Raw genomic sequence first — 121,402 nt, 5'->3', positions numbered from 1 at the left:
TAATTACAATCAATATACTAGTAAATTCGAAATTGCATAAAATACGTGATTATTTAATCACATTTCCACGTGACTTAATGCTTGTTATGGTCTTTGATTAGACTTGATATTAGCGCGCTTGAACCCTAAAATTTGTTACTAATTGTCAAAACTATCAGAGTCACGAGGGACCATGACGTCCTTCTTGTCCGTGTTGGTCAAGTTCCATCACGTAGGATCCACAAAATTGAAAACCAACGTAGATTGGAGCGTGCGATCCGGTTTATCACCAAAATCGTTAGATGGGGGAGAAATCGATAAATGATTTTTTAGAGCCACTACCACGTAGAGTGCATCTTTCCCTTTTATTTAAAAGAAAGATAAAATATCGATACTCTTACAAATTCTATCAAAGTTAAGTGATCATTAATTTGCACAAAAATAAGTTAGAATTGTCGTAGCAAGAAGAAGACTTCTAAGAAGTGATGGATTTGTCGCAGCCACCCATTACTCCAAATTTTAAGATTATTTGTTTTATCTAAGTTCAGTTATTACCGACCAAATAATTACTTAAGGAAATTGATCGACACTTGGGAAATTTGGCTTGTCAATTATTTTTTTTGTTGAAAAGTTCGATAATTCTTTTGTGAAGATAAAATAAAAATTGCAGTCCATCTCCATGAGGCCCGAGCTATGGCATGTTGGGCCATTCAACAAGAATCATAACTTTTGGTGGCCCAGAAAAGTGCCATGGCTTTTCCAGACAAGCCCAAAAACCTTCGTGAGTTCTAGCGAATACTTCTCAGATCGTGTTAATTACAATGGAGTATCCAAAGCTATTTGAGCACTCGACTAATCTCGATTCGTGTGGCACGCACATACCAGCAGTAACTAATCAGCGCAAATTTACCACAAATTAATTTTTGTGCCACAAAAAATCTTAAATTAGTACGTCCGTGACATATCTACCTCAAATTGATGTACACGTGCCGTATTTACCATAAATCACGGTAAGTCTAAGGATTTCCTTGGGAGTGTATCCGTATTTACCATAAATGTGACATGAGTGTATCCGTTTCAAATTTTTTGCGACATAAAAAATAGTTTGGAATAAATGCGACACGAGTGCGCCAGTTTGGAGTAAATGTAATATGGGTGCACCAGTTCGAGATAAATGTGACACTAATGTGCTAATTAAATTTTTTTTTTATGGTACTAACCCTCTTCCTAACCGGCCCATTACAAGACAATAAAATTACTACAACACAATGCAACTATGCTGCAGCCCGTTGGACATACTAATTGTCTTTCTCTTCTTTAACAGTCAACTCCTCAACACACAAACAGCATCCTCATTTAATTAACTTCATAATAATTACGATCGCCCTTGGCTTATTAGGAAAAAGATTAGTCAAGATCAGTTTCTGCAGTCAATTTGCAAAGCATGAAAGGCCGTGCAAGGTCCATGAGAAGCAGACAAAGACACGAATGTTTCTTCATGGGACTCACGTAGCTGCATGACGCATTTATTTAAAAGGCTTACTTCGCTCCATATTTCTCTTACAAAAATAATTATCTAAAAAGCCATAGATCTATTTTATGGCAGTCAATTGAATCATAAACTTTTTAATTATGCCAATTTAGTCCTAAACCTTTTGACGATTCGCCAATTTAGTCATAAACCTTTGAATCATATCAATTTAATCCTAAATATTTTGTAGTTTTACTTATTTAGTACTCAGCTTATTATCGAGTTAATCAGACAAAAGGACTACATTGAAAAATTGTCAAACGATTTATGACTAAATTGAAAAATCGTCAAAAGGTTTAGGACTAAATTGACATAATTAAAAAGTTTAGGACTTAATTGTCCATCGTAAAAATAAATTTACGACATTTTGGACAATTTTCTCCTCTCCCGAATATATATTGTCTCCACCATTAAAACTCCACATGGACATCCCAACTCCCCAATGAGCAGAATCTACCTTAAATTTCAAGCATGTGGGTGAGTTCGAGCAGATAAATGCAGTGACGAAATATGAAGTGTCGTTAAGGTTTCCGATAACATGGACAGCCGATTGCCCGTTCGAATCTTAGACTTGCCCAACTTTTAAGATCGCGATAGAGTCAAAGTCGGGTTTGCAACACTTAAGTGCAAGATCACCAACATAATAACGATGGAATTTAAGTTTGGCGATTCAGAGTATGAATAGCCTAATAGGTGCAAAGAGAGAAATAAACTGTATCAACACAATCATATGAACCAAAGTATCCCGAGATCGAGGATGGGCTGGTAAACCAATCTCGTAACCTTCAGCTCAACGACCGCGGCTGTGCTCCTCGACCGAGCCGCGAAGTTCTCGTCGGCAAGGGGGAAAGAAATACCGGAGGCGGGTTATGATTTCGAATTCCAGAAAATGCATATGAAATGATTCCAAACTAATTCGTAGTATTTAGGTTGAGTTTGATTTGTAACTTTAAATTCCACTTTTAGCTTTTGATATCTGAGTTTTATTCAATGCTAAAACCCCGGAGCTTTAAGCACAAAGCCATATACATGCATAATAATGTTAAACTCATTCGAAAGTACGTGCTCCTATTATCTATATATTTTGCAAAGTTATAACAAAAAGAGTGCTTGTGTTCGATACTAACATCCCTTAGCGGTTTTTGCCTTCTACTTATAGTTTCGAAAATAGGTTGAGAAATAATGCGAGAAAATTATCAAAAAAATCCTAAACTTCTTGTCAATTTTGTTTTAAACGTTGTTTTTCCAATTAAGTTTTAAACTTTTTGCATTTATGGCAATTCAATCCATCTAACCAATTTTGGCTGGAAATAGTTGACGTGGACACCGGCCGTTCTACGTGGCATAGTCGGCAATGATGTGAATAATTTTTCATAATATTATAATATTTTATTTCAAATTTTTGTTTACTTTCTTTCCTTTTTTTTAAAAAAAATTTGGCCGGCAAGGGTCGCATGGCCCTCACCCGGTTTTGGGCGAGGTATCCTTGCCTAGATCCGGGTGAGAGCTTGGGTTAGTCACATTAAAGAAATAAAAAAGAAAAGAAAAGAAAAATAAGTAAAAGAAAAGAATCGAAGAATATCAAAATATTATGTCCACGTCGGTGCTATTCATGTCACGTATGACGGTTGGCAGCCCTCGACGACCACTTTAAAGTAAAAGAAAGAAAAAGAATCAAAAATATATCAAAACGTTATTAAAATTATCCAGGCCGGCGTTGGTCGTGTTAAATAGGACTGTTGCCAACCAAGTCAACGATTTCCGGTTAAAATAGATCGAATGGACTCAATTGGCAAAGTGTTAAAAATTTTAGGACTCAATTAGTCAAATTCAAAAGTTTAAGACTGAATCGACCAAAAGTGCAATTTTTTGGATAAATTTTTCTCAGAATGATGCTTCCATGCATGTACGAGAAACGCGATTTTGGTCATCGTTTAAACAAGAGATGCGTCAACTACATGGAGGACTTGGAGCCGATGGAACACGTAAACTCTCTCGGAATCGATCGCAATCTTCTCAGGCACGATCTGCATACAAGCTGCATGCATCTGAATCAGACGACGACGTGACGGTGCTTTGATGAATTTAATATCGATCGATCCGACGTCGATGGAGCTCGAGCGTCCATGCTCAGACTCCCACGTACCCTTCAAATGTGATCGATCAAGAGTAGCGTCGTCTGTGCACCTCCCCATGCCTATAATGCTTCCCACGTCTTACCAAAGTTATAAATATAATTAAGATTGTATGGATGTACATTTTTCCTTTTATAAAAAGAAAGAGAGTCAATAAAACACGTGGCAAAATTGCTAATGCGATGTGATAACATCTTCGATATGCATGTATATGTATATATTTGACGTGGCCAAACAAAGACCGTACAAAGCAGAAAATAATAATAATTAGACTTCGAAGTGAGAAAGCAAGAAATCAGACTAAGATGACGAAGTGATATTCGACTTCGCTAAGGAACGAAGTAATACATGACCGAGTATCGGGAGTCAATATCGGAGTGACACAAGTTATAAGGACATGGAGTGAATAAAGACAATACAAGCACCGTTTGTTTCATAGAATCATCGCGACCCCACGGCCCGCGAGGTCTTTACCGCAACTACCGGACCAGCCCGACCAGTCCAATCCAGTCTACTCACCCCTAATGCAGCCTTAGAGAAGACAATATGATCATATATTTCCATAGATTGTATGAATATATGTATCAGCCAAGAATTCTTATTCTTGATATATCGCTAACAAAAACAATTAGACTTTAAATGCAGTAAATGGTGTTAATATGTATGTATGTATGTATGGAGTTGTTCCGTCAGGTTGGCTCTCTCTTCACGCAAGATTTAAAGTATATCACACGTGCGCAAGCTTACACTTGAGGCCACACGCTACAGCTGGAAAATCCAAATACAAAACTTTCCAAATCATTAATATTAAGATCATCAAAAAAATTTAACAGAAGTTCCACTCTGCCATTCCCACACTGTCACATGATAACCCTCAAAATTATCCCAATTTGTCATCATGTGGGATGTGGTCTCTCCTACTCGCTCATCATGTGCGCTTTAAGTGCTGAACAGCTTGTCTTATGGCTCTAAATTAATGTTATAATTGGAACCCTCTTCATAATAATTTGCATATATTCCCTTTTGGACCCGATTTATTCGGAATACATTAAGGAGGTTCGATTATTGACCTTTTAAGATAATCCTTGTGGTGATGCGACAGTCTTTTTATTGTCCCCTCTTTAACTAATGTCAGTCCACATTATCCATTGCAAGCCTTAATTAATGACTTGTTGATTGATCATGCTGCTTGTCGAGAGTTAACTTTCTTTTACATAGCCATTTTTGGTATCGAATTCAAATGGAGTTCTCGGTGCGTGCTCGCTATCGAAGACGGATTCAATGATCAATCGTCGATTATGGTGTGAAGAAATCATAAATGTGCTCTTTGCGTGTGTAACTCATAACCTTGCTCCGATAATTTCTCTTATTATATGGAGTTTGTTTTGCTTTGACGTTGTCCAGGTTGTATTTTGTTTTACAGTTGAATTGCGATATTTCTCTCTTGTATCCCAAGGAAGTGAATGAAATAACATGTTACTTTTGACCCAAAAAAAAAAAAAAAAAAAGGCGCGGTTAAGTATGTAAATGTTGTTTGTGTTATGATTCGAAGCACAATCACAACGAAGTAAAACGTAAAAAAAAAAAAAAGAAATTGAGATGCTAGGTTGTTATCTTGGTTCGCCATTAAATTAGGATTATTTACAGTAAATGATTCCACTGTAATTAGTACTTCATACCCTTCGTTACATCACTCAATTACAAGTAAAAAAGCGTATATACAGTAGTAGATGTTCGTAGGCCCACTAATTCTACCATATTAGGTCTATTCGGTTACATGGGTCAATTTAACCTCTTTAACCTTGGATCAATTGGAAGATTTTTTTCTTTCCTGTTGCGAACATTGGATGGCCAAGTATTTGTTTGAGTTGCGTTTTTGACAAGTAAGGCTTGTTTGGCGTGTGATTAATGTCAGATCTTATCTTGTCCTGGCAAGGCGGTACAAGCATCTAATCATTGGCCAATTAACAAATCCAAAGTAAACCCAATTTGTTATTTTTGGGGGTTGGGGGACCAAGAAAATTCTCAACTGGTTTGGGCTGTTTAAGACAGACATTGCCCCTCTCATTAGTTGTCAAATGACCTTGCATTGCATGGACATGGAGTTCCCAACAGGAGACAGCTGAAATCAAGGGTCAAATTTAAACAAATCAGGTCAAAGAACTACAATACTACAGCGTTGACCAAAACTAATCTTGTAATGAATTTTTCCTCTGTGTATTCATAGTAGCATACCCATCATTCCATAGGAGGCAAAAATACGTATAGAAAAACATAAATGCGGGTGAGCTAAGCTAGCTATGGCGGGATAGGAAACCTTTATCTCAATCATCTTTGACATGCGTTGTGTGGGTCTAGTCACACAACTTGATCTTGATTAGGGTTTCATTGATCCGTATAAATCAGCTCAGTATAGCTCCTCGCAAGACCCATGTGTCTGACTCGAGAATGCGCCTTCACATATCCTTACAAAGGGTTCTCGAACTAATATAAAGGGCTTGAAGCCTTAATTACGTCTCGAGAAGTATAAGTCGTCAAAACTCTTGCCTCGACTTAAAGCTTCTTGGAGCCACCTCATCGCGCATCAACAAATTTGTCATCAAAACTTTCATACCTTCGAGCAGCGTCGGGAATCACACCCACTTGGCGAGGTATAGGAAAGCGATTCCAAATATCACCCGACCCGAAATGCCATCGACACGAGAACAAAAACCCATCTCATAAGCAAATTGATAAACAGACGATCTCGTATCATATCCTACAAATATGGCCGTGTCGGCAAATATACACCTGCTTATGTACACAATATGGGTAGGGTATGGTGTGAACATCACCTTCACCTATTGCGGTTAGTTAAATAATGTGCATCTTCAGTTGGTTCATTTAATTTGCATACTTTGGGAATGTATTCCGGATAATAGGGAATTGGACATGTGATTGAGCATGTGATTCATTAAATGAACCCCCCCACACACCTGCCCAGTTGTCCCTCTCCAGGCAAAACCGAGTTAAAAATGCTGTCTTGGGTCAATATTTCCTCCTTCCGATCTAATCTTTCAGTGCCAACTACGATCATAAATCTCATCAAGTACGAATTGCTTGTTCGTCTGGATGGACGTCCATCAAATATTTCGCACTATTGTATTGACAATCAATCGTCAAAGATTGGAACCTGGAACGTCATCGGTGATTGTCCTGACCTGTTTTGTCCTTAGAAAACTCTTCTGGCTGTGGAAATTATCAATTGACGGTGCTCTTTAGTATCGCCAAAAAATATGGAAAAGAGAAACTCTTTTAAGGGCACATTAATAAACTTAGGAAATCATCAATTGATGCCCCAATTAGATGAATTTATTAACTTAGCGTGCAAAAATTGATTCAAGATATCTTATGATTTTAATTGAACGAATTGACAAAAGTTATAGGTGAAGAAATTTCTTTTTTAATAGCAGAGAGAATCGGCTCTACCCTTACTTACGCCGATTGCATCCGGGTAAATGTCCGGTGGGGGTGCAGTATGATTCCCACAGCTACATCCGGGGAAGTGGTTCGCGTGGATGGATCCAAATCCAACACTGAAGGTGGGATTGAAACAACACCATCGGTCGGATGAACTCTTTCGACCATGCCAAAATCGAGATCAATGGGTACTTTCACATTTTAGATTGAAATTGAATGCATGTAGCTGATAGTTGATACTAATGTGGAACTTAGAAAGCATTCACATTATTTTTCCCTTTCATAATTGTCGAGTCTAGTGGGATCTATACAGTTAGTTAAATCTTCAACAATCGTAAATTTGTGCGCGCATCTTGAATACATCGCACGAGCTTAAGCATTGAAAGGGTTTTACGAGTTTCGAAATCATGTTTTCATGCTTCTTATGGGGATTATCCAAAGTCACATATATATATATATATATATATATATATATATATATATATATATATATATATATATATATATATAGTGCATTGCACGATAAGAATGTCTTTGGCCTTTTTATATAACAAATCGCGAGCTCGGAATGTCTTTTGGACACCCGTTTGAAGGAAGCATTTCCTTCTAATCGAGAATTTGCTTTGCGTGCGAGTTTGCGAACCTCATTTGTTAATCGATTAGGGAATAATAGTAATAAAATTTAGGTGGTGCAACACTTCCGAGGAAGAAGTTTTGTGGTTCGTGCACAGCTCGAAACACTATAATTTGTTTAACTCATGTCCCTGTTTTGAAGTTTGCGATCATTCCTAGGATATAAGTTTTCTAAGACATCGATTGCTTTGTTTTTACGAAATTTGTTCAAGAAAACGGAAGCCTGAACAACATTCTAGCTTGGCTTACTAAATAGATCAACCCCTCGCTGCTAAACATGTTCATTAATTAGGGTTTAGGACTGCAAACTCAACTCAATGTTACTTTTTCGACCAAAAAAAAAAAACTCAATGGTACTTCTGTCTTTTTCACTTTTTTTTTTCTTTTTTCAATGCTGAAGAAGGCAAGAAAGCTATTCTCGTAACTGAGTAGGCCTAAATTTTGTTTGTTACTATAATATTCGGTGTCCACGTGCACCCAAGTCTCTCTCTCTCCATTTTCACCTGTTGCATAGCCATTTTCGCACTAGAATAGAAAGGTTTTTAGTTTGAAAAATGCTTCCCTGAAGTTACAATCTCAACCGTATATTCATACATCATCATTGTGTGTTTTGCATAAAATACTCGTTAATTGGGAAATCGTGTGGTCAAATTTAACTGACAATACTGTTAGCTTCATTTCAGGTTTCATTTATCGAAGCGAACCCTCTACACGTTCCTAATTCACTATATGGAAAAGCAGAGACACAGAGCTAATCAAGGCTCTCATGCAACTAAGTAAAATGAGGAACTAATCATCTTGTATTAGCTTGATGAAGTGCTTTGAAGATACAACAAAAGTAGTCGGAAACGCTCATAAGTAGACGGGTTACAAACGTCGGATCATTCGACAGAACATTGTGTCAAAGATCAAACAAAGCACAAATGTTCAGTCCTAACTTCACACTGCTGCTATTGAAGCTGCACTATTTCTCAGAAACACCTGCAAATTATAACTTTATCCTTCTTTTTCCTTTTCCTTGAAGAGAACTGTAGAGGAGAGCTGTTGCTATGATGATCATTATCATTATCATTATCATTATTACTTTTTTCTACACTTGACTACATTTGTTACTTTGCCTCGAAGTCCATCATCATCACTTGGAGCTTGAGCTTCTGTCTCTCTGAGAGGATAGGATGGCATCAATGGCTTCCTTCACTTGGGAGATATCAGGAGCCTTCCCACCTTGCGCTGGCCAAAATTCATCCGTTGCCAACACCTGCACATAGAGAGAACATACTTTCAAAACTTGGGTTTTTTGTGGTAGTTTCTTTCTGAAGGTTGTTGATTATACGAATTGTGGTGCGGAAAATTCACCTTCACTTGCAACTGGAGAAACTTGACATAACTGATAGCTTTCTCTAACATGGTTACCAGGTCAACCTGCACATGTTCAGATTCTACAAAAATGAATAAGAAATGCCAATTTTTCATTCCACTAGAAACAGATGAGGAAGAAGGAAAAAAAAAAAAAACAGAGAAGAAGAAGAAGACCAACCTTATTACCATTTGGAACCAAATCCTGCAGTACCTTGAGTCGCTCGCTGATCCTTTCTCGCCGGTTCTGCGTGCAAAACACAACTCTTAAGATCATTCGACCCTTCTTGCAGAATTTCCAAATCATAGAAAAACAAATGAATACAAATGAAATTTTTATATGGTGTGATGGAAGCACATCAATCAACCTTTGCGGCAACACTCTGCGGATCTTTTGTTGATGAAGGCGACTTGGACTTTGATGAGCTCTTGGAGGCGCTCGTGCATTGCTTCTTTGAAGCTTGCGCGCTCTCTCCCTATAAGAAGTCATTCAGTCACGTCATGACCTCAATCGCACAAAACGACATATATATGTACCAGAGAACTATGGTCAGCGATATTCATCTCATCATATAACGATGATGGATGCAATTCATGGATTAACGATGACTAGACAAGAATGTCAGTCATGTAACTTAACCAAGGATAAGCAACAAATGCGTTAACTCAAAGAAGAGAGCTGATTCAAGGACACCCATCAAATTAAGATAACGGCGTTCATGGATACCATGTAAGCACGCTTGGGAAACCCTGCTTCTTGCACTCCGGACTCCTGGGAGCTGTCTGCGACAGCCGTGGCTTCTGAGTACAGCCAATTACTTGAACTGTTTCCGTATTTCACGACAGCGTTATGAACCATGGGGACATAAGTGCTAGTGGACTGATAGCAGTTCATATCTTCTACGGTCCGCGGGTGATCTGAGCTGCTCTTTGGACCGATCTGCTTTAAGTTGTGATAGTTGTAATTGCTCATGATACCATCATCTTTCCACACAAAGCAGTCACTGTTATTCAGGTCAACCGTTTGGCTCTGTTGGAAGCTGAGTAAAGACCCACTGGCTTGCCTGAAATTTTCACACCTACTATTGCTCTTGAAATTAATGAGAGGTTGATGATAAACACCTTCACGTCTATTGTCCATTGCTCGAAACTTGAGGGCATCCGTTGACGGACCACAAGTACCAGGAGGGAAGTTCTTGGACATTAGAGTAGTGGTCCTCTCCAAGTTGTCTTCTTCCTCAAACCCTAACTTCTGGTACTCATCATATCCATAAGAGCCCTGTGAAGAGAGATCTGAGAGTTGCGGAGGAGTCTCTTTGTTGTTGCTGTTGTTGTTGCCGTCATCGCTGTACAAATTCGGAGGTTGAAGCAATCCGAGGCGTGAGTCGATGAGATCCATCAGAGAGGAATCTCAAGTACGTTCTCGGATTGGTGGCTAGGGCTAGGGTTTGAAAGTTCAAGAGGAAGAGAGAGTATGCATGGAGACGGCTAATGGAAGGTGGAGGGCATATATGTAGGGGCCAGAGTAATTATGTCCAAGTGTCATTAAGCTCTAACAGCGAAACACTTCTAAGACAGAGCCCCAGGATACATTAGCTGCTATAGTTTAACCTAAGCATTCTGTTTTGGTCTGGTCTGTTAAATTTGAAGTATTTAACAAGTAGAATGACTTATGTATATATGACCTCACCGGACTAAAAGAGATATTTCCCCTAATACTTATATCATATGGCGAGCCGATTTAATCAAATGACGGTAATTTTTATGTTCGGGACAATAACCTCTTTTAGAATTGAACTTTTCTAACATGTGCACATGCGGTAACCAATAATTTGTCATCTAGGGCTAGGACAATGACACATAATTGCCACTCGAGAACTACTTTTTTCTATCTAGAGTTTGTGAAGCTCGGCTTAAACTTTCATAATCGACGGTGCTTCTAACACGAGTCCTTGGACAACAAGCAACCAATGTAGTACTGTCCACTTCAAACTAATGAGATAATTGTTCTTAATGTTTCCTAAAACTTGTTACTTAGGTCCACGTCTTTTTGTTTCAGACAACACATACATATTGGAGACATCACATCGGATGCTCCAAATAGCTCCGAAACCGATGCGAGACAAGAGGGTTAAAAAAAAAAAAAAAAAGAACGAGAGGAGGAATTGAATGGAGAATTGCTTGAGAATTATTAATCTTTTGTATCGGGATTGTTAGCTGGCAGGGGGATTAATAGAAAGAAGAAGACGAGGATAGAAAAATAGGAGCAAAAGAGCAAGAGCATCGCCGGATCCGTCGCGAACCCACGTCTCAGATTCCCACGCATTTTTAGGGTTTTGACTTTAAGACTTAGTACAAAATATTCACCATTAATTCTAAATTTGAAGAGGCTCCTTCCTGCTTGTTCCCCCTCCTTCCACAGCACGTGGGACTCTTTTTGCCTTTCTATTGCATGTGTGTCATTCATTCTGTCATCGATCACATTCCACGAATTTAATCTATACTATTGCATATCTCGCTTAAGAGACCTAATAAGGCGTGATATGCTCCATCCACCAGTCAGCTTTTTGCTATTATTCTTTGGCCAGGCCTCTCTCGTTCGTTCGAATAGCCCCCATGTGGGACTGCAGCTAGAGAGGGAGAGGAGATGGGGAAGCCACATGAATTTAAAGTCTTCACGTACCGATTATAGCGGGCGACATACTGCCGTGATATAACATGCAATCTATGGGAAAGTTGTGGAAAAAGTCTTAAACTCATTACACTTTGACCAATTGAGTCATAAATCTTGTAACTGTGCCAATTGAATACTAAATGCCTTGATAATTTGTCAATTTAGTCATTCCGTCCAAATTTAGCTGAAATTATTGGCGTGGAAGCCGGTCATCGTACATGACATGATTGATGCCGATGTGAATTATTTATTTCTTTTTCTATTTTTTTCTTTGTTAAGAGCCGACAAGGGGTTGCCAACCACAAAGTGAGGGCTGCGAGCCTCACTAGCTGCCGGGAGGGGCTTCGCGAGTTTCACCTGTGGCCGATGAGGGCTCATAGGCACTCTCCTAATGGCCGATGGGGGGTCGCCGGGCATCGCCATTGGCCAGCATCCCCTAGTTGGCGCTTAACAATAATATAAGTAAAAGAAGAAGAAAATCAATAACAAATTCAATAACAAATTAAAAAAATTCACATCGGCCTCAACCGTACCATGTAGAATGGCTAGCATCCATGCTAGCAATATTTGAAGAAAAATAGGTCAGAAAGACTAAATTGAAAAAAAAATATCAAAATGTTAGGACTCAAATTGGCACAATTACAAGGTTTAGGACTCAATTGGCCAATTTAGGATTTTTTGGACAATTTTTCCTGCTACTGGATAGTTGATTCATTTGTTTTCTATATATATATATATATATATGAATTGATGGACAATTGTAGAAGCCCTTTTTGTCGATCGATATGTGGTTTTGAGCCACCAATGTATGATGCTATATGAACTTGTGCAGTAGTTCCCCATGTGGATCTAGTTTTGTGGACGTGAGAGAAGGAAAGCAAGTTTTTTCTCACAAGAAACGAAGAGCAGAGGCAAAAATTCCGCCGCCCACAAAGCACGAGACACTATGCGAGGGTCGGGACATCGACCTCAATTTGATCAAGCTCGTGCCCGTTGCCATCCTCTCCGGCAACTATACAATAATTTCTGCCTTATCAAATTTTCGTGCTTCCATTCTTAAATCTTGTTCCCATCTTCTCTCATATGCTTATTTGCCACAATGCGGCAATTGGTTACACCGCGTCAAGTACCGTTACATATCACATGCGATTTCAGACATACAGGCTCAAGTCCTAAAACATGTCGTTTTAAATCAGCCGGGAGATACTTAATTCATACTTGTTGAACCGGTCCATTCTTCCTAAAGAAACGAACATTCCCTTAAACATTTCTCATTTACCGCGACACATTTTCATCTTCATAACGAAGTAACAGGGAGCATGGTCAAAACCATGTTCCTCTTTCTTTAAAGTCGAGGATGCGAAGTGAATTAGATGCATTTCTGTAGGATAGGGAAGTCTAAAATGACGGCTTTAAGGAAATAGCAATGAATTGGTTTGGTTCTGGTCGTCGATTGGCAGTCCCAAGAAACTTATAATGCTACGTGGTGGCAATTCCCGATTCTATTGACTTGGGATCTGTCTTTCCTAACAACCATTTTCTGAAGAACCAAGGTACCGATTTCTTTGATTGATTGTCACCTATGTTCATCTAGTTTGCCGTATCATCTCTTATTTAGGGGATAGGTACACAATTCATTCTGTTCCTATTGCACGGATGTCAATTCGGTCCTAAACCTTTCAATTTTGTCATAAATGTTTGCGCGAAATTTCAATGTAGCACATTTGACCAATTTTCCCTTAGTCGCCTATGTGGCTATCTTACTACCGTTGGCCGTCCTACATGGCACATTGCCACGGTGGCGATTTCCGGCAAAAATTGTCGTGAGGGACTACATTGGCCTCAAAACATTTAGGATCCGAATTGATAGAATTAGAACGTTTAGGGCTGAATTTCCATATGTATAATTAGTTTAAGGCTGATTGAACATTTTCTCCTCATCAAAGATTGGCGGGTCATTTACAAGGAGAATGAATGATGCGGGTTTTACGGTATTCTCATAGTATGCATGAATCATTAGATGGCCATGCAATTTGTGTCTGAGAAATGCTAGACATATTTACCAAAATCTAACTAGAACTCTCTTAATAAATGTCCAGCATTGCTCAAATTAAGCATATTGACTGTCCAAAGAACGATGCTTTACTTCCCCCTTAATACCTCTTAAGGGAACAGTAGTGCTCAGGTCCATCTCAGATCTCACTATGATGAAATAGCCCATGAGCCAAATTGGCAATGGAAACTCATGGTAAGGTATGGGCCGCGAGGCCCACTGAATTCACCTCCAAAGCATCTGTTGCTGAGATTGTGGTTTTTGTTCCCATATAGCTCTTTCGAGTCAAGAACACTAACACAGCGCTGTTCATTGAAATTATGTCTTGAGTTTAAACCATTCTAATTTGAATAGATTTCCTCGTTAGAGCTAGTTCTCTATTTTGAATAGGTCGGTGGATTTCCTTACCTAGATTTAACTCTTGCCTATTCACAAGAAGTTATTTCGTTGTGAAGAGTATCCAAGAGGCAATTCGAGAGTGTCGAAATCGAAATTTTTTTTTATGAGATTAGTGAATTCCTTTGTGAGATTGAGTGATCATTTCGTGAGGAATTGCGAGGGCTAAACAATGTATGAGTTATTGGGTATAATTGGGCTTGGGAAACATTGAGAGTGAGTGAAGTGTGATTGTAATCTTCGTTGTATCAATAATAGAATCTTGTGCTGCTCACCTCAAGGACGTAGCTTACACCGACCGAACCATGTTCGATTTTGTATTCTACAATATCGTCTGTTCATCCGGAATATGCCCGTAATCGCACGGAAACCTGTACTATCTAACGGATAAGTATTTACACATTTCGAAAGAAAAGAGCAAACGAGTAAATTATGCCGCGATGACCGGAGACTTGCTAGTTATTTCTGCTTAACTAATCTGATCAGTTTCTGTTGGAAGCAAGAGCAATGTGGTTCATGCAAACGTAGCGTCCGAATCTCATAGGCCGAGGGGTCTCTAGCTAGTAATGCCTTGGCCTATAAGATTTTCTCAAAATTCTAGATTCAACTTTCAAGTAATTGACGGGGATGAAGAAAAAATCGTGAATCTAGATACCAAATTAGAGTCGCCACCCATCGATTTAGAAAGGACCGTGATCGCGATAATGTTAAGTAAATAAAATAAATTGCAACGGTAGAACGTCAAGCTGGAATAGCTCAGTTGGCTAGAGCGTGTGGCTGTTAACCACAAGGTCGGAGGTTCAAGCCCTCCTTCTAGCGTCATTTTAATTCTCTCTTTTTTCCTTTTCGTTTTTTAATTTTATTTTATCTGATAATAAAATAGTTTACGAAAATAAAAAAGGGAAAAAGACTAGTGATTACGTGAGCGGCAGGATTCGAACCTGCGCGGGCAGAGCCCACATGATTTCTAGTCATGCCCGATAACCACTCCGGCACGCCCACCCGTTTGTATGTAATCTTCCAAATCTTTGATATTATTACTTTAAATAGGTCATAAGCAAACAATTATTTTCTCGGAAAAAAAAGGAAAATAAAAGAAGTGTCTTTAAGATGTTTAGCTTACAGCTTAACATTTTTTTTTGACAATTAATTTTGGCTAATCCTATTTGAAGATCATGACATTGCGCGAATGAATTGTCTTTTTGTACATCGTATTAATGATGTAAAGATCGGCTAAAAGAATTGATATATACAATAGCATCCGATGGTAACACCAAAGTAAATTTATCATACAGGATAGCCGACTCGTATGCTTTTTTATTAGGTCATCAAATAGGCCGGAGATGAGATTTTTCTATACTCTTACCATGTCCAACGTGGAAATCCATTCGTACAACCATACGCCAACCTCGTAATACATGTTAACTTTATATCATGAATCACACCATCAGCCTCACTCTTCGTGTAAGGAGCTAAAATTCGAGCTAGGCGTAGTTATGGAAGATCTATTTGCACTTTATGTATTGAAAAAGAACTCGAATGCTCCGTAACTTAATTCATTTGATTTAACATCCGTAATGCCTTGTTTCGCTTGAAACTTGAAATTCTCGCGAACCCACTTGAATTCAGATTAGGGTTTAATCTAGCTGGCTGATCCAATCCCATCACAGAATTGCATCGAAGACCAAGTGCCTAATTTTGGCCAAATTTGCTTTTTTAACAAGGCTTTTGTCCCAGTTTGACATGGCGGATCCTGCTAAAAACAGTCGCCCCACTCAAAGGCGATCCGTTCCTCATGCTTTTGACCGATTCCGATCGTAAAGGCCAGCCCCTAGCTTACTTTAGAAACCAAACCCCTTTAAGAACCAGCACCCAATTTCACATTTTTCACTCCACAACCGTTTCGATTTACTCGCATCCTCCTCGCTTCTAAGAGAAGTTCGGAAGAAAGGGTTTCGAGGGAACGCGGGCCGAGACAATGGCGGACGATGCAACTGCCAAGGCCGAGAGGGACCGGATCTTCAAGCGGTTCGACGCCAACGGGGATGGCAAAATCTCCGCCGCCGAGCTCGGCGACGCGCTCAAGACCCTCGGCTCCGTCACTGGGGACGAGGTCAAGCGCATGATGGCCGAGATCGACACCGATGGCGACGGCTTCATCTCTTACCAGGAGTTCACCGACTTCGCCCTCGCCAACCCGGGCTTGATGAAGGATGTTGCCAAGATCTTCTAAATTAGAAGCTCTAAAGGGTCTTTGTGACATTATGATTGACCAAAATTTTCCTATCATAACCACATGGTTGAGGAACTTCAGCAATTATCATATCCACAACACATCACGTTCACGTTAGCTGAAAGTTCCTTGCTGTTGTTGTTAGGTAAACAAATCAAGTAAATTGCATTAATCTCTTGTGTCTTTTCCCCTGTTGGGGTCTGCATTCTTATCGATTAATCAGTTAGTGTATGCTAATCGATGAACTCATCTTTATGCTTTCTCTAGAGCAACTTGATGTCTTATTCATTTATTAATTTCGACATACAGGTGAGATGCCCCTGTTTCATTGGGACAGGTAGTTAAACAGTCGGATCCTGTTCTAATTTTTTTTTTTTTGGGCTTCTGGGTCTGCTCAAGAGCAACTCAAAAGTGTCTCTTTCTCGTCCCTACTTCAACGGGAGATTTGGTGGACGAAGGAGACATTAGAGTGACTTGGCTTCTTGCACATTGAAAAGCTTGTGATCATTAGCTTCTACCCAAGGACTTCCCACCTACCCTTATCTTTGCGTCCTCCTCGTTCTAATTTCCTAAAGGCTTGTCTGGTTCACCTAAATCTCAAAGCAATTGCAGCAATCTTGGCTTGCCTAATTTTCCATTTCTACAGTATACCTGGAGGGATTCTGTATGTATCCTCCATGACCATATCAATCTTTTTCCGGGACTGTTAACTGAAAAAATCTGTACCAGATTCACAGTTTCTCAATACAAGCTTTGAAGTTATGTACACACGCAATCGGACCAGAAGAGTTCCGAAAATTTACATATTTCCAGCAATCTTTGCGACTCCGATCTCCACAGAAACCTCTAGTTCAAGCAAAGCAAAAGAAATGGTTAAAAAAGGTAGCGACTTGGCACTGTATGTCATTGATAGCAGAAGTAATCGTCGTCCTCAAACTCCGAAACTCCAAGCATAGCTAGGGCCAAGTGTTTGTTCATCTCGCTCTTGGTCTGATGCAGTTGTGTGAGATAATCCACTACAAATCCGTTTCCTGGGAAGCCAGACTTCTTTTTACTGGCCAAAATAGGTTCGTCGTCCCCTCTTAGAATAGCAGCGACCTCTTCAATGCCCGGTCTCCGGGATTCTTCGCTAATTATGCATGCCGCAGCTGCTTGAATCATTCGAGCGATTTGCTTGTGGCTTTTCAAAGTGCGTCTCAGCCTCGGATCGCCCAGCTCTTCTATCGCTCCTATGCCTTTATTTAGGAGAGGCTTTGCCTGCCAAAAATGTGTTAACTAACTAGCAGCTAGGCAAAGATCACAGTATAATGCAAATGTTAGGTTTCAGCTTTTGCTGATCACTTGTCAATGATCATTCTGCTCATAAGCATTTGTACTTTTCTCTTTTCATCTTCTTCTTTATATAAAAAAAAATAGAAGTATGCACATCCTTGAAAGTAACCTATCACTCACAATTTCTTCTCGGTGTTGTATCAATTCAGTACATCTAGCAAAATGTACATTAACACATGCAATCCAGCTTGAGAGTAGAGTGGCTCTTAGCAAAAAGCACATTAGACATCAGGATCACAGTATTCTAGCTGGATAATTTGCCAAGTTAAGAACTTCTATGCTACTTTCCAGTGATTTCCTATTTTAAGGCAAATATGGTGATAGCACTAAGGCGAACAACCGCGAAGATTTCTAAGCAAGCTCTGATAAGAAGAGACTTCACGGAGCTGACGGTCTCGATAAATTCCTACACTCAAAAACCTTCTCAAACAGTAGCCAGTCTATACTTTGGAAAACCATCCGAACCAGAATATTGCTCCTATCAACATGTATCTTGTTAGCTTGAAATGTGGCAATAATGGCATCTGTTTGCATTTACTCATCGACCCCATAGATATCATTAGACTGGTAAGAGATATTCTAAAAAATCGTAGGTATGTGGCGTCCATATGGACTAGACACAAAGCCCAGGCTCCAGAGTGGTCCCAGTTAAAGGTGGTTCACCCCCATTAACATAGATTTATAGGAGGACCTAACCTTGCTTCCCATGTTTCTTAACTAGCCACTGAATGAGGACCAATACATTCAGCCCTCATGAAGTTAAAAGGAATTAAAAAGGCAACAGATTGAGCATGTTAACCTACCCACAGCACCAAGTTCTCCTCTCCGGACGGCCTTCTTGCTTCAATTGGTTTTCGACCGGTTATTAACTCCAACAAGACAACTCCGTAAGCGTAGACATCCATCTTGTCCGATACCTTTCCGTGCTGGAAATATTCAGGTGCCAAATAGCTGCTCATTCATGTAAACAGTAAATGGGTGAAGCAGAAAGAGACTCAAACTCAAATGCAGAAAGACCATTGCTTTGTTCTGCTCATAGGAGAAGCTTTCTTTAGATGATTACCCAAAGGTTCCTTTCACAGTCTTGCACAGGAAAGGGATTGAAGGTGCTGGTGTCCATGTAGCAAGTCCGAAATCACACAGCTGCAAATTCATTCCCGATTCAGAAATCGATTACAATCGCATGCATATGACTTCCTTTTTTCTCAATAAATTATCGAACAGGGTAACATTTTGGGGACGCCTATATCTCACCTTGGGTTTTTTGTTGGCTGAAAGGAGTATATTCGAAGGTTTAATATCTCTATGGACAACACATCTTTCTGTACCGCTATGCAAATATGCTATAGCTTCTGCAATCCCAACTGCAACTTTATACCTCATCGACCATGGAAGCGTTGAACGACCCTTCAGTCCTTTCTTCTTGTCTGCAACACAAAATTTCAGAAACCACTTCAATTCATACACTTGAACACAGAAAATAAGCCCTGAAAAGGTAAGAAAATATACCGTACCGTGCAAATGGCGCCCTAAACTTCCGCCGGAGACATACTTGTACACCAAGAAGAAGCCCTCCTCGGAGTCCATGCAGAACCCAACTAAAGGAACGACATTAGGGTGGCGAAGGGAGCTTGCAATCATCAGTTCTCTGCAAAATGCCTTCGCACACTCCTTGTCTTCTTTGTCCAAACGTTTCACAGCCACAGAAGTCCTCAAAACCCCAGTTCTGCCTCTGAACACGTAGCTCAAAGCCCCTCTTCCCAGAACCCTGCCTACCCCGTTATAAACAAAATCAGCCACAGCTCCAGACAACACGTCAATCTCAGTAAAATAAAATAACAAATCAAACCAACGCATCAAGTTGGGCCTAAAAAAGACCCAATTCTAATCCTGAAGAGTATTTACAGACCTCACGAGTCTTCTGCATTATTACGCACCATGACTGACCATGCTTCAAAATACACACATAGAATGAATTCAGCTAATCTTTCTCCACCCAATTAAGTACCTTTGGAGAAATTTCGGGTGGCAGAGACAATTTGGCTGTAGCTGAACCTGATCAGTGTATTGGTAAGAGGAGTGATGCTCTTCTCCAATGTCTCAATCCGCCTCCATTTCTGCTCCTGCTCATGACTCTCCAAGCCATTGTCCAAATTCACCATCAAAATGGTCGCAGCATCGGAGGAATTCAAGTTCATGGACTCCAGCTCGACCTGAGAGCAGATGCTGAACCTGAAGGACGAGTGAACGGACTGGGGGTCAACGCTGGTCAACCGGGCGCCACACCCTCCTGATTCTGCGAGAAGCCACGCCTTGTTGTGCTCCAAGTTTTGATCTTTATCGTCATTCTCATCGCTGTGGCCACTCTTGGGAAGAAAACAGGACAATCCAAGATCCCAAATCATGTTCCTCAAACTGGGTCTCACTTTCTTGAACTCATTAGGCTCGAAACAGTAATGCCCAAAGGATGAGGGAGTGTTTGGAGCTTGTGAGACATTGCAGGTCTCTTGGGAAATCCCCATTCTCCCTCCTTTTCTTTCACCTTGCTTTTCCTTGAAGCGAAATCTCACTGAGATTAGACTCCAAAAAAAAAAAAATTTCTCACCGAGAGAGCACAGAAACCCAGGAGGAGCCTCTAAAGCAGAGGTGAGACACAGACAAAGACAGGTGGAGAGAGAAAAACACCGTGCGAAAAGAAAACAAAAGCACTTCTACTTGGACGTTGATGGCGAATTTCTCAGTGAAAGAGAGAGAGACAGGGACGGGCAATGTATGCGAAATCTGCATACACAGAAGGTGTACGCATCGAAATCTGACAATGCTAAGCAATGCGAGTAGTCGAGAGAGAGACAGGGAGGGGAGAGAATGCGAATAACAAATAAAACGTGATCTGGGGCTTATAATAGCTTTAGTTTAGTGACATTTATAAAGTGAATTAGGTGATGAACCCCGCTTAAATTAGAGGGAGATCCATTATAGAATTCCAGAAGAGAGGAGGGAGATGAGTGTTGGTTGCGAGGAAGAAAGAGATTCGGTCTGTCAAAGGTGAAGTGGGCAAGAAGAAGCCCACAAAAAAAGGCTTGTTCGAAGTTTCGGATGATGACAAAATAAGACGACCAAAGAGAAAGGACCAAAAGGCAAAATCCAATGCTTAATGGACTTGACAAGTTCGGCTTTTGTTTTAAGTGAGACTTTTCACTGTTGAAACGTGATTCATACTTTCTACGTGATAGGAAACACATGGGTTTCGCTCTATGCTGAGCGGGCGAGGATTCGAGGAGACACCCTGGCGAGGATGCCCACTCGCATCTCGATTTCTCTTTGTTGCTTTACGTCTTACTTCGATTTGATTATGTGTCGAATTCTAACATTTACAGGATTAGCTTAGGCCACTAATTTTCGACGCAAATGCTCATATTTAAAAATGTTTCCATCTTTAGAGGTTTAATAAAAATAACGCAGGTGCCAAAAGGAATAATTGCAAATATAAAAATTTATTGCAGTGACATGTTTGATAATCGTATTAATTGTGCCGTGTTGAGTAATTAGCTTTATTAGGTATGTCGTGTTCGTGTCGAGGCAGTTCGACATGTTTATCGAACGGTGTTGTGTTCGGATTAACCGTATGAAAAGTATATCTCCATTTCGATGCAACATAATTAACACGACACGACACGGATTGCTATCACGAAAAGAAAAGAAAATTCTAATTTAGTAAGCATTGAAGTAATATGGCAATTAAATAAAAGATATTCGAGGATAATATAATTATATTGATCGAAATTCATGTCACTCTGTGGATTGCATTTTGAGGGAGGTTTCTTTTCTCTTTCACAATGGATTTAATAAGACCATTAATCTCCTTAATTGATTGTTTACATTGGCGATTTATCACCTTATTGATTACAATGATAACTGAAAAATCTTCCTTGTATGTGACAAGAAAAACATCGGAACAAGAGTAATTAGTAATAACCCAAATCTTGTTAGGGTTTCAGGTTTATGACTTTTCGGGAATCAGTAGTGTTAATGTCCAAAATCAGACCATGGTGGAATGTGTGATTAGTGGTTCGGTCACCCTCCAACTCTCCTTAATTCCCAACAACCTCTCCTCATTGGCCAAAGCTAAACTTGGCAAAAGCGAAGCCAATTATATCTTAATTTGAAAAAAATAATGACAACAAATGCTGTCCTCTAGTTCAATAATTGCTGTAAAATCAAATCTGATGCCACAAAGGTTGCCTTTTTCTTGCCCTAAATTTTGCTGTAAATTTGCCCTAATGAGACGGGATCAGGATCCTCTCGAATTGAGGAAACCCGTTCTAAGTCTGTGTTTCATCACCCTGATTCGACGAATCGTATGCATTTGCCATACTAAATTAAGATCTTATCTCGTGATGACTGCCCGTGTCTTTCAAGATGGAACTGCCATATTTGCCAAAAAAGGTCGACAGCAAAAGATTTGTATGGAAGGGTGGTGGAATTCGAAATCTCACGCCAAGTAATGATGCATCCCACCTGGTCCCCCACGAGATAGATTGGAAGATTAAAGAAGTTCCTAAATTTATGAATTAACGTCAATTCACTTCTAAATCTTTTAATTTTGCTAATTTAGTCTTAAATCTTTTGATACTTTGCAATTGTAGTCATTTCGGCCAATTTTGGCTGAAACTCGCTAACGTCGACCCCGGTTATCCTATGTGACATGATCGGCGTTGATGTGAATAATTTTTTTGAAATTTGTATGTTTTTCGAATCATTTATTTATTTATTCTTGCCTTGTCTTTTCCTTTTGTTTTTTTTTTTTTTTTGGTTCATTGTGGCCGGCGAGGGTCGTCGGAGCTCGCTGGCCACCGGGCAATGGTTGTAAAGCCCTCGTCGGACGCTGGAGAGGGTTGTGGCCATCGAGACCATTGTGAGGCCGGGCTCGCCCAAATCATAACGGCCGCGCACGAGGTCGCCTTTGCCGATCGAACGCAAGGCCATGGCAAGGCGGCCTCGCCCACAATCGATGAGGCCATGGCGAGGTTGGCCTTGCTCGGACCATCATAGCAATGGGCGAACCCCACCCGGTGGCTTGCGAGCTCTAGCGACCCTCGCCCGAAAAAAGAAAATGAAAAGAAGGAAGAAAGAAGAAAAGAATAAAACAAAATGATAACCAAATGAATGATTTTGGAAATATTATAAAGTTAAAATAATTGTCTACATTGGTACCGGCCATGTCATACGGGACGTATGGTGTCCTCGTCAACGATTTTTGGTCAAAATCGATTGGATGGATTACTTGGCAAATTGTTAAAAGATTTAGGACTCAATTAACCAAATTAAAAGGTTTAGAATTAAATTATCACAAACATAATATATTTGAAAAGATTGTAATATTTCCCGAATTTAGGTACATGAATTGATGACTCGAGTTAGTAACTAGTCACACCCATCGTGCACCACGATTGGTTAGGCCCAAGCACATACCCACGAGGGCCTAAAGCAGCATGGCATCTTACACGTGGCATCTCTTCGAGCGGTACATGTGTCGGTGCCCAACCCGAACCCGCCAGCCAAGCGACACGTGTTTGGATACGAAGTCGAAGGTGCAATTGATTTGGTGGTCCTTGCCTCGCCATCGTCATTGCATGGCGCACGATCGACCGACGGTTCAACGGCGATTCGCCATTAACGTCTTCCTCCTAATTCCTTAATCGACGGCACAAGAGCGCCACAAGTTCAATGACGGGGATCTTTTTCTTATTGAGGAGAGCCGCTTCTTCTGGCTGTTCAACCATCATCTCTGCTCACATTCCCACTTTGGGTATTGGCGGCTTCGGTTGGAGAGGACGTGGATGATCACGGATTAAGGCGGAGATTAGCTTCGCTAACCAACCTTAAAGGTCCGACTTTTTTTTTTGTTGGAAAATGGCACAAATAATCTATGAACTTTGGCTCAACGTGTAATGTAATATCCGAACTCATAATTTATTCAATATAGTCATTGAACTGTCGTCAAATGTGCAATGCGATCTTTAAATTTTATTTTGCTCGAAGGACAATATTGAACATTTTTATATAATTTATGGATTAAATTAAACATGTTCTAAAAATTTATGAATTATATTGAACAAATTGAAAGTTGAGGAATCACAATGCACATTTGGTTAAAGCTGGGGATTACGTTGCTCGTAAAGCCAAAATTCAAGGACTATATGCGTCATTATCCAAAACAAAAATGAAGAATTTTAATTCCGTCTATCTCCTGTTTTGGTAACATCAATTTGTTTGGGAGTTCGAGCTGGTGGATGGCTTACTAAATTTCTAGGGAACATCATACGGTCATTGTCAACATCGAATCCGTTTAGGCAACATGATGTGACAAACATCAATGGATGGTACAATTTCCTTAAAAAAGGTCGGTACCGATGTGTTCCATCTGATCCTCGAGTGTATTGAATGCGTTTAGCTCTTCGATTGGAGCTCGGTAGCTAATTAGCTATCCACCTGATCCAACGTCGTTGATCACCACGAGTCCAGACAAGTTGTCGGAGCCTCCAACGGATGACTTTGGCACTCGAGTTTTCACAGGGCAGTTCTTTTGTGTGGCGTGTGGTCATAGGATGTCTTAAGGGAAATTATCAAAACAGTCATAAATCTAAACAATCGTAATTGAGTTAATTCAATCATAAATCTTTTTTTTTTTTGCCAATTCAGTCCTAAGCTTCGTCGGCCCTAGGGTTGGAAGAAAAAAAAATCTAAAAAAAAAAATCACAAAATTTTAAAAATATTATAATATTTCTAAAAATGTTCATGTAAGCGCCGACAGTGCCATGTCAATATCGGCTGACCAAGTGAACTGAATTGACATAGATGCAAAAGGTTTAGGATTGAATTTATTAAAAAAAAAGTTTAGTAATGAATGGGCACAATTGCAATAAGTTTAGGATTTTTTGGGTAATTCTCCCACATGTCCCGAACAAGCTTTCGCAAGTCAAAGTAGATTAATCCCAGGACGTTGTGTTGCATGGACAAAATCGGAATTTGAAACCTTGCACTTCTTTAGATGGCATTTGCCTAACCGTGATTCTTAAAGAGAGACTTTTTTTAGAACTTACATTATGCGGGAAAAATATAAAAAAGTCATCTACTTATCGTATTGGTACCAATTCAAAACCTTTAATTGGACTCATGTCCTAATCTTTTTGCATTAGTACTAATTGAATTCATCCGGTCAATTTTGATTGAAAATCGCCAATGTCTCGATGGCATGACCGGCGCCGACGTAGATATTTCTAATAATACTTTGACTTTTTAAATAATTTTTTTATTCTTTTTTCTTATTTTTACTCTTTTTTATTTTACTATGGGCCTACGAGGGCCGTGACACCTCGCCAAATCTAGGACAGCCGAGGGCGCTGCGACCCTCACCTAATATGGGCGATGCTGCGAAGCCCGGATCGAGCGAGGGCTTGTGGCCCTTAATCCAATCTAGTGAGGATCGGTTAGTGGCCCTTGCCAGCCATCAACCAAAGAAAATAACATAAAAGAAAGAAAAAGAAAGAAAAAACTATTAACATATTATTAACAATGTTCACATTAGCTTTGATCATGCCACGTCAAACAACCGACGTCCACATTTGGCTGGATGAACTTGATTAGTACCAATACAAAAAATTTAGAACTAAATTGATCTAATTAAAAAATTTAGGACCCAATTATTATGCTTGATTGACTCCCCTAGACTTATTGACTCTGGAAGGGTATCGCAATATTTACACACAGCTCTCGAAAAAGAAAATAATAACTCACTCGAAAGATGTTAAATTTGATTTCAAATGATCACTCAAAGCACAATGAATGATGAATTTGATTCTTGAGCTGAATTACTCATGTTTAACTTTCATTTCCTATGATCTTTGTGATGTTGCGCACAGGATCCGAATCAACCGACTGGCCGCCACAGTTATCCGGAGATTCATGCATAAGTTCTTCAGTTGTGGACAAGCAACTTTTGATAGGCAAGAAATCCTATCGCCGACTCTTCAACCATTACTTTCAAACAAACATTGTCTACTATCTCCTCAATTCTCACTTATTCATTTATCAATACATACCCGGCAGATAAAAACTTCGATTTCGACATGAACATTCCAACAATCGGTCTTTACTCAAGAATGCCATAGTTTCCTACTCGACAGGAAAGACCTTTATTTTCCTCGACAGCCGGCACTACCACCTCCGTTTCTGACTTGTGGTTTCATTGACAAAAATAACGGAGACCGAGAGACGAACCTATTTATGCAACAGATTTGAGCAATGCATCCAGAACGACTTCTCTTGTTGGCAAAGCTGGAATGGCACCTCTCTCCATCACAGTCAGTGCGCCACAAGCATTTGCAAACTTAAGGGCATCTCTTAGCCGGTCCTCCTCCTACAAGATCAAATGGACAAGAAATTTATTGAGGGGGTTACAACAGTGACAGTTAAAGAGGACACCGGATGTGCGACAGAGACCACTGAGCAGAATTATGTAGGTCATTCGTGGAGGACTACTTTCCCAATGTGCTTTATTGGTCCTCATGCCTACTGTAGCGAAAGATCAGTCTCCTAATGTGTTGATTATTTGCTTGGTTTTATAAAAATACTGCAGTCTTCCGTTTGTATGATCATAGCATTATCCATCCACCGTGAGATTCTCTGAGGGCATGTGGTTTTTGGAAGTGCAATGTCTGCTTGTTTTTCAGACAACTTAAACCGAGTGCATATTTTGTCATACTTTTCTGTACATTATTGCCCTGCTAGCCCCTATCTCACATCGATTTTTGCGCAAGTGACAATGAGAACCCATGTTAGACGGGCCCTATGTCCAATAAGAGAATGGTCTGGCATGATAAATGGGTCACTACAATCATGGTGGTAAGATATACTCCTTTTTGGGGTCAACTCTCGCAAGGTCTTGAGGTGGATCACTGAGAAACACCCCACTCTGGATCATTAAACTGTCAAACTGTCTATCCACAAGCCATGTCCAGTGTGGCTGTTGCTATTTTTTGTGCACTATGACTATGTCATACCTCTAAAATCCGCTAAAAGCGACGGTGCTTACCAAGCTTCCAACAGCTTCAGAGTGGACATGGAAGTGCGAGTCTTCATAAACAAACTAACCTGACAAACCTCAGTGCCTCAAATGTATAAAGAGTGCCATTTCTCAAGTGGGATAATCGCTGATGAGCAGATTATGTTCTTGGAAATGAAAAGATGTGGTTAAAAATAAAGCATTACCCGAAGCAAGGAGAGATCAACAGCTAGTTGTGATAATATTCCAGCTACAAATGCATCACCAGCACCGGTGGTGTCAACAGCGTCCACTTTCAAACCCTTGACTCTCCCACTAAAATCCTACAATATGATAATTCATGAACCAAAATAACAGCTTTTCAAAAAAATAAGCATCTGTAAGCCAGCTATTTATATGTATTAAAAAGTTCGCAGTTTTCTAGGACTTATGATGCCACTGCCTACCTTGGTGTAGTACCTACAACCATCAGGTCCCTCTGTTACAAGAAGCAATTTGAGATTGGGATGGTAAAGCTTACGAACGACAGCATCATCGTAAGGATCTTCTCCTTTGGTCAGAAAAGAAATCTCTTCTTCACTTATCTGAATTTATGCGGGAAGACAAACATGTTAAAAAGGCTGTCTGCGCTTCATGCTGTACATCACAACCCTTGGAAGGACCAAAAAGAACTATGGGTGCACAACCGTGATAGACTCGTGGCCGAAGCATTGTCCATACCTTAATAATATCTGCTATTTCCCATATACTCATGATTCCTTCCCTGGCACTGTCCGCTGAAGGCCACAAAGGAAGCCTTAAATTGGGATCATAAGACAGGACGACACCAGCATCCTTTGCAGCTTTTGCTGCAGCAATGTGCGCGGACTTGCAAGGTTCTGTTATAAGACTTATGGAACCGTAGTGAAAGATCTTTGCCTGACATGAAATTCAAAATGTTTTGAGACATGTATTAATCACACCTGTGCTCAGTAGCCTCACAGAAATAGAACATATTAGTCATATCTAAGTTGAAACCTTTTTTCTGGCAAAGCAAAAGAAAATGAATTCTTGGTGTCTGTGTTTAATTCTCAGAGTGGAGCCAAAGATAGTTCAAATTTATTAGAAACTTTGGCGTGTCTAGACTAGGACATGTATGGCTCGTGTCTTAATTTTGTAGAAACTCCAATATATTTTTCCCCCTCGTTCCTCCTGAACAAATCATTTCCACCCAATAGACCTATAAAAACTTGTTGTAACGAGACCAATTAGTTTTGAGTTGGTGTCCTGTTGTGTATCTACAAAGGAAAAGAAGGTACAACATTCCAGAGAATTATCAGAATGTAATGATAGCTTGGCAGTCATGCATAAAATCAGCAAATAGCAAACATCTCGGTGGCTATGCTAACTACTTTACTCATTGAAACTAACCAGTTTGGCAGGTGCTTTGTAGTTAAGGGTAACTCAAACCATATGGAAGTATCATGAAAATTATCAATCTCCTTAGTTTGTGTATTCTAGCATGGAACTGTGTTATTTTATACTCTTTGATTAAAAAACTTCATTTTTTGACGTGATTGGTTCCCGAAAATAAAATGGTAACCAACCTTTCTAATTAAGTCATAATCCAGTTCAGATTCTTCGAGCAACATATCAGCACTTGGATTGCGGTAGAACATGAATTCGCGTTCCCCATCATTCCTTAGTGTAACGAATGCTAAAGCTGTACGAGCGCCAGGATCAAATCGCATCCCTTTGCTGTACACATTATTTTCCTTTAAAATGTCAGCAAGCATGTACCCAAATTCGTCTTCACCCACCTGTGGAGGTACATAGAGAACGTTATCTCAGAAAGCACGTGACACTTGATTAGTTCCCTCAAAAATAAGTAGCAGCGTGATTGCTATGCAGATAAGTCGACTTGAATTACCTTAATAGATGCACAAACTAATAACAAGCAATCATACCTTCCCAATGAAGGCGGATGATCCACCAAGACGGGATATGCCCACTGCAACATTAGCAGGTGCTCCTCCTGGAGCTTTCTTAAAAGCAGGTGATTCAGCCAATGAAAGGCCACTAATAGTCGGGACGAAATCAATTAGCATCTCCCCAAAACAGACCACGAGAGAATTATCTTTTGTTTCCGGCGCATCATTACCACTAACCGCTTTTCCTAAAAGAACATATACAGATCACGTTAGAATTGGGATAAGTTGATCAATGCAGTGACATTTGAGAAACTTAGTCAATGCAATGCAATTTTTGTACAACTTAATTGCAGCCACGTCGTAGAACAAAAAGTTGATTTTCATTTCTTTCCAATACTTCCAGCCAAAATTACGTTAATAATCCACATCATAACAACTTATTAATGGCCTATTCGCCTGTGAAAATCTATGCCAATTTTGGAGTTAATAATGTCACCAGTGAAATTCGTCACTACCAAGCTTGAGGATGACAGCATTACGAGATTTGTTCGATGAAAAACCAAAGAGCACTTTATAGTGTCCGATTGGGCTCCCCTCGGAACAGGCCAAGTTTCGAGCACACGTTTATGATCAATCTCTTAGCAGTTTGAGTTTCTAGGACAAAAGTACAGATGAAAGACTCGAATGCCATTACTTGGGGCCTAACGTAATCTAATCCTCTTGATATTCACAGATTCTCGGAACAAAACTTCATGAGTGCACCCTCTTCCAAATGCTGTGCCATTTCTAAGAAGGATCCGCGGAAAATATGGAACCGAAAATGCAATTCGCCCAAAGCAGTAGGTTCACAACTTGGTAAGGACTAAAACCACAAAGCAAGCAGAAAATCTTAACACAACCGATTCAATCTTGTGCACAACTCGTCGATATATGGACAACAGACACGAAACTCGTTTCCCAAACTAAAAAGAGCAACAAGAAACACAGTTACTAAATTACCTTTCACGTTCAATCGAGCAACCGAAGACAGAGGCGGGCAAGTAAAGGTAGAGACTTTCACCGTTTGGCGCCTACAGCTCATAAAATTTCGTCGAGAAATGGCTACGCCATTGAAGCACACAGCACTGGAGTGAAGGGCCATCACATAAAAGAACAAAGTTGAGGTCTTTCTCAAGTGAGATTGACGTGACCCAGAAGCGAAAATTCTATTTTGAAGATCTGATCACCGAGAAAAATGGCAGAAACAAGACGCAGAGAACTCGAAAACAGGACGCCGTGCTGTTCTTGCAAGCAAATGCGATCAAAGTTTAGGATGATGAGGAGGCGTTGAAGTCGAGGGTGTTGTGGGAAGTGGAATTGGAAGCATTGGTTTGACCGAAAAACAAAAATCAGAAAAATGGGAAAGACTCCGATTATGATTCTCAGAACAAATTAAGCATCAGTTGACAGCAGAGGAGACAGACGCTTGTGGTTTGGGAATAGCGGAGGAAGCAAAGACGAGAGGACACAGAGACACACACAGAGGAAAGTTCTTTGTCGTGAATTTGGCTTTCAAGTGATTTTTGGACACACAACGAGGTTTCAGCTCGAGTGATGCTCCGTTTGTCTGTTTCCACGTGGACTCCTTCCTCTCTTTAATCCATTTCTTCCCTCTCCTCGGAAAAACAAGGAAAAATGAATATTGCGATAGAGTTGAATGTACGGACGCTTGCATCGCCTATTACAAGACAATTTTAGAAGATGCTTTACAATTACCATTTCGTGAAATTTCAAAGAAAACCTATTGTCATATTCCAAAAAATTTAAAAGGGAAAGTTAGAAAACAAAACAAGTAAATCATTGGTGAATTGAATTGCTAACTTGGATGTCTAAAGAGTTAATTTTTTTGGAAAGGTTTAAAAATAAAAAGACGAAGAGAAATTGGACTTAAGAGCGACAAGTTTTCACATCCCCTTATTAAATGCGTAACCTAATTCTTGAATTATATTAAAAAATTTAATGTCGTCTTTTTGAAACTTCAAGTTAGTTATTCTATCGGGTAAATATTTTTTCTCATTATTTTCACGTGTTGATAATTATCTCCTTTGTCTTCATTGAAGGATGCCTGTGATTGGTCGATAATAAGTTATGTGACATTGCTCGCATACAAAATTTTAATTGAAATTGAAAGTGGATAATTTTCCATGTCCGTACCGTAACCCCGTCATTGACGTGATTTGAGAAAATATCGTTTCGGTTTGGGATGAAGGAAAACAAGACCCTTTTATGTGTCATCATCTTTTGATAGTAGAATTTCTTTTTGATAGATCTCAATGTAAACTTCGCTACTATAAATCGAACGATTTTGGATTATTCCTAGGCTCCATTTGTTTCGCAAAAAATGAGTTATTTAAAAAATATTTTTCAACATATGATCGATTATATCGGTCACAAATTGTTGTCGGTAGTGTGTTCGTTGACTAATTATTTTTAAGGGATATGCCATCATTTTTTAGAAAACTATTTTTCAAATAACTCATTTTTTATGAAATAAACATAGCCTTAGGGTGCGTTTGGTTGGTGAAGAACTCTATAAGAAAGGAAAGTGATTTTCCGAAAATCATTTTTCAGGAAAACAACTTTTTTTTTGTTTGTTTGGAGATGTGTTACCCAAAACATTTTCCGGCGTTTGTTTCTCATTTGTTAAATAATTTCAAAACTCATGACCTATTTGAGGCCAAAAATTAAAAATTTGAATTTTTAAATAATTTTTATTTTTAATAATTTGTTTATTTTAATTATATTATTATATATATTAGTTAATATTATTTTTTATTTTCTTTTTGTCTTTTTCTTCTTTAGCCGAGGCCCGATGGTCACGAACCACACGAGGTTGAGCCTTGCCGGATCCCAACGAGGTTGAGCTTCGTTGGCCTCGAGTGGGCGAGCTTGCCATGTGACTAGTGAGGTTCAACCTCACGTGGTCGGCAATCGTCGATTGAAGAAGAAAAATAAAAACATGAAAAGAAAATTAAAAATTAAAATATTTAAAAAAGTAGAAAAAATAAAATAAAATTTTGATAGGAGCAATTTCGAAAAGTGTTTTCACATCTTCAAATTGGGGAGTTCACTTTCCTAATTTTATGCATGAAATTTCCATTGACAAGAAAGTGTTTTCCATTCACTAAATCATTTTCAGTGAACCAAATGGGAGAAAGTCTAAAAAATCAATTTCCTAAGAACACTTTCTCTCAAACAAACACACCATTGCCCTTAGTTGTACAAGTTAGTTGGCATGCATTTCAATTATTGCACGTGTAGTAACTTTTCATATTTTGTGTTTTAGACTTCATTTATTTCCATCAAAACAACTTACAAAAAAAAAAGAAAAACAATTCTCCGAATTTTTTGGCTTTTGGTTCGAGGAAAACAAGCTATTTAAGATTTTTTTTTTCAACCAATGAAAAATACTCTTTTTAAAAGTGGAGAAAATGTTTTCCTCTTTTTGAGAAGAGTAAAATATTTTTCTCATCTTTCGTTCCTTCTCCCTTTCACATTTCCTTTCTTTTTAATATTTTAATATTTAATTATTTTTAAAAAAATTGAAATTTTTTCATTTTTTAGTTTCTAATTTTACTCTTTTTTTTTTTTTTATTTCCCCTTCTTTTTTGGCTAGTCGCCGGCCACAAGGGAGCAAGGCCAAGCCTTGCGACGTCGCCCGAGGTTGGTGAGGCTCGACTGCCGAAATCTAGCGAGCTTGAGCCTCGTCGGTAGGTGGTGAGGCTTGGCGGCCTGTCGGCAGCGGAAGAAGAAAGGAAAAAGAAAAAATAAGAGAGAAAAAGGATAAAATAAAATAGGATTTTATTAGAATAATAAAAATAAAAAATTTACTAAAAGACGTATACGATGAAAATTTATTTTTCTTATCAAATGAAGGCAAATATTTTCTTGTTCATTTTCAAGTTTCAGCCAAACACCGAAAAATTATAATCATTTTCCTTAAAAACGAGTTCTTGAAAAGAATTTTTCAAAAACACCACTTTTTTTTTTAAACAAACGGAGCTTTAATAAGCCTACTTGCCTACTCGGGTAGGCGTGAGCCTTTGACCTTAATCTTTTCCGCAAAAGGTTCGTGCAAACTTTTGGGCCAGAATCCACAACTCGGCCGTCTTGGGCAAGGCCTTGAACCCAACCCAAGCCCACCGACCATACTATTTTCACCTTAAAGATTTGAATTGCTATATGTTTCCCATGACTATCCATTTATTTATTTATCGTTTCTTTTCTTCAAATTTGTAAATACATGCTAATCCCTATTTACATCCTATTTTTGAACAGGTAGTTCTCCATCTCCATTTCTTCTAAAATGGAGAAAATTCCAAATAAGGTTTTGAAGTGCCATCATTTTTTCAAGTAAGAGCCTAAAACAGGCTTTATTTCAAATAAGTTCCCGAAGTAGACATATCGTCCGCAAAGAAGGGGCTGACCCAATGGCCGAGGGGTATTTTCATCATTTATTATTTTGAATTTTCCTTTTTTATATTTTTTTTCCTTGTCTTTTTAGTTGTTTCCTTCTTTTCTTTTTCTCTCTTTCCTCCGCTGGCCATCACCGGACCTCATTGATGGCCGACAGAGGTCGCGGGACTCGGGTGAGGGCAGCCCTCACCTGACGTCGGCGAGGACAACCCTATCCCCCACTTGGGCTAGCGAGGGCGACCCTCGCCTAAGGCTCGGCAATGGTCGAGGAAGGAAGAGGGAAAAACAAAAAAAAAAGAAAAGAAAAGACAAGACAAGTAAAGTGAAAAAAATCAACAAATTAAAAAAAAATACAATTAGACTTTTTTACTAAAATATCCCTTCTTCGGTGGCCGGATTGTGTCTCATTTTCTACGTACAAGAATTAAAAAAAAAAAAAGTAAATATTCACGAGATCTTCTGCAAACGTCAAGGAAGTCAAGAACGTAACACTCCTTTTCTCTTTGCTTGCCAATATGGACTCCTCAAAAAATTAATATGTTTTTTTTTTTTTTTAGGTCGATGTCTTTGACAGTGACCTTTAATTGCTAGGAGGAAGAATCGATAGCCCTCACTCATGACGAGACCGGCCTTTTTGGCTCAAGTCTTTGTCAATCTTCTGGCCAAAGAAAGCAAAAGGTCTCTCTCTCTCTCTCTCTCTCTCTCTCTCTCTCTCTCTCTGCTTTGATCTTTAGTAATGGATAAGAGAAGTCTTTGTCAATTCGCCTGAAATCCGCGAGCTTGCGGGCCTCTAGGGTTCACGCGGTTTCGAGCTTTCCAACTTCCACTTATTCCACCATGGACAGCCTCCAGAAGCCCCAGCTGCAAGAAAATTCTACACATGCTTTCCTCTTCTGATACCCCGGAGAGCAAGCAGCTCGCCCGAAAGACGTAAATTCCGAATCCATGATATACTTATAGCTCGAAAGAGATCGATTCCGGCACGGGAATTCTCTTTTTCCCTTTATGATATGGTGAATAAAGCTTATGCCACGCGCTTAATCCCTCGTACGTACCAAGCAGCTGAACGAACACTGGCCATGCATTTATGAGAATTTATTCACCGATTTCCTGGTCAAAATTCAAAGAATCGTCGAAAAAACTATATCGCCGTTTACATGTGCAATAACACGAGTTTTGGTCACAACTGCCCTCATTACCCAAAGAAAAGAATATTCTCATTTTCAATTCACTGTTTTCTAACCTAGCATATGTGCACGTGTTGTGCGTTTGCACCAAATTGAAATTTGAAAGACTGAGCAAAACAACATTATTGTTACATATTTTGAACTATCGGATAAAATAAATCGATTGATAAGATACACAACTTTAAAAAGGAGATACATACGGCGAAAGGTACGAGTTATTTAAGATATGAAATCGTTTTAGGAAGGTTATTATTGGAAAGAAAATATCCAAATTGCAATATTGAAGTAAGTGGGAGATTATACTAGCTTTTGTTGGGCAAGCTGCCATAACTTTTCGATGAGATATTTGGTACGGCTCTAGAGATGATTTGTAAAAAAAAAAAAGAATTAACTTGCGCATTTGCTGATGGATACAATTTTTTTTTTTAAGTGATAAAGTATATTTAGGGAAGAACATAACAATTGAGATCACGAGGTCCCGTTTCTTTTGCGCAATAATATAGATGATTTAAGAGTGCTCGGGACATGACCCAAATAACATTTTGATAGGCCTCTGATAATTTCATGTTGAACAAAAGTTAAAAGTCCTTGAGCCATAAGAAGACGATCTTGTTAACAAATGTCCTCGGGCATTTTCTTACCATGCCCCACAAAGCAATGTCCTCGTTTTTTTACCGATCGTGCATAACACGAGTAACAAATCATACTTCGGACAAGTTCTCTTTGCTTTGATATGCATTAGAAGGCACTTGTTTTTTACGCCTAATTAAGGAAAAGTCTGTCGCGTTCGGCTCGTGTGTTCGTCTCTCGTGCCACGTATGATCAGTCCATCCACAGTTACAAATCTTTATATTGAACGGGTATGATTAAGAACGGCCCCATCTGTATCCGTCCCTAGCATATTCCGATCCCCTGTCTTCATAAGTTCCGGTGGGGTCCACACGCTTCCAACGACCGACGAACGAACACCTATTTGACACGTGTCATTAAAGGGGCCCACTTTTCAGATTATTCACACCTCCTCTTTTAACTCACTTTTTTTTTTTTTTTTTTGAAACGAAGTCTACTTCAAACCATTTTTTGAAAAAAAAAAGAGCACTTGAGGCCATTTTTCGAAATTTTTCCTAGAAAATCAAGGACATTTTCCACCTCCGAATATACATGAAAGCTCGTATATTCCATCAACATAATTGCCAATCGCGTAGATGTGCCATGAAAGAAGAAATGGTCAATTTCCCCCCGTCTTACAATTATCTAAGGGTGTATTTGTTTTGGAAAAAATACAAGATTTGAAAAATATTTTTCAAAAAATGACTGATTAGATCGCTTAGAAAAAAAATTAGCCAAGAGAAAAAGTTTGCGTTATCGATAACATTTTATGTTTAAATATATTTGTGGGTAATGAAAATATTTTTTATTTATTCATTTTTTGAAATGATAAAACCACTCATTTTTACGAACTTTTTTTTTTTCCAGATTTTGAGTTTTCTCTGATACATACGCACCTTAAATTTAATTCCTAAGAGCATGCTTCGATTTTTTGCTCTCTTCACTTTATTTAATGTGTATTGGCGTGTGCTCAGTAAGCAACAAAAATAAAGTGTAAGGGCGTAATGTGTATGCCAAAACTTGACATTTGGCAGATTTTGGAAAATCATCTCGTTACGAATTATGTGAATTTTTAATTAATGAAATCAAGTTATAAATACAATGTGAAGAATTTACACGCATATATGTGGAAGGAAAAATATTTCGAGACTTGAATTTCATTGTCGTAGGGTTTTCATAAAACAGAAATTATCAATATTTTGAACCTAGTGGAATCTAAAACATCTCGTAGCTTGAATCTATTTGCCATGCGTATTTTCAACGTATGCGATAATGTCACCTTATAGTGGCATGATGATTTAATGCAAGGGAAGAATCGAGTTCTCTCACTCTAGAAGTCTCGAGATAATCTTTTCGATTATTGTTGTATCGGCTCAAATAGAGGCTGAAATAAATCCAGGTTTTTTTTTTCTTTTTGCGAAGACATAGATCGGATTTATTAGTGAGGACTTCGTTTTCCCACAATAGAAAATAGCTCATTGTTCAAATTTAGTACTTTTCCTTAAAACTGGAGAAAGAAGATCCGATCGGGCTTTCTAGCAATGGAAGATTAGTCGCGGAAAGATTTGTTTGCTAGCTCGTGCCATCGACAAGAAATTTGGCTGCCTTAGTAAGCTACCTTTGGTTGCTAAGCAAGCTTGATTCTTCGGGTTCATAAGGTATCCAAGATACACGTTCCAATAAGCAATCGAGTTGAAAGCCATAGCGAGAAGAGGCGACCGAGTGAGAATATACCTACCTACCTCGGGGTAGTTGTTGAACTTTGAGCGGAATTCTGCCTCGATGTATTGCACTTGAAGGTCATAGCAGATTTAGACTTAAAGATCAGCCAAATTCGGGATGATAGTGCTGACCTATTGATATGACAAGTTGTGGCAACATGATATATCATAAAATAGGTGGAGTTGAAAGATTAGCTCTTCCTTCTTGGGCGCAAAATTAATAATTAAGATAATAAAAAATCATATGAATTTCTTTTATATATATATATATACATAGATAACTCTACATATCAATGCGTGCATAGTTGAAAAATATCAATGATGTATAAATTACGGGAGTTGGGACATTTTGAAAGGAAAAGTTAAAAGTATGGGTGATCGGTTCCCACTATAAAACCTATAATCGGATCGAGGTAAGGTCGATACTAGTTTGTGGACACGAGAACAGGCTCACCTGATCCTAGAATCGGATCGATCTGATTTTAAGGTTGCTTCCGGAATCGGTGAAATTTTTTTTTTTTTTTTGGGTGTCCAAAATCTACATCTCAAGTTGAATCGGGACTGATGGCGATGGAGACACCAATGGGAGCGGCGCGAAATTCAGAACAGGTAGAGGTCCTCATCGGCATTTAGACATTAGACGTAACCAAGGCCAAGGGTAAACAAAGAGGCGGAGAGGAGGGCCCCATTGCGTGATCACATGCAAACCAAACCACACAAGGTCGCCACGTGGAAGGCCGCCTTTGGTCATCAACCAAACTCCCCACCCTACACCCGACGACACGTGATCACCGCCTCACTCCCGGATTTGGTTGGCGTTTAGGGCTGACAGCATGTCCCACGCGTTTTCGACGCGTAAATTCGCTCCTCCTTTCGCCGGATCCCCACCCCCTCCCCCCCAAAAAAAAAAAAAAAACAAATATCGCTCCTCTATATATCCCACTTCGGACACTTCCGATCACGGAGCCCCCCATCAAGATTGTAGTTTTATAATCTCGCTCTCCTCTCGGAGTGTGGTCGACAATGTGGAAGAGATCGAGCTCGAGCTCGAGCTCGCAGCCGAAGGCTACGGGCTGTCTGGGCAGCATGGACCAGGTCAGGCAGGTCTTCGGCCAGTACGACAAGAACGGCGACGGCAAGATCTCCTGCGACGAGCTCCGGGATGTCCTCTCCGCGCTCGGCCCCTCTCCCACCACCCGCGAGGAGGCCAGGGCCGCCATGTCCGAGATCGACAAGGACGGCGACGGGTTCATCGACCTCGACGAGTTCGCCGAGCTGATCCTCGGCGGCGGGGGCAGCCGCGGCGGAGGCGGGGGGCCCGAGTGCGGGGCCAAGGAGCTCAAGGACGCGTTCGACCTGTACGATCTCGACGGGAACGGGGTGATCTCGGCGGGCGAGCTGCACGCGGTGATGAAGAAGCTGGGGCAGAAGTGCAGCCTCGGGGACTGCAGGAAGATGATAAGCTCGGTCGATCGGGACGGGGACGGCAACGTCAACTTCGAGGAGTTCAAGAAGATGATGACGACGAGCAACGGGGCTCGGAGTTGACCGGCGCTGTTGGCTCTCTACCTTTGTACATGCCAAAAGCCTAAGCAGTAACGTGCTCACTATCTCTTCGCATCTTTTTTTCTTCTTCTTCTTTTTAGGTATTGATTCGACCATCGTGCGTGATCTTCGCTGTCTGCTCTTTTCTGCAAGTGGCGGTGGCGGTGGGGGGTACTAGTTTTACAGATAGAGTTAGGGTTTATCTGATTCAGCGCTCTTCTTTCTTCATCTTTTAGATAGGTTTCCAGGATCTTTTGGTTTTGCACTCTGCTAGTAGGAACTAATTATCATTCTACGTTCCGTGTCCAAGCACGGGACAGTACAGTAAGTTGATGCAAACCTCGTTTTCTTGTTTCTTTTTCTAAACGCTAGTACAATTCAGTTGTTGATGCCTTACGGTTTCTCATTGAATAACATCCCTAATTTGCCTTTTTGGGTACCTAAATGTGTGAAGATCGCTCTATAAGATTAACCGAAACCGCGTTAACAATGGAGGATTTCTAGACATCATGGCAAAACTCGGGGACCAGTTCTAGAGTATGAGGAAAGGACGTGCCTTTTGTTCTCTGTACGACACCTCTTATTATATCTCTTTTTTTTTTTTGTGGACTTCCATCAATTGTGTTGCATTTCAAGGAAAATTTTTCTTTCGAGAATCAATCATAAATTAGTGAACTGCATATTCATTCGGATTGCGAAGTATGAATATTTTGAAATACCAATTATTTCGAGCGAGACAAGTTATTTTAAAAAAAAAAAATATTTCTTAAATTGTTTAATTTTTGTGTGCGATAAATGAAGTCTTTACTTGGTAGGAATTTTGTTATCGGGGTGAGGGGGATAGGGTCATTACGATATGAGTGGTCCTAAGTGTAAGGCTAGCGTTCACATAGAGATGCAGTAGATGGCCGGAGCTGTTGGATCTACCGCTATTTCTTTTCTTGCGGAGGACTTCGCTCGGCAGTCACCTAACTCAACAGGAAAATATGGGGTACATGAGATATTTCAAGTTAGCAAAATAACACTCCATTAATTGATCGACACGTGTCCATTTTTTGGGGGGCGGGGGCAATTTCATATTTTCCACCGATCCCTTTCTCACTCATATTCTATCTTCCACAAACGCCCCCATTGGTGTCGACGCTGACGCGATTTCACATATATGTCAACAGCATCATCATCACCATAGCCTCTTTTTCCGAGCACTTACCCAGTTTCTAAATTTCTAATCCTCTGGATGTGAGGCGTCCAAGCACTTACCCAGTCTCTAAATTTCCAATCCTCTGGATGGGAGGGGTGTTGAAGGGAGACGGAGAAGAGTAACAGAGGAGAGAGAAGGTGGGGGTGTTTCTGGAAGAAACAAGGTGAGAGAGAAAGGGATATGTGGAAAATCTGAAATGCGACCGAACACATGTCGCTCAATGAATGGAGTGTATATTTTCCTCACAACATAACGTGAAGTAACATGAGCGCGTGCGAGCTTTATGCAGTGGGTGATGTCAACGCGATATTTGCTCTTATTATTGCCTTGTCGAGTGGTTTTTGTTTTTCAGTTTCGTGGGTAGCGATTTAGTCAAGGCGGCTGGTCTTTTCCCAAGTTGCCCACCTTCAGGTGCACTTGGAGCCTATTTCCACAAGGCATCGAACCCGAATTCAGGGCTCCGGCTTTGGGAGCAGATCACGTGTCGGCGGATACAAAACAACCGTTCAATAGTTAATATTCCCGATCGATACAAGGGTCGGGTCGGGATATTGAGCCTCGAAGTCCTTGTTCTTGGAGAGATTTGTGCGTAGAATCAAGTTCACCGAGTTTAGCGTTTGTATATGATAAGATAAAAGTATAGGGATTTTGTTATATCACATCCACCGTTTGGTAAATCACATCAATAAAATCAAATAGGTTTATATTATGTCCATTGTTTTGTATGAATGACATATCCCATGTAAAATAACAAACAAAGATGGTGAGAATATTTTAGGATCCGGTGCTAAAGAAACTACAAATGCACAAACATAGATGACCTCCATCAATCAATTAATATTTCTTGTACAATCTAGATGTTAAATAGGAAAAGAGCTCATTGCAGCATTCCACCGCCATAGGTTCAACAATAACAAGAAATGTAAACGACACCGTTGAGTATAGTGATTTGACTCTCTCGCCATTTTTGTGAAAAAAATCAACATGAAATACAGAGCTACTGAAAAGGTGAGTTTTGACTCTTTTGCTGCTTTGGTGGACTCTTGATGTGAATCGGAGAGTTGCAAGGAGAATGAACTTCAACTTTCTCATTATTTTCTTGGAGCTTTGTTGTGAACAAAGAACTATGGAGGAGTCGTGAAATGGAGAAGAAAGAGGAGTGAATTGGAAAGATCCATTTCAAGTGAATTCACTTTAAATCAGGATTCTTTTCACTTCATTTTCATTTTCTTATTTTAAACTATTTCCTCTCTTTTTTTTTCTTTCAGTTCCCTTCTTCATTCCTTAGTAAAATTTTATTAATTAATAAGCTATACTAATATACCTAAAATATGTAATAATTATAGATGCTGAGAATATATAATATATTAGAATGAAAAAAATTCAAATGAAAATTGTCCATTTTTTTATTTTGAATTTTCTTGTATATATTTGAATCCAAATATTATTTTACGTTTTTATTATCATTTTAATTTTTTTTAACTTAAGAAGTTTGTTATTCAATAAAAACAGCTTTTATGTCACGAATATAATAAATCCTATCCACCTTTATTCCACATTCTCAATGAGATATTTTTATTTGGGCTATATCCCCATATATCCGACTTTATCCGGGAAGGAACCAAGTATGAAATAAGATAAATTATCATATCCCAACTTTTATTTAGGCTACCAAATGTGGCCTGTGAGTATTGGATATAAACTAGGGCTAGGAAGCATTTGAGCGTGAGTGATTATAACTCTGTAATTCTTCGATTTATTAGTGAACTATTTGTTAAGTCTTCCCATGGACGTAAATTTCGATGTTTGGACAAAACCATGTAAATTTCTAGTGTCCTTTTATCGTTCCTGTTTTTATTTATCTGTCGATTTCTATAGCTCCGGATTTAAATGCAAAGTTACAATTTGCTTCTACTGTGTCACCAATTACACCAATATGGCTATTGTCTCTCTGCCCTCTCCACTTATTCTTTGTTTTCACCCTGTGAAACTAGGTCGGATTGACAAAATAAATCACTCATTATCACAGGCTTCTGCAATACTTTTAGAGGATCTCTGTCTCCGGTTGACAAATGCATTGTTAGCATTCAATGTCGTTGTAATGGTTGATGTCGCGCACCCGTCCTCTCCTCTTGCAGTGCTTTCTTTGCATCCGGCAGTCATAGCGAGCAAGGTCTTTTCTAAAGGTTGTTGCGTTGTGCCAACACATGTCGCACACAACGTCGAGATACTTCTTGCGACATTCTACCACTTGCCTACTCGCATGGACTTGTCTCAACAATAGAACTCCTCCCTTCAAGAACTCGCCACTCTTGGCGATGAGAAGGAGCTTGGCAACATAATAAGCTCCAAGGTGCCCGATTCGCGCAGCCCTCTTCGATAGCCCCATTCGTAGGCCCGCCTTCACTAGACTTACATACTTATACTGCAACATACGCAATTTTTTTATGGTCAATTTCTAGCTTTGAACGAAATTATAGGGAATAAATTAGAAAGAAAAATCATGTAATTAAATACGTACTAGTCTTTGTGTCTATAGCCTCCAAATTATCGCATTTGATGCACTTTTCAACGAAGGCATTGCCTTCTTCGGGATGCCACCACAATATCTTTGAAATTTTGTCAATTGATAGTTATCAATATAAGTAGTCTTCTTTAGCTAATTTATTAAAGATCTTGCAACCGCAGGGACCAAATATTGATGAGAACAAGATTTCATGATATACCTACTAATATTTATCTAGCTTCCCAATGGTGAAAAAGAATTATTTTTAGAAAATGTTTCATCTATTAAAAACCATATCTACTTTTTGGAACTGGAGAAAACTAATTAGTGCCCAATTATCAAAAGAAACTTAATTAGTCCCAGTTTTTTTAATTCTCTACAATCGTCAATCCTTTAATCAATCAATCACCTGCTAAAGATTACTTTTTTTGAAGGGAAATATTAAATTGAAATCTTATTCTCGCATTGAAGAAATCGTCCATGGAGTTGGTGGCGACCCGAGCAAGAATCTGCACCATCATAAAATTAGGAAGAACATTGAAGGCTTCAATCTCCATAGCTTTCGATAACAGTGATGCGGGCGTGATTTTGGGGGGGTTTCTTCAATCTTTTGGTCTTCGATTGTACAATGAAGAAGCCAAGGAAATAAGCTGAAATTTCTTAGAGTGATCAAAGTAAATGAAACAACTTGAAACTTGAGTGATGATTGAAGAGTGAATTGTATTATGTCTATTTATAGAAATTTTATATGCTTATGTCTAACTGAATCCTAGTAGGATTCTATTTAGGGTTAAAGACCACATTGGAAATAATTCCGTCTTTTCTGTCTTCGTGTCATCCTCCTTTTTATTCGGTTATTGAGAGGGACAACTAATTCCGCACGTATTACGTCTTCTACGATAGAAATAATTCTGTATTTTTTGTCTTTATGTTGTCTTCCTTATTAATCGGCCATTGGGAGGGACAACTAATTCCAGACTATTTCCTGTCTTCTGGTCGTCCTCCTTATACATCAACTATTGGGAGGAATAACTAATTTCGTATGCATTTCCTGTCTTACTCTATGAATAAGTGGTGATAATCGGTTGATGCAATACAATCGATCTCCCCTAATTCAACTTGAGAAAGCAGCTTTCTAAAAAACAAGTCTCAGAATTTGGAATGAAACAACTGAGTGGCTCATCAAACATCATGGAGCAGATGGAGGATGAGGTCGTCGTTTTGCTATCGGACATGAGGGACATGAGGAAAATCTTGAGTATCTAGAAGCGCCTACTAACCAATCGTAGTAAATGAAAGTAATGCGAATGACGAGATTCAAGAAGCCCCCGAAGAATTGTGGATATAAGTTTGCTTTTCCCTTTTTCTTTTTTATAATTAGATTTTTAAATTTAACACGAATTTCTCTTGCGTCTATACGTCACTGATTGAGTGACAATCAACTTATTGCAAGTATTAGAAGACGCATGCAATGATCCTGAGGTCGATGATAACGTCCAATCGAACCTCGATCTATGACAGCCTGAATTTTTTCCGATTAATTTAATGAGTGGAATAGTCAATTTCGGGTGCGGATAAGTGAAGTGTGAATTCGAGACTTAATGTTCTGTGATGAGTTTTGGACAATAACACGAGCATGAGTTTTGATTCGGTTGAGTTTGTCTTGGAAATTTAGCGCGAATGGAACGCCACTCAGGCCCCCTTCGACCGACCCTCCCTTAAGCCCCATATATAACCCTCTTCTTTCTCTCTCTTTCATTTTTTCCCCACCCCCTTCGTGGATACACCCCCATCCCGAAACTCTCTCTCTTGTCCCTCTAGCGCGCGCCCAAGAAGAAAGTGTCGGTTTGAGCTCATTCGAAAGGCGAAACGAGCTTCATTTTTTTCCTATGAGTCACATGATAGTTGTGTATTCACAGATCGGTCAATTATTATTATTTTGTGTGATCATAATTGTGAATACAACGTATCATACTTCAAAGAGATTGAGATAGATATAAATGTGACTGATCGATATAGGGTACAACATATGAAAATCTACTATTAATTATGTCCATTTTTGAGATGCTATATGCTCTCAATGGATGTATGGCAATAAGCTCTCAATTTATGCTGGTCGCATGGATTATTTGCCGATATGAAACTTGAAGAGAAGAGGGTATTGTGTATGTGCGAGTGGGAGATGTTGGAATCAATTGATTAGAATTAATTGATTCGCCCATAATGGGCTAAAATCGAATGGCGGTTACCGGAGAGTGGTTACCGAAAGGCGGTTTACCAAAGGGAGGTTACTAAAGGTGATTATCGAAAGTTTCTAAATAATCAGTTATCCTTTTTGAATTATAGATAACATAAAAGAATAAAAAAGTATGTTAATTTTCTTTGAACGTCAGTTTGGCCTCCCTCCAAAATGCTCTCAAGAACAATCTCCTTCGTACTTCCCTCGCACTTGTTTAGACGACTTATTCTCGCAAGGCCATTTGACGAAGGCTCTTAATCTGTGGATAGCGGGTACATTCCCCACGTGTGATCGTACTCGGATCGTTGATACAAATTAGTGATTCATTGGGCATGTTATAGTAAGATTTTCCGCATGTGTTTCGTTTAGAAACAAGGATTAAGTATCCTTCAAGTGGTCCACGTGTAAGACTAGGGTTAACATAGAGATGTACTAGACGGCTGGATCTGTTGGATCTATCGTTATTTTTTGTGGAGGACTTCACACGGCGGTCACCTAACTCTACATAACGTGACGCAACGTGCGCGCGTGCGAGCTTTAGTCTTCATGCAGTGGGTGATGTCAACGTAGTATTCGCTTATTATTGCCTTGTCGAGTGTGTTTGGTTTTTCAAGTTTCGTGGGCAGTGAAGAAGAAGACAAGGTAGTTGGCCTTTTCCCAACTTGATCAGATCACCTTCAGGCGGACTTGGGTACCATGCGGCCCGTGTTTCTATTTGATTTTGCTTCATTTCGGAGGCTATTTCCACAAGGCCTCCACCCCCCGGTTTAGGGCTTGGGCTTTGGGAGCATGTCACGTGTTGGCGGGTGCAAAACAACCGTTCAATAGTTAATATCCCCGATTAATAGAAGGGTCGGGTCGGTTTGGGGGTGAGATGTTGAGCCTCGAAGTACTTGTTATCGGAGAGATTTGTGCGTAGAATCGAGTTCATTAAGTTGAGTGAGTTATTTAAATATTGTGGTTGCGTTTTGCCGTCTGAATTTTGAGGTAGGATATGACCGAATATGCTTGAGTTTTGCTATATCATATTCACTGTTTGGTGAACCACAACAATAAATTCAGATACTTTCATATTTTCATTATTTCGTATGAACGATATATCCATGTAAGATAACAAACATAGATGGTAAAAATCTATCATGTTTCATTATTGCTAAAGAAACTACAAATGCACAAACATAGATAACCTCCATCAATCAATTCATAATTATTGTATGATCTACATCTTAAATAGAAAAAGAGCTCATTATAGCGTTGCAATAGGTTCAACAATGACAAGAAATGTAGACGAAATCGTTAATCAGCCAGTAAACGCCAAATCTAGCAAAGAGAGAAAATATGATTATCTATCTTCGCAATTTTGAAAAGTATAGTGATTTGACTCGCTCGCCATTTTTATGAAAAACTTCAACATGAAATACAATGTTACGAAAAACGTGAGTTTCGACTCATTTGCTGCTTTCATAGACTTTTGATGGGAAATGAAGAGTTATAAAGGAGAATGAACTCGGACTCTCTTGTTATTTTTGTGGAAGCTTGCTGTGAACAGAAAACTATGGAGGAGTCGTGCAACTTCAATATAAACCAAAGATACAGATAAAAAGGAGATGGAGTGAATTATAAAGATCTATTTCAAGATTGAATTTTTAATTTAAAATTTGGATTCTATTCACTTCATTTTTGTTTACTTATTTTTAATTATTTTTCCCCTCTTTTTTTTTATTGGTTCCCTTTAGGATTCCCTAATAAAAATTCAATTAAATAATAAGCTATACTAATATAGCTAATATATGTAAAAAAATAAATATATACATAAAAATATAAATAAATAAAAAATAAAAATTGGCCTTTATTTTTTTTTGTTATTTTGAATATTCTTGTAAAATCCAAATATTTTTTTTAACTTGAGAAGTTTGTTATTCGATGAAAGCAACTTTTATGTCATGGATATAAGAAATCATATGCACATTTATCTCATCTTCTCAATGAGATATTTTTATCCGGGCTATATCCCCTTATATCCGAATACTTTATACTATCTTGGGCTGGAATCAAATACGGGATTAAAAATCAATATCCAACTTTTATTTAGCATACCAAATGTAGCCTGTGGGTATTGGATATAAACTAGGATTGATAAGCATTTGAGCGTGAATGATTATAACTCTATCTCCGATTTATTAGTGGACTATTTGGTGGCTCTTTCCATGGACGTAAATTGTGATGTTAGGACTGAACCACGTAAATTTCTTGTGTTTTTTATTTTTCCTCTTTTTATTTCTCTGTCGATTTCTATAGTTCCCGATTTAATTGGAAAGTTATAATCTGCTTTTGCTGCATCACCAATTACAACAATATGGCTATTGTCTCTTTGCCCTCTTCGCTTATTCATTGTTTTCACCTTGTGAAACTAGGTTGGGTTGATAAAATAAATAGCTCATGATCATGGGCTTCTGCAATACTTGTAGATGATCTCTGTCTCCGCTCGACAAATGCATTTTTCGCATTCACTATCGTTGTAATGGTCAATGTTACGCACCCATCCTCTCCTCTTGCAATGCTGGTTTTGCATCCGGCATTCATAGCGAGCAGAGTCTTATCTAAAGCTTGCTGCGTTGTTCCACCACATGTCCCGCATGACGCCGGGATATTCTTGTAGCATTCCACCGCTCACCAGCACGCATAGACTTGTCTCAACATAGAACTCCTTCCTTCAATAACTCACCACTCTCGCCGACGAGAAGGAGCCCGACGACATAGGAAAGTTGCAAGGTGCCCAATTTGCACAGCCCTCTATGGTAACTCCATTCATAGGTTCACCTTCACTGGTCTTACATACTTATACTATAACACATGCAAATTTTTTATGGTCAATTTCTAGCTTTGAATGAAATTACAGAGAATAAATTAAAGAGACAAATCATGTAATTAAATAAGTACCAGTCCTTGCGTATATAGCATCCAATTTATCGCATTTGATGCACTTTTGAATGAAGTCATTGCCTTCTTCGGGATGCCACCACACTATACTTGAAATTTTGTCGAGTGATAGTTATGGATATAAGTAGTCTTCTTCAACTAATATATTAAAGATCTTGCAACGGACTAAATATTGACAAGAATAAGATTTCTGATCTACCTACTAATATTTATCTAGCTTCCTATTGGTGAAAGAGAATTATCTTTAGAAAATGTTTCATCTCTTAAAAAGCATATACACTTTTTGGTTATCGGATTGTTAATAGTGAAGAAGGTTGATTATACATTAAAATAAAAATTTAAACATATATCTAGCGAGAAAGTAAGCTTTCATGGAGCTGGAGAAAATCAATTAGTGGCCGATCGTCAAAGGAAACTTAATTAGCCTAAGGTTTTTTTAGATTATCAACAATCATCAAACCTTTAATCAATCAATCACCTACTAGAGAGTACTTTTTGAAGAGGAAGATTAAATTGGTACTTTATTCTTACATTGAAGAAATCATCCTTAGATTTGGTGGCAAACCCGGCAAGAATCTCCACCATCATATGATTAGGGAGAACATTGAAGGCTTCAATCTCCACCGTTGTGAGAAAATTGGGTTTTTTTTAATCTTTTGAACTTCGATTGTACAAGGAAGAAGCCAAGGAAATACGCTGAAATTTATTGGAGTGACCGTGGCAGATGAAACTACTTGAAACTCGAATGATGATTCCAGAGTGAATTGTATTATGTCTATTCATAGAGATTTTATATGCTTATATCTAATTGAATCCTAGCAGGATTCTATTTAGGGTTAAAGACCACGCTGGTAATAATTCCGCATATGGCTAGTGGGAGGAATTTGGAATGGAATAAATGAGTGGCTCATCAAACATCATGGAGCAGATTGGGGATAAGGACCTCGTTTTGCTGTTGGATATGAGGGATAGGAGGAAAATCTTGAGTTTCTAGAAGCGCCATACCAACCAATCGTCGTAAGTGAAAGTAACGCCAATGACGAGATTGAAGAAGTTACCAAAGAATTGATGGATGCAAGTTTGCTTTTCTCTTTTATAACTAGATTTTTAAATTTGACACTAGTTTCTCTTGTGTCTACACGCCACTGATTGAGTGTCGATCGAATTAGACTCCATTTGTTTCACTAAAAATAACTTTTAGGGAATTTTTTTTCGAAATTTTCGGCATTTGGTTCGCATAAAAAAAACTAGTAAAAAAAAAATAGATTCCACGAAAGAAAAAAAATGCATTCAAAAGTAGAAAAAATGATTTCCTCTTTTCAAAAGAGAAATTGCTTTCCCTCGTCTGTCTTCTCTGCACTACTTCATATTCTTTTTCTTTTTAGTTATCTTTATCCTTCTTTTTTCTATTTTTTTCCTTCTTCCTCCGTCGGTCGCTTGCTACTTGTATGGCCAACGACTGGCCACAAATGTGGGTTGGTGAGCTTGAGATCGCTTTTGACCTCCACCGGCCGATTGCGGGTGGAGGAAGATGGAAACGAAAAAGAAAGAAAATAAAAACAAAAGGTTATTGGAAAACTCAATTTTATTTTCAAATTTATAGGAATTGATCATGTTAGCGCTAGTCGTACCACGTAAGACGGTTGACGTCCACATTAACAATTCCCAGCCCGTTGACGACGCGACAAATCAAATTAGATTTTCCTTACCAAGAGATAGAAAATATTTTTTAGTTCATTTTCAGGTCTCAATCAAACACTGAAAATTATATTTCATTTTATTTCTCGAAAATATTTTAAAAAAAATTACATTTTTCGCAAAATAAACTGTGTCTTACTTTGCAAGTATTAGTAGATACACAATCGAATCTCGATCCTCTGGCAAAGTCTTGCTGGAAGAAGTACGCGTTCAAATGTACTAGACATCGCAACCTCTTGCAACTTAATTCCGTTGCAAAAATAATGATAATAAGATTATGCTTTAGACGTTGCACTTTTCTTGTCAGGCTTTTTTCTTGTAGTATCTATTCTTGTTAGGTTAATTACTAATGAAAATGATAGATCTATAGCCAAAAGTCATTTCTTCGATGCATAGGAAATGAAAAAAAAGCAAAAGTATTTCTTCATCTGAGTTTAAATATAAATTGTTGATAATAATAAAAATTATTGAATAATTATTTCGAACAATATAAATAATTATCTTTAAGATATTTTTCAAATCATTCAATTTTACTCTACTGAAGTAATGACGCAGAGAGTTTGATATGCATTTTTTGGAATTAGCGTGAGGGATAGGGTCACTTTTTGATTGGGTTGTAAGAGCGGGAGTCTACACTATGAGTGGCCCACATGTAAGATTAGTGTTAATAAATTATTTTTTTGGTCAGATTAGTGTTAATATAGATGGCTGGATCTATCGCTGTTTCTTGTCGAGAACTTTGTGCAGCACGTAACCCTACGTCACGTGAAGTAATGTGCGCGCGTGCGAGCTTTACGCAGTGGCCTGGATGGGTCCCAAGTGGGCCTATAGGGACGGGCTTGGGCCTATAAAGATATTGCTCGTCCAAGTCGGTCTGATTGGGGCTTTGAATTCATGGATATTTGTGTGTTTGGGCCTCATCGGTCCATGATTAAGTCAATTAATTAAGGAAGAAGGTCCTTTGATCCTAAAATTATCAGAGGGGAAAAGAGACGGATCCTCTAATATTTAACTTCTAAACATCCATCATGATAATGAAAATGTTCATAACGTTTCGTTGACCTTAATAAACCTCCTATGACCTCACAGAATCTGCAAAACTATAGCACTATTTGTTTCGCGGCCCACTTGTTTCTTGAGAAGAGATGAGAAATATGCTCAATATCTAGGTTGCATGTGATGAGTAACTGAGAACAAAGGAGAGGGTCAAATCTCGTCTCCGCAATATTTTTGTGATAAAAAAAAAAGGTTTGGCTTTGTTAACTATTAACTAGTAATTAAAAGCGTCCCCCTTCTTATACCATTGAATCTACAAGTACCAAATGAGCGAGAGGAAATTACCCGACTCCTAAGGATGAACAAATGTATCTTTTGAAATAATTAGTCAATGAAAATATTACCGACAAGGATTTGTGTCTAAACATTGCATAGACGGTAAAAATATTTTTTGTTCATACATTTTTGTCGGCGTGATTATTTTTTGAAAAATATTTTCCAAATCAATTATTTTTCGATTGGAACAAACGGAGCCTATAAATGGTTCAGATCGACTGTCATGGCATTACGGACATAAGCGAAGAGAGACAATCGCCGAGATGCAAACTAGATGTAGTCCTAATGTAATTATTTTTTTTTTGGGTCTTTTCTTTTATGAAACAAATTAAAGTCCTATCTACATGGCCGTAACAACCCACCTATGAAGTTGGATCAGACAAGATTTAATCCAAATTGCAATGCTACATGCTCGATTAAAACAATTAATGATGCAATCTTTTTGCTTTTACTCACTAATCTATATGAATTATGCAAACTATGTCCTATGTACATGCATGAAAAACAATAAAGATCCGATCTTGCATCAAAAAGTTACATCTTTTTGGCATGATCACAAGCAATGGTCCGCTTTCCTCAATTATCTGCAAGATAGATTATCAAAATCTAATCTGAAATCTGATCTTGTGATTTTTGATGTATCTTGATTTTTGCTCGTAGTGTATTTTCTGGGCTGAATGTGCTAAGAACTACTGAAAAAATTTCCTATATCTTTATGCATCCTAATCTTCTTTTTCAAGATTAACCGCCTCTTGAATTGCTCTCTACTCTAGGGATTTGTGACTGCCCCCTATTCTTTAACTACAGTTCTCCTTTGGTCGATGGACCCTTCTTGACTAAGCTTTTATCATCATTTCTTATTTCGAGTCAATTGATCATAACCATGTGTCTTGTACTCCGCTTACATTTTGCCTATTGGAAACCTCGTGATCGATGAGCTCGTTAGACATTCCATGACGGGCTTGGTGAATTGCATTATCATGGCCCTTCCGATCGATGAACTCATCGGGCAATTCTACGATGGACTTTGTGGATTGTAATATATTTGTCGGGGGCTGATTTGGGCCATTATTTTCTCTTATATTTTTGGGCCCATATTTTGGGTTTTCTATGTGGAGATTTTACTACAACTCGATATGAATTTCTATTCATATTGCCTCACTCATTAATAGATGAATGTGCCTACTCCTTTACAGACGTTATTTCTAACGAGGAGTTGCTCCAATAACTTGCTTCTCCTATAGTCAGATGCATCAAGCACTAGTTTAATAAATGGCCTAGCTTCAGCACACTATTAGACATACGCGACTTGTCTTTGGCCTAATACAAATAGCTAGCTAGATCATTGAGCAAATTCACGGCTTGATCACGGCTTCAGGGTTCACCCCAAGAAGTTCCCAAATGTCCGCGTCGAAAGAGTGCTTGTTCCAACCATTTAGCCCCTCTTCCATGGAAAGTTCCCGAGGCCACGAGCGTGCGTCCGGCTGTCCTTCGTCGGAGCTGCTATCGGTGAACAGGTTTTCCCACCATGCACTCTCCTTGTCCTGACGCGACAACACTGGAGATGGTTGTCCATGGTTTCCACCTGGTGGAGTCCTTGGAGCCACTAACGTGGCTTTTCCATTGAACCATGCCGAGCTCTTCGAGAAGGTCCAAGGTCGAGGCCGTATGATGTTCGCTTTGGCGGCGAACTTCCCGAGTGGGTCGTCTTCATCCAGCTTGTGATGGACGACCTTTTTGGCCAAGTGCGTGTTCCAGTAGTTCTTGACGTCGTTCGAGGTTCTTCCCGGAAGTCTCCCCGCAATCAGTGACCATCTGCATGAACTTGGACAGGTCAGTATCTAGAATACGAGGATTAGGGAAGAATGGCTCATTAGGTCAACATTAGTTACCATCAAAAGCGAAATGGAACACTTATTTTCCATCATCATACACATGAATTGGAATTTGATAATTCTGCCCAATCGAAAAGATAAGCATGTACAACCAAATTGTTCTACAGTTGTAAGAATGTTTGAACACGTGACCTCTCATCTGGAAATGTCAACGAGTATTACTAGACCATCCCTCACCACTAAAGCAAGTTACTAAACTATTCTTAAGAGTTCTATTATTAGTGTTTCGAGGCACTTATTAAGTGTAAATTTCCGATATAATATTTACTATTGAAAAAAAAAATTGATTGTACGTGTTACGACAACAGTCAATGCACTGGAAATTGCAATATTTTCTTATTTAGTTGTTAATGAGCACCATTGGCTTATTATTAGATAAGAATAGTCATTTTTTGTTAAAATTGTTCGTAACGTTTCATCAACTCATCGTAAAGGACTCTACATATGGAAAATTACCAAAATGTCATAAACCTACGTAATGTGCCAATTCAGTTCTAATTTTTTTTTTAATCAATTGAGTCCTAAACCTTTTGCATTTATACCGATTCAGTCCATCAAGCCAACTTTAGCTGGTCGGCGCCGACATGGAATTTTTTTAAATAATATTTGAATATCTTTTCGAAGTTTTTTTTTTCTTCTTCTTATTCTTCCTCCAGCCGGTGGTTGGATCAACGACTAACCAAAGGTGAGGGGGGGACTGCTAGGCGAGGATGAGCCTCGCCATGTCGGCGCAGGCATACACGTTAACGTCGGTTGACCAAAGTTGGTCGAATGGACTGAATTATCACAAATATAAAAGATTTATGACTCAATTGGCAAAATCAAGATTGAATTGACATAATTATAATAAGCTTAGGATTTTTTTGGTAATTTCCCCGCCCTACATAATTTGGACACGATGCTTAATAAGTTTGTTGCATTGCTTCTACATCGATCTCTCTGCCTCTCTCATCAATTGAATCTGTTGGCCGAACTTCCCCATAAAAGACAAGAAAGTTCTACAATGAAAATTCAAAAGACGCTAAAAGTCTGGACTGGTTTGGCAAAATTGATGGCACGTATTCATTCTTGACAATTACCCTCAATTTTTTTTTTTGGTCAAAAAAAAAATTTGAGGGTAATTGTCAAGAATGAATACGTCTATACTTTTGTCAAAAGCGACGGAAGATTCACTGATGGCAACACACAAGACCTTGAAACTAAAATGACCCAGATGCACTGAATCTTCCTTGACAAGAACAACAAATCTAGAGACTCTGCATATGCAATGCTCGGTAAAGCAATAGGCAACATTGATCAACCTCATTCTCAGTTTGAGTTTCCTCTCCACGCTGTCTTATTGATAAATGACAGTTAACCCTAAACTACTTATAACCTCTACTCAGACGGAAAATATGATTTTCGTCAATGATTACCAAAATTATTTAGTTCATGCCAAAACAACGGCCAATCAGCCGCCCTATATTTAGCACATGACCATCAACGTGGCGTCCACTTAAATTTCACGTCGGCTTCGCGTGTTTATCACGCCCACACTTTGTGAAGGAATTATAATCCAATTTCGATGACATTGTAAACATTAGATGGATATGGAAAGACTAAGTTGCTCATAAAAGTCATCTGAACTCTATAAAAGTTTTTCGAGGGGGAAAAAACTCTACAAATTGTAGCTTTCACAAAAAAATCTCCCTACAAAAGCTAAGTTTTTTTTTGGTATATTTACGCGACCCGACATAACGACGAGAAGCATTTTTCGGGGGCCTACCTTTGTTGTGTGGTGGACAAGGGTATGGACCAATAAATATTTGAACATTCATTTTCACATTCTTTCTTTTTTCCCAAATCTAGATGGGGCTCTCTGCCCTTTACCGACGAATCCAGTCGCCCTAGCTACCAAGACTTATTCAGCTTCTTTGCCAACTCATTTGAGCTAGGTATTGGTCGCTAGTTCATTCCTTGCAAATAGAGAAAATTAAGTTCTTAAACAAGTTTAAAATAACGAATATGCTAATCTTGCTTTACCATTTTGGGAGCTGAATCATCTTCATCCAAGATAAATGACATTTATGTGGTTTAAGATTACTTCTGTATTGCCTCGACCACTCGTCTTTGGTGTCGCGGCGAATTCTAATACAATGAAAGTTGTTTTGGACGAACTTCTGGACTTCGCCGGTTTTAAGCGACTAGTGACTAGGTGCTTCCAAGACCATTAATGTTCAGGTGACTAATGATAGCCAAACGACAAGCTAAGTCGACTTCATGTAAAAGAGAGCTGCTTCCACACTCAAGCTCGTTGAATTGATCCTTGAACACTTGTTGAGTATTGAGGGCGCTATGTTTTCTTGACGTTGAAGTTTACTGAAGGGCATTTATTTCAAATTTTAGGAATCAAAAACTCAGTTATTGTATTTTAGCAAGTGGCCCAACCTAAGGATATTCAGACCTATTTCCACACTCATATGGCTAAAATGCTCCCTAATTTATTGAGTCGTTGAAATAAATTCGAGAGGATTGATGAATCAAAATAAAAAAAACTATTAAAAAAGTCATAAATTTATTGTAATTATATCAATTCATTCCTAAATTTTTTTGGCCAATCTAGTCCTAAATTTCTTGCATTTATGCTAATTTAATTCATTTGGCAGTCGACCCCGATGTGGCGCCCCGGCGATCGACGTAGATAATTTTTAATTATCTTATAATAATTTTTTTTATTATTTCCACACTCCCGTGGCCGACGAGGGTCGCCGGAGCACGCAGGCCACCGGGTAAGTGCCGCGAAGCCCTAGCTAGCTGCAGGCGAAGTCGAGTGATGGCCGTGAAGCCTTCATCGGCGGCCGGCTAGCTCCAACAACCCGCTAGCCACAGGGGGAAAGAAAAGAAGAGAATAAAAAATAAAAAAGTAATAAAATATTATTGACAATTATCCATGTCAACGTAGACCGGTCAAATAAACTGAATTGATACAAATGCAAAAGGATGAGGACTGAATTGACAAAAAAATAGATTTATGATTGAATTAGTATAATTGCAATAGGGTTAGGAATTTTTTTTGGTAATTTTCCTAATAAAAATCTCAAATGAAAAGGGTGAAGGTTACTATTCATTGAAAATGCAAAAAAGTCGCACAAGGCTGTCCGCATTAATCCAAACAATCATATTCTGTTCCAACCGCCTCATGTCATTTTCCGTTCGTGTTTATACAACTTTTTGTTTACCCTTTTGCACTTACCAATGTGTCTAGATGCTAATCTTTGTTAACTGGCACATGTTAAATTTAAATTTTAATTATAAAGAGTTCACAACTCTAGCAGGAGAAGTGTCAAAAAATTCCTAAACCTATTGTATTAATGTCAATTCAGGCCTAAATCTTTTTTTGGTGCCAATTCAGTCCTAAACCTTTGGCATTGGTACCAATTAAGTCTTAAACCTTTTATTGGTGCTAATTTAGTCATAAACCTTATGTATTGTTGCCAATTTAGTCCTAAATCTTTTATATTTATACCAATTGAGTTAATCCGGTCAATTTTGATCGAAAATCACCGACGTGGATATCGATTGTCCTACATGGCACGGCTAGTGCTAACTTGGACATTTTTTAATATTATTTTAATATTTTAAATAAAAATTTAAGCATTTTTTGGTTTTTTTCAAAATTATTTTTAAAAATATTAAAAAAATATCAACGTTAGCGCCAACCGTGTCACGTAGGATAATTGACGTATATACCAGTGATTTACAATTAAAATTGGTTGAATTGACTTAAGTGGCATAAATGCAAAATTTTTAGGACTAAATTGGCACTATTATAAAAGGTTTAGAACTGAATTGACACTAATAAAATGTTTAGGACTTAATTGGCACCAATACAAAAGGTTTAGGACTGAATTGACATAAAAAAAAAGTTTGGACTGAATTGGTACTAATGCAATAAGTTTATGACTTTTTTGACACTTTTCCCCAACTCTAGCCAAAGAATTCCCTTTAAAACACTTGAACTAAATAATTGTATATCACAGGGAATTATTATATACTTAACTTTAGAGAGACATTGGAAAATAATTGTAATTTATTAATATTCTTTTAGAATAGAATTTTGATCACTAAATTTCTTGAAATACAATGAACATGTCTGATTTGAAGCAAAAGAAGAAGAAATAAAAATATGAAACGTTCATTGAAATCATTAAATTGATTATATATATATATTAAAAGTATACTTTTCCTCTTTCATCAATGCCTTGCGAGAGCTGTTTTGAACTGTTTAAATTTTAGGGCGCATCTAAATCTTGGACATATGTACGTATGGTTGTATGTATATGCCAGATTTTAAATGGATGTTTAAGCATACGGGCTTCATATTCATGCCCTCAACAAGTCCTTCACGTCTCTTTTATTTACGATACTTTCTAAACCCAGTTTTTTTTCTTCTAATCTTTTGTGATGATCCGCCGGCGGAACTGATGTTAGAAGACCCGAGAGAGATGGTCGAAGAGACAGATATGTTTTATTAGCGTCGACAGGTTGACATGATGATGCATATGATACGAGACGAGTAACACGAACTTGGGAGAGATTTTGACTCACCGATTACCAAGAAGCTTGTGAAGCCTGATGATCATGTCGACCTCGTCCTCCTGGAACGCCCCTCTCTTGATGGTGGGCTTCAGATAGTTCAACCACCTCAACCTGCAACTTTTCCTGCACCTGTTCAACCCTGCAAACACAAACCCATTGAGGCACGCTCGATAAAATCTCTGTGTCTCCGTCTGTCTGTGGGGTGATCAGTAGGACACCTGCTCTGCGAGGGACTTGGTGCCAGTTTCCTTCACCATATCTTTCCACGCACTTCTTCAGCAACACGTCCTCTTCCTCAGTCCACGCACCTTTTCTCACTCCTATTGCTCCCTTCATTGCCTCCTTTCTCTCTCTCTCTCTCTCTCTCTCTCACGTGTGCGCCAACACTCTTTTTTGGGTGCAGAAACAATTCAGGACCAGAGAACGAGCACGTGTTGGATGAAGTTCACCCGAAAAAGCCATGTATAATATAAGCAGGGGATCAGAGTTCAGTGAGGCCCATCTCCCCCATAATACCTGGAGAAAGGGAAGTGAGAGCGAGTGCCGTGCATGTCTGGCGTCCACACACGACAATCTCTTTCTTCTTGGGGCTCCAACGATGCCGACAGCCCTCTTCGCCTCCATTTCCAGTCAACGAACAGTCTAGTTGTATCCTAGCCGTTGGATACGGGGGCTTTTGTCGCCATGCGGAGCGGTCGTTCTTGCCCTTCATTAACTAATCCAACGGATCCCCTGTGTGGAGAAGGCTCCCATGACCGTCCCACCACCAATTTGTAGCCACAAATTGATTTTTTTTAATTGTTAGCTAAAATTAAAAAAAAAATTATAAGAGGAAAATATCCAATTGATAATATTCAAATAATAAGTTGCAATTTTTAAATAATAGATATTATTATCCGGCCAAATAAAAAGATTACATGGATATTGTTTCCAAAATATGAAGATATTCTTAATAACTCAAAAAAATCGAAACGTAATTATCTCGTATACTTTGAACTTCTAATTATCGTAGGATTTTATAATCGAATAAGTCATAACTCTGGAGAAACGTTCTTTAATCTCTGCTTCTTCGATCGCAAGAGAAGTAAGAGGTATTCACTGTCGTCAAATTTTAGTTTGTATCTATATTAGAGACATAAAATGCTAATTTTTTTTCAAAACTCGTGCAAATGGATGGAGTTCATATTGAAAGCAACTTCACTCATGAAAATAATGGTGTTGATGAAGATGAGATGAACAATGCGATTGAAGATGACTCATGTGATCCTAAGATTGAATTTGTAATGTTTTAGGTCCCTGCACATCTTCATCAACGAGATTTGGATCAATAGGTCGCATTTTTTTTCTTTACTAATTCTTATTTTGAGTTTTTCTTTACTTCATTTGTTTTGTGCGTAATCAATGTTACTAGTCTTAATTTTAGGTCACCAAAGAGTCCTTCTGGAGCAATTTGAATTGAGTGAGAGGAATGAGAAACTATTGCATTGCACAATGATTTCGTTATTAGTTGTGAATCCAACATTTCAAGCATTGATTCAATATGGAGTCAAAATTACGTTCCGACTTTTTTGAGTTATCAAGAATATCTTCGTATTTCATGAACAATATCCATGTAATCTTTTTAGTTGGCCGGATAATAATATCTACTATTTTAAAAGTTACAACTTAGTATTTGAATATTATCAATTGGATATTTTCCTCTTATAATTTTATTTTTTAATTTTAGCTAACATTAAAAAAAAAAAATTGCAGTCAAAAGGGTGAAACCGGATCACAAGTGATCCGGTTTCACCAACATCAATTTGTGGCTACAAATTGGCCATCCCACCGTCAGAATTGGTGGGATGGTCATGGTAGCCTTCTCCTATTTGTCCACCATGCTGGAGAGAATTTTAAAACCAAACAATGACAGTGAGAGCCATACGTTGTAACACACTAACTACTTTGCGTCTAGTATACATGCACTAATTCAATTTAAACCTTCTAAGCTAAAAAGAGTCGACCAGCAATGCCGCTGCAGGAATGCCGGAGTCGTTCTTCTAGTTCCCTCAATTTTTGACGGCTTGCCAGAAATTGACTGGTTCAGTAGATGATGTCTGTGGCTGCTATGCGGCCCTTTTTGGGGGCGTTGGGAGAGTATCGAGTGGCGAATCAAGACTATGACTTGACTGCAAAATCAAGTTAAGATGGAGATTGTTGTGTATGTCTTTTCGTTTTTGCCAAGCTCAAAGAAGTGGCTAGGCCCTACATGGAGTTCGGCAACGTGTACCCCATAGTTACGATTGGTATGGGTTTAGGAGAATCTGTGCTAAATCTTTGGCTTAGTAATCTATTAACTTTCCTTTATTGTGGTTCACCTTTAGGAAGGCAGCGATAAAACTAGCAGCCACCAATAAGGTTGGATTGCACTAGTTGCTCGTTGAGTCGTTATAGTTATAGCTTGCATCACTTCTACTCAAAGCTCGTAAGTCACACGCACAATTACAACACATGTGTAGCTTCTCAGTAAGCGAATTTGAATAAGCAATATGTTATTGAGATTTTCACAGCTCGTCTCTATCTTCTTTGGCTTGCATCGATCCATTTCTATAGTTGTGAATCTTCAAGTTGACCATTGAGTAATCTTCGAGATAATCAATTTAGCTGTTGTAGATAACAATAAAATCACTAGAGTTCCGTTTGTCCATACAATTAGATCTTCCGACAATTTTATTTGTTCCAATAGTAAAGACACAAAGTAAGGGCTGTCAAATTCCTTTAAATACTTGATAATTGTCTAATGAATATACGGGTCTTCATTTATTATCCAACATCGCTAATAACGACCTTGTCGGCTTGATGTGAGCAGTAGCTTCTATCGATATTTTGTGATTCTACCCATCAATTTGGCTGACAATATTCCATCAACCTCCATTGTTTTAGAATGATCCCACCTAGGAGAATTGGTAAGGTATAGAGCAACAGTTATTATATATCATAATTGTCTCATAATTCATTGGCTTAAATTTTTTAGTTAATGTGTGTCCAATTATATATATTGGCTGACTAGGACTTGGACTTTCTTTTGGTGATCTCTCGGGTGTAGGTATTACACTTCTGCTGCACCATTCTAACAACCACCTAGTCATATTGGTTGGTGAAATGAAAACACAAGAGGTAAAGATCAGTAAATGGAAACTCTAATTCCACTCCCCAATCGTATGCTTTTCCTCTGAGAAGGACAGTTTTATTCCTTGTTAACATTATATAAAAAAATCTCTCTTTTCCCTATTCAAACTGTTCAAACATGACGGCTATATAGTTACCTTGTTATTATTAATCAACATCTCTTGTTCGGCTACTAAGTTGTCACGTATCCCTAGTTTATCTTAATGACTAAGACGAAATGCGAAACCAAGCTTTAAGGATATAGTCTCGCGACCTATTTACATCCAAAGAGCTTGTCTAAGTTCACTTAAGATAGGTAATTCTTTGATAAGCAGTACTAATCAGTGGGGAGACAAACACATCCATGATTGATCTTGGAATAGTCAATTGTTTCTCGAAGTGTACTAGTCCAATCTATCAAGCCAGGAACCACGTTGCATGAGCTTCCATGCATGTCCCTTTTTTTCCTTTTTTGGTCGAACTGCATGTCCTTTCGGTGACGTGTCTCGTTTTACACAGCATGTGTTTATGTAAGCCGTGACTTGTTTGGACAAGTTTTCGTCCTATGGGACCTCTTCTCTAACCATTATTGGCAGCTGAAACTTCATAGGGAGAAGTTTCAAGCATTTATGCTACAGTACGATGATTTTGACCCCAACATCGTGCGATTAAACCACGATGCTTGGTTTCCCTCCACTCGTTTGCATGGAAGAAGAAAATTTCCTAGAAGAGAAATGGGTCCTGCGGAAGATAAAGAATCGAATTCTTTCCACCAATGAAAAGTGAAAGATTGCAAACCCTACAGATGATCCTCCATTGATCGCCAAAATCTAAAAGCTGCTTTTCTCGTTTTTTTTTTTAATGAGACGACCCGTTTGATTTGTGATCGGATGCAAAATGATGAGGTCGATACCGCTTGTTAGGATGCTATGGGATGGCATCACTTGGGAGCAGTTGCCAATCGCCAACCAGCTATGAGGGCCGCTTCGAACAAAAGGAACATTGATAGATTCATGGAATATGCTTACATGATAATTTTTTTTTTCACCGTGAGATTGACAGCATATTATGAGCTACAAAAATATATAATAAATAAATAAAAATTATTATAGGATTCATTTCTTTAAGAATTTATTGCCCAACATGCTATTATTCATTCTCACTGTTACCATAAAAACTGTTATGCTAGTGAAGTCCTAGATTCATTATATCAACAATGATGGTGTGAAAAATACATAGTAAGTTGTGTCCTTTTAAAAGTAAGTACATCCATGACTAAATCAATCTTAGTATATTAAAAGGGAAAAATTACCAAAAAAGTCATAAACTTAATGTATTTTTGTCAATTCATTCATAAACCATTCTTTTTGGCTTATTAAGTCTTAAACTTTTACATTGTGCGAGTTCAATCCATCTGGTTAACTTTGGCCAGCTGAGGATGACGTGGTGCTGTCGTCACTCACATGGTAATTTTAAATAATATTTTAATAATTTTAAATTATTTTTCTTTTTCTTTTTTCCTTTTCCTTTTTTTTCCTATCTTCTTCCTTCAACCGGTCATCGGCCTCGAGTGAAGGTTGCCCCCATAGGCCACCGATGAGAGTGAGGCTCGACCTCGCCATTTGGACGAGGCTCACCCTCATCGGTGGTCGACAATCGGCTAGGGGAAGAAGATGGACGAGAGAGAGAGAGAGAGAGAGAGAGAGAGAGAGAGAGAGAGGAAAAATAATTGAAAATTTGAAAAAATTAAAATATTATAAAAAAAATATTTACGTCAACGCCGGTTGTGCCATGTCAGTAATTTTCGGCCAAATGGACTGAATTATCACAAATACAAAAAGGTTTATGATTGAACTAATAAAAAAACTATTTATGACTGAATTAGCACAACCGCAATAAGTCTAAGACTTTTGTTGGTAATTCTCCCTTTCAAAAGTTATTCTGTCTTTTTCTTTTGATCTTCCAATTTTATCAGCCATTAGGGCTTTCTTTTTCGTGCTTTGCATGCTATTTATGTCCACCCTGGTCATCTATCTCATCGGCGTTCCCTCGATGTTTTTTTTTGGGTCAAATCGTTCCCTCGATTGGTGGATAGTTAACTTATCCAACATTTCATACTAGCCGTATTAGGGCTGAGCCAACTTCCAACCTTGTCATTGGGGCAAAGTTATGAACCAGTCAATTTCCGACATTATATTTGGACTTTAGCACATCTACTCAATACTAGAATTGGTTTTCTGACAACTTGTTCCATTATTGGATTTGGCTATACCACGTCAATTCTTCTTTTTGAAGCCTATAATGAGAGCCATTATTACATTAGCCCGCATACATGAGATCCGTCAAATCTAACGGCAAATGCTTTAAGGAGTCTATCTATTTTATCAACTCCATTGTTATTTAGAAATGGTCATTTATCTTAGATTCTGATTTAAGCTAACGGTCATATTAGGCCAGATTTTTTACTTTTACTTTTTGTTTAAATCTAGATCTTGTGGCAGACGAATTTAGATTTTTCCCTTCGCTCAAAACACCTAAAATTGTCTCAATATACAAATGTCAACACTAAGATATAAACATAAACAAAGGGGAACTAAATAAACAGGGCTCATCTCCTATTCTTTGAAATTGTATTTGCTTCAGGGATGGAAGTAGGACAGATTTGTACAATGTTAACCTTTTGTTACTCCTTAAATCCATCCCAAAACCATTGTTGATTGATATTGAGAGAGAGAGAGAGAGAGAGAGAGAGAGAGAGAGAAGGGGAGAGATGCTGACCAGTCGAACTGAGAAGAAGAAAGAGGAGTGACGAGAGGGAAAATCATTAGGGTTGATGTCCTTCTCTTTTGTTTTTTTGTCCTTTTTTGTTGTATTTTAGTACGTGGGTGAGGGTAACTTTCAGATGATGCATTTAAAGTTTCCGAAAAAAGATTCACCAATCATTAGGGGAAAATGTGGTCATTTTGACAATTTTTCTTCCATAAAAAGTGTCCAGGAAATTTTCAAAAAAATCTTAAATTTATTACAATTATGTCAATTCATTTATAAACTCTTTTTTGTCAATTGAATTCAAAACTTTTTACATTTGTGCCAATTCAATCCATCGTCCGTCTTTGGCGGGCCGGAACCGACGTGATAATTTTAAATAATATTTTAATGTTTATCAATTTATTTATGTATTTTTTCTTTTTTTCTTTTCTTCTCCTTCTTCCTCCAATCGATCGCCAGGACTTGACCTCGCCTCCGGCTAGTCACCGATTTGGCTACCGACTGGAGGGAGAAGGAGAAGAAAAAAAATAAAATAAAAATTTGCAAAAAAATATTGAAATATAATTAAAATTGTCACGTTAGTGCCGGCATGCCATATGTACTAAATTGATACAAATGTAAAAGGTTTATGATTTAATTGATAAAATTTAAGATTGAATTGATATAATTACAACAGATATAAGACTTTTTTTGGTGATTTTTTCGAAGCCAACATCAAATGGACGACTGATCATTGGAACAGGGTGAACACCATACAAGCTGATCGCGATCCAATACCGAACACAAGTCTTCTGTCTCGGAGTCCAAATGATAGGATCATGAATGCCCACAAGCTACTTCTAGGGTTACAACGGCGTGTTTGGGTCAGAAAACTAATGTTCATGCAAAGTTAAAGACGCAATCAACTTCGCGAGCTCGGAACATCTTTGCTTTTCCACTTCGTAGCAATAGAGAACGAGAGGGATTTCAAGAATGCATACTGCAGACATGAGCCACGTGTCCGCACCACTGTGATGCTTTAGGAATTGATTGGCATGCAATAAATAAATCTAAGTAAATATGCAAATAAATGTTTCGCATATGAAATTATCTACACTTAATAACATAGACAATCTAATTATTATAAGGATTTTGTGAGCAAATGTTTACCAGGGAATTTGTTTAATAACATAGTTTATATATATGTGTGTGTGTGTGTGAATGGACAATTGTCTAAAATGTCTTAAACCTATTGCCCTTCAACTAATTCATTTCTAAATATTTTAATTGCGCCAATTGAGTATTAAACCATTTTACAGATTACCAATCTAATCCTACCGATCAATTTTAACTAGAAATTACTTATGTGGATGCCGGTCATTCTGTGTGATATGGTTGACATTGATGATTTTATTTTGCAATTTTTGACAATTTTTTGAATTTTTTTATTATTATGGGCTGATTGGGGGCCGCCGGCCACAAGCCGAGGCCCAAGGCCTGCCGGCTACTACATGAAGCCCCTACCGGTAGCAAGTGATGAGCGAGGGCCGCGACCCTCACCTAGTGGCCTACGAGAGCTCACGGTGATTGCTTAGAGTTAGTTGGCGGGGGTCACCGGGCCTCGGCCAATGGCCGGTAGCCCTTTGCATGCCCTTAACAACAAAAAGAGGAAAATAATTAAAAGATCATAAAAAAAAATCAAAATTTTCTACGTCAGCATTGATTGTATCACGTAGGACGACCAGCATCCACGTAAATAATTTTCGGCCAAAATTGAAAAATTGTCAAAGAGTGTAGGATTCAATAGGAACAATTGAAAAGCTTTACTACTGAATTGACCAAACTACAATAGGTTATATATGTAGGAAATCGCTAGCCTGATAGTCCGACAGATCAGCACTGTAAATTATTTTTGATCACATGATTTTCCAATCAATGAATACTTTATACAAAACACTCGGTGATGGTGTGTGTATCTATGGTTTGATATTGTACTTCCTTGACAAGTATTATCGGAAAGCATTTTCCATATGTATATTTATGTTGTCAACAAGATTGTTTAGGCATAGGTTTTTATAATAATAACATCACTTTTTGTTAACTTGTTTTTCTAAAACGATGTAACAGATTAAAGTTATGAAAATTATTTCTTGGATGTTGAGTTGTCGCTACACAAAATATCCTAAAAATGTTGAACAATTACTTCTATGAGCTCGTCAATAACATGGATATTTTAACCATTAAATGAAAAGGGTCTCCACATTTCTAGCAAAATTTGACGGTCGACAATGACGCCGAATCCGAAGAAACCGATTGCCCGATCATTGCTGGAGCGACGCTGCAATCATTACCACAGTGTCCCCAGAATTAAAAGAAATGTTTCTCAACCACCCTACCTATTACGACCACAAAAATAAAAATAAAAAATAAAACCACCCTACCTATCAATCATGTGGCCCTCAATTTCTTTTTTTGATTCATCCGTCCACTCTTCCCTTTTGAGAAATTATTCTTATACTTAAGAAGTGCCTAGAAAGCAGTATGAGGCTGAACCATGAATAAGGTCATTTGTGACTTTGAGTGTTCCGAAATGCTAGAGATTTCATATCATAGCCACTGCTAACATGGCCATGTTCGTTTCAGTTCCACCTCAGATATGAATTTTTCTTTTGGAGACGTTTCGATTGCTCTCTACATTGTTTGTTGCTTCAATCGTGGTGTGACAAGGGTATTGAACGACGCGATAGAATTAGTCGCGTGGTAGTCTAAAAGACTTGGCCACCCAACATCATCCGAAAGAAAAATCATATGAACCAATGGCACACGGTGTTTGTGAATGTGTTGTGTCCCTAACATTTTATCTTTTGTATATTAGTGAACGAAAAGGTCCCATCACTCCACCACTGTTCATATGCGGCATGAATTATATTGGAGAAGTTTCATATTGGAGAATCTGTGTGGTGTGCAGCACTTAATATATCGCATTTAGCCTGTAACTCATTGACTTAAACGTTTGAGTAAATATGGGTCAATTAAATATGTTGACGGGGTAGGACCTGGGTTTTCCTTTAACAATCTTCTTGTGCTTCTGCCGCGCCCTCCCCACAAATGGTATGAGAGTCAATAGTAGATTGGCAAGCCCCCAATCTAATCTGATGTGGAAGGAGTTTAATAACCAACGCGATTTCTAGGTAGGTGGACGTTGTAGTATAACAAGGTGATCTTCATGATTCGGAGACTTTGATCTCCTTAGGCGAAGGTATCGGGTAACAGTTGCACTCCCAACAAAATCCCATTATTGTTTTTGTCACATGGCGTGATTCCCAATCATAAATCCTTTCAAATGATTGGGTTCACACTTAATTGACATATAACAATCAATAATTGGGAACTTTGATTGCAAAGAGCACAGGGCCATGAAAGGGTATGGAAAGACAAGTATTTCTGGTCAGGCTTCAACTTTGAGAGAAAAGATTTGATTCTTTCCACCTCTATACGGCAAACCATCGCTTTCTACATCTGGGTTGAAAAAGGTAGCACCTAGAATGGAAAAAATATACTGAATTTAATGAATGGAGGAATCAGCAAACAACTAATCTCAAATATGTCCACGTGAAGCAAATTAGGACAGTGAGAAGGAAGAGTAGATAAAATTAGGGGTACATGAAATTCCGATATATTCTTGACAGGGTCAATTTCTTTATTTTTCTTTTATCATTTCCTCCCTTTGAAGAGCATAGTGAACAGAAAACCATACGTCAAACTAGCTTTCTTTATGCAGTAAAGCAACACTAATATGAAGTTAAGTAGAGGGTTATCATTGATTCCTGGCATTTGAACTTTTGCTAGAGTTGCAACCTCTCCAATGAGCTAGCAAGTAGCAACTTCTCAAACTTAATTATGTACCGGAACAAATACCATTGATTGTCAGATTGATGCAGTTTTATCTTTAGGTGATTGTGAGAATAATAACATAGTATGAACCATAAATTCTAGAAAAAGTGAAACTCACAATAATTTTTAATTATTTTTAATTTATCTTTTTTTGTCCAAAATAATCTGTTGATCTCACAGTAAATTAAGGATAGTCAAATAATCATTTTTACTTTCAATTGGGTCACAAGCTTTGATTTCAATGGTCAAATGGACTCTACTTTAAAACCTTTGCAACTGATACAATATGACCGTTTTCTGGGTAAATTTCAATCAAAAGATTATGCGTGGTCTACTTCCATCCTTGAACATTGCATAGACCGTCATCTCACTTCACCATGACTAGTTGCCAATGAAATGTTTTTCCTTCGTCCGATAATAAAGTAGAACATCGTTCTCACCATTTTTACTTGTTGACACTAGACACAATTTCTCCTTTTCTTATTTAAACAAGACTGGCTAGCTCGCTAGCTTCTTATTATTAATTAACACACATATCATGTCCAGCTATCATGTTGTTATCCCTAATTTCTATTAATGGTCCGGCTATCATGATGTTATCCCTAATTTCTATTAATGATTGAACCGAAATGGAAAACGAATCTTACGTGTGTTGTTTTAGAAGTTCTTTTTAGACCCATTTACATGAAAAAAAAAAAAGTTTGTCTAAGTTCAATTAACGTTTGTAATTTTATTCATAAGAATATTTCATGCACGTCCTTGGACTCTATAAAAAGGACGACGACTACGACTACGTGTGTTGTTTTAAACAACATGTATTTGTCTAAGCCGTGGCATGTGAGGACGAGTTGTCTGACAATTATTTGTCGCTGAAACTTCACAGGGAGGGAGGATTTTCCAGGATTCTGCTCCAGTAGGATGATTCCAACGCCCACGTCAAGGGATAAAATTAAACCCCGATGATTAGTTTCCCTCCATCCCTTCGCAAAGAAGCAGGAAAATCCCACAAGAGAACGAGTTCCACAGAGAGATGAAGATATATACCTCTCAAAAAGCAAGGGAATTTTACGACTATTCTTTGGTAGATGAAGAACGAGTATTGGATAGATTGATTTTATAAATAATGTGCGGTCTGAAAAAAATGTACCAAGTTATTTATTTTTAATACTAAGTGTTGATGTTTGTTTGTAAAACAAATAAAAAATGCCTTTTCCTGAGATCGTTCTATAATAATTATTTGGCAATATTAGAAGGATACACTGGCACTAGTTGGATTACAAGTGTGAGAGATAAACATTTCATCTCTAGATGAATCTTCATATTAGATGGTGTGCTATATCTTGGGTGAGCAAAAAACAAACATACATAACTCACTTAACAACGAGATCTGAATTTATGGCTTTAGCAGCAATTGGGAAAGAGAATAAATAGATAAGAAATTTGTTGTTGGACATTAAGTATGGCCTAGTCCTACGCCTCCTATTTCTATTTACTGTGATAATCAAGCTACTTTGGCATGGGCTTATAGTAGCACCCATAGTAACAAGTCTAGACATATTAGTTTAAAACACGAGTACGTGGATAATTAATTCAGTATGGTACCAAGTCAAGCAAGAATCTATCTTTTCCTTTTATAAAGGTTTCGCCAAGAGATGTGATAAAGATGACCTCAAAAGAAATGGGGCTGAAACCCTATGACTAAAGTCACCAATAATAGTAACTTGACCTAATACTATACTAGTACATCACTAGTTATAAAGTTTTAATGGGCAAAAATAAGTTACTAAAAGTTATTGTTTGATATTGACACTAGCCCGGACATGAGAAGTAAGTATCGCCCATTACGTTATTGGAGGCTGAGTTATACTCTTAATGAAATATTATACAAATTAGTAACGTGTCTATTAATAATAGAAACAAGCGGTAAATACTTCACCTACAAGGGCTTAGAAATGGTGCCACTTTTTAAGAAAGTTAGGGTTACTTTCTAGAGAGCTTACGAAACATAAACAAGTACAAAGCCATAATTAGTGATGAATAATTATGAACTTCTCGTTGAAATAAGAGTTTAGTATATGTGTGGTATATTCGATCCTATTATCTAAAGTAACAAGTTTAAAGTTACGCTTACTTGTAACTTTGATAGCATTTTGACATATTTGTACCAAATAAAGGTTTAACTCGAAAAAAGACCTTTATGTATGTATGTTAATCTCATGAAAATTTTGAATGTACTTAATTTTTAAATTTTATTTAGAAATCATGTTTTACAAACAACGTGGGGATTGTTGATTTTTGTTTCTAAAACAAACAAAAGGTGTGCTTTCCTTTCCCACATGAAAAAGATGGGAGAGGAGGGTAAGACACTTTGCAAGTAAAATGATTATTTTTAGGCTTTCAAATGAAGAAAATAGGCTAAGTGGATTGGATCGAAAGTGCATTTTTTCGGTTGAGATTTTGTTATATCTCGAAGGATTTCTATAGATCATATGCCCACCATGGGCCACACGTATCTGTGTCACACTTCTCTATAAAATTGGATGCATTAAATGATATGGTATACTGCATCTGCACCTTTAAAGAATTGACCCTCATTCAACACGTAATAAGAGATGTGGGCCAAGCCGACTTCCAAAACTTTGTCTTTGGGGCAAATTTGTGAACCAATCAATTTCCGCCATTACACTCGGATTGTATTGCATTAAGTTAAACACTAGAAGTGTAATTTTCTTTTTCTTTTGCAACTTATTCCATAACCGAATTGTATTGTATTATACAATGTCAATCAGGTTTCAAAGCCTATAATGAGAGCACATACCCCGGGTACGGTACATGCGTGCATCACTGGACCATTCTCATCTTCAATCCTTTGATCGGTGAAGTATTTGATAATTGTTGGAACTTTATCAGACTATAATCTAAGGACTATGTAAGACATAGGGTTCCCACATTTGTCAGAATATTATTGTTTCACAAGCCCCTTGAATCGTCGGGGAACATGCATCCATCGCAACTCGAGCTCGACTTCGCCACGCCCGACGTTTTGGAGCCAGAGAACCACTTCTCGCATGACTTCACCTTCATTCGTGCGACGCAGCTCTCTTCAGCCAGGTAATTTTGCCGGCTCGATTGCGTCCTCCCGATTATCATTCCGCTCAGGAGGCTTTTCTAGCTTCACATCCTCCGGTTTGATTGGAGACATGGGGAGGCTGCCCTCGTTCTGATCTTCGAGGAGCCACGGCCCTCACAGTCAAGGCATGAAGTGGCAATGGATTTCGCTGCCAAGTAGCAAAGGCCTCGACCACGGCCCTTGTTGTTGTCGCCTAAGCCTAGAGAGGGGCGTCAGACCCTTCGTCGCTGCTGCCTCAGTAGCATTTTTTTCCTCCCTTTATTGTATTTTGTATTTCTATTTTTCTTCAAGTTTCTACATTCTAAATTGTGAAAAATATATTTATTTTCTTTATGTATTATTTATTTTCTATGACTTACATTTAGGATACCACGTGACATGCTACCATGGCATTTAAGCCCAGTTTAATGTCATGCCAGCATTTCTCTATTCAATTTTTCACAAAAAAAAAATGTATATATATATATCGTTCATGAAAATCCACCTCCTCTGTTCTCCAAAGAATCTTAGATATTTCTAAGTGGGATTGAATCACTAGAAAAGGTGAACCACTAATTTGTAGATTGATTTAGGGGGATGGACCATCCTCTTGTGAAGGTGAAGGCTATATACAGCCCAATGTACTATTTGTCTTTGTGTGTACGAAGTTCTCCAAATTGTTATTGTAGAGAGTGCCTTTTCGATAAAAAGGGTGTTTTCTGGAACCTAAATGTGTGAATCAATCTACTAGATATCCCCAAACCAACATTAACTATCGAGGGTCTAAGTTGGGGACCAGTTCTAGAGTGTGAGCAAACGATGTGCCCTTTGTTCTCTGTACGACACCTCTTATTATAGGACTTCCATCAATTGTGTTGGATTTCAAGGAAAAATTTCTTTCAAGAATCAATCATAAATTAGTGAACTGCATATTTGTTCGGATTGCGAAAAATGGGTACTTTGAAAAAATAGTTTCATAAAATGTAATGAACGAATCAAAAATACCAATTATTTCAAGCAAGACAAGCTGGTAACGGGAGTGCGCACGAGCTTTAGCCTTCATGCAGTGGGTGATGTCAACACGGTATTCGCTCTTATTATTGCCTTGTTGAGTGTTTTTGATTTTTCAGTTTCGTGGGCAGCGATTTAGTCAAGGCAGTCGGTCTTTTCCCAACTTGACCACCTTCAGGCTCACTTGAAGCCTATTTCCACAATGCCTCAAGCCCGGATTTAGGGCTCCGGCTTTGGGAGTAGATATCACGTGTCGCGGGTACAAAACAACCGTTGGATAGTTAATATTCCGGGTCGGGTCGGGATATTGAGCCTCGAAGTTCTTGTTCTCGGAGAGATTTGTGTGTAGAATCAAGTCCATCGAGTTGAGCGTTTGTGTATGATAAGATAAAATTTTAGAGATTTTGTTATATCACATCCACTGTTTGGTGAATCGCATACATAAAAATCAGATACTTTTATATGATGTCCATTGTTTAATATGAATGACATATCCCATGTAAAATAACAAATAGAGATGCAATGCTTTCTTTGCATCCGGTAGTCATAGCGAGCAAGGTCTTTTCTAAAGATTGTTGCGTTGTGCGATGTATGTCGCACACGACGACGAGACACTTCTTGCGGCATTCCACCGTTAGCTCGCATTGACTTGTCTCAATAGTAGAACTCCTTCCTTCAATTAATGATGTGATCTTTTTGCATGTCCTCACTAATGCATATGAATTACGCAAACTGTGTCCTATGTACATGCATGAAAAGAAATAAAGGTCTTATCTTGCATCAAAAAGTTCGATCTTTTTGACATGATCACAAGCGATGGTCCACTTTCCACAATTATCTGCAAAATAGAATCAAAATCTAGTCTGAATGATCTTCAAAATCAGATCTTGTGATTTTTTATGTCTCTTGATTTTTGCTCATAGTGTATTTCTGCATTCAATGTGCCAAGAGCTATTGAAGATCTTCCTATATCTTCATGCATCCTAATCTTCTTTCTTAAGATTATCAGCCTCTTCGCTTGTTCTCTCCTCTAGGGATTTGTGACCGTTCCCTATTCTTTAACAATAGTTCTCCTTTGGTCGATGGACCCTTATTGACTCAATTTTTATCATCATTTCTTATTTCGAGTCAATTGATCGTAACTACAATTCTTGTACTCCACTTAAATTTTATCTATTAAAAATCTCATGATCGATGAGCTCGTTACACATTGCATGACGAGCTTTGTGAATTGCACTATCATGGCCCTCATGATTGATGAACTCATCAGGCATTTCATTGATGGACTTTGTGGTTTGTACTTTATTTGTCACAGGCTAATTTGGGTCATTATCTTCTCTTATATTTGAGCCTAGATTTTGAGTTTCTATGTGGAAATTTTACTGCGATTCAACATGAACCTCTATTTACACTATCTCAATCATTAATAGATGAATGTGCCTACTTCTTCGCAGACATTATTTCTAATGAGGGATCGCTTCAATAACAAGCCTCTCCTATAATCGGGTGCATCAATCACTAGTTTAATAAACGGCCTAGCTTTGGCACACTATTAGACATAAATGACTTGTCCTTGGCCTAGTAGAAATAGCTATCTAGACAATTGAGCAAAGCCATGGCTAGATCACGGCTTGAGGGTTCGCACCAAGAAGTTCCCAAATGTCCATGTCGAAAGAGTGCTCGTTCCAACCATTTCGCCCCTCTTCCATGGCAAGTTTCTGAGGCCATGAGCTCTTGTCCGGCGTCCTTTGTCGGAGCTGCTGCCGGCGGACTGGTTTTCCCACCACGCACTCTCCCTGTCCTGACGAGGCAACACTGGATATGGTTGTTTTCCACCTGGTGGAGTCCTTGGAGTCACCAGCATGGCTTTTCCTTTGAACCATGTAGAGCTCTTCTAGAAGGTCCAAGGTTGAGGCCGTATGACGTTCACTTTGGCGGCGAACTTCCCAATCAGGTCGGCTTCCTCCAGCTAGTGATGGACGACCTTTTTGGCCAAGTGTGTGTTCCAGTAGTTCTTGACATCGTTCGAGGTTCTTCCCGAAAGTCTACCAGCAATCAGTGACCATCTACATGAACTTCGACAGGTCAGTATCCAAAATACGACGATTAGAGAAGAATGGCTCATTAGGTCAACATTCGTTACCATCAAAAGCGGAATGGAATGCTTATTTTCAGTTAGCATACACATGAATTGGAATTTGATAATTCTGCCCAATTAAAAAGATAAGCATGGACATCCAAATTGCTCTACAATTGTAAGAAGGTTTGACCTCGTGACCTCTCACATCTGGAAATGTCAATGAGTATTACTAGACCATATCTCACCTCCAAAGCAAGTTACTAAACTATTCTTAAGAGTTCTATTAATTAGGGTTTCGGGGCACTCGTTAAGCGTACATTTCTGATATAATCTTCAATATTGAAAAAATTGATTGTACATGTTACGAGGACAGTCAATGCATTGTAAATTGCAATATTTTCTTATTTAGTTGTTAACGAGCACCGTTGGCTTATGATTAGATAAGAATAGTCAATTTTTTGTTAAAATTGTTCATAACATTTCATTAACTCATCGTAAAGGACCCTACATATGAAAATTACCAAAAAAAAAAAATCCTAAACCAATGTAATGTGCCAATTCAGTTCTAAACCTTCTTTTTTTTTTAGACGGGCTTGGCGCGGGCCCTCCTAGGCCCATATAAAATCGCGAACACACGAACTCCGAACTCGAGATTTGGAAAATTTCAAGTCTCTCACTTTGCAGTTCACTGAGTCAACTTCCGAGGCTCACAACTTAATCCACAGATACAATCAAAACAAAACCAAATCATCAATGTGAAGTGCTACACACAAAGAGTAAGACTGACCAAAGAATGACCTCAAAAGCTCAAGAAATCATCAAGAAAAGTAACCCCAAAGTAGCGAGTTCGCACTGCTCCAACACTTAAGAAAATTTTTTATTGCCCAAAAACAGCTCACAGAGGTAACTTCGTGGATGATTATCTCACAATATAGTCACAACCAAAGAGAGATCCATGCATCAATGCAAAGTACTACAGACCAGAAGCAAAGAAGGACCAAAAATCGGCTTAAAAATCACAACGGAACACGTTGAAAACTGACCACAAATTCACCCACCCACTTGCACTGTTTTTACACCACAATCAGACCATCAGGGGCATTCCTGATACCATATCTCACTCCATAAGTATAACCAAGAGCAAAAACCCCCATACACACACTCTACTTCGCACACAAATTGTAAAAAGCCCAAGAACGAGCAGAAATGCACTATTTTTTTTTTCTTTCTTCCTTGATTGGTCGTTGGCCATGTGTACGGCCAACGATCGGCCACAAATGCGGGTTGGCGAGCTCGAGCTCGCTTTTGGCCGCCGCCAACTGGTTGCGGTGGAGGAAGAAGGAAAACAAAAAAGAAAGAAATAAAAATAAAAAATTATTGAAAAAGTCAATTTTATTTTCAAATTTATAGGAATTGATCGTGCTAGCACCAGCCGTACCATATAAGACGGTTGGCGTCCACATTAACAATTCCTAGTCAAGTGAGGACGTGACAAATCAAATTAAATTTTCTTTACCAAGCGATGGAAAATATTTTTTAATTCATTTTCAAGTCTCAATCAAACACTGAAATTTATATTGTCATTTTACTTCTCGAAAACTATTTTTCAAAAATACCACATTTTTCGCGAAATAAATGGAGCCTTATTTTGCAAGTATTAGCAGATATACAATCGAACCTCGCCATTTGATTAGCAGGCGCGAGGGATACGTGCTTGGGTAATCGGTTTTGGTTTTGAAACTTGTACGATCGGGCAGCGCGAAACTTAGTCCCAGAAACCCCCAACCGACCTAAACCAACCCACCCCCTCCCCCCAAAAAAAAAAAACACAACCTTCTCTCTCCTCTCATTTTCAAGAAGACTCCTTCCCTTCTCTCTTCCTTTTTCTCTCGGTGGTAACCCCTCCCGACGTCTCTCTCTTCTCTTTGCCGACCCGACCTCAGTCACTCACCTCTCGCTCACACCACAGGGAAGAAGGACGAGACTCAAAGGCTTGCGACGCTGGCTGATTTCTCTCTCAATCCCTCTTGCTCTCGGTCGCGCGGCGCAAGGAAGAAGAAGGCGGTTCGAACTCGTCCGGATGGCGACCCGAGCTCCGTTTTCTTTGAGCGACAACTCAAGGCAAGTAGATACTATCCTTACCACTAGATTGCTCATTTGTGTCTTGTTTTAGCGCAAATTCGTGACTTTTGGAAATGGGTATGTCAATGAGTGGTTGGGCTTGCATGGGGGAAACAGCGATGAATTTTCGATCCATTGCTTGAGTTGACATCCTTGGGTTATGGGTAAGTGGAATATATGAGTTTGTCGTCTTGATTATCGCTGGCTTGAGTGAATTGAAGTTGAACCCTAGAAAGGGATGTTCGGCCATGTGGTTTGGGGGAAAAGATCTTTGAGGTTCGGCACTTGCGTGGTTTGTCGGCGAATCCTATGGCTGATATCTGACTTTGGGTAGATTGAATTTGAGGTTGGTTTGCTTAATAAGACGCCAGTTTGCCACAGATTGAACTCGGGACTATGAAGGTGCTCGGTCTTGAGGCGTGAAAGGAAGGTTCAGTAAATTTAGGCGGTTCGTCATGTTCCTTTTTCAGGTTTTACGAACCCTCCATGCCTATATTTCGTGTTGCCTTATGTTTGACGTCAGTTGTTGGGCTGCTCGTAAAGATCTGCTTGATTGAATGAACGAATGTTTGGTCTAGTCGTTTTGTTAGATATCTTACTTGCTGAGGTTATATCAATCCCGTTGATGTAACCCTTTTTCATATAAGTTTCCCCTTTAAGAAGTAGTGGATATGGATGGTGGTGTTGGAGCACGTCGAAAGTGATAGTGGATAATTCTCTGGATAAGACGTTTCCTTTCGAATCCTCCTAGTGTATTTAGGTGGTCGTTTAAGTAAAGTAAGATGTAATTAAACAGTTATCTATTATATAAAAGTAAGTATATTATTAATTTGTTGAATGATCTTATTGATCGCGTGGTATAGGTTGGCGAAATCCTATGAAAGGCCATACCCTTTAGGCATCGTGCCTACCGCTTGATCCCATGCACTTGTCTGTTTTGTATGGCCGCTTGATTGTTTTTAATTTATTTAGCTCCGCATACGCCCTCTATTATATGTAATAACAAATTAAAACAGAGTTTGCTAGTAGAGTGACGCCCTATGACATCGCAACTAGCGGCCTCCATGACCTCCATTTTGCTCGTTATAGTCAATCCTCCCTCTCTCTCTCAATCAATTTTTCATACAGTGAATCAACCTCGTGCAACTTAATTCCGTTGCAAAAATAATAATAATCAGGTTATATTTTAGACATTGCATTTTTCTTATCAGGCTTTTTTCTTGTAATATATGTTCTTGTCAGGTTAATTACTAATGAAAATGATAGATCTATAGCCAAAAGTCATTTCTTCCATGCATAGGAAATGCAAAAAAAAAAAAAAAAAAGTATTTTATCATCTGAGTTTAGATATAAATTGTTGATAATAATGAAAATTATTGACTAATTATTTCGAGCACTACAAATAATTATTTTTAAGATATTTTTCAAATCTTTAAATTTCACTCTACTGAAACAATGATGCAGAGAGGCCAATATGCATTTTTTTTTAATTAGCGTGAGGGGTAGAGTCACTTTTTGATTGGGTTTTAAGAGCGGGAGTCTACAGTTTGAGTGGCCCACGTGTAAGATCAGTGTTAATATATTATTTTTTTGGTCAGATTAGTGTTAATATAGACGGCTGGATCTATCGTTGTTGCTTGTTGAGGACTTCATGCGGCACCTAACCCTACGTCACGTGAAGTAATGTGCGCGCGTGCAAGCTTTATGCAGTGGCTTGGACGGGTCCCAAGTGGGCCTATGGGGATGGGCTTGGGCCTATAAAGATATTGCTCGTTCAAGTTAGTCCGATTGGCGCTGCTTTGAATTCATGGATATTTGTATGTTTGGGCCTCATCAATTAAGCAAAATGGTCCTTTGATCCTAAAATTATCAGAGGGGAAAAGAGATGGATCCTCTAATATGTAACTTCTAAACATCCATCATGATAACGAAAATGTTCATAACATTTCCTTGACCTTGATAAACCTCCAACGACCTCACAGAATCTGTAAAACTATAGCACTATTTGTTTCGCAGCCCTCTTGTTTCTCAAGAAGAGATGAGAAATATGCTCAATATCTAAATGCCATTTGATGAGTAACTGAGAACAAGGGAGAGGGTCAAATCTCATCTCTGCAATATTTTTGTGATAAAAAAATGGGTTTGGCTCTGTTAACTATTAACTAGTAATTAAAAGCGTCTCCCTTCTTATACCATTGAATCCACAAGTACCAGCGGAGCACCTAGAAATTGCTCAACTCCTAAGGATGAACACATGTATCTTTTAGAATAATTAATCAATGAAAATATTACCGACAACGATTTGTGTCTAAACATTTGCATAGACGGTAAAAATACATTTTGTTCATACACTTTTTATCGGCGTAATTATTTTTTGAAAAATATTTTCCAAATCAATTATTTTTCGATCGGAACAAACGGAGCCTGTAAATGGTTCAATGCGACTGTCATGGGATCAAAGACAGAACCGAAGAGAGACAATCGCCTAGATGCAAACTAGATGTAGTCCTAATCTAACAATTTTTTTTTTTGGGGGGTCTTTTCTCGTATGAAACGAATTAAAATCCTATCTACATGGCCGTAACTACCCACCTATGAAGTTGGATCAGACATGATTTAATCCAAATTGCAATGCTAAATGCTCGATTAAAATAATTAATGATACAATCTTTTTGCTTTTCCACACTAATCTATATGAATTATGCAAACTATGTCCTGTGGACACGCATGAAAAGCAATAAAAGTCCGATCTTGCATCAAAAAGTTCCATTTTTTTGACATGATCACAAGTGATGGTCCACTTTCCACAATTATCTGCAAAATAGATTATCAAAATCTAATCTGAATGATCTTCTTCAAAATCTGATCTTGTGATTTTTTATGTATCTTGATTTTTGCTCGTAGTGTATTTTCTGGGCTGAATGTGCTAAGAACTACTGAAAAGTCTTCCTATATCTTTGTGCATCCTAATCTTCTTTCCCAAGATTAACCGCCTCTTGAATTGCTCTCTACTCTAGGGATTTGTGAATGCTCCCTATTCTTTAACTACAGTTCTCCTTTGGTCGATGGACCCTTCTTGACTCAGCTCTTATCATCATTTCTTATTTCGAGTCAATTGATCGTAACCATGTGTCTTGTATTCCGCTTAAATTTTGCCTATTGGAAACCTCGTGATCGATGAGCTCATTAGACATTCCATGACGAGCTTTTTGAATTGCACTGTCATGGTCCTTTTGATCATTGAACTCATTAGGCATTTTTTCGATGGACTTTGTGGGTTGTAATGTATTTGTCGCGGGCTGATTGGGCCATTATTTTCTCTTATATTTGGGCCCATATTTTGGTTTTTCTATGTGGAGATTTTACTACGACTCAATATGAACTTCTATTCACACGATCTCACTTATTAATAGATGAATGTGCATACTCCTTTACATACATTATTTCTAACGAGGAGTCGCTCCAATAACAAGCTTCTCCTATAGTCAGATGCATCAATCACTAGTTTAATAAATAGCCTAGCTTTAGCACACTATTTGACATAAACGACTCGTCTTTGGCCTAGTAGAAATATCTAGCTAGATGATTGAGCAAATTCATGGCTAGATCATGATTTGAGGGTTCGCTCCAAGAAGTTCCCAAATGTCCGCGTCGAAAGAGTGCTCGTTCCAACCGTTTCGCCCCTCTTCCATGGCAAGTTCCCGAGGCCACGAGCTCGCATCCGGTTGTCCTTTGTCGGAGCTGCTGTCGGTGAATAGGTTTTCCCACCACGCACTCTCCTTGTCCTGATGAGGCAACACTAGGGATGGTTGTCCATGGTTTCCATCTGGTGGAGTCCTTGGAGCCATCAGCGTGGCTTTTCCTTTGAACCATGCCGAGCTCTTCGAGAAAGTGCAAGGTCGAGGCCGTATGACGTTCACTTTGGCGGCGAACTTTCCAGGCGGGTCATCTTCGTCCAGCTTGTGACGGACGACTTTTTTGGCCAAGTGCGTGTTCCAGTAGTTCTTGACGTCGTTCGAGGTTCTTCCCGGAAGTCTCCCCGCAATCAGTGACCATCTGCGTGAACTTGGATAGGTCAGTATCCAGAACACGAGGATTAGGGAAGAATGGCTCATTAGGTCAACATTGGTTGCCATCAAAAGCGAAATGAAATACTTATTTTCCGTCATCATACACATGAATTAGAATTTGATAATTCCACCCAATCGAAAAGATAAGCATGGACAACCAAATTATTCTACAACTGTAAGAAGAATTGAACTCGTGACCTCTCATTTGGAAATGTCAATGAGTATTACTAGACCATCCCTCGCCTCTAAAGCAAGTTACTAAACTATTCTTAAGATTTTTATTAATTAGCGTATCGAGGCACTTGCTAAGTGTACATTTGTGATATAATCTTCAATATTGAAAAAAAAATTGATTGTACGTGTTACAAGGACTGTCAATACATTGGAAATTGCAATATTTTCTTATTTAGTTGTTAACGAGCACCGTAGGCTTATGATTAGATAAGAATAGTCAATTTTTTGTTAAAATTGTTCGTAGCGTTTCATTACTCATCATAAAGGACTCTACATATGGAAAATTACCAAAGAATCCTAAACCTATGTAATGTGCCAATTCAGTTCTAAACCTTCTTTTTTTTTTATCAATTGAGTTTTAAACCTTTTGCATTTGTACCAATTCAGTTCATCCAGCTAACTTTAGCTGGCCGGCGTTGACATAAACTTTTTTAAATAATATTTAAATTTCTTTTCTAAGTTTTTTTTCTTTTTCTTCTTATTCTTCCTCTAGCCGATGTTCGGATCGTTGAATGACCGGAGGTGAGGGCGAGACCGCTAGGCGAGGATGAGCCTTGCCATGGTTAGGCGAGCTCGACCTTGCCCAGCATTAGCACTCGCCACTAGATCGGCAATCGACCGGGGGAAGAAGGAGAAGAAAAAAAAAAGAAAGAAAAAAAGGAAAGAAAAGAAAAAAGAAAAAATGATAAAGCTATTAAAATACTAATAAAAATTGACACATAGGTGCAGGCATACACATCAACGTTGATCGACCAAAGTTGGTCGGATGGACTGAATTATCACAAATGCAAAAGGTCTACGACTCAATTGGCAAAAAAAAATCAAGATTGAATTGACATAATTATAATATGCTTAAGACTTTTTTGGTAATTTTCCCGCCCTACATAATTTGGACGCGACACTTAATAAGTTCAAAACTCAGTTATTGTATTTTAGCAAGTGGCCCATCCTAAGGATATTCAGACCTACCTATTTCCACACTCCATATGGCTAAAATGCTTCCTAACTTATTGAGTTGTTGAAATAAATTCGAGAGGACTGATGAATAAAAATCAAAAAAATTATTAAAAAAGTCATAAATTTATTGTAATTGTGTCAATCCATTACTAAAATTTTTTGACCAATTTAGTCCTAAACTTTTTGCAATTGTGCTAATTTAGTTTATTTGACAACCGACGCCGACGTGGCGCCGTGCCAATTGACATAGATAATTTTTAATAATCTTATAATAATTTTTTTATTATTTCCACACTCCTATGGCCGACGAGGGTCGCCGGAGCACGTGGGCCACCGGATAAGTGTAGCGAAGCCCTAGTTGGCTGCAAGCAAGGTCGAGCGATGGTTGCGAAGCCTTCATCGGCGGCCGGCTAGCTCCCACGACCCACTAGCCACAGGGGGAAAGAAAAGAAGAGAATAAAAAATAAAAAAGTAATAAAATATTATTGAAAATTGTCCATGTCAACACCGGCTGGTCAAATGAACTGAATTGATACCAATGCAAAGGGATGATGATTGAATTGACAAAAATAAATTTATGAATGAATTAGCATAATGGCAATAGGTTTATGAATTTTTTTGGGTAATTTTCCTAATAAAAATCTAAAATGAAAAGGGTGAAAGTTGCTATTCATTGAAAATGAAAAAAGTTGCACAAGACTGTCCGCATTAATCCGAACAATCATATTCTACTCCAACCTCCTCATGTCATTTTCCGTTCGTGTTTATACAACTTTTTTTTTACTCTTTTGCACTTACCAATGTGTCTAAACGCTAATCTTTGTTAACTAGCAGATGTTAAATTTAAATTTTATTGATAAAGAGTTCACAAATCTAGCCAAAGAATTCCCCTTAAAACACTTAAACTAAATAATTGTATATCACAGGGAATTATTATACACTTAACTTTAGAGAGACATTGGAAAATAACTGTAATTTATTAATATTCTTTTACAATAGAATTTTGATCACTAAATATCTTGAAATACAACGACCATGTCTGATTTGAAGCAAAAGAAGAAGAAACAAAAAATATGAAACGTTGATAAAAATCATTAAATTGATTATCTATATTAAAAGTGTACTTTTCCTCTTTCATCAATGCCTTGCGAGAGCTGTTTTGAACTGTTTAAATTTTAGGGCGCTTCTAAATCTCGTACAAATGTACGTATGGTTGTATGTACATGCTAGATTTATAATGGATGTTTATGCACACAGGCTTCATATTCATGATCTCAACAAGTCCTACATGTCTCTTTTATATATGATACTTTCTAGACCCAGTTTTTTTTTTTTTTTCTATCTTTTGTGATGATCCCGCCGGCGGAACTGATGTTAAAAGACCCGAAAGAGATGGTCGAAGAGATAGATATGCTTCATTAGCATCGACAGGTTGACATGACGATGCACATGACATGATATGCGACAAGTAACACAAACTTGGGGGAGCTTTTTACCCACCGATTACCAAGAAGCTTGTGAAGCCTGATGATCATGTCGACCTCGTCCTCCTGGAACGCCCCTCTCTTGATGCTGGGTTTCAGATAGTTCAACCACCTCAACCTGCAACTTTTCCTGCACCTGTTCAACCCTGCAAACACAAACCCATTGGTGCACGCTCGCTAAAATCTGTGTGTCTCCGTCTGTCTGTGGGGTGATCAGTAGTATACCTGCTCTGCGAGGGACTCGGTGCCAGTTTCCTTCACCATATCTTTCCACGCACTTCTTCAGCAACACGTCCTCTTCCTCAGACCACGCACCTTTTCTCACTCCTAAAGCTCCCGTCATTCTCTCTCTCTCTCTCTCTCTCGTGTGTGGGCGCCAACACACGCTTTTTCGGGGTGCAGAAACGACTCAGGACCAAAGGATGAGCACGTGTTGGATGAAGGTTCACTCGAAAAAGCCATGTATATATAAGCAGGGGATCCGAGTTCAGTGAGGCCCACCTGCCCCAGAATACCTGTATAAAGGGCAGTGAAAGCGAGTGCTGTGCATGTCTAGCGTCCACACACGAGTGAGAGCGAGTGCCGTGCATGTATAAAGGGGATCAGAGTTCGTTCTTGCTCTTAATTAACTAATTCAATTTAAACCTTCTAAGCTAAAAAGACTTCGACGAGCGAGATGCCCGCTGCTCCTGGCGTAGTGCCGGCCAGAGTTGTTCTTCTTGTTCCCTCAATTTGCGACAGCTTGCTGCCATTCGAGCTTCGATAGCAGCCGGGTTCACAGAGTGAAGATGCCTGAAGAAACCATTTAACATTCTTCGAATAGACCTAGGTCATGCAAGGAACCAGTAAAGTGGTGGATCTCTGGGTGGCTTCTACTTTTCTGGGTTGCACCATGGGCAGGAGGGAACCGTCGCAAGACACGGTGGTTTGAGGTGACAAAAGTAAGCCCAGGTGCATTGGGACGGCAGGAGAAGTATAAAAGACGGAATGTTCGAATAACTTGGTTAGTGACGTAGGTCAGAGGTGGCATGTCGAGAGATGATGTGCAGGCCAAGTTTGTTCCTCTGAGGAAGTCCGACCATAGCTTGGGCTCCGTAGATGTCTGTGGCGGCTAAGCGGCCCTTTCGGGGGCGCCAGGAGAGTGTCCATATTGAGCGACAATATCGAACGGCGAATCAAGACTATGACTTGACTGCAAAATCAAGTTAAGATGGAGGTTGTTTAGTATGTCTTTAGTTGTTGCCAAGCTCAAAGATTTGGCAAGGTTGGAGATGGAGTTTGGCAAGGTGTACCCCAAAATTGCGATTGGTATGGATTTGGGAGAGTCCGCGCTAAACCTTTGTCTTAGTAATCTATTACCTTTCCTTTCTAGTGGTTCAACTTTAGGAAGGCTGCGACTAAAATAACAACTACCAATAAGGCTAGATTGCACTAGTTGCTCTTTGAGTCGTTATAGTTATAGCTTGCGTCGCTTCTACTCAAAGCTGGTAAGTCACCCGCACAATTACAACACTAGTACACCTCTCAAATGGATTTATAATTAGTGTGTAACTTCTCAGTTTGCGAATTTGAATAAGCAATATGTTCTTGAGATTTTCAGAGCTCATCTCTGTCTTCCGTGGCTTGCATTGATCCCTTTCTATAGTTGTGGATCTTCAAGTAATCTTCGAGATAATCAATTTAGCTGTTGTAGATAACAATCAAATCACTAGAGTTCCGTTCGTCCAAACAATTAAATCTCCCAATGATCTTATTTGTTCCAATAGTAGAGACTCAAAGTAAGGGCTGTCAAATTCCTTCAAATACGTGATAATTGTCTAATGAATATACGGGTCTTCATTTATTATCCACCATCACTAATAACGGCCTTCTCGGCTTGATATGAGCAGTAGCTTCTATCAACGTTTTGCGATTCTACTCATCAATTTGGCTGACAATATTCCATCTACCTCCATAGTGCTAGAATGATCCCACATCCGATAATTGATATGGTATGGAGCAGTAGTTAATATATACCATCGTTGTCTCATAGTTTATTTGCTTAAGTTTTTTAGTGAATGTAAGTCCAATTGGATATGTTGGCTGACTAGGACTCGGGCTCTCTTTTGATGATCTCTTGAGTGTAGATATCACATTTTGTTGCGCCATCCCAACAACCACCTGGTCATATTGGTTGGTAAAATGAAGACACAAGAGGTAAAGATCAGTAAATGGAAACTATAATTTCACTCCTCGATCATATGCTTTTCCTCTCATAAGGAAAAGGAAGTTGTTTGCTTGACTATCCGATAGTACTATTAGTTATTTATGACTACACGATCTTTCAATCGATGAGTGTTTTATGCAAAACATGCGGTGATAATGTATGGATCTACGGTTGATACTGTATTATCTCCGATAGTACTGATAGACAAATAATTCCCTAAGGAAAAATACGATTGTCAGTTTTCTTCATTGTTAACATTAGAAAAAATATCTCTTTTCTCTATTCAAACATGACGTCTATCTAGTTACCTTGTTATTGTTAATCTACATGCATCTCATATTCGGCTACTAAGTTGCCACGCATCCCTAGTTTATATGAACAATTGAAACAAAATGTGAAACCGAGCTGTAAGATTATAGTCACGCCGCCCATTTACCTCCAAAGAATCTGCCAGCAGTACTAATCAGTGGGAGACAAACACATCCATGACTGATCTTGTAATAGTCAATTAGTTCTTGAAGTGGGCTGTTCGAATCTATCACGCAAGGAATCACGTTGCCTGAACTTCCTCGCATGTTCTTTTTCTCTAACAAAAGGACGGTGACGTGCCTCGCTTTTTTTTTTTTTTTTTTGGTCCAAGACGTGCCTCGCTTTACACAGCGTATGTCTATGTAAGCCGTGACTTGTGAGGACAAGTTTTCGTCCTTTGGCACCACTTGTCTGACGATTATTGGTAGCTGAAACTTCACTGGGAGAGTTTTCTAGCATTTATGCTACAGTACAACGATTTTGACCCCAACGTCGGGGATTAAACCACGATGGTTGGTTTCCCTCCATTAGTCTGCATGGAAGAAGATAATTTATAAAAGGAAATGCTTCCTTCATAGTATCTGTTAATGACAATACAATCTCAATTATAGATTCACACACTATCGTCGCGTATTTTGTATAAAGTACTCATTGATTGAGAGATCGTATGATAAAAAATAACCGACAGTATTGTCGGACTATCAAGCTAGTAAATTCTTTTTCAAGAAGAGAACGAGATCCAGCGAAAGATAAAGAATCGAATACTTTCCACAAATGAAAAGTAAAAGATTGTTAACCCTACAGTTGATCCTCTATCGACCGCCAAAATCTAAAAGCTGCTTTTTGCTTTTCGATGTTGAGACAATCCAGTTGGTTTGTGCTCGAATACAAAATGATAGGGTCGATACCACTTGTTAGGATGAGATAATGCAGTTGGTTCTCACTTGGGAGCAACCGTTGCCAATTGCCAACCAGCTATGAGGGCCACTTATACCAGAAAGAACATTGAATAAATTCATTATATCAATAATTTTTGTGTGTGGAAAATGTAAGTATTATAAAGCAAATGAAGTACAGCAGCTTAGGGGCATCCTACAGCCTTACAAATAGTGCTAATAGTTCGAAAAGATGGAGGTAGGTAGTCTCCACATAGTAGCCAAAACCACATTTGACTGAGAATGGCTAATTTTTTGATAGAGCAAAGCTCTACCTCTTACATTTTTACGCACGTTAGCCAAAATAAAATGGATGTCGATTGACTTATCTTGAAATCGCCTACTGTTGCACTCCATCCAAATGCCATATATGGTTGCTAAGAAGGATACCTTGAGGAGTTTTGCCGCCAAGTCTTTTCCTTTTGTTGCCCTAATCATCCAATGGAGTTCCTCATTCCATCCTCCTAAAGGACGTCTAATCCCAAGTTGTGCAAGGATATTGCGCCATATGCTGCCAGTCCATTCACATTGGAAGAATAAATGTGTTCTATCTTCTATACCAGCTCTGCAAAAGTTACACTGCATATCAACTAAAGACATCCATTGGCCGACGATATCTGCTGTCGGTAGTCTATTTCTGCAAACAAGCCAGCCAATAAAATTGTATTTGCTAATGCCGCTGGTCTAAATTAGGCGATACCATTCCACAACCTGTCCCACATGTCTAAGTTCATCATAGATTTCTCGGCAACAATAACCTGAGCTATGGATAACCGAGGTTAAAACATATCGCAATTTTAGGAGACACTGCCAACTCCAAGCCATATTGCTCCTAATGTTGATCTGCATAATTGGAGTGCCTCTGCATTTGGTATTGTGAACCCATATACTCCAAAGAGAAGAGGATGGACGGTTGATGAGGTTCCACAGCATGCGACCTAACAGTACCTTATTTCATATGTTCAAATTAAGCAATCCTAATCCTCCTTCCTTTTTAGGTGAGCAAACTACTTGCCATGCCACCTTGTGCGATCCATGGTTTGCTGTATTTCCTGCCCACAAAAATTGATGAATTCTCTTCTCAACCTCGTATATGGTTTGCTTGGGAAGTAAAAACATTTGCATCCAAAAGGAGCAGATGGAGATGAGGACTGATTTGGTTAACTGAAGACGCCCTGCATAACTCATATGCTTCATACCCCAGCTTTCAATTTTTTTAAAGATCTTGTCAGTAAGACTCTTACAGTCTGTGTGAGTGAGTCTTCTTGTAATAAGGGAAACACGCAGATATCTAATAGGGAGGGTACCTGTGACAAAAGGTGTGTGGTCCAGTATGAGGAGCTTCTCATCCTCATTTAATCCAGAGAAAAAGAATTGGCTCTTATCAGGATTGAATCGCAGTCTTGTCATAACTGCAAATTCATCAAGGGCATTTACAAGGCAGAGGATAGAATCTACATCTCCATGAGCAAATAAGAATAGATCGTCTGCAAAGCATAAGTGGGTAATCCGTTGTGTTTTGCAATGCCGGTGATTTTTGAAAGCAGAAGCAGCAACTTTTGCATTGATAATTCTATTAAGAAGCTCCTTAATCAAGACAAAGAGGTAAGGAGAAAGAGGATCACCTTGCCGTAGCCCATTGGTACTATTAAAATAGCCAACTTGTTCGCCATTGAAGTTCACTGAAAATCTCGATGTAGTGATGCATTCAGAAATCATATCAACAAAGTATTGAGGTGTATTTACACCTTTGAGAATTCCAAGAACTGCATCCCATTTTACCATGTCATAAGCTTCATTATATCAATAATGATGGTGTGAAAAATATGTACTAAGTTGTGTCCTTTTAAAAGTAAGTACATCCATGACTAAACCAATCTTAGTATATCAAAAGCAAAAAATTACCCCTGAAGTTCTAAATCTATTGTATTTTTACCAATTCAATCATAAACATTTTTTTTTTTATAAATTGAGTCCTAAACCTTTTACATTAATGCGAATTCAGTCTATCTGGTCAATTTGGCTAGCCGGGAATGACGTGGCGGTGTCGGCGCTGACGTGGCAATTTTAAATAATATTTTAGTATTTTTAGTATTTTTAAGTTATTTTTCTTTCCTTTTTCCTTCTTTTTTTGTTCTTTCTTTCTCTCTTTTTTTTTTACATGTTCTTCCTCCTGCCAGTGATGGCCACCGGTGAGGCTAGGCGAGGCTTACTCTCACCGGCTAGAGGAAGAAGATGAAAAAAAATTGAAAAACCATGAAATTTTTTGAAAAATATCAAAATATTATTCAAAATTATCCATGTCGGCGCCGGTCACACCACGTTAACAATTTTTTACCATATGGATTGAATTGGCACAAATGCAAAATATTTAAGACTAAATTGACAAAATTATGATTGAATCGACACAATTACAATTGGTTTAAGACTTTTTTTTGGTAATTCTCCCTTTCAAAAGTTATTCCGTTTTTTTCTTTTGATCTTCCAATTTTATCTACTATTAGGGCTTTCTTTTTCGTACTTTGCATGCAATTTATGTCCACCCTTGTCATCTCACTGGCGTACCCTCAATGTTGCATAGATAAGTTATCCGACATTGCATACTAGCCGTAATAGGGCTAAGCCAACTTCCAATCTTGTCTATGGGCAAAGTTATGAACTAGTCGATTTCCAACATTATATTAATTAAGAACTAGAATTGATTTTCTAACAACTTATTTCGTAATTGGATTTGATTATACCATGTCAATAAGGTTTCGAAGCCTATAATGAGACGTAGCCCGGATACATGCATCATAGGGCTCATTTCTTATTCTTTGAAATTATATTTTCTTCAGAGATGGAAGTAGGATAGATTGGTACAATGTTAACCTTCAATTACTCCGCAGATCCTTCCCAAACCCGTTATCGATTTTGATACTGAGGGAGAGAGAGAGGGGGGCAACGCACATTTGAAAGAGAAGAGGGGAGATGCTGACCATTCGAACCGAGAAGAAGAAAGAGGAGTGAGGAGAACTCTTCTTTATATAGTAATTTGACCTATTGCTCCGCAGCCCCCCACCAGTTGACTATGAAGAGAAGAGTCAAAAGGATCCAACTACCTACTCATTATTCATACTTTCAGATGATGCGTTTGAAGTTTCCGGAAAAAGATCCACCAAGCAAGGTTCTAAGGCTCGGGCAAAATGTGGTCATTTTGGCAATTTATCTTTCATAAGAAGCCTATGGAAAAATTTCCAAAAAAACTTAAATTTATTATAATTGTGTCAATTTAGTTTGAAATTTATTTTTAATCAATTGAATTTTTTTTTGTCTAGTCATTTCGACACTGTATGCACTATGTGCTGTGTACAAATTGTAAAACCTATTTTCCTCCTCACTCGTCCCCATCCCACTCCCCAGAAGGTGGGGCCCCATCTCCCTCGTCCCATGTCTGTGCTTTTCCACTCCATAGCAGTAGAGAACGAGGGGGATTTCAAGAATGCATACTGCAGATGAGCCACGTGTCCGCCCCATGTGCATCACTGTGATGCTTTATGAATTGATTGGCATGCGATAAACAAATCTAAGTGAATATCCAAATAATATTCCGCATATGACATTATCTACACTTAATAACATGAGCAAATCTAAGAAAAGCTTTTCATTTCGATTCCATTGTTCTTCTTGTACTGTGTGTAGTTTCGCGCATTGAAAGTGAAAATGACTTTTTTTTTTGTGTGTTTTCGTATTTAGGATATGCCTGTCTTGCAGAGAACGAATAATTTGGAATAAATTTCTTAATTTTGATCGATTATGTCACTTGAGCAAATGAGTCAATGAAATATATATATGTGTGTGTGTGTTTTTTTGGGGGGGGGATGTCTAAAAAATCATAAACCTATTGCCTTTTAACCAATTTAATCCTAAATATTTTAATTGTGCTGTGTGTGTGTGTGTGTGGAAAATTGTCTAAAAAATCATAAACCTATTGCCTTTCGACCAATTTAATCCTAAACATTTTAATTGTGTTAATTGAGTCTTAAACCATTTGACAATTTGTCAATTTTATCCCTCTGACCAATTTTGGCCAAATTGCTTACATGAATGCCGGTCGTCCTATGTGATATGGTCGACGCTAATGATTTTTATAATCAATTTGTTCAATTATTTTCAAATTTTTTATTGTTAAATGTCCCTCAAAAGTAAGTAAATAGATCCAAAACATATAAAATGCGATTAATCCTGTTGTTTTTCACTGCTCCATCGGAAATTCCCTTTGCCCATACCGTACTCCAGCTTGATAGTTTCCATTGCTAATTCAGGTTTGAGCCTTAGGATTCAACAGCGGACTTAAAAAGCCACATATAGACGCTTTACACACAATCATTGTGGATAACGGAGAACGATTACACACCACTAGTGAGCTTGTTTCAAAGAGTTCAGAATTGTGAAAATAGGTAGATTTCCTACTCCCTCTTTCTTGAAGCCTAACCACCAAAAGGGTATCGAATTCCTCGATTTTGAGCATCGAATGCGTAGTTAGTCATAGGGTAATTGGATTGAATCCTTTCTCTCCTTTTTGTAGCCATTTGCATCAAGCTAAGCTTCGTTCTTGCATACATGCTCCTTCGAAAGCACACACCATAAGGGACGATTGGTGGCCATCGACCACAGGCCGAGGCCTGGGAACTCCTGTCAGCCACAAAGCGAGGGACATAAAGCCCCTATTGACAGTAGGTGATGAGTGGGAGCCGTGACCCTCTCCTAGAGGCCAGCGAGGGATCACGGCATTCAATCAGAGTTGGCCGAGGGCCTATAAGTCCTCACCCAATAGCCGGTGGGGTCGCTAGGCCTAGACAATAGCCTATGGCCCCTCTGTAGGCCCTTAACAATAAAAAAAGGAAAAGAAATTAACAAAAAATAAGGAAAATAAAATAATTAAAAAATTTCACGTCGGCGTCGATCGTACCACGTAAAACGGATAGCGTCCACTTAAGCAATTTTCAGCCAAAATTTAAAAAAAAAGGTCAAAAAGATTTTGAATTCAATTGACATAATTGAAAAGTTTTAGGATTGAATTGACTAATGCACAATAAGTTTAGGACTTTTTAGATAATTTTTTCATATATATTAACAGCAAGATTGTTTAGGCATAGGTTTTTATTATAATAATAACATCACTTTTTGTTAACTAGTTTTTCTAAAACGATGTAAAAGATTAAAGTTATGAAAATTATTTCTAGGATATTGAGTTGTCGCTAAAACAAATCCTAAAAATGTTGAACAATTACTTCTACGAGCTCGTCAATAACATGGATATTTTAACCATTCAATGAAAAGGGTCCCCATATTTCTAGCAAAATTTGACGGTGGAGAATGACGCCGGACCCCAAGAAACCGATTGCGCGATCATTGCTGGAGCGCCACTGCAATCATTACCAGAGTGTCCCCAGTATTAAAAGAAATGTTTCTCACTTACCCTAGCCCTACCTATCATTCATAGAGACCTCACCACAATTTCTTTTTTTGATTCATCCGTCCACTCTGCCCTTTTGAGAAAGTATTCTTATACTTAATATGTGCCTAGAAAACAGCATGAGGCTCAACCACCGATAAGGTCATTCGTGACTTGAGTGTTTCAAAATGCTAGAGATTTCATATGGCTATCATGGTCACAGTTAACATGGTCATGTTCGTTTGGGTTCCACCTCATATGAATTTTTTTTTTTCAAAGACGTTCTGATTGTTCTCTATATCATTTGTCACTTCAATCGTGGTGCGACAAGAGTATTGAATGATGCGATAGAATTAGTCGCGTGGTAGTCTAAAAGACTTGGCCACCCAACATGATCCGATTGGCACACGGTGTTTGTGAATGTGTTGTGTCCCTAGCATTTTATCTTTTGTATACTAGTGAACAAAGGGTCCCATCACTCTACCACTGTTCAGATGCGGTGTGAGTTGTGTTAGAGAAGTTTCATATTGAAGAATCTATGTTGTGTGGAGCAGTTAATTTATCGCAGTTAACTCATAACTCATTGACTTAAACTTTTAAGTAAATGTGGGTCAACTGGATATGTTGATGGGATTGGACCCGGGCTCTCCCTTGAAAATCTTCTTGTGCTTCTACCACGCCCTCCCCACAAACGGTATCGGGGTCAATAACAGATTGGTGAGTCCTCAATCTAATTTGGTGCTGAAGGAATCTAGTAACCAACGTGGTTTCTAGATAGGTGGGCGTTGCGGTGTAGTAACGCGGTCTTTATAATTCGGAGACTTCGATCTCCCTATGTGAAGGTATCAGATATCCGTCGCGTGCTCCCGACAAACTCCCATTGTTGTTTTTGTCACATTACGTGATTCCCAATCATAAATCCTCTTAAATGATTGGGTTCACGCTTAATTAACATATCACAATCAATAAATGTGACCTTTGATGCAAAGAGCACATGGCAATTAAAGAGTTTTTAGGTAGGTGGATGTTGTGGTGCAGTAACACAGTCTTTATAATTCAAAGACTTCAATGTCCCTTTGCCAAGGTATCATATATCTATCACACGCTTCTGACTAACTCCATTGTTGTTTTTGTCACATGGGGTGATTCCCAATTATAAATCATCTTAAACGATTGGGTTCACACTTAATTGACATATCACGATCCATAAATGTGAACTCTGATTGCAAAGGGCACGTGGCAATTAAAGGGTAAGTAAAGGCAAGTATTTCTGGTCAGCGCTTCAACTTGAAGAGAGAAGATCTAATTCTTTACACCTCTATACGGCAACTGTCGCTTTCTACATCTGGGTTGAAAAAGATAGCACAGAGAATGGTATTAAATATTAATATACTGGATTCAATGAATGGAGGAATCAGCAAACAACTAATCTCAAATTTATCCACGGGAAGCAAATTGGGAGAGCGAGAAGGAAGAGTAGATACCGTTAGGGGTACACGAAATTCCGAGACATTCTTGATAGGGTCAATATTTTATTTTATTTTTATCATTTCCTCCCTTTGAAGAGCATGGTGAACAGAAAACTATTCGTCAAACTAGCTTTCTCTATGCAGGAAAGCAACACTAATATGAAGTTAAGGGTTATCATTGATTCCTGGCATTTGAACTTCTGCTAGAGTTGCAATCCCTCCAATGAGCTAGCAACTTTTCAAACTCAATTTTGTACAAGAACAAATACCATTGATTGTAAGGTTGATGCAATTTTCAGTCGGATTTTGCTAGCACAATAGTCTTTAGGTGATTATGGGAATAATATCATAGTATGAGCCACAAATTCTTGAAAAATTGGACTTCATAATAACTTTTAATTATTTTTTATTTGTCTTTTTGTGGCCCAAAAAAGGCTGTCAATCTCACAGTAGATCAATGACAATCACATAATCATTTATGTTTGGTCACAAGCTTCGATTTCAATGGTCAAATGGAGTCTGCTTTAAAAACTTTTGCAACTGATGTAGTATGATCGTTTTTTGGGTAAATTTCAATCAAAATATTTTATGTGGGCTATTTCCATCCTTGAAAACTGCATTGATCGTCATCTCACTTCACCATGACCAGTTGCCAATAAGATGTTTTTCCTTCGTTCAATAATAAAGTGGAAGATCATTCTCAGCATTTTTACATGTTGACACTAGAGACAATTTCTGCTTTTCTTATTCAAACAAGACTGGCAAGCTGGCTAGCTTCTTATTATTAATTAACACGCATATCTTGTCCGACTATCAAGTTGCCAGGTATCGCTAATTTTTATTAATGATCGAGACGAAATGTGAAATGAATCTTACAGATAATAGTCTCGCCAAACATAGGAGTTCTTCTTAGACCCATTTATATAAAAAAATATTGTCTATGTTCAATTAACATTTGTATTTTTATTCATAAGAATATTGGGCAAGGGATCACGTTGCATGAACTTTCATACATGTCCTTGGACTCTACAAAAAGGAGGACGAGTTACCTGACAATTATTTGTAGCTGAAACTTCACAGGGAAGGAGGATTTTCTAGGATTTCTGCTACAGTACGATGATTCCAACCCCACATCGTGGGATAAAATTAAACCACGATGATGAGTTTCCCTCCATTCCTTTACAAAGAAGAAGGAAAATCCCACAAGAGAACGACTTCCACAGAGAGATGAAGAATAAACTACCTCCAAAAAAGTAAGGGTATTTTACGACTATTCTTTGGTAGATGAAGAACGAGTATTTGATAGATTGATTTTATGAATAATGCGTGGTCTGAAAAAAACGTACCAAGTCATGTATTTTTAATACTAAGTGTAAACAAACAAAAAGCACCTTTTCCTAGGATTGTCCTATAATAATTATTCGGCGGTATTAGAAAGATACACCGACACTAGTTAGATTACAAGTGTGAGAGATAAACATTCCATTTCTGGATGAATCTCCATCTTAGACGGATGTGCTATATCTTGGGCAAGCAAGAAACAAAAATACATAACTCACTCAACAATGGGATATGAATTTATGGCTTTAGCAGCAACCGGGAAAGAGACTGAATGAATAAGAAATTTGTTGTTGGAGATCAAGTATAGCCTATTCCTACACCTTCTATTTGTATTCACCATGATAATCAAGCTACTTTGGCAAGGACTTATAGTAGCATATAATAACAAGTCTAGACATATTAGTTTAAGACACGAGTACGTGGACAATTGATTCAGGATGGTACCAAGTCATGCAAGAATCTATCCTTTTCTTTTATAAAAGCTTCACCAAGAGATGTGGTAAAGATGACCTCAAAAGAAATGGGGCTAAAAACCCTATGACTGAAATCACCAGTAATGGTAGCTTGACCAAATATTAGTACTTCACTAGTTATAAAGTTTTAATGAGTAAAAACGCAACAAGTTACTGAAAGTGATTGTTTGATACCGACACTAACCCGAACATGAGAAGTTAGTATCATCTATTACGTTATTGGAGGCTGAATTATACTCTTAATGAAATATTATACAAATTAGTAACATGTTTATTAATAATAGAAACACGTGGTAAATACTTCACCTACAAGGGTTTAGAAATTGTGCCACTTCTTACGAAAGTTAGGGTTACTTTCTAGAGAGTTTATGAAACATGAACAAGTACAAGACCATAATTAGTGATGAAAAATTATAAACTTCTTCTTGAAATAAGAGATTAGTATATGTGCGGTATATTCGATCTTTTTATTTGAAGTAACAAGTTTAAAGTTTCAGTTACTTATATAACTTTGGTAGAATTTTGATATACTTGCACCAAATAAAGGTTTAACATGAAAAAGACCTCCATGTTTGTATGTTAATCCATTTTGAATGTATTTAATTTTTAAATTTTATTTAGAAATCATGTTTTACAAACAAAGTGGGGGATTTGTTGATGTTTGTTTCTAAAACAAACAAAAGGTGCGTTTTCCTTTTCCACGTGGGAAAGATGGGAGAGGGTAAGACACTTTGCAAGTGAAAAGATTATTTTTAGGCTTTCAAATCATGAAAATGGGCTAAGTGGGTTGGACCAAAAGTGCATTTTCTCAGTTGAGACTTTTTTGTATCTCGAAGGATTTTTGTAGATCATATGCCCATCATGGGGCCACACGTATCTGTGTCACTACGATTTCTCTATAAAATTGGATACATTAAATGACATGGCATACTGCAACTGCGCCTTTAAATAATTGATCCACATTCAACACGTAATAAGAGATGTGGGCCAAGCCGACTTCCAAAACTCTGTCTCTGGGGCAAACTTGTGAACCAATCAATTTCAGACGTTACACTCGTATCGTATTGCATTAAGTCAAACACTAGAAGTGTTTCTCAATTTTTGCAACTTATTCCATAACCGGATTGTATTGTATTCTACGATGTCAATCAGGTTTCAAAGCCTATAATGAGAGCACATACCCCGGGTACATGCGTGCATCACTGGACCATTCTCAATATCTTCAATCCTTTGATCGGTGAAGTATTTGATAGTTGCTGGAACTTTGTCAGACAATAATCCAAGGACTATGTAGACACAGGGTTCCCACATTGTTAGAATATAATTGTTTCACAAGCCCCTTGAATCGTTGGGGAACATGGATCCATGGTCATATGTCGAACTCACCGTCCTCCCTGAAAGATTTTATGGGACCACAGCTAACTGTTCTAAAAGTTTAAGTTAATAGAAGAAGGCGTGATTAAAATTTATATATGTCGAACTCACCGTCCCCCCTGAAAGATTTTATCGGACCACAGCTAACTGTTCTAAAAGCTTGAGTTAATAGAAGAAGGCATAATTAAAATTTATATATTCCAACACTTCTCATTACGCTTAATCTGGTCTTTTGCCTAGTACTAAGCGTGGACATATTCATTGGAGAGGCAAATAGGGGCCTGGAAAGGTTTGAACTCAAGATCTCCTGCTCTAATACTATGAAAGATTTTATGGAACTACATACAACTGTTCTAAAAGTTTGAGTTAATAGAATGAGTGGTTAATATTTATATATTCCAACATCTCCAATTTTGTCATCTCGAGACATGTTTTCTCCGTGCAACGCCTGCGAAAATAATAATCTCTCAGTGATTTCTCCCCTCATAATCACTCTTCCCTTCTTTAACATTTTTGACAAAATTAATGCAAGTACTTTAGAAAGATAACATCGAATGAGCAGGGACAATGGTCGCATGTAATGAGTAAATCAAGGAGAAAGGGACGCATCATAAGATTGGGTATCATCGTAATATTCTGTTTCCTGGTTACAAATCTTCTAGTTTACCAGTCAATTCCATAACTTCAGGATAAGAAGGGACAAAGGCACCAGTTGTCGTTGTTCATTTCCAAAGGGTCCCTTTGGCCGATGGTTTTGATGATGATGTATGTGGTTGCTAAGCTTCTTCGCTTGACAGACATCGCAAAAGTAGTCGGTTGAACGGTTGCCGATAGAGGGCATCGATCAAGTATACAATTGCGTAATCCAAACGCAATTGCAAGAATGGTGTCGGTAGGGCTATGGACTCGTAACTTGGCTGCGCCCTCCATCTTTAGCTTCACATGCTCCAATTTGATCGGAGACGTGGTGAGGCTGCCCTCATCCTGATCTTCGAGGAGCCACGGCCCTCACAGTCAAGGCTGCAAGGTGGCAACGGATTTGGCTGCCAAGTCGCGAAGGCCTCAACCACGGCCCTTGTCGTCTTCACCTGAGCCCCAAAAGGGGTGTCGACCCTTCGTCACTGCCGCCGCAGCAGCAGTTTTTTTCCTCCCTTTATTGTATTCTGCATTTCGTTTTTTCTTAAAATTTCTAAATTCTAAAATTTGAGAAATATATTTATTTTCTTTATGTGCTTAATTTCTATGAGTTACATTTAGGATGTCACGTGAGATGACATCATGGCATTTAACACCAATTTAATGTTACGCCCGCGTTTGTCTATGCAATTTTTCACAAAAAAAAATATATCGTTCATGAAAATTCACCTCCTTTCTTCTCCAAAGAATCTGAGATATTTTCTCAAAAGGTGAACCACTAATTTCTAGATTGATTTAGGGGAATAGAACCATTCTCTTGTGAAGGTGAAGGTTATATACAGCCCAATGTACTATTTGTCTTTGTGTGCAAGAAGTTCTCCAAATCGATAATGTAGAGAGTGCCTTTTCGATAAAAAGAGTGTTTTCGTCGATTATGTTCCCAAACTCTCTTGACACTTCATATCAAAGCCACACTTTACAATCAACAATTCATGGACCATATTGGCTAGTATAAAGTATATGGAGGAAATTGAACAAATTGAGAAAATTCGGAGATGAGTGGGTATCTTTTATCTTTATCCTTAAAAAATAAAGAAGAAGAAAATGGGCCGCAACAACTCATACTTAAATAGAGAAAGAAACCTTATATCAGCCTTTTGGGCCAAGCTCCTATATCCAAATATGTGATCATTTGAGGTCAAATTCCAAAGATCTCTTGCGCCCACCTTTGGCCCACAATTGAGTACGCTGTTTTCGTGGTCTGACAACCATATTGAACTCCAGAGAGTGGCTAAATTCATTCATCTTTAGGAGAAATTAAGAAGTTAAAACCTCACGTTTTATGATGGTCCTAAATAGATGGCAATAGCGAGAGAGTCATTCCCTACGTACTCCTTTTAGCACTCACGCTTTTCTACGAACCATGTTGGCCAACGCATCATGGTTTTACAGTCCAAAATCGAATGGATTAGAGTTTGAGAATTTGTGGTGAATTAGGGCATGTTTGGTAACACTCCAGATTCTTTGATTCTTGTTCTTTTGTTCTCGAGAACAAAAAAAGTTTTTATAATTTTTTTGTTGCGGAGAACAAATCTATTCGTGCTTGTTAATCAAGGATACGCAGCCAGCAAGCTGGTTAGCAAGCACTGTGTGAAACACAAGCTAGTTACGTTGGAGCTAAAACTCTGATGACTCATCCTAAGCGCGGGAGGCTACTATACCCGCTTACCCAGTAGTAGCCAACTGAAGTTAACCTGAAGTTTACCTTCTCCACCATCACCCCCTAGGTTGAGAGAAAATATTTTTCTTATCTTTATCCCAAGGAATACTTTCGTATTTTACATCTCGAGTTCAAACAAAACAGCTTTAAGGACATACTTAGGGGAACAGAATTGTTCTCGGGAATAGAAAAATTACCAAACAAATTTCTGCTCTTTTTCTGTTCTCGTGAACAAATTTGGAAGGAAATAGATTTATAACAGAAACAAGAAATAAAAAAAAAGTTGTTTCTTTGTTCTTGGGAACAATTTCAAGAAACAAGCTCACTCAAAGAGAAACAATGTCATCTTAAAAAAATAAAGTTAGTGTAACTTAATGCTTATTTTCACAACCACGAGTCCACCGCCATCGGTGGCCGATCACCGCTACTGCTATCTACCTCCACTGCCGCCCCCACCGATCTCCACCGCTACCAACTGCCGGTCTCCACACCATCGATTGTCGCCGGCGGTCTCCACCATTACCATTGATTGCCGGTCTCCACAATCGCCAATCACCGCCACTAGTCGTCAATCGCCGCCATCGATCACCGCTGCTGTCTCTGCTACCGCCAATTGTCACCGATCTCCAACATCGCCACCGGTCATTGATGTTGTCGATTGCCACCAATCATCAATCATCGTTCTGGTCACCACCACCGCCGATCCCCGCCGCCTCCACTCACATAACCGGGAATATAAATTTTTAGGATTGTACCAAACGCATTTTGGTTCTTTTTCAAAATATGGAAATAAAAATTTTGTGCAGTTACTAAACGCGTTCTTTTACTCAAAAACTGTTCCTAGGAACAGAAACAGAAAAAGTCATTTCTAGTCAGAAACTGTCCCGGAAAACAGAATTGTTACCAAACAGACCCTTAACAACCCTTGCAAGCTTTATAGGAAGATTCAAATTGTTCGCTTCCGCATCAAATGAGTTAGCACAACAACCTTGCATGGCATTCCCATATCAAACTGGGAATAAGTAATGGGTAGGCATAGACTTGGGCTTTGTGTATTTTCAAAACTTAAAGTTGTTGGAGAGTAAACACCTCAGAATAAAATTAGAGGGAGATTGCAAGATTCATAGATGTCGACCTCACGTTCTCATCTCGTGAAGATAACGCTGCATTTCCCAAAACTCTTTCAATGAACGTATAACCTGACGTTCTCATCTCCCCATCTGGTGAGCACCGATGAGGGTCCCGCTTGGCAGATGTGCGGAGGCAAGCTTAGGCTTTGCCTCGCCAGATCTAGGGAGAGGGGCCCTAATTTGGGCGAGGGTCAGCCTTGGTAGATCTGGCAAGAGGGACCTCATTGGCGCTTGCTCTTGCCCAGGCAAGGCCAACCATGTGGGCCACTAGCGGAAAAAAGCAAAAAAGGAAAACATTCAAAAAAGTTATTCTAAAATTGCAAATATTGGCCATGTTGGCTCTGGTGGTATCACTTACGACAGTCAGTGCCTAGAGCCTACATCATCAATTTCCGATCAAAATTGATCGGATGAACTATATTAACAAATCGTATATGAGATCATCTTGTGAGACTACTGTCAATCGTTCTAGTAGCTTGCAAAATCTTACATGATATCACAGTAGGAGATCTGTTCAAATCTTTTCATGCTCCATTTGCCTTCTCAATTAAATATGTACACGTTTAGTACTAGGCAAAAGACAAGACTAAGCGTGAGAGGAAGTAATAAATAATCAAAATTGAAGCTTTTAGAACAGTTGGCGGTGGTCTCACAAAATCTTACATCTTTAAATGTTTAGTGCTTAATTGGCCATATTGAAAATTTAAGACCGATCCGACACAAGTGTAATAAGTGTGCCATTGTAAAATTTCTGCCAAGAGTTAGGGAAGAACCTCTTCTTTACTATATAGATGTGTGTCCGCGTGGAGACCTAGAAACAATTTAAAATGTCATAATATCACCGAGGAATTCAAGGAAAGAATCAATAAGTAAACAAAAATGCACACACCCTTGCGTTCCCATCTAGCAAAATAAGGATCCCTGGTTTTGAGATCACTGATGGCGAGGTTGACTCCACTTTGTACATGAATTCTCAAAAGATCCCACAATTTATCCTTGTCGCGTCTAGAGGTGGCAAAATAGAAACCTGTATTTAATGGTATGGGTCACAAATGGATTGTCTTAACTTTTAAAAATAAGCTTAACTGGATCATAATTATGTTATTTAACAAATTAATGAGTCTTAAATGAGTTTTAAATGGCTTACCTAAAAATAAGTCATAATAAACATGTCATTTTTTAATTTTTTTGTAAATATTTTTTTTCTCTCTTTTCTTTTTCTTTTTCTTTTTACGAAATGTGGCGAGGGCTGGCTGACCCTCGCCGGCCACAAGGCCGGGGCCATGTAGCCCTCACCCGGTGGCTGCCACTAGGATAGTCGGCCCTAGACTTAGAAGAAAAAAAAGGAAAATAAAAAAAGAAAATAATAAATAATAAAAAAGAACAAGAAAATTTCTATATTTTTATTTTTAAAAATATAAAATTATCCATTGTGTTTCAGCAATATAATTTTAAGAAAATTTTATAAGAAATAATTTTTAAGATTTGATTATATATGGAAATGTTTTAGCCATATGAGTCGGGTTGAATATTGGTCGAGAAATTTGCATGCAGTAAAAGGGCCATAAACTGGTTATAAAGGTTAATTTAGATCGGACCATTTATGAATCGACCAAACCCACCTATTTGACAGGTCTACTCATAATCCTCCCGAGAAGGTCCTTGTAACTCAAGGAACGGATTTAGAGGTAATTCGAGCGGAAACTTCCGATCCTAATTCGATACGGGTTCTCCAAAACTCTTACCTCACGCAACGTTGAGAAGTTCATTTGACTTGATCTGTCTATGCGGCCAAAGATCTGAACCCCCGAACTTTGTAACGCTAGTTTATCTGACTAATGACCTTTTGGTACCTTAACTTAATTAATTGTCAACTAAGTATCACGTGCCATTTTGTTCATTTTTCACAAATACACTAAACGATGACCATGCAGGGTCGTAGACAAATAAATAAGCAACTACAGGCAGTAAGGAAAGATAAAGACAAAGTAGCAACATCCAAAGTTCGAAAATGAAAAAACTTAGCCATCTCAGGTAAAACTTGAACAAGGCCTTATTATTAAGTCTTGGGACAGGGTCCCTCGTGAGCTAACACTCGAAATTAAGCGTGCACCTATCTTTTTCTTAGTGATCTTAAAGAAGACCAGATGATGATCAGATAACATTTAATAAAACCATGTTATACTAAGAATCCCTTTGTTTCGTGAAATTATGATATTTTTCAAAAATGTTTTTTGAGAAATCTTTTTCCAGTAAAATGAAAATATTTTTTGTGTTTGGTTAAAACTTGAAAATCATATGAAAAATATCTCACGTCGTTTGGTAAGGAAAATCTCATTTGATTTTGCGCATTGTTGTTTGGCTGGAAATTACTAATGTTGGCACATCCTACGTAATACGGCCGGCGCTAACGTGAACAACTTTTGTAATTTTTAAAAAAATCAAAATTTTTAATAACCTCTTATTTATTTTATCTTCTTTCTTTTTAATTTTTCTTCCTCCTCCACCGCGACTAGCCGGCAACGGCCATAGTCAAACTCCAGCTCGCCAAATCCCAGCGAGGCTAGACAAGCTTGAGCTCAGTGGCTCGCGTTTGTATGGCCAATGACTGGCCTAGGAAGAAGGAAAAAAGAAAAAGGAAGAAAAGAAACAAATGGGAAAGGAAAATAAAAAATAATTACAATACAAAGAAATGTGAAGAAGTGTAAGGAGGAAAGATGAGGGAAAATGATTTCATCTTTTTAAAAAGAGGGAATAATTTTCCTTTCTAAGGTGCTTTTTCATTGATGAAAAATGTTTTCCTTAACTAGTTTATTTTTTGTAACCGAAATGCCCAAAAATCCAGAAAACTTTTCGAAATTGTTTTTTGTGAAATAGACAGACCCTAAGGCAATGAATCAAACTAGGCCTAAGCATGCGATTTACCATCAAATGTCGATTCGATTTTTCTATGTTGTGGAATATGCAACCCTAACATGAATGGTGGTGGAGAGGTCTGCCACTCAAGAATTGCAGCGGAGGCGAGGATGTATGTGAGGAGGAGATCTCTGCCCGTGTATCTGAACCTCTATCTTTGTATTGTGCTATTCCTTTCGCAAGCCCAGATATCACCTTTTCAAGAAATATATCTATTCTTTTTTACTTGGGCTGAATCACTTTCCTTCTCTAATCTTTAGGGTGCATTTTTTTGGGTTAAGTATTTTTTGAGAAGTTATTCTCCGGACATTGACCATTAGGTCGTCAAAAAAGATAAGTCAACCGGAAAACACATTCCAATCAATGAAAAATATTCATGCATAAAATCAGAAAAATGAATTTCTTAATATGAAAAGATGAAAACACTCTCTGGAATTACTCTTCTCCAATTTTTTCTTTTTTATTTTAATATTTTAATCTTTTGGTATATTTTTTATTTTTATTTATTTATTTTTTTCTCTCGACCGGCCGCCAGCCCTCAGAGACAGTAGGTAAGGCACGAGCCCGGCCAACCTGCGATTGTGGTAAGGCGAGCTCGAGCTTGGCTAGCAAGTCTCGGCCTTAAGCATGCCCAGTGAGGATAAGACTCACCCTTGGTGACCCGCGATGTAGAAGAAAAAAGGAAAAAGAATAAAGAAAAAAATACAAAAATATAAAAATAAAAATACAGAAACAATGAAAAATATTAATAGATAGTTTAAAATTTCGAAATTTTCTTTTGACATAAGATAAAGTCATGAGAGTGAAATCATTTTCCAAATGAGAAGCAAACACTAGAAAAAGTTTTCACTCACATATCACCAAATAAAAAAAAAAAAAATTTTTTTTCTTGGAAAATCCCCGAAAATCATTTTCCTTTTTCATTGAGTTTTCTATGAAACAAACCCATCCTTAATTTCGAGTGCAAAAGTTGATTATTTTCCCTCTTTGACCTCTTAATAGGATATTTATATAGGTGTAAACTAACTCTAAAGGTTTTCCTCAATATATCGCTTCCTAATTTGAATCAAGATTGCATCAAGAATAAGGAAACCTCCCTAAATGACCGAAAATTTGATAATATAAAGCTTCATCGCTTCTAATTTTGATCAAGAAAAACCAATTTGCCTATTTTAGCAGGCCCATATGCAAGGCTCGTGTAGTTTTCGGGCACTTTAGGATTTAGAACTGGATTCTCGCTGCTATGGTTCTCTCTACTTTGAAACGCCCCTTCAACCATGAAGAAAGATCGAGTCTCTTTTCTCGTCCATCTTGGGATATTTCACTCTGAATTCATATTTTGATCATTTCAAAGTAGAGTGTAGGACTTAGTTGCATTCAATAAGACGATGGATAATTGAAAAGTGTAGTTGACCTAGCATAGCTAATGCCCTCCCTGGTAAGATATAGATCTCTTGCATTTGAAAATGATAAAGGGGAGTACAGAGGATGGTTCATTGTCTATGCCTAGATCATGGTAGTGACCATATATGAGTTAAACTTCATTATCATTCAGTCACGTCTGGTGGAAATCTATTTAAACTCGTTCCTTGAAGATGCATGGAACCGATCAAAGGACGCTGCCCAACGTCACTTAAAAAGAAATTGCATTAATAAGAGAAAAGCCAAAAAAAAAAAACCCAAACTACGCCCCTTTAAGATACATTTACCTTAACTTTTAACTCTGACATCAAAAATCTCAAACTTGTACCTGTGCGACATATTTACCGTCCGTGAAAGTTCCATCGCATGATTTTTCAGCCAAAACAACTAGTTTTTATTTCACTTAAATTACGTGGGTGCCCTGTTAATCCCGTTTGCTTACCAATGTTCATGTAGATAGATTTTCAATGGTCCTCATTGAAGGAACTTTGATGGAGGGTAAATATGTCACACCGGTACAAGTTTGGGATTTTTCATGTTACAAGAAATAGTTTAGAGTAAATGAGTAACAGTAGACATAATTTGAGGTTTTTTACACGTTCACAATAAATGTGTAACAATGGAGATAGATGGAGATTTTTTGTGGGTTTTTCCCTAATATATATTGTCAACCCTAGCTTTGAAGTTATGCGAATGGCGCATTCTATTGTTTTGTGATTGATTTTTTTCTCTATACAAATAACTTCTTGAAAAAGTTACCGTCTACAGAAAGAATTACCAATCACCTCATTTGTTGTTAACTTACTGTTAACATACCAATACTTCTACGGAATAACTAACACCTTTTACACTTTGTAAGTTATTAACTTGTCTTATCTTTTTCTATTTGCCTTTCTCACCATTGCAAATAAAAGTTTACAAACAATAAGAAAAGTTGACAAATTGAGAATATGGAATTATAAATGTCAGTAGGTAACTCAAATTAGAGTAGGTAGCTCAATACTATGATAATTTTATGAGAGAAAAGCTTGGGAGTCACTGTAATATAGGTTAGTAGTATTTAGAAGGAATTAGTAAATATAAAGGATTGCTAATTAAGGCTAAGTAAAATTACCAACTCGATAGAAAAGTTGATAACTTGGAAAAAATCAACTATACGTTGATAAGTAAGTCAAATAATAATTGATAATGCAAAATTAGATTGTAATTTAATATGGGAAAAGTTGGCAAATCACTCTAATTTGAGTTATGCAAATTAAAGCTGGTACATTAGCATAAAAATTGTTGATTTGCAGTCTACGGAAAATTGGTAATTTCATGAAAGCATTAGTAACTAAGGCTTTATTTGTTTCGCGAAGATGAGTAATTTTGAAAATATTTTCTTAAAAATGATCACATCTATCAGTTAAAATAATTAGTAAATGAAAAATACATTCATTATGGACAACAATTTGTATTTAAACATTTGTGTAAACAATGAAAAAAAATTCTATTAATTTATTTTTCAGTGATATAAGCGATCAATTTTTTAAAAATATCCTTCAAATCACTCATTTTTCGCGAAATAAACGGAAACTTAGTTATCATAAGTTATATGTGAAAAAGTCAGCGAGTTTTTTTTTTTTTTTTGGTTGGTTAATATCACGAAAAATCCCAAACTAGTAAACATTTGATAAATTTATCTCAAAATCTTTTTTTATCACAAAATATCCCAAACCGGTGTACATGTGACAAATTTGCCACAAACTAATTTTTGGACCACTAAAAATCCCAAACTAGTTTACCTATTACAAATTTACCCTCCATTAATTTTCCTTAAATTGGGTTAATACCACAAAAAATCTCAAATCAGTACACCTGCGACAAATAGATGGTAAAACCTTAAGCTTGTACACCCATCACCTATCATATGTTATCTAACTCAGCAATTTGACAATAAATTTTAACAGAAACTAATGAAGGGTAAATTTATCACAGGTGTACCAATTGAGAGTTTTTTGTGATAAAAATAATAATTTGAGTAAATTGTCAAGGTGTACCAGTTTGGATTTTTCGTGGTATTAACTTTTTTAGTAAACAGCTTTTCCGAGATACCAACACTTATAGAATACTGTTAGCACAAAATTAAAAATAAGAAAAACTGTGTTTTCACCATTGAACTATATTTCGTGAGATTAAGCATCCACTTGTTTCGCTAAAAATGAATGATTTGAAAAATATTTTTTACAAACGATAGCTTGTATATTCATAAACATGAATGAACGAGAAAAAAAAATTCATCTTCCACAAAAATGTGAAGACATAAGTTGTTGATAGTGAAAATACTTTTCATGGACTAATTATTTCAAGAGATGCAATTAACCATTTTTAAGAAAATATTTTCCAAATCATTAATTTTTCGTGAAACAAATGGGCCCTAAGGTATATTCAAATTTGGATTCTTATTAGGTCAGGACTGAAGTGGATATTCCCTTTTCTTTACCGAGCATTTCTAATCAGAAGACAAGCTGTTTATTTAGTCGATCGTGTAGCCTTGTCGTAGATCATGGAATGTAATTTTAAGACCAACTTAAAGTTGACATGCGGAAAATCTCTGTTTCAAAACCCTGATTTGCCAGAAAAACCGTGTATGCCTTATATGTTGTCGGATCTCGAGAAAGCTCTATCATGTAGAGTTATGCAATTTTTTTCCTTCGAAATGTACCCTTTTCATCGTTATTGTTGACTTTAGCCTCCTTTTCTAATGCTGAAAGCAACTTATTCGAAGTCTTTCCATATGAATTACCCTTCGATTTACAAATGAAAAGAAAAGGATTCCATCCTATTTCTTATCACAGCGACTTTTAATTCGATACATGGTTTTACGTACTGCGTCGCCAGATTGGAAATTTTCGACATCGAGCTCGTTGAAAACGGAAGCGCCGGTACAATTTATCGAAAACTATGCAGTTCTAGGAGGAAAAAAGAAAAAATGGATGCCATGAAAGTCAGATTAAACCGTTGCCTTCTTTCCCCCAGAAAACGCAGTTTATGGAATATTTCATTCTGCCAAAAGTTGGCTCTTCATTGTAGATGCCCATCTCGAGACGACGCCTCGTTTCAACGTACAAGGCTATGGAGTGGAAGGTGGTTCCACTCCGCCATCTCCGCCATAAACATAGCACATTCCCCGGAGGTTTTAATTTTATGTGCGTCGTTTAGCGTTGATTGTTACTTTTGCTGACTTTAGATTAATCGGCGGATCGGATCCTCTGTGTCTTTAATTACTCGAGGTCAATTTTTTTTTTTTTTAACAAGACTCAACGTTTATGGATGCAGTTAATGAAGGTCCGTTAATTTCCTCGAAAAGAATAGCCTAACTCCTCACCCACCACCCCCTGTCGCTTTCCTTCCGATAGTTGACTCTTTTTAGAACCCGCGTGCTGAGTTTCAGTAAATTCTCGGCAGGTTAATAGCACAAAGCATAAGTGTATTTTCGCGGGGGTGATCAATTCCAGATTCGATTCGGTCATATCCTGAAACCGATTACTAATTTCAAGGTCAGGAATTGGATCAGACAGGACGGATCAGTCCGGTTCGATTCCCAAGCGGTCCAATCATTGAGCTGATCACATTTTTTTTTTGTGATTTACTGTTAAATTTTTCTCGTTAACATGATATGCACCAGACCACCTCTTGTTATTTACATGGCGTTGTCATTAAACCTGAAATTCATACTAAGTATATTAATTATCTTAAGTTTAGGCTTAGGTTTACATTTATGAATTTTTTCTTAAAAATATTATTTCGTTCGGTACGGATGATATGATAGATGCGGTTCCCCCTTAGAACCGAGAATCAGACCGACCATAACAGATTCCAATTCTATGGAATAGGGAATCGGACCGGAGTCCTCGGGAACTAAACTAAATCGGCTAGTTTGGCTCGATCCGGGCGGTTTCGGCTGACCCATTATATATTCGGCCTTAATTTTCGCGTAGTTGGTCCATAAAGATTCGATTTTTGCACTCTCTTGTCGTCCTCACCTCCTTTTTTGTCCGAGCGAAAGCGTTATAATTAGTCATTGGTTGCGCCAAACATAAGATAAAGGCTATTTTTACGAGCTCGGACTACCGATAACATCATAGATAACGCCGATTCATACCCACATTTGAGTTGGGCGACTAAAGTCTTAGTGTGGATTCCTTTATGCCTTGGAATATTATTGGTCAAGACAAAAGCAAAGTGGCATGGTTGGGACAATTTGGTGATTGGTGACCCGGAAATTAGACCTAATTTCTTCACAAAAGTCAAGCGGTCCAAATAAAGTACTCAATTTACACATTGTTCTCTTCGTCCCTCCTACCAAGCAACCATCAAAGAACTCTCATTCTCGCCATTGACAAACACTTTATTCGGCTGGGTCTTTTCTCTAGGAATGTGTACTAAGCAGCGCGAAAACATCACACAAAAAAGAGGGCGAGATCGGGAAAGGGTCGCCGCTGCGCGATGCGGTTTCACAGCCCTCTCGATCCCGGGATGTCGATCCACTCCAGCCGCAGCTCGATCTCGCCGCTCTCGACGTTGCGCAGCCTCAGGACCATGTCCTGCACGACCTTGCCGTCAGCCCAGACGACACGGCTCTCGTCGGCGAGGCAGTTCTGCCGGGTGGGCTGGACCCGGGTGATTATGGTCCCGCTCGGCAGCCCGTCCAGACGCATCCGGAGCGCCTCCACGAAGGGCCCGATCTCGAACTCCGCGTCCCCCATCTTGTCGTCGAAGCTCAACCTGTCCCTGTCGTACACGAACTGCGAAAATTTTCGCAAGTGAACTGAAGTTTAATTGAGCAGTTTCGATCGGGTCGTCTGAATGAAACTCGAAATTCCTAACTCCGGCTTAATCACTCAAAACTAGACAGCGATAGATGACGCGATCTCATCTCACCAGTTTAACGGGAAGACTCGGATCAGTGACGGTCAGCGTGAGATCTTCGTTCCATTCTGGGTTCGTGTTCTTCCTCACGACCCGAGTCTTCAATTTCTGCACAAGCCACAGAGTTCAGATATTGATGCTTTCCACGGACAAGACGGGTTATGGAAAAAGCCAAAAACGAAATCAAAGACCGAAAAAGGTAAACAAGAATCTGGGATTCTTGAGCTCAGAAGCTGAAATAAGTGCATCAAAAGGAAGAAGAAGAAGAAGAAGAGAACCTGTTTGCCGAGCTTGACGATAACATAAGGATCGCTGCTTTTGACGTCTCGGACAGCGAGATTGACACCTCTGTGCATGTGAATTCTAAGAAGACCCAGCAGGTCTTCCATTGCTGAAGAAGAAGAAGATGACGACGATGTTCAAGAAGGACACAGGAAGGCGATCCTATATCTCTCTCCTCAGTTGGGAAGTAACATCAGGCGGAGCGTCTTTTATACATACCATCAGAAACGGTCCCCGGGTCATTTTGCTCTTAGAAAAGGAACTATAAAAAAAAGAAGAAGGAGAAGCAAGAAACGAGTCGAAACTTTCTCGCATTGGCCTGCGCCGGAGGAAAAAAAAATACGACCTTATTTCTAACGTGCTAATTTCTCTATTCGATTATTTCGCGTGGGAATTAGCTTGGATCCAATCTTTAATAAAGATATTTTTACCTTAAGTAGAATCGACACAAGACACGACACGTTTGACGCGTCATTTCTTAATAAATAAAAAATTACGATACATTGGGACACGTTATATGTTAAATAGGTATTTTTATATTCTTATTCTTCTATTAGGGATTCACGATTAGGTTTTTTTAGGGCTGACCGGATATATTAATTTTAAGACGGTTAGGTATATAACTTAAGTATATATATTTTTGATAGATTTACATTTTGACCCTTAATTTATTGAAAATGTTTAAAATTGATCATGTGCATGTTAGAATGGCATGTCGGAGTGCTGACCTCGTGTCAAATGTCCGACATATGTTGACCACATGTCGATTGCGTGTCGGCGTCCGACACATGTTTGATAAGTACGGAGGCCCCCAGAGAGTATCTATGCTTCCTAGATTTTAACCGTGTGACACTTCTAGAGGATACAAAAAATCCTAAATTTATATCCATGTGACACAGGGTAAATGGGTCACACGCCTAAAAGTTACAAAAAAATAATTTGGGATAAATATATCACATAGATAAAAGATTGGGATTTTTTAGTGTTACCAAAAAAAAAAAAAAGTTTAAGATTTTTGGTGATTTTGTTCTCCCTTTTTTAATAAAAAGATTGATTAATTTTTAAACATGAGTACTTGTCACATGGTCTCATACCAACGGGAAACGTGTCAGCGCACCATTTGCGACATCGTAATTTACTGCAAAAATAAAAGGTCAATCCGGTGTTTATTATCGTGTTTAGATTAAATTTTAAGCAGAAAATCGCAGATGCGTGAAGTACCCATGAAGACAAACCCGAAAGAGTAATCGTTTAATTATTTGGATCCGACTCCATGGTTGAACAATCACACAGCAGTTGCATCAAAGTCCTTTCGACTGCAAGAGTCAATTACATTCAAGTAAGGCCTCGAACCCCAACTCACCTTGGAACCGGTACTAAAGCTCCATTAATTTTCGCGAAAATTAAATAATTTGAAAAATATTTTATTAAAAATTATCATTTGCATCGCTTATAAAAATGAATGATCGTCCACGAAAATATTTATACATCAATTATTATCGATAATGAAAAATACTTTTCATCAATTAAGCATTTCAAACAATAGACGTGTTCATTTTCAGAAAAGTATTTTTCGAATGGTCAGTTTTTCGCTGAACGAATAGAGCCTAAACCGAGTTAATCAATTGCTGATCCTGATTATCATCATCTCGTTGGTTCGAGAACGAAGAGGGAGGCTTTAATTTTTGCTTCTGAGCCAAGAAAAGAAAGGCCCTGGAAGTAACAAAGTCAAACCCATCTAGAAGGGACCTCTCATTATGAAATTGAACGCGTGGCTCGCACCATTTCCATACCGAGATTCTAACTTTTAACAGTGATTGCCGACCACACTGACCACACCATGTGGCCCGAGATCCGCAACGTACGAGTACGAGGATCGCGTTATTGCACGGTGACCAGTCAACTTTGCCATGCCAAAGCTTTTTATTATTCATTCTTATTTTTGGGATTATTTTTCATTTAGGAAACATTGTTGGAAAAGTTTGGAGAAGATGAAAAAATGAGTTCAATTGTTAAGGATTTCTCTCGTGATGCAGCAGATCTTCTTTTCTACTGTGCACAGTGTAATAGAAAGGACGGTATTAAGTAAATTGTATGTATAACCCAGCAAAGAAACGAATAGAATGAGATGCAAGAATTTTTCTTTCATTTTTATGTATGCATCGAAAGATTGTGGTTTGGAGTTTCAATTTATATTTTGGCTAATTAAATCACTGACGTAGTGGTCTAGCCCGAGTTGGCCGTCCTACGTGGCATGGCCGACACTACCCGGGATAATTTTGATAATTTTTTTTTAATTTTCATGATTTTTTTCTTTTTATTTTTTCCTTTTTCCTGGCGCCAGCCTCAAGCGAGGGACGCCCAAGTCTGGGATATGTTAGGGCCTGACCTTAATCCGTACTCTGTTCACATTTTGTTTTTAATCTTTTATTACATATAATAAAGTACATGCAAAAAACTGGACGAAAATACAAGTACATGCAAAAGGATGAGGCAGGCACGACGCCTAAGAGTACTGCCTTACTTATAGGGCTCCTAAACCTGTAGCAATTGTATAGAAATACTATTCGATACATTTCGAAAAATAATTCGTTTATACAAAATGGTAGTTTAAATACATCGTGCTAAAACAAAACGAGATCAGACCATAGGAGGACCACTCAAAATGAGGCCAGCTCCCTCCAGCTACCGCCACCGATGTACTCCACCAATCCCATTAGCCATCACACGACCTCCGTCCAAAAAGTAGCCATCGCATCAATTATCACTCCAAAAGCCTACCTGTACACCTCCAAGCTCCGACCTTAACTTGTCTACCTTAAACCGCTACTGCCCGCAGGTACAAATGGGATCGGTCTCGTAAGTCGGCCATCGTAATGTCTCTCGAATATGGCAAAGAATCGGTACATCACGAACTAATTGGGCTCCATAGCAAGCTCTAATGTCGTGGTCAATCTTACGAATCGAGTGGCAACGCCACCTGAACTCTTGATAGTCCCCATAGTGTACAAGAAGTCAAAAGGGGCGCCGTAAATGAAACTAGGAGTCGGGGGTGTAATTGGCGTAGCTGTTAACTGAAAAAATAAGGTCTACAAGAGGCGAGAACTTTTACTTTATTTCTATTTATGTCTCGAAGGATTGTGGTTTGGAGTTCCAATTTATGTTTTGGCTAGTTAAATCACCGACGTAGTGGTCTAGCCCGAGTTGGCCATCCTACGTGGCACAACCAACACTACGTGGGATAATTTTGATAATTTTTTTTTAATTTTCATGATTTTTCTTTTTTTCCTTTTCTTTTATTTTTTTCTATTTCATTTTTATTTTTCCCTTTTTCCTAGCGCCAGCCTTAGGTGAGGGATGCCCATGCTTGGGTTAGCGACCGCTGAGGACAATCGCTGCCCTCGTCTAAGGCTTGTGACCTTCGTTGGCCATTGATGAGGCCCGGTGATGGCCGATGAAGAGAAAGAGGGAAAAAGAAAAGAAAAAAATTCAAAAAAGTAAAAAATTATCCAGTTTAGGGCCGGTCGTGCCACGTAGGATAGTCGGTGCTAACTACACCACCATATTAGCAATTTTCTGTCAAAATTGATCGGAAAGATTAAATTGATAAATCGTTAAAAAATTTAAGATTAAATTGAAAAATCATCAAAATTTTTAGGACTAAATTGCATAATTCAAAGGTTTAGAATTAAATTGGTACAATTGAAATGTTTAAAACTTAATTGGCCACTGTACAATGAATTTAGGACTTTTTGGACAAATTTCCCTCTTTACTCCACACAAAATAATAGAAGAAATGGATCAACTAAATTGTATATATTATGGGTGTGTAACCGGATCGGGTTTACCCGAAATTCAGATCGAACCACCCGAAAAATAGGTCCGAGAACCAATTCCTGTTCAAATCGGGTCAAGGACAATAACTAATTTTTGGGAACCAATTGGAACCTATCTAGTTTCCCAATGAAGACTTATCGAGGAACCGAACTGGTTTTGAAATCGATTTTTAGCTATTGCTAAAAAAAATCTAATCTCACCCGCCTCACCTCCGCTATTTTTTGGTGAATTGTAATTTCTATTGCTAATATCATGGAATGTTGCTCTTGGTAGATAGTGAGTTATATTATTCATCTTTTACTTTGAATTGTTTCATTATTACTCGTATTATTTTGCTGAAAAAAATGAAATCAGAAAAAAAAAATAGATTCTTGGTTAGATCTTGCAACCGGACTGAAAACATAGGGCATGTTCCAAAACAGGTTCCAGGACAAAAAGGGTAGGTTCTAGGTTCAACAACCGGGAATCGATTACAACAGAGTAAGTTTCGGTTTCTAGGTCCGGAACCTACCCACTCAGACCATGCTCACAAAAGCTTCGATTGCGATGAGAAAAATGAGCTATAAAGATTAGCTCAACAGACCCATGCGGGGTAGCACGATGTGTGTGATAGCTCCAAGCTTCGATTGACGAAGAGATTTTCGTATGTTACTCATCCGACGACGGCGAGTATGGTGGTGGTGATGGCTCCTTGAAATGAGAAGTCAAAAATCAAGAATCTGAGGCCAACAGTATGTGTCCTTTGAGGTCGACTTTGCTGTTAGAGACGAGCAACATGCGTCCTTGCGGTTGACTTTGTTATCGAAACAGTAATCGGATAAATGCGATCAATACGGCTGCGTGGCTACAACAAGCAGAATAAGCATGGCTTTGTTGAGTTAAAGATATAACTCCACTCGAGGCATCGAAAAATAGTTTAGAAAAGCTTGACTTGGCGACACGTCGCAACATGATCTCCCTAGCGCTTGGATGGATGGGTGCGCTACTTTGCACCCGGTGCACTAGATTCCCTCGAGAGGCTTTGATATCAAGTTAAGAACAATATAGAAGATAAGAATTAATGAATTTCAGGATATTTTGATATATTGGTAAATAATACATGAGCCTGTTTATAGGCTTCATTGAAAAATCAAGTAAGTATTATAATTAACACGTAGCATATCCGTTACAAAATAAGACTTTCATAACTTCTATCAAAACCGTTACAAAACAATGACTTTCAAAATCACCAAAACTATTGAAATTGCCATCTTGTATAAATTAAAAGCCAAATCAAATTGAGTTACGCAGATCAAGTGAAATATTCGTTCGAATTTGGGTGCCCACCTGATCAATCTACCAATGAATCACATTAAGCGATGAAACAATTGGTAGAATCCGATTTATATGCACGCACCGTAATCAATTAATCGAAAATAATTAGTGTTCGAATTCGAATCCGATTGACGAACTTATGTGGGTGTCGCGACCTAAAAAAAAAAAATTTTTAGGCAAATGGATTATCAGGTTAATTATTTAACTAACCTAATACGGACTCTCCCAAGCCCTACCAAATCGCAACATTAGTTAACTCAAATGATTTAAAATTTGGAGTCGCCACTAACCATTTTTTGGTAGGTTGGTTAGAAACCTAAATAAAATAGCGGGAGGACTATTTTATTCCTACGAACTAGAAATTCTAAGTTCGGGGACTTGGTTACACTAGTTAATTAAAACTAATGCCCTTTCGGTACCTTAAATTTCATGATATATCCTAGATTTGGCAACTCAAGATTGATTGAATTTACTTTAAGCTCGAACGAGGTGTTTTTGTGTTTTCACTTTCTTAGATGCGATGCCATGAATGACAATGAATGCATGAATGAACAAAAACAAATGCAATAACATGAATAGGTGACTAAATAAAGGGATGCAATGCAAGATGTGCAAATTTAATGTTACGTTAACCTATATACAAAAATTAACTAATCAGATTAAAGCATGTAAAATGATGCATACTAACTATATGCAATGGCAATTTACTCAAGCAAAAATCATGGATGACATGGATAGTACACAAGGAGGCATAGAAGTGAACAAACCAAACGAGTCAGTCTAGTTTATTAACTTTAAACGTATGAAGACTAAACATGGTTTCCACAAGGCATAGCACATAAAAGAAACATAACATATCAAGTGATGCAATGCATGATTCTCAAAAGTCACAATGAATGACTATGCAATTTGCATAAAATATGGTAGGTTATACAATGATACTCGAAAATATGACATGTGATATGATATAGAACAAAAATATGTATGGATAACATGGGATATCCCAAGATATGCAATGAAATATTTGAAATATGCATGAGATGATGCAAAATGGTACGAACTGATATTTTTTATATTTTTATGTGAATATTCGACAATATGAAAACATGCATATATGATTTTCGTAAAAAAATAGAATATGCAAATGTGAGATATACTGACATGAGATGTGCTAAAAATGAGATATGCAAAAATATGTATGAGGAACGCATATGCACAATATATGCAGAAAAAAAAATGCAAGATATGCAATGCAAGGATAGATGGCTGAATTCCCCTATTACTTTCCTCGAATTTTCGCCAATGTGAGTATAGGCATGAAGATTTGATTATCTTTACTTCATTCTCAATTATCTAACAAGATAAGGCTTTTTAGGAAAGCTCATCTTCCTAAAATTTTAATTAGATAGAGTTTCTATGAAACCATATCTTACTAATTCTTTTAGGAATCTTAGATAATTAAAACCAAAGCAATATCCATCCAAAGATATCAGAAATCCGCAGATAAGGCAAGATAACAATCAAATCGACACAAATGTCCGCTTCTTGAGTTCTTTCAAAAATTAAGATACCAAAATCTAAAATCAGCTTATGAAGGTAGCAAATCGAATCTAAACAGCAGTAGATCGAATTGGCTATCTTTCTGTTTTTATTAAGCTGGGGATCGTACCCGAATGGCAACGGGTAGAATATGTCCAACTTAATATAAGAGTTGCCTATTAGGAAAATGATTTTCCTAATTTAGATTTAGGATTTTTAAATTCAGAAAGATATGCGCAAAAACCTTAATTTTTCAATCAAAAGATTCACATCTTGCACTTGATAGCAGAATAATCAAAATAGGCAACATATTTGAAAAAATCAATCAAGGATTAGAATTTACCTATTCCGAAGAATAACTTTCCGAATTTGAAGCAATTCTCGGTAGGTGGAGATCGGATCACGTACTCACATGGGGCTCGATTTCTCGGATGATTACGATGGCCTGCACAAAGGGAACAATGATCACGTCCAAACCTTCTCTGTTGGATGCTCTCGGCGGTTGGAGATTTGTGGGACTTCCTTGCAAGAATAAAAAATGCAAATAAAGCAGATTGGATCCTACAAGTTGTGAAGACTTGCTGGACCCACAGAACAAAAACTATGAATATTGCTTGAATTCGATGGACATTGACAATTGGACTTTCTCGGCAATGGGACTTTGTTGGATGGCCAGAAGGGAGGTACGAGGACAATGGCCTATTGTCTTTCTTGATAAAAAGAAACAACTCAATCAAGCTTTTGTCTTCAACGTGGCCGAATCCAGTGTATATTTTCACTACTTCGCTTCATCCTGTTGTTGCTCAAGACTCCACTGCAGGTTGCTTTCCTTTCTATAATCTTACATGAATATGCTGGGCATTGAGGACCACTTAGAAAGTTGCCAAATTAATTTAGACACCTGCGAAGACAAAGTAAAAAAATAGTAGAACTAATTCAAGCAAGATAAGAGTCCCTCGGTGCTGAATTTGCTCGAGTCGATGCAGTGAAGCATGGTAGTACAACGTCGTAGTCAGTCGACGAGACGGATGGAGGCACGGTGGCGAGGCTATGGCGTCGATGGGTAAGATGACGGTGTACGAGAAAACCGTTGGAGTTCGTGGCCACAGACGCTCGGATCGTTAAAAGTCTTCTTCGCGTGTCTTCTCCTTTGGCCTTTTAGAATCGGGATAATTATCCTTCAAAACCTTTGTAACCTGCAGAAGAAAATTTGCTTTTCCCCCAAGACCTTCACCTTTTTTTCATTGAAGTGGACGCCCACCTTTTGGCCATGTGATGTCATCCATGGATGGACTCATAACCACAAAAAAGACGTGAAAAGAAATCTTCATTCTCCCCCTCTCCAGCAGCCTCTCTTGCTTTCTATATTTTTTTTCCTCTCCATTCTCACGTGAAGCTTTCTGGCCGTATGTGAATTGTGTGTGGCCTTCAACGTGAATCTACGAGAGAGAAGTTCTCTCTTTTCTGCCGTGTGTGATTTTTTTTGGCCCCTAATGGCCGTGTCTTCTAATGAATGGCCCCCCCAAAACCCTAAGCATAAGCTAGTATTTATAGAGAAAATTGTTGCAAGCTTGGGGTCTAAAGTTTCTCAATTTTTGCAAAATAAATCCGGGCTCGAAATACGACTTGAATAAAGTCCCAAGGGGCTAAATTGCACCAAATTAATTTACTTTTCCCTGAAAATTTCGGCTAAACCCATTGTGCTTTAGGTTAACGGAAATTCATGTATTACATGGGCTTATTGTGCATTTTCTAGACTTAAATTAGGCTTTTAATAACTAATCAAATATTAAAACTAAAGCCTTGTTCTAAATTATAAGCTCCAGAATTGGTTCAGATTTTCGACACAAATACTCAAGAATTTGCATGTCAATCTACGCCCAAATCGCCCGTCAAACGAAGTCAATCTCACATCACCAAAGCTGATCAATGCTAATGCAATGCATGCATGACAAAAATGAAATATGCTATGCATGAAAATTATTTTTGGCGAGAACTAAAGTTAATTCTCATTTTTATGAAATATGACTGATTTAAAGAAAAATCAAAATTTAGGTGTCAACAATGGAGGCTTTCCATTTCGCTCTAAAATCAACCGTCGCGAGCCTAGCCGCATGATTCTAATTAGATTGAAAACACGAGTATTGAGGCTGATCTCCACGCACTTACGGAATACCGCCAACATCTTGAATCAAGATGAGATTGACAAGACACCATATCGTGCATTTCACCTAAAAGTCGAACGTCAACAAAAGAGAAAATAATGTATCCTATTTTGTCCTATATGCTACGTGATACTTGGAAAAAATATGGTGATTGATTGAATTCAAGCCCCTATAAATCGAAATAATCACATCACGTCTCGTTGCCATCCCGTCATGTGAAATCCACGTTGGTCTCATGAAAATCATCGGTTATGTCCGCGTATTACATTGCAAAGCTTTATTCATGCAATTATTCAAGCTTATTAGTCTTATGAAAAAATTGTCAAAAAAGTCATAAATCTTTTACGCTTTTACCAATTCAGTCTTAAACTTTTTACTTTTACGGATTCGATCGTAAACCTTTTCACCTTTTGCCAATCTAGTCCTCATGATCAGAAATACCAACATTGATAATTTTTAATAATAAAGGAAAAAAGGGAAGAAAAAAATATTAAATTATTATTACAAATAAAAATATTAAAAAAACATTATAATATTATTAGAAATTGTCCGTTGTCGGTATGACGAGTGCATTTGGCAACAATTCTAATCCAAAAAGTCAATTCTACTCAAAATTGATTTTTTCCTATTCCGTTAGCTAGACGAGTTTTAGATAATTAGAACGCGTTTAATAACTGTACAAAAATTCTATTCCCCGAACAAAAATCCGTTTGGTAACTGTACAAAATTTCTATTCTAGAGAATAATTTCTCTTCCCAATTTTTTCATTTAAGTCAAATAATTATGTCTTGTCACTATAAAGTCAATCTATATAGCATCACTAATAAAATGAACACAGATCATACATAATTCATAATTAGTCTATTTAGTTCGTGGAACATCATATGTCGGATCTTTAAGAAAGAACAAAAGCTCAATAGGCAATTTGCACTTAAATTTTTTTCGCGAACTAGCATAGAACTAGAGGTGTCAAACATTGCGTTGGTGGGTTTGGTCGGGTCAAATATGGTCCGAGGGAAGACACATTCTTGAAAAGCGAGAAGTTGTGCTGTGGGGGACCGACCAACTATGAACAAATCTTACTTAGGACTAAGAGTAGGAATATCAATTCACTGGCTCTTATATCTTTTTATAGGTTCAATAAAAACAAAGATATGAAAAAATTAAATAGAATTTTCTAGTTCTAATTATTCCGAATCTTCATATTGACTCATTTAACCCGTTTTGACCTATTTTCATAAGGTACAAATCTAACGATTCATACCCGACCCGATCCCGTATTACTTGAATGCTTTTATATTTAACCAAATCATGAAACGTTTATTTTTAACCACTTGTTAAGAAAAATTATATTGCCAAAACACCTTCCTGCAATACAGTGAATTTTTTTTAATATTTTATAAAAAAGAAATTATTTTCTAAATGCTTTTTAAAAAGCAATTTTTATTTTAGTTTTTCTTTTCCTTTTCTCTCGGGCGGGTAGCAGCTGGAACGAAGTGAGAATCAAAAGTGTATCAGAATCGTTGCCAAATATGCTCTAGGACCGAATTGGCAAAAGTGAAAAGGTTTAGAACTAGATCGACAAACTTAAAAGGTTTAGGACTGAATTGACAAAAGTGTAATTAAGATTTTTTTGACATTTTTTTCTCAATCTTATTCATTATTTATTACTTGCTCATAATCGATCTTAAAGCACGAGATTTGATTTAATTTACTTGCAACTCGACGAAGATAAACCAATCCCGTAGCACCAGACACACGTTACGTACGTTGTACATCCTAGACGAGATCAAATAGAAAATGCCACATCGTAATGCGTTGTCCTCGCTTTTTAGTTCTGTCTGGTGGCAATATAATTTGCTAGGTGCAACAATGGTGCTGCTCTCGCTGCATCGAAAAGACCAAGCTCTTCACTGGCTTTCCCCACCAATTCGCTCGCAAATTCCCGGGCCTTCTCAATCCCCATTAGCTTTGGATACGTCGCCTTATCGCTCGCCAAGTCTTTCCCGGCGGTTTTGCCCAGCTCTCGGGTCGATTTGGTCACGTCGAGTATGTCGTCCACCACTTGGAACAGTAGCCCGATGCACCTTGCGTACTTCCTCACCCTCTCCACTTCGTTCTCCCTCCCCCCGCCAATGATGGCGCCGCACACAACCGCCGCCTCCAGGAGCTTCGCCGTCTTGTGGACGTGGATGTACTCCAGCTCCCCCAAGCCGATCTCCTTCCCCTCGCTCACGATGTCCACGATCTGCCCTGCCACGAGCCCCTCAGACCCCACGGCCGAGCCAAGCTCGGCGATGGCCCGGACGAGGCGGTCGGTGGGCACGTCGGGGCCTGTCCTTGCTGCCATGTGCTCGAAGGATAGCGAGAGGAGGGCGTCCCCTGCGAGGACCGCGGTCTCCTCGCCGTACACCTTGTGGTTGGTGGGTTTCCCGCGGCGAAGGTCGTCGTTGTCCATGCAAGGGAGGTCGTCATGGATGAGCGACATAGTGTGGATCATCTCGACCGCGCAGGCCACGGGCATCGTGGAGGACATGTCGCCGCCGACGAGCTCGCACGAGGCCAGGCACAGGATCGGCCGGATGCGCTTCCCCCCGGCGAGGAGGGAGTACCTCATTGCTTCGTGGATTTTCAGAGGGTGTCGCAAGGGGACCGCCATGTCTAGGGCTTGGTTCACTAGCTTGGCCTTCGTGGCCATGTAGTGGTCGAATTGGAATGGCAATAGAAGGTCGCTTCTTTCCTTGGGGAGGACCAAATCTCGGGCCGGAGATGGCTGCACGGTCGATGGATTCTCCATGTGGACGGCCCGTATTTTCGCCGGAAGTCGCAGACGACCGAGTCGGGGGAAGCAATGTAACCTGGACAGATCGTCATCGGCGAGGCCGTGATTGAAGTGGCAGGCGAGAGATGGGTTTTCATGGCGAGCAATGGTAGATGAGAGGGCCATTGCCATGAAATGGAAGGCTTTCGAGTTTGGAAGAACACCAATGTTCTGATGTTGGCGCTTCTGTTCATTTTTCCTACTAATTATAAAGAGGAGGAGGACTGGGAAGATGCTGTTTGGAGCGCCCGAAAGTAGGTCTTCTCGATATTCCTTTCGGCCTTGGTTGGATTCTAGTGACGATCAATTGAGGGGTTATGGACAGTTTCCTAACGTTTCACGAATTAGGACGGATCGAGCGAATCAACTTCTCCGCCACGCAACAAGTTCTAGGAATTTAAAAAATTTGGACATATGTCTTGATTGGGATGAAAAAGACAAAAAGTCTGGAACACTCGCCTACTTCCGCAAGAGATTAAGATGATGCGATAAGCTAGGTTGGTGATTAATTGATTGATAAATTTTTTTATCAAATCATTCATTTTCCACGAAAGAAACAAAATTTTAATATCTAGTGATATTAGAGCCAGAGATTCGAAGTTAAATTTCTCATGATCTCCCCTACGAAGATATTTTAGTCCTGAGTTTTATGATTGGAAATACTTTTTTGACAGTAATGTTGAGAACGGTATAATCTCAATCATAGATTCACATGCCATCACCGCGTATTTTGCATAAAGTAGTTATTAATTAGGATATCGTGATGTCAAAAATAACTAACAAGATTATCAGACTGGCGGTTTTCTTTTATGATTATCCAACGCAGAGTCCGATGAACTTTGTGTTTCCTCCCGTGTCCGTGAAATTACCACGCCGATGATCAATTGCTGCTACATGCAAAATGAGGATGGAGTGAGACACGTCAGTTTGATTCCGTGGACACCAAACAAGGTTTGAAGGTAGATTCCAAAGGGCAGAAACCACCAAAATCTGGGGGTTATCCATTGTTCTCTACTGCTTTGCGAACATCTGAACCCCAAATGAAATTGAAATTACTTTTTAAATGAGATGTAAATATCGGAAAACCTTTTCAATCACATGCCACCAGACTAATTTATTTTTCTAGAAAATGATATATTGAAAAAGATTTTATTTCATCATGAAGTTTCCCCCCGAAACAAACTCACCCCGGAAAAATGATCGCTTGTCTCACTTGTGATAATTAATCACTTATGAATATTTTCATTGTCGACAACAGTTTACGTCTAAACACTTCAATGGACAATGAAAACATTTTTATTCCATCCGTTCTTATAAACAATATAGATGATCATTTTTAGGAAATAAATCTGGACTATTGCATTGTGAAAAGCCTCGAATATACCAATGATTCATATTTGGCAAGGAATATGTATCACACAATACTCAATATCCATACATATATAGACATGTTCCAGAGTCATTTCGCACTTGCAAAAGTCATAGATCTATTAGGCGTATTGCCTATGTAACGATTTCTCTCTTGAGTCTTAAACACGGTGTTCTAGCCTTTACAACGTGTCTCAAAACGATTGGCCGTTCAATTTGCACTAAAAATTTGCGAGGCTATTTGGTAAATTTTTCCCGCAACATTCCCAATTATGTCGTAT

At 38.4% G+C, this 121,402-nt stretch overlaps 9 protein-coding genes and 2 non-coding genes across 12 annotated transcripts; 3 read left to right on the top strand and 8 right to left on the bottom strand.

Moving 5' to 3' along the window:
* Positions 1-8,808: 8,808 nt before the first annotated feature.
* On the bottom strand, positions 8,809-10,533 carry LOC115737351 (putative transcription factor bHLH086). Its single transcript, XM_030669436.2, has 5 exons — positions 9,821-10,533; positions 9,462-9,569; positions 9,275-9,340; positions 9,094-9,159; positions 8,809-8,995 (listed from the first exon to the last, which is right to left on the bottom strand). The coding sequence occupies exons 1-5, from the start codon at positions 10,490-10,492 to the stop codon at positions 8,873-8,875; spliced, it is 1,035 nt and encodes a 344-aa protein (XP_030525296.1). The 5' UTR covers positions 10,493-10,533; the 3' UTR covers positions 8,809-8,872.
* A 4,428-nt stretch (positions 10,534-14,961) lies between these two features.
* Positions 14,962-15,035, top strand: TRNAN-GUU. Its single transcript has one exon. It is a non-coding gene; the product is annotated as a tRNA-Asn (tRNA).
* A 101-nt stretch (positions 15,036-15,136) lies between these two features.
* On the bottom strand, positions 15,137-15,218 carry TRNAS-AGA. The gene has a single exon. It is a non-coding gene; the product is annotated as a tRNA-Ser (tRNA).
* An 857-nt stretch (positions 15,219-16,075) lies between these two features.
* Positions 16,076-16,637, top strand: LOC115746336 (polcalcin Bra n 2). Its single transcript, XM_030682094.2, has one exon. The coding sequence runs from the start codon at positions 16,195-16,197 to the stop codon at positions 16,447-16,449; it is 255 nt and encodes an 84-aa protein (XP_030537954.1). The 5' UTR covers positions 16,076-16,194; the 3' UTR covers positions 16,450-16,637.
* Positions 16,638-17,118: 481 nt separating this feature from the next.
* LOC115745913 (probable serine/threonine-protein kinase PBL7) lies at positions 17,119-20,636 on the bottom strand. Its single transcript, XM_048273824.1, has 7 exons — positions 20,391-20,636; positions 19,790-20,355; positions 19,296-19,553; positions 19,036-19,208; positions 18,845-18,924; positions 18,585-18,732; positions 17,119-17,706 (listed from the first exon to the last, which is right to left on the bottom strand). The coding sequence occupies exons 2-7, from the start codon at positions 20,301-20,303 to the stop codon at positions 17,353-17,355; spliced, it is 1,527 nt and encodes a 508-aa protein (XP_048129781.1). The 5' UTR covers positions 20,304-20,355; positions 20,391-20,636; the 3' UTR covers positions 17,119-17,352.
* A 5,127-nt stretch (positions 20,637-25,763) lies between these two features.
* On the bottom strand, positions 25,764-30,278 carry LOC115745990 (probable fructokinase-6, chloroplastic). 2 transcript variants are annotated; one of them, XM_030681702.2, is made up of 7 exons: positions 29,755-30,278; positions 28,792-29,000; positions 28,432-28,644; positions 27,566-27,763; positions 27,292-27,429; positions 27,052-27,168; positions 25,764-26,200 (listed from the first exon to the last, which is right to left on the bottom strand). In XM_030681702.2, the coding sequence occupies exons 1-7, from the start codon at positions 29,894-29,896 to the stop codon at positions 26,066-26,068; spliced, it is 1,152 nt and encodes a 383-aa protein (XP_030537562.1). In that variant the 5' UTR covers positions 29,897-30,278; the 3' UTR covers positions 25,764-26,065. The 2 variants fall into 2 exon arrangements, with proteins under 2 accessions (XP_030537562.1, XP_030537646.1); XM_030681786.2 differs by having other exon boundaries at positions 28,792-28,991.
* A 7,427-nt stretch (positions 30,279-37,705) lies between these two features.
* Positions 37,706-42,284, top strand: LOC115746249 (calcium-binding protein CML24-like). Its single transcript, XM_030681984.2, has 2 exons — positions 37,706-38,322; positions 41,468-42,284. The coding sequence occupies exon 1, from the start codon at positions 37,751-37,753 to the stop codon at positions 38,273-38,275; it is 525 nt and encodes a 174-aa protein (XP_030537844.1). The 5' UTR covers positions 37,706-37,750; the 3' UTR covers positions 38,276-38,322; positions 41,468-42,284.
* Positions 42,285-51,543: 9,259 nt separating this feature from the next.
* Positions 51,544-81,997, bottom strand: LOC115737621 (transcription factor MYB1-like). Its single transcript, XM_030669822.2, has 4 exons — positions 81,892-81,997; positions 56,880-57,007; positions 56,671-56,800; positions 51,544-52,003 (listed from the first exon to the last, which is right to left on the bottom strand). Exons 2-4 carry the CDS (start codon positions 56,995-56,997, stop codon positions 51,544-51,546), a joined length of 708 nt encoding a protein of 235 aa, XP_030525682.1. The 5' UTR covers positions 56,998-57,007; positions 81,892-81,997.
* On the bottom strand, positions 71,962-81,875 carry LOC115746142 (transcription factor MYB1-like). Its single transcript, XM_030681887.2, has 4 exons — positions 81,742-81,875; positions 81,533-81,662; positions 78,470-78,827; positions 71,962-72,285 (listed from the first exon to the last, which is right to left on the bottom strand). The coding sequence occupies exons 1-4, from the start codon at positions 81,857-81,859 to the stop codon at positions 72,190-72,192; spliced, it is 702 nt and encodes a 233-aa protein (XP_030537747.1). The 5' UTR covers positions 81,860-81,875; the 3' UTR covers positions 71,962-72,189.
* Positions 81,998-107,055: 25,058 nt separating the features above from the next.
* LOC115735111 (protein C2-DOMAIN ABA-RELATED 4-like) lies at positions 107,056-108,214 on the bottom strand. The gene is made up of 3 exons (XM_030666206.2): positions 108,074-108,214; positions 107,808-107,903; positions 107,056-107,671 (listed from the first exon to the last, which is right to left on the bottom strand). The coding sequence occupies exons 1-3, from the start codon at positions 108,182-108,184 to the stop codon at positions 107,381-107,383; spliced, it is 498 nt and encodes a 165-aa protein (XP_030522066.1). The 5' UTR covers positions 108,185-108,214; the 3' UTR covers positions 107,056-107,380.
* A 10,374-nt stretch (positions 108,215-118,588) lies between these two features.
* On the bottom strand, positions 118,589-119,924 carry LOC115730563 (geranylgeranyl pyrophosphate synthase 7, chloroplastic-like). Its single transcript, XM_030661208.2, has one exon. It carries the CDS (start codon positions 119,883-119,885, stop codon positions 118,764-118,766), a length of 1,122 nt encoding a protein of 373 aa, XP_030517068.2. The 5' UTR covers positions 119,886-119,924; the 3' UTR covers positions 118,589-118,763.
* Positions 119,925-121,402: the final 1,478 nt, after the last annotated feature.

Source organism: Rhodamnia argentea, chromosome 2, assembly GCF_020921035.1.
Source record: "Rhodamnia argentea isolate NSW1041297 chromosome 2, ASM2092103v1, whole genome shotgun sequence".
Classification (NCBI taxonomy): Eukaryota; Viridiplantae; Streptophyta; class Magnoliopsida; order Myrtales; family Myrtaceae; genus Rhodamnia; species Rhodamnia argentea.
The sequence above is the reverse complement of the archived record's forward strand: the minus strand, read 5'-3'. Positions and strand labels throughout refer to the sequence as shown.

Coding starts and splice junctions, on each gene's coding strand:
- LOC115737621 (XM_030669822.2), bottom strand. CDS start 56,997: ATGAAGGGAGCAATAGGAGTGAGAAAAGGTGCGTGGACTGAGGAAGAG. Junction 56,801..56,879: donor CCAAGTCCCTCGCAGAGCAG/GTGTCCTACTGA, acceptor TTGTGTTTGCAG/GGTTGAACAGGTGCAGGAAA. Junction 52,004..56,670: donor CACAAGCTTCTTGGTAATCG/GTGAGTCAAAAT, acceptor AAGTTCATGCAG/ATGGTCACTGATTGCGGGGA.
- LOC115745913 (XM_048273824.1), bottom strand. CDS start 20,303: ATGGGGATTTCCCAAGAGACCTGCAATGTCTCACAAGCTCCAAACACT. Junction 19,209..19,295: donor TTTAGGGCGCCATTTGCACG/GTACGGTATATT, acceptor TTTGTGTTGCAG/ACAAGAAGAAAGGACTGAAG. Junction 18,733..18,844: donor ACTGTGAAAGGAACCTTTGG/GTAATCATCTAA, acceptor ATGAATGAGCAG/CTATTTGGCACCTGAATATT.
- LOC115746336 (XM_030682094.2), top strand. CDS start 16,195: ATGGCGGACGATGCAACTGCCAAGGCCGAGAGGGACCGGATCTTCAAG.
- LOC115737351 (XM_030669436.2), bottom strand. CDS start 10,492: ATGGATCTCATCGACTCACGCCTCGGATTGCTTCAACCTCCGAATTTG. Junction 9,160..9,274: donor TGGTTCCAAATGGTAATAAG/GTTGGTCTTCTT, acceptor GAACATGTGCAG/GTTGACCTGGTAACCATGTT. Junction 8,996..9,093: donor TTCTCCAGTTGCAAGTGAAG/GTGAATTTTCCG, acceptor CTCTATGTGCAG/GTGTTGGCAACGGATGAATT.
- LOC115730563 (XM_030661208.2), bottom strand. CDS start 119,885: ATGGCAATGGCCCTCTCATCTACCATTGCTCGCCATGAAAACCCATCT.
- LOC115746249 (XM_030681984.2), top strand. CDS start 37,751: ATGTGGAAGAGATCGAGCTCGAGCTCGAGCTCGCAGCCGAAGGCTACG.
- LOC115746142 (XM_030681887.2), bottom strand. CDS start 81,859: ATGACGGGAGCTTTAGGAGTGAGAAAAGGTGCGTGGTCTGAGGAAGAG. Junction 81,663..81,741: donor CCGAGTCCCTCGCAGAGCAG/GTATACTACTGA, acceptor TTGTGTTTGCAG/GGTTGAACAGGTGCAGGAAA. Junction 78,828..81,532: donor CACAAGCTTCTTGGTAATCG/GTGGGTAAAAAG, acceptor AAGTTCACGCAG/ATGGTCACTGATTGCGGGGA.
- LOC115735111 (XM_030666206.2), bottom strand. CDS start 108,184: ATGGAAGACCTGCTGGGTCTTCTTAGAATTCACATGCACAGAGGTGTC. Junction 107,904..108,073: donor TCGTCAAGCTCGGCAAACAG/GTTCTCTTCTTC, acceptor TGGCTTGTGCAG/AAATTGAAGACTCGGGTCGT. Junction 107,672..107,807: donor CGAGTCTTCCCGTTAAACTG/GTGAGATGAGAT, acceptor AAATTTTCGCAG/TTCGTGTACGACAGGGACAG.
- LOC115745990 (XM_030681702.2), bottom strand. CDS start 29,896: ATGGCCCTTCACTCCAGTGCTGTGTGCTTCAATGGCGTAGCCATTTCT. Junction 29,001..29,754: donor TGCTCGATTGAACGTGAAAG/GTAATTTAGTAA, acceptor ATGTTCTTTTAG/GAAAAGCGGTTAGTGGTAAT. Junction 27,764..28,431: donor ATTATGACTTAATTAGAAAG/GTTGGTTACCAT, acceptor ATTTCATGTCAG/GCAAAGATCTTTCACTACGG.